The 110,498-nt window shown below is 41.1% G+C and overlaps 5 protein-coding genes across 11 annotated transcripts; 2 read left to right on the top strand and 3 right to left on the bottom strand.

Moving 5' to 3' along the window:
- Nucleotides 1-9,347: 9,347 nt before the first annotated feature.
- On the bottom strand, nt 9,348-28,234 carry EMC3 (ER membrane protein complex subunit 3). The gene is made up of 8 exons (XM_045861852.3): nt 27,890-28,234; nt 20,117-20,174; nt 19,686-19,779; nt 18,069-18,173; nt 16,671-16,752; nt 16,325-16,404; nt 15,070-15,152; nt 9,348-10,562 (listed from the first exon to the last, which is right to left on the bottom strand). The coding sequence occupies exons 1-8, from the start codon at nt 28,042-28,044 to the stop codon at nt 10,434-10,436; spliced, it is 786 nt and encodes a 261-aa protein (XP_045717808.1). The 5' UTR covers nt 28,045-28,234; the 3' UTR covers nt 9,348-10,433.
- Nucleotides 28,235-28,271: 37 nt separating this feature from the next.
- On the top strand, nt 28,272-86,040 carry FANCD2 (FA complementation group D2). Of its 5 annotated transcripts, none has more exons than XM_064592476.1 (44): nt 28,272-28,490; nt 30,026-30,126; nt 31,707-31,847; nt 32,450-32,517; nt 32,680-32,783; nt 34,004-34,064; nt 34,955-35,007; nt 37,375-37,453; nt 38,686-38,810; nt 40,427-40,457; nt 41,185-41,289; nt 41,914-42,011; nt 42,403-42,511; nt 42,957-42,992; nt 46,245-46,388; nt 48,248-48,382; nt 49,708-49,839; nt 50,970-51,080; nt 55,454-55,563; nt 56,404-56,464; nt 57,285-57,404; nt 58,063-58,136; nt 58,418-58,564; nt 59,288-59,388; nt 59,818-59,933; nt 60,944-61,052; nt 61,816-61,926; nt 62,607-62,719; nt 63,912-64,055; nt 66,221-66,337; nt 67,113-67,241; nt 67,602-67,720; nt 72,238-72,348; nt 73,477-73,607; nt 74,925-75,018; nt 76,080-76,202; nt 77,404-77,497; nt 78,162-78,233; nt 78,929-78,967; nt 80,392-80,466; nt 81,439-81,513; nt 82,484-82,630; nt 83,872-83,952; nt 85,614-86,040. In XM_064592476.1, exons 2-44 carry the CDS (start codon nt 30,063-30,065, stop codon nt 85,686-85,688), a joined length of 4,284 nt encoding a protein of 1,427 aa, XP_064448546.1. In that variant the 5' UTR covers nt 28,272-28,490; nt 30,026-30,062; the 3' UTR covers nt 85,689-86,040. The 5 variants fall into 5 exon arrangements, with proteins under 5 accessions (XP_064448546.1, XP_045717806.2, XP_064448548.1 ...); XM_045861850.3 differs by having other exon boundaries at nt 40,370-40,457; XM_064592474.1 differs by having other exon boundaries at nt 28,284-28,341; nt 40,370-40,457.
- LOC123833568 (NADH dehydrogenase [ubiquinone] 1 alpha subcomplex subunit 1-like) lies at nt 76,360-76,621 on the bottom strand. The gene has a single exon (XM_045861851.3). It carries the CDS (start codon nt 76,619-76,621, stop codon nt 76,409-76,411), a length of 213 nt encoding a protein of 70 aa, XP_045717807.1. The 3' UTR covers nt 76,360-76,408.
- A 297-nt stretch (nt 86,041-86,337) lies between the features above and the next one.
- Nucleotides 86,338-90,180, bottom strand: FANCD2OS (FANCD2 opposite strand). Of its 3 annotated transcripts, XM_064592494.1 has the most exons (3): nt 89,556-90,180; nt 88,680-88,830; nt 86,338-87,605 (listed from the first exon to the last, which is right to left on the bottom strand). In XM_064592494.1, the coding sequence occupies exons 2-3, from the start codon at nt 88,696-88,698 to the stop codon at nt 87,061-87,063; spliced, it is 564 nt and encodes a 187-aa protein (XP_064448564.1). In that variant the 5' UTR covers nt 88,699-88,830; nt 89,556-90,180; the 3' UTR covers nt 86,338-87,060. The 3 variants fall into 3 exon arrangements, with proteins under 3 accessions (XP_064448564.1, XP_064448560.1, XP_045719733.1); XM_064592490.1 differs by having other exon boundaries at nt 88,680-90,180; XM_045863777.3 differs by lacking the exon at nt 88,680-88,830.
- Nucleotides 90,181-93,775: 3,595 nt separating this feature from the next.
- BRK1 (BRICK1 subunit of SCAR/WAVE actin nucleating complex) lies at nt 93,776-102,264 on the top strand. Its single transcript, XM_045861849.1, has 3 exons — nt 93,776-93,972; nt 101,299-101,381; nt 101,614-102,264. The coding sequence occupies exons 1-3, from the start codon at nt 93,855-93,857 to the stop codon at nt 101,638-101,640; spliced, it is 228 nt and encodes a 75-aa protein (XP_045717805.1). The 5' UTR covers nt 93,776-93,854; the 3' UTR covers nt 101,641-102,264.
- The last annotated feature ends 8,234 nt before the right edge of the window (nt 102,265-110,498 follow it).

Raw genomic sequence — 110,498 nt, 5'->3', positions numbered from 1 at the left:
TTGTTTCTAGTCTTTTGCTAGCAGGAATAATAAAGCAGGGACCATTCTTGCATAGACCTCTTCGTGCACAAGCACTAGGTGTATCTATCAGATAATTTCCTACCTATGGTATGGTTAGACCTATGGGTCTGCACATTTTCAGGTCTGATAGACACTCAAATGTCCTTGGTTCCTCTTTGGACAGCTCCTGATGTACTAAATGTCCACGATTGGGTTCAATAACATTAAGAGAAATCTACACAAGGAATAGATGCGGTCATTAAATATGATGTAAAATCCTTAACGCCATGGAGAAATGTCCAGGATAGATTGTTGTTTATTTATTTAAATTTCAGTCATTTGATATAAAAATGATATATGCTGATTGTCCCGAGTTAAGTGACACAGAAATGTTCAAGGAACCCACATTCACTGTCTTACTCTTGGCCTCTTCAAGTCGGCCTCCCCAGATGTGCCTGCTGTTAGCATCATGTTGCTTCTTTTAATTAAAAACATACATGTGCATGTCTTTCTTTTCACAAAAATGGGACCATACTATGCATATTATCCTATAACTTGAGTATTTTTTTTGCCTTAGGCAATATATGTTGGAAAGATTCTGAAAGCAATACATACATATTACCTGCACCCTTTTCCTCCAAGTAGCCACGCGGTGCTGCACGGTGTGGGTGCGTTGTCATTTACTCACACTCCCAAATTCCCCTACTGCAGGGGATATAGCTGGCTGACAGCTATTTTTTTTCTACTAGAAACAATACTGCAATAAACATCCTTACATACCAACACATACATCTTTACATGGTGATTCTCTAAATCCTCTCAGATAATTATTTGTGTGATCCCATTTTTGTTAATATCTATCTATCTATCCTCTATCTACCTACCTACCTATCTATCCTATTCCTAATTATTAGGAGGTAAATAGTGGTTGATGTGATTTTATCTAATTTCGCTTTTCTCTTTACCAGTATTTTACACAACTGTGTATTTCTTTTGTGATCAGAGACAGGAATGATAAATATCATTTTAAAAAGAAAGACATTCTTCCTAAGGTTGAGCTGAGCTTACCCCCCAGTACTTGCCTGGGTCTCTGGGTCTCACAGAAGAGCAACACCCAGCCCTCAGCTGTGTCTGACATGCTGCAGGTCGAAGCATGCTCAGAGGCTGAATCAGGCTTTTCGGACTCTAGGAGAAGGATTGGGCTTTTCCCAGTTCACTTTATCATCTGACCAGCTCTACTGTTTTCTTTGTGGGAACCCCTTCAGAATTATAAAGACACCTCTCATTTCTCTAGAATTTTCTCCCTCCAGGCCAAACCCTCCGGGGTTTTTTGACCTTTCCTCAAAGGACAGGATTCTGGGCTCTCACCATTGTGACATCTCTCCTCTGTTGGCTTCTTCCCTGGTTAACAATGTCCAACTTAAAGTATAACTCTTGAAGGGGGACCTGGGTGGCTCATTCAGTTAGGTGTCCAACTCATGGTTTCATCTCGGGTCGTGATTTTAGGTCGGGCCCCGTGCTCAGCATGGAGGTTGCTTGAGATTCTCTCCCTCTCCCTCTCCCTCTCCCTCTCCCTCTTCCTCTGTCCCTCCTGCTCTTGCTCTCTCTCTCTAAAATAAACAAATAAATATTTTTAAAATAAAGTATAACTCTTGGAACTGAACCCAGTTAGGAACAAAGCTGGACTTTCACCTCCCTTCCTAGATTCTCCTCCATTAATATGGGGGCCTCACACTGAATTAATGATTCTGGCAGCCACATCCCTTTGTTGCCCAATATTGACCTACTAGGTCTTCCCCGCCTCCTTGTATTGATCTACTAGGTCTTCTCTACTTCTTTGTGTGCAGTTGGTTTCTTGATCCTCAGTGTAGGACTCAGCATTTGTTTCTTGTTTTTTTTCTCTTGTTAGATCTAGTCAGTTGTTCTGATCTTGTGGGAAGTCATCTGGATCCTGGTTCTATATATAATAGATAACTGGCCTTTTTTTTTTTTTTTTTTTAGCATTGCCCAAGATCCAATTCTCTTCCTGGTAACATCGTAATTTCCTTCTCCCTCGCGGGCAATCTTGTAGGGAGGGTAGCTCTAGGGGTCCACTACAGAAGCTGAGGAGTCCAAATCCCTCCTCTCATTGCCTCCTGTGAGCTCTCTGGTGAGACTTCTTTGGAGATGTTGAGATACTGAAGCTCAGAGAGCTTAAGTAATTTCTTCAAGGTCACACAGCAAGTTGAGATTCCCCTAGCAGGCTCAGAGCTGGCCTGGTTCCCTTCCTCGGTTTCCCCCAAGGAGGACTACCCATTCATTCCTGCAAAGTCTTACTGGCCTGACAGTGCCCAACCCCCAGTCCACAGAGGACCATCCAGCTGCTCCCGGCTTGCTCTCTTTAGAGACAGGAGCCCCAATCCCATTGTGTTTCCAAACCATGGATTGGTAGGGGTTTTAAGATTCCAAACAAAGGCAAGAGAGATTATTATCCCTTTGGCCAGAGGCCAAGATGAAAGCTGATCCTCTGGAAAGATGAGACTGGCTGGGGGTAGAGGTGAATATAAGTGGGGAACATGGACTGCCAGGTATAGGTGGGGAGTATCCTGGCTCCAAAAGCAGCTGCCGGCATCATCCTGGAGACTCTGGGAGGGCAGTGATGGGTGGGGGATGATTTAAGTATACAGGAGATGGTCAGTAGCTCCGTCTCCGAAGCACTTAGTGGGTCAGGGCTATGCTACACACCTTATTACATGCATTATTCTTTTTAAGTCCTCATGACAACCTATGTATTATTATGCTCTCCATTTTACAGTTGCCAAACTGAAGCTCAGAGAGCTTAAGTAATTTCTTCAAGGTCACACAGCAAGTAGGAGGCCAAGCTCTAAATCTGACTTTAGAACCAGCACTCTTAATACTGATGGCACCATCCTGCCCCTGAGGCACCTCCGAGAGGGGAGGTGGTGAGATGAACGTCCCAGGCTTTCCAGGTGGCCCTGCTGTGTGTCTATGAAAATAGGCCTCCAACTTGGACTCTCCTTTGAAGGGACTTCAACAGGGTTTGGGAGTTGCTGAGAGCTCCCACCCAAAAGTACCTTGGGAGGTCTCAAGGAAGGGGAGAGCGAAGGAAAAGGCAAAGGTGTTGTGGCTGGCAATGCTGAAGCCCCCTCCCTAGACATGCCCAGGACAGTTGGCTGGCATTTCCATCTGGCTGGCCCCTGGCAGGCATGAGCAAAGAAACAAAAGGCAGAACAGGTGGGAGAGGGTGCAGCCTGGCGAACCTTCTCTGTTCTGTGCCCGCTGTCCTGTACCGGGGTGGGGCAGGTGGACAGGTCCACTCTTTTCACTAAACCTGCCAAATTCAGCCTCAAGGGTTCCTGGAGTTTTAACTCATTCTTTCTCAGATGTTAACCTCCATGGATATCAGCTAAATGAACCTTTTAAAAAGATACTTTTTGTGTTAATAAATCTGATAATCTGGTATATACTTTAAAACCAGCTGTCCCCTATCCCATTCCCTCTCACTTCCAATTCCTTTCAACTCTTTCTGGTATTTCTGATTATTTCTTCTGGTTTTTATATCTATTCTCTAAGTGCCAGATGTGTACTGCTCATATTAATTTTTTTTTCAGTTTTAGATTTTTACCTATTGATTACCACCAAGGAATATGAAGATTTACCTTTTCACATTTCCACATTTTTCTGTACTGCTTTGATTTATATCATTATTCTACATTTACAACCCTAGAACTGTGAAACAGTGAGTCAGGCTGACTCAAGAGGTGTACTGTGATTACAGTTCTTTGCTAGATGTTCTGTTTTCTCCTGGGGTAGTCCTTGGTTTTTTATTTGTTTAATTTTCTGGGCATCTGTTACTAATTCAGTCTCCTAAATCTTTTCTTGAAATGAAAAACAATCTAAAGATTTGATTTCCCATCAAGATAAGAATACTTTCAAAAAGACTCACAGAATTCTACAGAGAATAAATGGCTTGAAAAATGGGTGGTGGTGGGGGGACCAGTTTAAAAGAGATTTAAGAGACTTAGCAATCAAATGTCATGTGGGAGCCTTTTGGGATCCTCATTCAAACAATCCAACCAGACAGAGACATTTGAAGATAACAGGAAATTTGAACATGATTGGGTCTTAGAACATACTGAAGAATGTCTAATTAGGTAAGATGATGGCATTGTGGGTTATGTTTTAAAAATTCCTTATTTGTCAGACATACTAGAATATTTTTTTAATACTGTTTTATTTTATAGAGAGGTGTAGGTTCGAGTGGGGGAGGGTCAGAGGGAGAGACGCAGACTCCCTGCTAAGCACAAAGCTGGATGTGGGGCTCGATCTCACAACCCTGAGATCATGACCTGAGTCAAAATCAAGAGTCGGACGCTTAACCACCTGAGCCACCCAGGTGCCCCAACTTACTAAGATATTTATGTGTGGAATAATAGTGTATCTAGGATTTACTTTTAAAACATTAAAAAAAAAAGTGGGTTTGGGAGATACATGGAAGAATTGGCAAAATATTGAGAATTATTAAAGCAGAGTGGTGGATACATCATTATATTATTCTTTCCACTCTTGGATATGTTTGGAATTTTCCATAATAAAAAATAAGAAATGAAAAAGAAATTCACAAAGAAATGGGAGAAAGGAAAAGGTAGCACAGGGCTGGCTGTGCATTTTGTGAGCTGATTGCAAAAAGGAAATATTTTACTTATTGGGTACTAGCCCATCTCAGAGGAGCATGGATACAGAACCCAGGCTTCTGAACCCTGCTGATCTTCCCAGGCCATTTCCAGGGAGGCAGAGCTACGAGACCTGGAAGGAAAAGTGGGCGGGTGGGACCAGGGTGAGAGCAGGGGCAGCAGGAGGGGTAGCCGGGCTGGGGGTGAAAGCCCATGAGAGGCTCGGGAACACGCTGATTGACCTCTGCCTCTGCAGTCAGACTCCGTCTGCAGTCATGAGAGCCTATAGGAGCCTCTCATAGCCATGCTCATGAGAGATCTTGATGTCTGCTGCCAAGAGCTTATGATCCCTGCCCACCGTAACAGCTTTAGTGGGATATAATTCACATACAAAATTCACATACAATTCACAAAATTGATCTATTTAAAGGGTACTATGTTGGTGGTTTTTAGTATATTTACAAAGTTGTACAACTATTACCATTTCCAATTTTAGAACGTTTTCATCTGGCAAAAAGAAACCTGTATCAATTAGCAGTCACTCCCCATTCCCTCCCCCCAGGCCCTGGCAACCACTTATCTATGTTCTGTCTCTGTGGGTTTGTGTATTCTGGACATTTCATAAAACACAGGATCATAAGTGTGGTTTTTTTTTTGTGATTGGCTTCCTTCGTTTCGTGTGTTTCCAGGGTCATCCCTGTTGTAGGCTGGACCTCATTCTTTCTTATTGCTGTATAACATTCTGCTGTGTGTTCGTACCATGTTATATTTCTTGATCAAGTGATCTATTTATTTTGGATGTTTGGGTCATATCCACTTGTGGCTATTACGAATAACGCTGCTATTAACATTCATGTGTGAGTTTTCATGTGGACGTGCGTTCTCATTTCTCTTGGGTATAGATCTGTTTAGGAGTGGAATTCCTGAGTCGTATGGGAACCTTATGTTTAAACTTTTGAGGAGCTGCCAGACTGTTATCCCAAGGTGCTACACCGCTATGATTCCTTTTGACAGATGAGGAGACTGAGGCCCAGAGAAAGCAAGTGTCCTATGCAGAGCTACCACAACCCTGAGTTAGTGCCAAAAAGCAGGAGCCAAGCATGTAAATGGCCGCAGTCCCACCCCACTCTCACCCTGCCACGCCTCCCCCCACTTTTACCCTCTCCATTTCCTGCCCACCAGCAGCCAATCCCTTCACACCAGTCCCCCCCAAAGGCTCCCTGCTGCCACGTCAGGATCAAGTTCATCTCTGAGGGATGACTTACAAGCTGCCATCTGGCCCTGATGCTGCCTCATCTCATGTTTTTGTTTAAGCAACTGTATTGAAATCTAGTTCACATACCAGACTGTTCACCCATTTAAAATGTCTAACCCAGGGCGCCTGGGTGGCTCAGTCGGTTAAGCGACTGCGTTCGGCTCAGTCATGATCCTGGAGTCCCGGGATTGAGTCCCGCATCGGGCTCCCTGCTCGGCGGGGGGTCTGCTTCTCCCTCTCCCGCTCCCCCCTCTTGTGCTCTCTCACTCTCTCTCTCTCAAATAAATAAATAAATAAAATCTTTAAAAAAAAATAAAATAAAATGTCTAACCCAACACTCATCACATCTTTTTGTTCTCCACCCTTCAGGGCCATGCGGGCCTTGTTCTGGTTTTGTGAAAATGCCATCACCCTTGCTTTTGGGCCCTTGCACACAGGCTCCTCTGCCTGGGATAGTCTTTCCTTAGATATTTCCTTGGTTCTGTATATACTTCCTTGTGATCCTTCATATCCTGAGATGATACTTCCACTGGGAAGCCCTCCCTGACCACCCAGGCTGGTCATATGACCTGCAGGACATTCCCACAGCCTCCCCCAGGTCACCCTGTCATGGCACGTGACACAGCAGTCTGAACTCTTAAGGCCTGGGAGTGCAGTATCTGGCACATGGTCAGTAAATGAGTGAATAGAAAGATCTGAAAATCTCTAACACGACACCGAGCATATTGTAGAAATCCAGTAAATGTTTGCAGACTTTATTGCCTACTAGGACAGGGGCAATACCACCTTTTGGTAACATTCCAGACAGTTTGGGTGATTAAAGGGTAAAAATAATTGTTTTTTCTTGCCTGGTACCCTGCCACTTTCTTCTGGCAACAAAACCCCAGTTTTCCTCTAAGGAATCGCCTCCATCCCACCTTTGGTCCTTACAGTTTAGGTGGGGCTAAACACTTCATAGAATTTGCACGTGACCCGAATCAGGTCTATTACCTGACTTACTGGAAAGTTTCAGAAAGGAGTGTTTTCTTTTCACTGAGCCAGTGTCTCCAGGGGAAGACAGACTGCCTGAGAATAGAAGGAGAGTTGAGGGGTGCCTGGGTGGCTCAGTCGGTCAGGCAGCCGACTCTTGATTTCGACTCAGGTCATGATTTTGGGGTCCTAGGATTGAGCCCTGCATCGGGCTCTGCACTGAGCGGGGAGTCTATTGTCTCCCTCTGCCTTTGTTCCACCCCCTGCTCGCTCATGCGTGCTCTTTAAAATGGACAAATACATCTTTAAAAAAAAAAGAGTTGAGGAAGCAACTGAGTCCTGATGACATCATTTGAGAACCTGGATCCAGCTAAACTTGAAGCCAACTGACCCATTTTGGTTATTCAGCCATTTACATTCCTTTTAAAAATTGCTTAAGCCGAGTTGAGTCCCATTTCTGTCATTTGCAACTGCAATATTTCTTACAGTTCGTAATCCTCCATGTTGTTCACTTATACATCTGCCCATCACATTTGGTCCTTTCAACCAAATAAAAGAACCACATAGACTTTGCCCCAAAGTGCAAGTTTACCTACTATTCTCAAATCTAAGTCATCATTATTTTTCGGAGATGTGTTGTACATCTGTCAATATTTAGACTTCCATGCCTGGTACCTTCCACACCATGGTCAGTAAATGGACATGTCAGATTGTCCTAAATGATTTTGAGTGTTAAGTCCAGGTTGATGGGAAAGGTGAGATGCTCATTCAGTAGCATGGCCCAAGTTGGACTCCAGGAAACACCCACAATAAGCACTGTATGCTGAACTTGTGCACTGATTCTGGGAAGAGCCTGATAAAACAAACTTGGATTTTCCCTTTGACTGGCTGCTGCCAAGGACATGTGCTTTTTTTTTTTTTTTTTTTTTAATTTATTTGATAGAGAGGGGCACAGTGAGAGAGGGAACTCAAGCAGGGGGAGTGGGAGAGGGAGAAGCAGGCTTCCCGCCGAGCAGGGAGCCTGAGGTGGGGCTTGATCCCAGGACCCTGAGATCATGACCTGAGCCGAAGGCAGATGCTTAACGACTGAGCCACCCAGGTGCCCCAGGACATGTGCTTTTACCATCAACATGATGGCTGAGAAAGGCCTCACGTTTTATCCACCCAACTTCGCTACAGGGAAAAAGACAAACTTTGTGTGGGTGAAGAGGCAAAATGAAATGCTCTGAGATGCCTCATGGGAAGGAGGGTTACATCACTCAATCATCAATTACTGCTTGCATTCTAGTCCAACCTATACTTTTTGGTATATACCATACCACTCCCCACTTAGTCTGGGTCCAGCAAATTATGGACATTTTTTTTTTAACATATAACGTATTATTTGTTTCAGAGGTACAGGTCTGTGATTCAAGAGTCTTACACAATTCACAGCACTCACCATAGCACATACCCTCCCCAGTGTCTATCACCCAGCCATCCCATCCCTCCCACCCCCCACCACTCCAGCAACCCTCAGTTTGTTTCCTGAGATTAAGAATTCCTCATATTAGTGAGATCATATGATACATGTCTTTCTCTGATTGACTTACTTCGCTTAGCATAATTATGGACATTTTATTTTTTTTAAAAGATTTTATTTATTTGACAGATACAGCGAGAGCACAAGCAGGGGGAGCAGGAGAAGGAAAGGGAGAAGCAGGCTCCCTGCTAAGCAGGGAGCCTGATGTGGGGCTCCATCCCGGGACTCTGGGATCATGACCTGAGCCGACCTGAGCCTAAGGCAGACACTTAACCATCTGAGCCACCCAGGCACCCCAAATTGTGTACATTTTAATCTGCAAGTCTTTGCTGGTTCTATCTGCTTGGAATGCCCTTCTACACTGCAGAACTCTCTCGAGACCCAGGTCAAAGGTTAACTCCCCTGTGAACCCTTGCTCCTTTAATATTTTAAGCAGCTATTTTAAATATCTTAAAGTCAGGCTTTCTTAGCAGGGGACTGTAGGTCACTATGACTAGGCTTTGGAGATCTATCAACACCCCTGTGTTACCTGGGAATTCTCTATGTCTTATGCTCATGTGCATTACTCTGGAGGGGAGGGTCAGAGCTTCAGAATATGTGTCTCTCTAATGAGTTCCTTGAGGGCAGGGGTCACATCTTTTTTTTTTTTTTAAAGATTTTATTTATGAGAGAGAGAGAGAGCACTCACGAGCTGGGGGAGGGGTGGGGGGGGGCGGGGAGAGGGAGAAGCAGACTTCCCGCTGAGCAGGGAGCCTGATGAGGGGTTTCATCCCAGGACCCTGGGACCATGACCTGAGCCGAAGGAGGACGCTTAACAGACTGAGCCACCCAAGCACCCCACATCTTTTTCATCTTTAACTCTTCAGCACTGATCCACAAGACACTTATAACTGTGGCAGAAGGCTGTTAGTGACCCACAGAGGCAACGTTTTATAGGCAGAGAAAACAGAAAGTTTTAATTGCTGGTCAAGAGTTGTTTGTTCTTGATTGCAGCGTTCAACATGCAAATTACATTCACCTCTTGGTACAGAAATGGCGCCCTGCCACTTCCCAGGGACCGTTAATCCAGACGGAATGATTTCCTGGGCCAACCTTCACTACGTGTCTGCCAGCAATTGCCCTTTCTCCCTTCTTACAGCGATATGTAAACTCTCTTATCCAGAGTAACTGGGAAATGAGGTCTTTCGTTCAACTGAGTAGCCATATTCGGTATAGCACTGTTGATCTGTCAACGGATTTGATATCTTCTGAACTCCAGCTCAAGACCTCAGATTATGTATCCTATCTTTGATGATCCCAAAGGCACTTGAGAATCCGGCAGTGTCTCAGTGTTGCCGATTTTCACTGGACAGTGTTAAGAGACAGAAGGCTGGCTAAGTCTGTCCTAGCCCTGGGTATTCACTCTGAAAAGAGCTTATCTGAATCAGGTTTTGACCCATTTGCTCTTTATGTCACTCTGTAGGCTCAAAAGGAACAACACAGGGAGCTTTCACTTTGCTCATCCATAGCTCCTAAATTTTCAGTAATGAAAATGTATCATTTGTGTGAAGAAAGTTGCAGAAATACTAACAAAAAATTAAAGGTAAAACACAAGGGGTGTTTGGATCCCAAGAAAACAGGTGTTTGTTGTGGTTAGAAGTCAGGCTGACTGTGCTTAATAATTAGGGTATAACTGACAATGCTTTTTCCAAAGACTGAATTTTTGCTAAGTTTTATATATTATTACTAGCTTGAGTATTCCCCCTTTCTTTGACTTTCATTATCAGAGTCACCAGAAGGAAAATGTAAAACATTTTAAAAATAGCCATTTCCGGGTAAGTCATCTAGCACAGACTCCTCAAATGTCTCTAGTTTCAGACATACAGGGGAACCTGGCTCAGATAAGAACACTTCCTGCTGAACACCCTGCCGGCTCATGCATCCTCCTTTTTATTCTGAGAGGCTTCCAGCTCAAACCAAAGTTACAAAGTTAACCGCTACTCTGAGTTCCTGACAGTAAATCCCTGCGTGGTCTTCAAAAAATAGAGGTCTGTAATTCCTTCTTGAACATGCCTTCGAAGTGGAGGTCTTTGGCCATGAGCTCCTCTTCGACATCATCCAGTGCCCACTGGTGATCCGTCAGCTCCAAAGCTTCCCACTCTGTCTGCAAAGGAAGAAGACACCAGGGAAGGGAGAGAAGGGCTGTTACTAAGAGCAGTGCTGATGTGGCTGGCCAACAGCTGGATTAAGCTATTTACACGTATAGACTCATTTACTCTATGAGGTAGGGGCTGCCACCTGCCCTGTGCACCCCCGTGCTCAATTTGTAGGCAAAGAGAATAAGGCTAAAAAAGGTAAAATAATTTGTCTGAGGTCACTAGAGCTAGTAACTAATTACATTTCTCAAATAGTCTATTAACGCTGATTACTTTTGCCTTTAATTAGTAGGTTTAAAAAAATGCTTTAGAAAAGATAATATGCAATACACATGTTAGCTCATGGCTTTTTAAAAAAATTTTTATTTAAATTCTAGTTAGTTAACACACAATGCAATACTGGATTCAGGAACAGAATTCAGTGATTCATCACTTACATGCAACACCCAGCGCTCATCACAACACGTGCCCTCCTTAATACCCATTACCCATCTAGTCCATTCTCCCACTCACCTCCCTCCATCAACCCTGTTTGTTCTCTATCGTTAAGAGTCTCTCATGATTTGTTTCCCTCTCTCCCCGCTCCCCATATGTTCGTCTCTTTTGTTTCTTAAATTCCACGAGTGCAATCATATGGTATTTGTCTTTCTCTGACTGACTTCACTTAGTATAATACATTCTAGCTCCATCCACATCATTGCAAATGACAAGATTTCATTTTTTGATTGCTGAGTAATATTCCATTGTGTGTGTGTGTGTGTGTGTGTATACACACATCTTTATCCATTTGTTTTGTTTTTTTTAAGATTTTATTTATTTATTTGAGACAGAGAGAGAACAAGAGCAGGGGGAGAGGGGCAGAGGAAGAGGAAGGGCGAGAATCAGACTCCCCACTGAGCAAGGAGTCCGATGTGGGGCTCGATCTCAGGACCCTGGGATCATGACCCAAGCCAGAGGCAGGCACTTAACCAACTGAGCCACCCAGGCGCCCCTCCATTCTTTGTTTAAAAATACAATTCACATACCATAAGCTTCACCCTTGGAATATGTACAATTTAGTGGTTTTTAGTATGTTCACAAAGACCATCACAACTACCTAATTCCAGAACACTTTCATCACCACAAAAAGAAACTGTTTCAAATAGCAGATGCTCCCCATTAAATCCCTCCCCCAACCTCTGGCAACTACCACTTCACTTTCTTTGGATTCATCTATTCTGGATACAATGTATGGCTTTTTCTTACTGGTTTCTTTCACTTATGATATTTTCAAGGTTCCTCCCTGCTGTAGCATGTATCAGTACATCATTCCTTTTTGTTAAATATTCCACTGAACACTTTCATTGACCATACACTGTTATGTATATTCCAAAATGTTTCATTTTGTTCATCTGTTCATAAAATAATGGACATTTGGATTGTTTCTATTCTTGGACTACTAGGAATAGTGCTCTGAACGTTCTTTTTTTTTTTTTTTTTAAGATTTTATTTATTCATTTGACAGAGAGAGAGACAGCGAGAGAGGGAACATAAGCAGGGGGAGTGGGAGAGAGAGAAGCAGGCTTCCCGCTGAGCAGGGAGCACAACGCGGGGCTTGATCCCAGGACCCTGGGATCATGACCTGAGCCGAAGGCAGATGCTTAACGACTGAGCCACCCAGGTGCCCCCCCACCTTTTATTTAAAGATTTATTTGACACACAGAGAGAGAGAGAGCACAAGCAGGGGCAGTGGCAGGCAGAGGGAGAGGGAGAAGCAGGCTCCCAGCAGATCAGGGAGCCTGATGCAGGGCTCGATCCCAGGACCCTGGGATCATGACCTGAGCTGAAGGCAGACGCTTAACGGAGTGAGTCACCCAGGGGCCCCTCTGAACATTCTTGTACAAGTTTTTGTGTGGGCTTAAGTTTTCAATTCCCTTGGCTATTTACCTCAGTGCGGCATTGCTGGTCATATGGAAATTATGTTTAGGGGAGGGGGGTGGGAGGATGGGTTAGCCTGGTGATGGGTATTGAGGAGGGTACGTTCTGCATGGAGCACTGGGTGTTATGCACAAACAATGAATCATGGAACACTACATCTAAAACTAATGATGGAATGTATGGGGATTAACATAACAATAAAAATTAAAATAAATAAATGAAAGAAAGAAAGAAAGAAAGAAAGAAAGAAAGAAAGGAAGAAAAATTATGTTTAACTTTTTGAGGATAGGCTAAAAACTGCTTTCCAAAGTGGCTGCACCATTACCAGCAAGTAGGATGATTCCAATTTCTCCACATCCTTGTCAACACCTGTTCGTGTCCATCTTTTTTATTATAGTCACCGAGTGAGTCACTGTGGTTTTGATTTGCATTTCTCCAATGGCTAACAATGTTGAGCATGCTTTCATGAGCTTATTGGGTATTTGTATATCTTCTGTGGAGAAATGTTTGTTCAAAACTTTTGCCCATTTTTAACTGGGATATCTTACTACAGCTGAGTTCTGAGAGTTCTTTATTCTGAATACTAGACCCTTATTAGAGATATGATTTGCAAACATGTTCTCTAATACTATCTTTTCATTTTCTTGATGGTGCCCTTCGAAGTACAAAAGTTTTCATTTTTACAAAGTTCCATTTATTTTTCCTTTGTCGCTTATACTTTTAGTGTCATGTCTAAGAAGTCACTGCCTAATCCAGCGTCAAACATTTTACACCTATGTTTTCTTCTAAGGGTTTTATAGTTTTAGCTCTTACACCACTTAAAGTTTTTTTCTTTTTTTTACTGTGGTAATATATATATAACATAAAATTTGCCACTTTTAACCTTTGTAAGTATACAATTCAATGGCATTAATTATATTCACAATGTTGTGCAACCATCAAGACTATGTATTTCCAAAAATTTTCATCCCCTGAAACAGAAACTCTGTACCCAGTCAGCAGTAAGACTGTTCTTTCCCCCACCGAACTGTCTTGGCACCTCTGACAAAAGTCAATTGATCTTAAACGTATGGGTTTATTTCTGACCTCTCAATTCCACTCCACTGATCTATAGATCCTTATGCCAGTACCACACAGTCTTGATTACTGTAGCTCTGAAGTAGGTTTTAAAATCGGGAAGTGTGAGTCTTCCAACTTTATTCATATTAAAGTTTTTTGGGCTATTCTGGGTCTCTTGCATTTCCATATGACCTTTAGGATCAGCCTGTCAATTTCTGCAAAAAAGGTACGTGGAATTTTGAGAGGGACTGTATTGACTCTGTAGATCAATTTTGGGAGTACTGCCATCTTGACAATATTAAGTCTTCTAATCCATGAACATGGATGTCTTTCCATTCATTCAGGTCTTACCTAATTTCTTTCAGCAAAGCCTTGTAATTTCAGTGTACAAGTCTTGTCTTTCTTTTGTTGAATTTATTTCTAAGTATTTTATTCATTTTGATACTATTGTAAATGGAATTTTTTTTTTAAAGATTTTATTTATTTATTTGCCAGAGAGAGAGTGAGAGAGAGAGAGAGAGAGAGTGCGCAATAGTACAAGCAGGAGGGATGGCAGGCAGAGGGAGAAGCGGCTCCTTGCTGAGCAGGGAGCCCGATGCGGACGCTATCCCAGAGCCCTGGGATCATGACCTGAGCCGATGGTAGACGCTTAACTGACTGAGCCACCCAGGCATCCCTGGAATTTTTTTCTTAATTTCATTTTCAGATTTTTTATTACCAGTGTGTAGAAATACAACTGATTTTTGCATCTTTACCCTGCATCTTCTAAAACCTTGCTGGACTTGTTTGTTAGCTCTACACAGTTTTTCTTGTGGGTTGTTTACAATATTCTATATACAAGACCATGTCATCTTGTAAACAGATCATTTCCTTCTTCCTTTCTAATGTGGATGCCTTTTATTTCTTCTTGCCTAACGGCCCTGGCTAATCATCCAGCACAACGTTCAACAGAAGTGGCATGAGTGGATATTCTTATCTTGTTCCTAATCTTAGGGGAAAAGCTGTTAGTGTTTCACCACTGAGTATGATGTTAGCTGTGGGTTTTTCATAGATGCCTTTCATCAAGATGAGCAAATTCCCTTCTATTTCTAGTTTTTATCATGAAAAATTAGTGAGATTTTGCTGTACAAAAATTATACTGGACTTTACATATTACAGAATCATTTCATGAAAAGGCTTTAAGTATTGATCTTTTTTTTTTAAATGAAATTTATATCTGATGCCCACAGGTTCCAAAATAGCTCAAAATATCCTAAATGTTTACCTGGCGTCTCTGAATGGACTCTTACAGCTTCATTTACAGTGTGGATTAAATTTGAGTAAGCGTTTAAAAACTAGGTAAAAGTACCAAGAATCTCCAATTTATTTAACAGCTGACTCTGTCTAAGGAATAAGAAATATGTAAGCAAAAATTCATTTTTGCTAAATTTAAATGATGGAACCATACATATCACACTCTCTTCAGGGAACCGGTCTTTAAAGTAACTGTCCGCTAATGCCTTTCGGAGTTTAGTGAAGCTACATGAGGTGTGAGTGTACCTTGAAAGCTTTGTTGGTGTCTGCGGGCATGGCCATGGCTGCTCCCGTCATCTGCTCCTGCATCATCCGTGACTGGTCCGCGGCTGCAGTATAAGACACACCTATGTGACCGCCGGGGCTCGGCAAGCACCCAGCACCCTCTCGGAAAAACGGTCCTCACGCAACACGGACAGATGCTCAGGAATGGATGCGAGCACTGCATGACAGATTCCCTGACTGGCCCTCCCACACACTGGCTATGTGACCTAGGGAAAGTCACTTTACCTCTCCTGAAAAGTGGGCATGATAATAACAGAAGGTAACTGAAGGAAGTGCTACACTTTATTTCAAATATAAACAATAACTACAGCCACCGAGGCTGTAGTATTTCAAATGTAAACAATAACTACAGCTCAAGCCAAGGTATTGAGCAACTACCTTATGCCAGGTACTTTACTAAGTGCTTTCCATATTCTACCTCATTTACTCCTCACAACAAACTCTGAAGCTAATTATTTAGGTCTCTGTTTTACGAATGAGCACAGGATTCAAGTGGTTAAGTCACTTGCCCAAGGTCCCAGCCATGAAATAAGAGAGCCAGGATTGGTCCTGGGAAGAACTCTAGTCAATGAACTAACTGCTCAAACCAGGCCTTGTTTCAGCTTCAGTTTACAGGCTTACATTACTGGTACTGGATTCCTCACAGGAGGCTTTCAGACTTTAGGGAACTAAATATTACCCCCATGATTTCCAGGGAGAATTCAGATCTTCAGTTGACCCTGGAATTTTTTTTTTTTTTAAGATTTTTTTATTTATTTGACAGAGGGAGACACAGCAAGAGAGGGAACACAAGCAGGGGGAGTGGGAGAGGGAGAAGCAGTCTTCCTGCAGAGCAGGGAGTCTGATGTGGGGCTCGATCCCAGGACTCTGGGATCATGACCTGAGCCGAAGGCAGACGCCCAACGACTGAGCCACCCAGGCGCCCCTGGAATTTTTTTTTTTAAAGATTTTAAATAGTCTCTGCACCCAGGGTGGGGCTTGAACTTACAACCCTGAGATCAAGAGTTGCATGCTCCACCGACTGAGCCAGTCAGGCTCCCCGACCCTGGAATTTTTAAGACTCTTGCAGAATACCTCAGAAACTTTAGAAGTTTAGGGAGTAAAGCATGGTATTTGACTATGCTAACAAACATAACAGCCTATAGGAGTTTTCTGGCCCTGGCATGGGTGATTGTCTATCAAAGTATTTGCTTATTAAACCCAACATGCTTCTTACCATTATCTTGGCCCAGAATCAGAGAGTAAATGCTCCGAAGCCCAAAGACATTGAGGAAGTACCAGGATGCAGAACTCACCCTAGGAAAGCAAAAGTGAAACAACATAGGTAGTTATTTTAGAATTAACAGAGTTCACACTTTTCTATCACCCAAAGAGTATATAAAGAAATCACTTGGGGTAGGCTAAAAGTTGTCATAATCCACCCATGGCATTTTCAGTGGCGTTTCAATGAGAAAAACCAAAAATCTATTCCAGTGAAGTATGCAAACTGGAAATCCTGTTCTTTAAGGGACATCGGTTTTAGATTTTGTTTTGTGTTTTTATAAAGGAAAGAAAATTCTTACCAGGATGCATCTAATGTGAGTAGTTCAATTCCCTGTTGCAGCATAGGCTTAAAACGGAGAGTCAGTGGAAATGGGACCTTGGCTGCAGAAAAGAGAGAGAAAGTTTACAATCTTTCCTTGCTGTTTTTAGAACAGTTCAAGCATGAATGCATGTAATCCTTCCCTGAGGAGGTGGAAACTCTGTACCATACAGTTTGAAAATGATTTCTACCAGGAAATTTGTGTCAATTTCTGAAAAAAAAATAACAGTCAAATGTCACTCTGTTATAGTTCCTTGAACTCCAGCTTCTCTATTGCTTAACAACAGGGACTCTGGCTGAGTTATGACTTAAAATTAGAAAAGAAACTTGCACTAAACTGTTAAACCCAAAGTGGAATATATACATATATTGAACTACATTCCTGAAAAATGAAATTGATTCAAAACAAATTATAAACAAATAGACAAACAACTCACTGCAATACTTAGAAAATGAAGTCAAAATAGAAACATGCTGGGGTGCCTTTGTGGCTCAGTCGTTAAGCATCTGCCTTTAGCTCAGGTCATGATCCCAGGGTCCTGCTTGGCAGGAAGCCTGCTTCTCCCTCTCCCACTTCTCCTGCTTGTGTTCCCTCTCTCGCTGTGTCTAGCTCTGTCAAATAAATAAAATCTTAAAAAAAAAAAAAAAAAAAGAAACATGCTTCCCTTCATCCTACTTAACTAGAATTAATTTTGGATACAAATGAGCAAGCCATTCACTTAAGTTCCTATTTGTAAAAAAGCATCCACATTGGGCGCCTGGGTGGCTCAGTTGGTTAAGCGACTGCCTTCGGCTCAGGTCATGATCCCAGGGTCCTGGGATCGAGTCCCACATCGGGCTCCCGGCTCAGCGGGGAGCCTGCTTCTCCCTCTGACCCTCGCCCCTCTCATGCTGTTTCTCGCTCGCTCTCAAATAAATAAATAAATAAAATCTTAAAAAAAAAAGAAAAAAAGCATCCACATCATGAACTAATGATGAGTTTGGGATAAGAGCCATAACATCATGGCATGTTAATTTTTTTCAAAGAATGTGATTAGTTTCCAGGGCACCTGGGTAGCTCAGTTGGTGAAGTGTCTGCCTTTGGCTCAGGTCAAGATCTCAGGGTCCTGGGACATGTTGGGCTTCCTGCTCAGCAGGGAGCCTGCTTCTCTCTCTCCCTCGCCCTGTGCCCTTCCCCCTGCTCATGCTTGCTCTCTCATGCTCTCCCTCTCTCAACTAAATACCATCTTAAAAAAAAAAAAAGACTGTGATTAGTTTCCAATAGAGGATATGGGACCCGTTATTTTAGTGTCTCAGCAGCACTTGGATTTCTCTGAACAGGGATATGGGAAAGGATCACAGATAAGTGAACCTGAAGTCTTCCAGGTCTGTAACTTACTTGTGACAAAGCCTGAGAAAGTCATGTTGATCCATCCACCAATGAGAATCATAGGGAGCACATTTGTTACATTGCCTTTCATCATGTCTGTGAGCATAGTGGGATCTATGACAAAAACAAGAGACCACAACATTTTACCACTGTTGGCAGGGACTTCTCCCTGATTTTCTATAAACTTTTAATTTACATGATCATTAAATACAAGTTCACTGTAAAAAATTCAAATGACTTGGAAACATAGGATGTAGACAGTTTCTCTGAGCCCACTCTGAATACTTTTAACTGTTTGTTGCATATCCTTCCATCTTTATACATATGTGTATAAATATACATGTATATGTATACACACAACAGTTTCCATATATACACAATGAAGGGATATTATGCTTACTAATCCGCTTCTTAATTTTAAAAAAGTAAATATATTGTAAATGGTATTTTTCACATTGGTATATCTCTCTCACTATTTTCATGTGTGCATAGGAATCTACTATGTGGTCACACTTATTACTTTTGGATGGACCTATAGATTGTTCCTGTCAGATTGTCCTTCAACAATAGCGAGAGGGCCTAACTTCCCATGACTTTGACAGTAGCAGCTTTGTGAAGCTTTCAATCTTTGCCAGTTTAATGGTCTAAAAAGGACATCTTGGGGGCGCCTGGGTGGCTCAGTTGCTTAAGCATCAACTCTAGATTTTGGCTCAGGTCATGATCTCAGGGTCATGTGTTTGAGCCCTACACTGGGCTCTGTGCTCTGTGGGGAGTCAGTTTGAGATTCTCTCTTTAGCTCCTTCTGCTTCTATCCCCCAACCCCTATCTTGTGTGTGCACATCTCTCTCTCTCTCTCTCTCTCAAATAATTAAATCTTAAAAAAAAACTTAAAAGGATATCTTGTTCTAATTTGCATTCCGTGGATTTTAGTGAAGTCAAATATCTTCATACACAAATTGGTCTTTTGTTTCTTGTGAGTTTTCTAAAAGACTTATTAAAACCAATTGCTGTACCTTCTGTCTGGGTTTCTTACCAAAGAAATGAGTATTAAAATGAGAGGACAGCCAACACAGAATAAATTATTTTGTTTTACTTTAAAAGTGCTGTATTTTTTCACATGACTAGGGTCAGTGGAAGTAAGAAATCTGTTAGAGCAAAAACTGTAGGGTGGACCAAGCAACCATGTCTGACAAAGAAATGGCTGGCCTAGGGAAGTGGTTAAGAGCTCCTCCTCTTTCAGACAGAAGCTGGGTGGCCATCTGTCAGCAACGGGATCCAGGCACTGGGTAGGAGCTGGGACTGGGATGCTTTTCCAACTGTGCTCTGCAGAGCCCTGGGTCCTGAGGAACAGCAAAGGGAAGAGACAAAGGGACGATGGCTCTAGCTTTCTCACCCCCCAGCCAAGGGCTCTTTTTTTTAAATCCACTTTATACATTGGGGTTCCCAGATGATTTATTTGAAAAAGAGAGCTCCACTTGTGTAGATCCCTATACTAGACAATCTCTAAGGCCCCTGAGATTATTCTCTCATACAATTTAACATTTAAATAAATTCACATCCTCCCTGCCCTCCCCCCAACTCCTGTTAAGAATCTTCCTTAAAGATGACAGAAGGGAGTAAACATACCAGTCATAGGAGAAGGAGGCACTACCTTCCTTTTAGTTTTTTTGAAAAATCCATCCTCTGGGTTGTTGAAGTAATATTTTCGTGTCAAGAAAGACTAGTAGAAAAGAGAGCTTTTTAAGTCTTAAAACTGTGACATAGCAAGTTGTCAAATTATTCCCCAGAGGTTTAGTCAGAAGGCCCTTGGAATAGGTTGTTACACTCAGAGCTGGCCGCCTACTTGGCAGCCAACCTGACACTTTAGCTGAGTCACATTTAAAAACAATTTCCTAAGAAGGGCAAGGTCACAATGACAGCAGATATCACTAGGCCACAGCTTAATTACAGATTTGCCAAACTTCAGCTTTCCCCAAAGAGTCCCCTCATTAAACATTCAGATATCTACTGCCCTCAACAGTGAGTCATGGAGCTTTCAATAAAAGATAAATGAGTACCTGTTTGGGAATGTATTTTCCATTTTCCCTGAGGACTCTGCTCCGAATTAGGACTTGACTGAAAAATACAACCAAGACAATGAGATTTTTAAAAGCGAAACACTAGAAGAAAATGAGAGAATAAGAGTGGAAGACCTATTTAAATACAAGAGAGAACCTATTTGGCAACAGTCCTGTGGGGACACTTTTCAAAATACAAGTGTCCTTAAAACCAATATAACATATTTAACCCAAAAATCAGGTCTTCAAAAAAGAAGTCACTATGTTTATGAACAAAAGATTTCTGAGGAAGGCACATTTGGAACATCACACTCAGCTTTTTCTTACTTTTTAAGAAGCTAAGAAGGAACTTTCTCTGTGTGAAAAAAGTAACAGTTGGATGCTCCTCAGAAGATCTGGGGGCAGGAGGAGGGAGGAAGGGTGAGGATAAAAGAAAGAACTTCTAAAACCCCACAGAGAAATGAGTACAGGATTTGACAGGGTTGTTCCCTGACAGACAACAAATAGAAATTCCAGCAGGATTCAGACCGTTAGTAAACTCTCAATAAACATTTACTGAGGGCGCCTGGGTGGCTCAGATGGTTAAGCGTCTGCCTTCGGCTCAGGTCATGATCCCAGGGTCCTGGGATCGAGTCCCGCATCGGGCTCTCTGCTCCTTGGGAGCCTGCTTCTCCCTCTGCCTCTCTCTCTCTGTCTCTCATGAATAAATAAATAAAAATCTTTAAAAAAATAAATAAATAAATAAACATTTACTGAATTAATAAATTATTTGGTGATATCTGACTATAATTGATCATTAAAGATAACAGAGTGCGATGAAAGTAGGTGGTGCTAAGATACAGATGCCAAACAGAACAGAGATCAAAATACCAATGTTTGCTAGGTTTTCAAAAGTTGTTTTAATGGGGGCGGCGGGCACCTCCTTAAGTTCATGGAAATACTTCTTGAAAAGTGAAAAAAAATGCAGACAGAAAGGAACATAAAAGCCGTGCTTGGTTTTCTCTCTACTCCTTAGTATAAACCACCTGCTCTAATCAGGGTCCCCTTGTCACCTTATGCATATTCTAGCCTTTCCACGTGCTGGGAATGCTTTAGTGCTCCTCTCCTTCACGAGTTCTGCCCCATCATACTGTAACACCTTCTTTAAGCCCTGCCTTCTCCATGAAACTCTGCCTGGGGCCTTCATGAAATTCTCTCTGGTCTTCCTCCTCTTGACCTCGTTGTACTGTACAGTTGACTGCTCATACACAGGCCTACAGAGGTGACATGCAATATGTTCTGTCCCTGGGAGCTAGTCTAAAGGTACTCCAAGTGTGGCCTATGTACCAGTGCTGGTCTGTGACGAGGTTAAGCGCAGATATTGAGAGTAAGGGTTTAGAAACGTTTATAATAATTTGGTATTTCCACAACATCCAAATAAATATATACTACAGTATTTTACAAAAGCATCAGTCTATGATAGATTGGAAATAAAAAACAAAAAACAAAAAACTGGTCCTTCATCACTGATGGTTTAGGCAGCATTGGGTCTAGAGTAATGGGTAAAAATTTAAGCTCTGGAGTTGAACAGATGGGTTCAAATCCTGGCTCTGCCACTCATTAGGTATGTGATCTTGGCTGAGTCATTTAAATTCCCCATGCCTCCTTTCATATTCTGCACAATAACAGATTTGTTCTCATTGGACAAATACCTCTTGAGCTTCTAAATGCCATGTACTATTAGGTGACATGAACAACAGTGATCAAAAAGCAAATATCTCGGGGTGCCTGGGTGGCTCAGTCATTAAGCGTCTACCTTCAGCTCAGCTCATGATCCCAGGGTCCTTGAATGGAGCCCTGCATCGGGCTCCCTGCTCAGCGGGAAGCCTGCTTCTCCCTCTCCCACTCCCCCTGCTTGTGTTCCCTCTCTCACTGTGTCTCTGTCAAATAAATAAATAGAATCTTAAAAAAAAAAAAAGCAAGTATCTCAGGGCACTTGGGTGGTTTAGTCAGTTAAGTGGCCGACTCTTGATTTTGGCTTAGGTCATGATCTCAGGGTCCTGGGATCAGGTCCTTCATCGGGCTCTGCACTTGGGTGGGGGGAGCGTGCTTGAGGATTCTCTCCTTCTCCCTCTGCTCTCTCTCTCTCTCTCTCTCAAGTAAATAAATCTTAAAAAAACAAACCAAATATCTTATGAAAATTAACGTCTAGTGGGAGAGAAAGACACTGATTAAATAACCACAGTAATAAATGTGAAATTCATCTATTATGTCCTAGGAAAGAGAGATGGATGGTATGGTGGGAGTACACAATATGGGGATTTGACCATGTCTAGGAAGTCAAGATCTGGGAAAAAGCTTTGATGATGATGCATGACTATATTGGAATCTTAAGGACAACTAGAGATTACCTTGGCAAAGTGCTGGAGGGAACAGCATGGGCAAAAGCCCTACAGCAGGCATAAAGACTATGTCTCTGAGGACCTGAGAAAAGGCCACATGGCTAGAAGAAAGAGAACTACAGAAAACATGGTGAAAATGAGACTTGAGAGACGTGCAAGAGACATACTATATAAGGCCACATGCACCCCAGTGTATTTTTTTTAATCGTGGTAAAAAATACATAACATAAAATTTATCACTATAATCCTATTTAAACACACAGTTCAGTAGTACATATACAAACACAAACACAATGGAATATTAGCCACGAGAAAGGAGATCCTGCCCTCTGCAACAACATGGTTGAAACTTGAGGGCATTATGCTAAGTGAAATTAGCCAGAGAAAGACAAACACTGTATGATCTCACTTTTATTTGGAATCTTTAAAAAAAAAAGTCAAATTAATAGAAACAGAAAGTAAACTGGTGGTTACTGGGGGATAAGGGAGATGGGGAGATGCTGACCAAAAGATACAGTTATAAGATGACTGGGGGTTTAACATATAGTATAGTGACTATAGTCAATAGAACTGTGTAATATACTTGAAATTTATTGAGAGTAGACCTTAAGCATTCTTGTGAGGTGATACATATGTTAATTAACTGGATTGTGGCAATCAATTCAGAAAGTATATATATGTCAAACTGTCACACTGCTACAAAATGTATTGAAATGTGACACATGCTATAACATTGGGTGAGCCTTGAAAACATTATGCTAAGTAAAATAAGAAGGCACAGAGGGACAAATATTGTATGATTCCACTTACATAAGGTACCACTCAAATTCATAGAAACAGAAAGTAGAATGCTGGTTGCAGGAACTGGGTGGAGAAGAGATGGGGAGTTATTACTTAATATGTTCAAAGTTTGGGATGACGAAAATACTTTGGAAGTGAATGATGGGGATGGGTGCACAACAATATACTGACTGAGAATATACTTATTGCCACTGAACTGTACACTTAAAAATAGTTAAAAAAAAAAAAAAGAGTGGGGCACCTGGCTGGCTTCATTGGTGGAACGTGTGACTCTTGACCTCAGGGTTGTGAGTTCGGACCCCATGTTGGGTATGGAGAGTACTTAAAAAAAAAAAAAAGGAGCAAAAGGGAAATACTGAAGATTTTAAGCTGAGTTCTTTGTATATATCATTTCATTTAAAGTGATTACCACGGCATGTGGCATATCCTAAGCACTAGATTAAAGGTATCTATTATTTTTCTTTTGCATGTTTTGTCACTTGGACTGAAAATCCCTGAGAGTAGGGTCTTGGCCTTGTCATATCTCGTATCCTATAGCATATGGTACAGTGCAGAGCGCATGGTAGATCATCAGTAAAAACTTGTTCACTGTGGATAATAATTCAGGTCTTCTTCAGGCACTGTAATCAACAGAAATTCAGTTACATCTCCTATATTTTCACTGCTGAGCAATTTTGTAGAACTGGGATTGAGAACCATGACCTTGAGGTATTTCAACCCTAAATCAAGGCAAGCTTAAATTATCCTGTATATTCTAAACACTCAGTTTCTCTGAGGTCTGCAGATGCTACAAGAAATTTTTAATTTTGCATTTCCATTTCTATTACTCTTGAAAAATAAGTTCTTATACTGGTTATAAAGATAAAGCTCTTTTGCATTGATAATTTGCAAGTGAAAGACATTTTCTTAAAAGAAAGCTTTAGTTTTTTTTTTTTTTTTATTAAGTAGGCTCCACACCCACCCACTCTAAGATCAAGACCTAAGCTGAGATCAAGAGTCAGATGCTTAACCAACCTGGCCACCCAGACACCCCGAAAGCTTTAGTTTTTAAAGTTGGTATTTCTCAAATTCGAGTTTAATCATATATTAAAGACCTGAGTTTGTTTTTTTCCTTTCCTAAGAGTCAGTATATTCTTTGAGCTTGAGCACCATTTTTTCCATTCTATCCCCAACTATGGTCTAATATATTTTCTTCATTTATCTTTCAGTTTTGGTTTAATATATTTTAGAAAAATTTAATAAGTTTTGAGGCACCAAAAGCTTAATAATTTATGAAACCAAACATTCCATTTTGCGATCATTCAGGCTAATGGAAACTTATATTTAGAGGAATGTTTTACAATCAGAAAACGTTTTGACTTGGTTTTTTGGCAGGTTCAGAACCATGTGCTCAGCATTCTATCCAAGTTCACAGGATGACTTGGTGGGGTACCGTAACACCATGTTGGAACTGGCATGATCCAGACATCTCACATAAAGGAACAATTATGACTAGAGAGGTTCTCCATGGAGGTGGTACTGCCCTCTAGGGGACTTCTGGAAATCTGTGGAACTTTTTTGATTGTCAAAATGATGGGGTAGAGAAGAAAGAGAATGTAACTCATTTGTTAGGGGTAAGGGATGCTAAGTATTCCTCAATGCTGGAGACAGTTGTGCAATTCAAAGAACCATCTCATGTCTCACACTACTTTTGAATATCTCACTGAATTGCTTTTAATTATCTGAGCCTCAAACCTAATTCCATCTTTTTTTCCACAGGGAAGGAAGAAGTGATTTTTATATATATTCAATTTCCAGGTATGCAACCAAGTATATATAGGGAAAATTGCACTTTGTTTTGTTCAGAACTTTATCAAGTGTAGTTCCTCATTTAGTAAAATCACATCCAAAACCGCACTGCCTTCTGTAATATCTAAGTAGCGAATACTGTATCAGCCTAGAGTCGAACCTGTCCCAATTAAGGTGATTTTATAGTGAGGTGCATGCTTTGACTTTTGCATTGCACTTTTTTTTTTTTTTTAAGATTTTATTTATTTAACAGAGAGAGAGAGAGCGAGGGCAGGAACACAAGCAGGGGCAGTAGGAGAGGGAGAAGCAGGCTTCCCGCGGAGCAGGGAGCCCGATGTGGGACTCGATCCCAGGACCCTGGGATCATGACCTGAGCCGAAGGCAGACGCTTAACGACTGAGCCACCCAGGCGCCCTTGCATTGCACTTTTGAGGACCACTGTGAACAAGTATTTATGAAATAGAAATTAAATTATTTTTCTTTTATTTCTCCTTATTGTCACAACTAGGGCATTATGTTGTTTTTATTGAAGTACTGTTGACACACAATGTCACATTAGTTTCAGGTGTACAAAATAGTGATTTGACAACTCTATACATTATGGTGTGCTCATACGTGTAGCTACCATATGACACCATACAACGCTATTACACTATCATTGACTATACTCTATCTATCCCTCTATCTCCCTCCTCTCTGGCAACCATCAGTTTGTTCTCTGTATTTATGGGTCTGTTTCCGCTTTTGTTTGTTTTGTTTTTTTGATTTCACATATAAGTGAAATCATATGGTAATTGTCTTTCTCTGTCTGACTTATTTCATTTAGCATACAGTAGCCTCTAGGCCCATCCATGTTGTTGCAAACATTATGTTGTGTTTTTTTTAAGTATTTTTATTTATAGAGTGCATGAACTGTGAATTTCATCTTGGTTTAGAAAAAGGAGCTGTGGGGACGCCTGGGTGGCTCAGTCAGCTAAGCGTCTGCCTTCGGCTCAGGTCATAATGCGAGGGCCCTGGGATAGGGTCCCACATCAGGCTCCTTGCTCAGCAGGGAGCCTGTTTCTCCCTCTGCTTGCCACTCCCCCTGCTTGTGCTTGCTCTCGCTCTCTGACAAATAAATAAAATCTAAAAAAAAAGGGGGGGGAACTATGGGTGTGATATCATTCAGAAACATCACTCTGAAATCACATAGTGAACCAAGAGCAGAAAACTGTGGCAGAGAATCTATGACAGCAGCAATTGTGGTCAAGAGAATTTAACTTGGGGAGTGAGACTGATCTAAGTACAGGCACAATATTTTACAATTTTGGTTATTTTGGGTTAATTTCTCTGGCTTTCTTTTCTTCAACTGTAAAAATGAGTTCAGGATTATCTAACTTGGTGTGATTGTGAGGATAAAATGAGAACAATTTATTGGTGTCAGTAAATAAATGCTAAATATCTGAGCTCTCTTCACATTACATCTTTTTATAGCCTTCCTTTCTGTGGTGAACTGACTTCAGGTCTCTCCAGGAGGTTGGTTCTCATCAGTTCTGGAACTGATGCCACAGAAAAATTATTGAAGTGGCCCCTGTGGTGTTGTGGAAAGAACTCCAGACTTGGGAACCAGAAAATTTGCCCTCAAGTCCTGAATGTCATCATGTGTGACCATGGAACCTCTTAAGCCTCAGTTTCTATAAAATGGGACAGCAGCATCTATCTCATAAGAGTTGCTCTGAATTTTAAATAAGTTAATGAATGTAAGTGCTTAGCTTAGTGCCTGGCATAGAATAAGTGCTTAATAAATGTTTATTATTTTTATATTATTCTCAGCCTAATTGGGAAGCACAACTGAAAATGATAAAGCAGTGCTTCCCAAACTTCAGTCATTCTCATTCCATGGTTATGATTTTTGTTTTATTCACTAACACCTGTACTATTAAAAACTTAGTGTTTTTTACATATCAACTTTTTCTACTTATGTAAGTTTTAAAATAAATCTTTAAGTTGCCAGCCAATGGAAAACCAGTATTAGTTGCCACAAATAGAAACTTAACATAAACACAATAAAAACAAAACATAATTAAAATTTTAGTAAGATACTGTTGCCTGTGGAAAGTTCTGAGCCCGAAGCTTGCTCTTTCTTAAAATGGAAGATTAATGAGTGATAGCGAAGTGTTAAAGACACAGCACCATTTCCCTGAGATGATCTCTGAAAATAATCACAATGATTGACTGGAAAATGTTTTTTATTTTTATTTTTTATTTTAATATGGAGGGGGCACAAGTCTAGATACCTAAAATGATCTCAAATTACCTCTCTCCACAGATAAATACTGTAATGAAACACATGAGGAACAAGTTGCCTCTACTCCTGAAGGAGAAATGGTAATTACAATCCCTCACATTTTACGGCAATTTTACATTTGCATAGCACTTGGATACTTAGTATCTCAGCTGACCACCACAGTAGTTTGGTAAAACGAGTAGCGTAAACACACCTACCTCATATACAGTTCATAGATAAGAGGGTTGGCGACTGGCCTAACAACAGCAACAATTTTTTTGAGCACTTAATACATCCCAAGCCCTGTGCTAAAGGCTTTGTAGGCTTCATTTAAAATTTAATCCCCACACCTGCTCTATGAGGCATCTCCTGTTACCCTCATTTTACAGATGGCTAAAGTGAAACACAGAGGTAACACTGGCAAGGTCACCCAGCCAGTGGGGGCGCGATGTCAACCCGGACAAACTGACAATACCCCTGTACTTTCTTGCCCAAGGTCACGGGGGAGTGAGGCCGACGGAGAGGGAAGGCGCTGACCTGTCGGAGACTTGTTCCTGGGTGAGCTTCTTGTCGCTCTGCAGCAGGATGGACACGTAGTGGCGGATCATGCCCACAAAGAAGGTGATGATAACGATGGGTAGGACCACCCAAAGGCGGATGTTAGAGTCGAGCAGCAGCTCCGGCCCCGCCATCTTCACAGAGAGCCGGCTCCCATCCGCTGTAGTCGGGTTTCTCTTCCCCCGGGGCGCGAAAGCCCCTCTATGATTTCGCCTATGGGCCTTGTCACGCCTCTCAGTCTAGCTGGCCCGGGGCCCTACTCCAGCTTTGGCTCTCGCGCACTGCCCCCAGCCGCGCCACCTGGCCGCCCACTTCCGGCGCGGAAGTTTAGCGTCACGGCGAGGCGCGCCTCGGTGGCGTCGACGTGGCGTCGGCGTGGCGTCTCCGGGCGGGAAAGTCGAAAACGAGGGGCGGTGTCGGCTTCTCGGTGGGTGAGTGAAGCAGCGGTCGTCGTCTCTTGAGGCCCCGCGCCACTGTGGCCTGGTCGCTGGGCCCCGGCCGAGCTCGGCCTTTCCTTCTGGGAGTCCGCGCCCCGCACCTCGGCCTCCTCATCTGCCCTGTTGTGGGATAATCCCCCCAGGTACCTCCGTGCGTCGTTAACATGACAAAATGAGAAGGGCTGTTACCCTCAACTCCTTTCCAAAAGACCTGGTCCAGACAGTCGGCCCCACCCACCAGGCTTTCAGGCTTCTTTGGGAAGGGGCCGTGTTATGGGCTTGTGCCCTGGAGTCAGACGGCCCTGACTTACCTTAATTTTTGTCTGTAAAATAGCTGATGATGGTTATAAGTATTTAACGAGGCAATGGATAAAGAAAACCCTTAGCATGGTGGGTGGGACATAGTAAATGTTAACTATTGTTGGAAGCCATCATTATAATCAAGAGTAAGTATAGTTGGTATGTAGTGCAGATTCTGGAGTCAGACTGCCTGACTTAGAAACCCAACCCGGCCACTGAATGAGAATACTAGGGGTACCTACCTCAAAAAAGACTTGAGTAATAAATGAAGTATTAATTATAAAGCACTTAAGATCGTTCTTGTTAGTTATTAGTATTTACCTGCCTGCCAGCCATTCTTATTTAGGAATATGCTCAGAAATTTTAGGCCAGGTACCCTGCTGGGCACTAGGGATATTGAGATAAGTGAGACTGGGTTCCTGTTCTCAAGGAGCCCCACAGTCTAGTGTGATGTGGTAGGGGATCCTAGATACACTTTACGGAACAGGGAGGCTGGAGTAGCAAACTCCTTTGGGGATAGGAAGAACATTTTTCAAGGAAGATGACATTTGACTGTGTCTTTGAGGATGAGTAGTAGTTTCCAGGCAGATAAGAGCTTTTCGGGTGAAAACACCTTATGCAAAAGCATTGACACCAGGAATGTTTCCGTTTAGAAAATACACTCGGAGGCCCTTAGTATGGTTCCGACCATCCCCTACCTCTTCAGTTTCATTTATAACTCTACAGGCTCCTTACTGGTTCAGTGCTGAGTTTTTCTCTGCCTGGACTACTCATACATCTTCTTGGGGCTAACTCCTGTTGAAGCCTTCAGGTCCATGCTTTAAAATCATTTTCTCACAGAGATTATCCCTGAGAAATTGTCCTTGCTTTTCTTCATCTCACCTACCCCCAACTAGATTAAATTTCCTTGTAAGCCCTCATAGCACCCTGTGCTTCTCTCTTATAGCACTTACATAACTGTGTTTAAATAACTACTTCAAGACTACTCATTACTGTAAACTCCCTGCGGGCAGGGATCATGTCTGGTTCATAGTTGTAACCTCAGCACCTAGCACAGTCTCTAACATACAATTTGGATTAATGAGTTAAAGGAGAGGTAGGTTGGGGCTAGATGATGAAGGATCTGGAATGTCAGAAAGAGAACTGGATTTCATCCTTCAGCAAGAGGAAAGTGGTCTGGCTAAAGAGGCAACTAGGTAAACAAGTTTAGACCAGATATAGGAGTTGAAATTCTTTCAGCGCCTGGAGTTAGGTAACATTAGTGTAAAAACTAGAATCACTTTGGTTTTGGATAGGATAGTTTCCTTTGAGCTATAGCTTTAACATCTCAAAATTTATCTAGCTTCTAGAAGGTAACTTCTATTCTCTGATTTTGCAGTAGGAAGTAATTTAATTGCAGAAGACTTCTGGTCAAAATGGCTTCCAAGAGAAGGCTGTCAAAATCAGAGGTTAAAGAGAGCCTGATAGAAGATGCCTCCAGTAAGTATCTAGTCATTTGTTGTTTTATTTCCAGTAGCAAATCTATGAGGCACTTAAAGAGAGATAAAGTTCCTCCTTTCAAGTCCTGGGAATTATCAAGGCTTAATGGTTAGAGCACACAAAATCTAGTATCAGGAGATTTAGGACTGAGTTTCTGTTTCTAATTCCATGTATGACTTTGGGCATGCCCACAGTCTTAGAGCTTCAGTCTCCACATCCATAAGAGGAATTAATATAATAGAGCTTATCTACTTACATCATCTGGGTGCTGAGACAGAAGGTACAACATAGTATCTGTCCTTTTAAAAAGACTTATGATCCTCTTTCCTCCCTTAAAAAGAATTATAGTATGGGGGCGCCTGGCTGGCTCAGTCAGTGGAGCGTGTGACTCTTAATCTCAGGGTTGTGAGTTCAAGCCCCACGTTGTCTGTAAAGGTTGCTTAAAAATAAAAATCTTAAAAAAGTATATAGTACAGATAAAACTATGATAGTGATGTATAAAGGAAAGGCATTATATCAAAGTAAGCATGCCAAGGGCGAAGAAACAGTGTAGACTGTCTATATGAGAATGTGGTTGACGAGGCCCTTACTTAGTTCTGATGAAAAGAGGTTGATAGTTTTTTCCATTTATTATACTCATCTACTCTGTTACGGGAGTTCTAACTCGTTACATCATTAAAGGGAGAAGAGAAAATAATCCTACTTAATTTCAAGTACCTTTTTGTTTTTGTTTATTATGTTTTATTCTCTTGCATTGAAAGCCTTGGGATAAAACCAATCTGGGCTTTGTACTCAAAGGCTTGATGCAAGAGAACCTGTCTGATTCTTTTTACCCCTGCATCAAGATCATTGGTTCTCACATTTTGGTGTGCGTCAAGATTATTACCTGGAAAACTTTTTAAAAATTCAGACTCCCAGGCCCCATCCCTAAGATTCTAATTGAGTAACTATGGGATGTGATCTAAGAATGTGCTTTTATTTTATTTTTATTTTTTTTGAAGATTTTATTTATTTATTTAGAGAAAGAACACAAGCGTGGGGTGGGGAAGAGCAGAGGGAGAGAGAAGCAGACTCCCCATTGAGCAGGGAGCCAGAGGCAGAAGCAGGCTGTGCACTGAGCAAGGAGCCTGATGCAGCGTTCGATCCCAAGACCCTGAGATCATGACCTGAGCCAAAGGCAGATGCTTAACTGACTGAGCCACCCAGGAGCCCCTAAGAATGTGCTTTTAATAAGCTCCTCAGTGATTTGAGTGCACTGGTTTGCAGACAACAGCTTGAGGCACCCTGACTGCTTTAGAATTTGGGTGGGAAACATTTTCATGGTTATTTTTGTTAGAAGTGGCACGTTTTGAATTCTTCAAATGAAAATGGAACAGGCAAAAATAATTCTATCTGTTGATTGCTTTATCTGTTTGTAAGCCACTATTGCTGACCATTGTTAAGAGATAAAATTTTACTACAGCATCAATTCCAATACAATTCTTCAAGAACCCATCAATTTTCCTCTTAGGGTTATTCTAGGGTTTACATTTTTAATCTTTACTATTTGTCACATTCTTGAAAATTTTGTCTTTTTTCAGAAGCCAGGAAGCAACCACTTTCTAAGAAGACAAAGAAATCTCATGTTCACAACGAAGTTGAAGAAAATGACAGTGTTTTTGTAAAGCTTCTTAAAACATCAGGAGTTATTCTTAAAACAGGAGAGAGTCAGAATCAACTAAGTAATATTTTAATTTAAATCTTTTATCTGGGTTTAGTGCAGGGCTCAGAACTGAATCATGGATTTCCGAAATAGAGAGGCAGTGAAGATTAAAAATGGGAGCATCAGCCATCTTGAGACAAGGATGACAATGATACTGCTTTTTAGAGAACATTTTTATAGTCCTTGGTTCTGATTAATGCATGTTAAGTAAAGTAATTCTAATTTTTTATTTTTTTAAGTAATTAGTTTGTTTTGTTTTTTTTAGAAAAAAATGTCATATACCAGTAGTACTTTGTGTTTTCTTGTGGAAAAATAAATTAATACTCAAGAGAATAATTAGATCTGTATTAGAGTGATTTCAGAAGAAAATTTATAAAGCCATTTAAAACCCTGCTTTTAGGGCATAGATTACTCCATTATTCCATATCTTTTTTAGAATACTTGGTAGTATCCTCTGTCAAAGCTATATCTGTTTTACCATGGGTTTAGAAAATTTGGCTCTGAAATTAGGTTAAAAATATCCTTTTTGGTTTCATAAGACAGGAAACTTACATCTTTAGGAAAGTAAAACTATGGTTGGGAGATATTAAAGACTGGTGACCAACTATTTTTTCATCTTAGCTGTGGATCAAGTTGTTTTCCAAAAGAAGCTCTTTCAGACTCTGAGGAAACATCCTTCTTATCCCAAAGTATGTGTTTCTTCCTGGTACTTTTGCTTTTGCCAGCACTGCTCTGGAATTGGGAATATAAAGATGCTGGCATAAAGTTGAATGGACTAGAATGATTCTTAGCTAACCTATAGCAAACGTTAAACTAAAAATCTTACTCTTTGTTTTTTCACTGTCATTAAGATAATAGAAGAATTTGTTAGTGGCCTGGAGTCTTACATTGAGGACCAAGACAGTTTCAGGAACTGCCTTTTGTCATGTGAACGTCTGCAGGATGAGGAAGCCAGGTGTGGAGTGGAGGCTTGGAGTCTTGCTGACATTTAATCTGTTACAGTAACTGGATTGGGAGGTGGAGATGGGCGGGAGGAAACAATTTTTTTGAATTTCACTTTGTATTTATAACTGATTTTTCCTCAATTTTAGCCTAACCTTTAAATTATTAACTTATGGTTATGAGACTAAGAACCAGAATGTTTTCTAGAGTGTGTCACATCTGTGTTGATAGAATTTTACCTCTCTACTTCTCCCTGTTTAAGAATCATCTTCTCGGGGCACCTGGGTGACTCAGTCGCTTGAGCATCTGACTCCTGTTTTTTGACTCAGGTCGTGATCTCAGAGTTGTGAGATCGAGCTCTGTGTCAGGTTCTGTGCTCGGCTCAGGGTCTGCTTCAGATTCTCTCTCCCTCCCCCTCTTCTTTTCCCCCTGCTCATGCTCGCTCTCTCTGTCCCCCCGAAATAAATAAATTAATTAATAAAAAAAAAAAGCCAAGGTGCCTGGGTGGCACAGTCAGTTAAGTGTCTGCCTTTGGCTCAGGTCGTGATCCCAGGGTTCTGGGATCGAGCCCCACATTAGGCTCCCTGATCAGTGGGGAGCCTGCTTCTCCCTCTTACACTCCCCCTGCTTCTGTATGCGCTCACGCTGTCTCTATCAAATAAATAAAATCTTAAAAAAGAGCCATCTTTTCATGTTCTGTATTTCTAATATAACAGGATAGTTTCTCTTTAAATATTTTATATTTGGGACGCCTGGGTGGCTGTCAGTTAAGAGTCTGCCTTCTGCTCAGGTCATGTTCCTAGGGTCCTGAGATCGAGTCCTGCATCAAGCTCCTTGCTTAGTGCAGAGTCTGCTTCTCCTTCTATCTGCCGCTCCCCCTGCTTGTGGGCTCACGCGTTTGCTCTCTCTCTGACAAAAAAATAAAAATTTTAAAAAAATCTTTAAAAAAATTGTATATTTAACCAATTTTTTTTTTTTAAGATTTTATTTATTTATTTGAGAGAGAGAGAATGAGAGAGAGCACATGAGAGGGGGGAGGGTCAGAGGGAGAAGCAGACTCCCTGCCGAGCAGGGAGCCCGACGCAGGACTCGATCCAGGGACTCCAGGATCATGACCTGAGCCACCCAGGCGCCCCTGTATATTTAACCAATTTTATGAAGAAAAAATGATAAAAACATTAAAACAAGGAAAACAAAATAGAAAAAAAATCTTTTTCTTTTTTTTTTTTTCAGCATAGGCACATCTTACTCTAAGAGCCTCATTAAATTGCTTCTGGGAGTTGACATATTACAGGTGAGACTGCCACTTTTTCTGCGAACATTTGATGGACATGATTTGTGGTGTGTGCCCAACTGTAAATGCCTGAGCACAGGGTCAAGTAGAGTTAACAGGGAATTTGGGTTTGCAATAGTTTACTTAGCCCCATTGCTGACATACATCTGGTAGGGCAACATCTGTGGCTTTGGACTGAGCTGATTAGCCCAGTACATTTCTTTGAAATCTCATTTATTCCCTCAGCCTCTGATTCCTGATTTGTAAAGCTTCCTCCCATGTGCTCTGAGTACCTTATATATCTCTGCCATATTCACAGCTGTATCATCTCCCGTTTCAATTTTTACTTGCTGATTAACTTGATTTTGCCCTTTTCCTCCTCTCTCTTTTAATATATTGAACAGACAGTGCTTTAACATGTTTTAAATGTTTCAAATTATAAAAAAAAAAATGGAAAGTCTTTTCTTCTCTCCCACTGTTAATCTTCCCACATTCCTATCCCTTCCTTTTCTTTGGAAATCTTCAGTATAATTTAGTTAGCTTACATTTAAGAGCCCTCTTACTCCTCTGGAGAGAAGTCTTTTCTTGCAAACTATTTGATAATCTTAAGGCTGCATTTCATGGGTTAACAGTTGTCATGTTTAATAATATTTTTGATGACTTGATTATTTTAGTGCTGCCTTCATAATCATTTGGTAATTTTTTAGGAGACACATCATTGACAAGTTTCTGTCCCAAAAGCTTATGTTCAAAATATAGGCAGCATTCAAGTGGCCATTCCTAAAATAAGAGGATTTCAATTATAGCAGGGTTTTCCTCCAAGAGCTCTTGTTGGAGCAAATTGTGGTTAATTTTATATTTCTGTTGTGTATTTAAAGGCCATCTCCTAACTCCTATGTCTTCTTTTTTAGCCTGCCATTATCAAAACCTTATTTGAAAAGTTGCCAGAATTTCTTTTTGAAAAGTAAGTGGAATTATTCTGGAATGCTTAAATTACCTTTGTGTGCTTAAGTTTCTCTCTGAAAAGATCACTCTAAAACATCATTGGTTTCTCTGGAAATCATATTGATTATGACACCAGATTCTTAAGTGACTGCTAAAATTTTACTGGGGTCTTTTTTTGAAATATCATCTATTTATATGACTGCATGTTCCTAGAAGGATACACAATAAACTGTTAATAGTGGTTGTCTCCAAGGAGGGAAGCCAGCTGCTTGGAATCAGATGTTCTATGAATACTGTTCTTTGCCTTTTCAATTTTATAGTGTATGTGTACTAATTTTTTTTTAATTTGCTTTAAAAAATAACTAAGTTGGGAAAAAATGAACAACCTAATAGAAAAGTAGAAAAAGGTCATGAACAGACAATTCACAAAGAAATAACAAGAGCATCAAACATTTTTTCTAAATGCTCAGTTTCATTAATAATCAAAGATAAATTTAAAACAATACATACATTTTTTTTCCACTCTCAAAGGATCTCCCTTATTGAGTGTAATCAACAGGCATGTTTATACATTGCTGATAAACATAATCAATTGGTTCAAGTCATTCTGAAGGGCAGTAGGTTGTGTGTATCAAAACCTTAGATTTTGTATACTCTTTAATGCTCAATCACGTCTTCTGATTTATCTTAAGGTAATAACCGAATGAAAATAGTAATGAATAAGATTACTTTTTAACAAAAAATTGTAAACAACTGAAATGTTCAGCTTTAGGGGATTGGTTAAGTAAATGAGGTACATCCCTGTAATAGAATATTATGTGGACATTAAAAATTATACAGAAGACTGTTTAATGCTTTGCATTAATTTGAAAAAAAAAAGGTCAGGTTACAAATCAGTATTTACAGTTTAGCCCAGTATTTTATTAAAAAAAAAAAAAATACAGGGTCCCTTGGGTGGCTCAGTCAGTTAAGCATCGGACTCTTGGTTTTGACTTGGGTCATGATCTCAGAGTCGAGATCAAGCCCTGCATTGGGCTTCATGCTCAGCTTGGAGTCGGCTTGGAATTTTCTCTCTCACTCTTCCTCTGGTCCTCCCTCCCATTCCTCCCTCCCCGCTGTGCATGCATCCTCTCTCTTAAATAAATAAAATCTTTTAAAAAATACATATACCATACTATAGATACGTATACGTATTAATAACAGACCTCTCTGGATGACAGGATTATAGGTTAATTTTACTTTCTCATTTTTAACGTGTTTTTTTTCTAGGTTTTGTATATAGTAATAATACACTTAAAGATAGATCTTTACAGGGCGCCTGGGTGGCTCAGTTGGTTAAGCGGCTGCCTTCAGCTCAGGTCATGATCCCAGGGTCCTGGGATCGAGTCCCACATCGGGCTCCCTGCTCGGTGGAGAGCCTGCTTCTCCCTCTCCCTCTGCCTGCCTCTCTGCCTACTTGTGCTCTCTCTCTCTATCTCTGTCAAATAAATAAATAAAATCTTTAAAAAAAAAAAAAAGGTCTTTACAAATTTCTGCTTTCCCTGAATGGCTCACATAGATGCTTTATGTCTTTTTCAGTGGTTAATTTGACTGCACTAAACAAAAACTGAGAATGCTATCAAGAAAAAAACTGGAAGTAGTTCAAAACTTTCCACATAGAAGGTTGGGAGGAAGGCAGATGCTGTCATTTGGGGGGAAATAATAATAAGCAAGCCAACATTTTTTTAAAAAAGATTTATTTATTTATTAGAGAGAGCACACTTGCTCACATGCGAGGCTGCACATGAGTGGGGGGAGGGGCAGAGAGAGAGAGACTCTTCAAGCAGACTCCCCCTGAGCTTGGAGCCCCTTGTGGGGCTTGATCTCACAACTCATGAGATCATGACAGGAGCCAAAGCCAATAATCGGATGCTCAAACAACTGAGCCACCCAGATGCCCCTAGCATTTCTTCATCTATAAATGGTTTTCAGTACTTTCACAAACATAGTCTAATTTGACCTTCTATGTTTCCAAAGTAGTACATGCTTGCTTTTTTCAATACTTACCACTTTTCTACCTTTTACAATTTTTCTTGTTCAGTTTGTTATGTTTATTGCCTTTATTTTTTTGTTTACATTGTTATTAAGAAATACTCTCCAGATCTTCCTTAACCTTTCTAAACCCTCCCCAGATGCAGCCACTGTTAAGAGTTTAGTGTGTCTTCTTCCATCTTAACATATATGTGTCATGCTTTTCTTGTATCATCTGTGTGTCTAACACAGCTTGCAATATGTAAATGTTCAGTAAGTGTTAATTGAATGTCTGAAATGGTTTGTGCACTCTTAATGTTTGCTGTTGTGTAAATCAGAAAAGCTAAGTTTCTGTCTTCTTATCCTAACATTTCAGTGTGAACAGTGATGGACTTAACATGCCTAGACTCATCATTAGTCAGCTGAAATGGCTTGACAGAATTGTGGATGGCAAGGTAGGCTTTAGGACTTGTTCTATCTCTTGGATTTAGAGTCTGTTTTCTACACTTAACCAAACTTTTGGAATTTGCAGTGGTTTTTTTTTTCCCTTTTCTAAACTGAAAATTCACATTTTTCTATTTATCAGCTTTTTTCATCTTTCATAATTTGAGAATCATGGATATTTCACCCTTTAAATTTCTCCAGAAAAAAAAGAGAAATTTTTCTAATTATGATTACTAGATATCTGTTAAATAAATATTTGGAAAGAAATTAGGTAGCTTTCAAAGTACACAGATGACTGTATTTTATTTCTCAAAAGCAGTGAGATCCCAGACCAACCTACCTTGCTGCAAATGTTTAATCTGATTACAAATGAGGAAAGTTTTAGGAAGTTTTTGCAATTATGTTATTTGTTATTAAGCACCTTGGTAAAATTGAATCTGTTTTGAGCCTAGTGTGTAAGGCCTATTTCTTTTCAGAGTTCTTTAAATCATTCTATTAATTTTTGTCACACATTCCAAGGCTAAATCTTTATTTGGAAGAACACGAGTTTTGGAATTTCATGTGGACTAGCATTTTATATTATTGTGTATTTACTGTATTATATTGTACTTATTGTGTATCTTTGGGCAATGCATATCCTTACATTTTAAAAATGGGAATTGTCGGGGCGCCTAGCTGACTCAGCTAGTGGAGCATGTGACTCTTGATCTCTGGGTTATGACTTTAAGCCCCACGTTGGGTGTAGAGTCTACTTTTAAAAAAAAAAAAAGTAATTGTCACACAGACTCCATAGAGCTGTGAAGATTAAATGAAAATAAAGTAGGGACGCCTGGGTGGCTCAGTCGGTTAAGCGTCTGTCTTCTGCTCAGGTCATGATCCCAGTGTCCTAGGATACAGCCCCATATCAGGCTCCCTGCTCAGTGGGGAGTCTGCTTCTCAATCCACCTGCTCCAGCCCCCCCCCTCTCTCCCTCCCTCTCAAATAAATAAATAAAATCTTAAATGAAGTAAAGTATATAACAGACCCAGTAGATAATAGACCATCCACGGTACTTGTTTTCTGTGTACCATCCCATGTGTGAAAATTTCTGGGTCACTTACCTCTGAATTTAGGCTTTGAGTTTGAATGTATGTATAGGTGCCATATTGTACATAAAATAATTCCAGCTCTACATTTCATGAGGAGGAAGTTTTTCTCTGTTCTGGGTAGTGTGCAACAATTCTAACAGTCTCCTTCATTGCAGGATCTCACCACCAAGCTCATGCAGCTGATCAGTATTGCTCCACTATACCTGCAGCATGACTTTGTCACCAGCCTACCTGAGATCCTAGGGGATTCCCAGCATGCTGATGTGGGGAAAGAACTCAGGTGGGTAAGCTCCCACTGTGGGAGCCTTAACACTGCAGAATGAAAACAGTAGTAGGTCTACGGTCATACCACCCTGAACGTGCCCGATCTTGTCTGAAAACAGTAGTAGTAACGTATTCCTATTTATATAAAAGAGGATGGTATCTACCTTCCATGAGTAGGTGTGAGATTTGACTTGTTTTTGTAATAATGAGTATATATTTGGGTAGACCCATCTACTTTTTTTTTAAACCGTATAGTGGTTGTGAATATGAAGACTGGGTTAGGATTAGGCATATAAATTTGGTCTGTGGAGACCTAAATATGATCCATCTGTTTCATTAGCATTTCTTCCATCCAGGGAGTCCTCAGTTGTGACTGCATATCCAAATCATTTGTGGAGCTTATCAAACATCTGCATTTTTTGGTCCCTAAATGACTCATTGTGATGTACATCACATCAGACCCACTGCTAAGAGCATTGCTTACTATCATTTATGTGAAAAATAGTAATTGATAGGGCAGTAATTAAAGAAGGGAGAATAATACCCCTCTGTAGCAGGATTTGTTTTAATGCAATTTCCTGCTTACCCTCAAAATAGTTTTTAAAAATTCAGTTTGCAATACTTCCTTTTCTTTAGTTGTCTGCAAAGCTACCTCCAAAAATGTCCAATGATTTCTTGCCTTTGTACTTTTGGGTAGGATGCTTCCTCTGTGTATAGCGCTCTACCATCCCCTTTGCCTGCTTAATTCCCGCTTGTCCTTTTGTATAGCCTTTTCTTAGAATCTGTCACTGTTCTCTATTCTGTGTTCCTAGAATGCCTTGCATGTACATCTGTCATACTTCTCATATGTCACTATAATTGTTGTAGGTTTTCTTTTTCCTTTTCTCAGGACGGATAGGTGCCCAACTCAAGAGTGGTTACCTCTGGGTAGTGGAGATGGTGAGGAAAGGGCTTCTCGTTTTTACTCTGTTGTTTGAATTTTCTATAATGAACATGTATTTTTTTTAAGATTTTATTTATTTGAGAGAGAGAGACAGCAAGCACGAGTCGGGGGGAGGGGCAGAGGGAGAGGGAGAAGCAGACTCCTTGCTGAGCAGGGAGCCTGATGTAGGGTTCGATCTCAGGACCCTGAGATCATGACCTGAGCCAAAGTCAGACGCTTAACCAACTGAGCCACCCAGGCGCCCCAAGCATGAATTTTTTTTAAATCAAAGCAATTTTTAGGGGCTCCTGGGTGGCTCAGTCAGTTAAGCGTCCTGCCTTTGGTTCAGGTCATGATCCCAGAGTCCCGAGATTGAGCCCCTCGTTGGGCTCCCTGCTCAGTGGGGAGTCTGCTTCTCCCTGTCCCTCTCCCTCCACCCCTCCCCCTGCTTGTGCTCTCTCTCTGTCTCAAGTAAATAGATAAAATCTTAAAAAAAAAACAATAAACCAATTTTTAACAAAATATACTATTAACAAGTTCAGTGGAAACTGAGTATGTCCTCTCTTCCCATATCTTGAGTGATTTTTCCGAGTAATTATCTGCCCAGCTCTGTTAAAAGTTACACAGCTTTTCTCTTTTTCCACCATGCACAGTGACCTTTTAATGGAGAATACTCCACTCACTGTCCCTATCCTGGATGTTCTTTCCAGCCTCCGACTTGACCCGAAGCTCCTGTCTCAGGTAGGAAGGACTCTGCTCTCCAGAAACAGAGCCAGCTTTTTTACTTCCCAGAACCAGTGTCAGTCATTACTTTGAAGCAGTTGCATATGAAAGGTTAATTTTGAAATGATACAGGGGCGCCTGGGTGGCTCAGTTGGTTAAGGGTCTGCCTTTGGCTTGGGTCATGATCCCAAAGTCCTGGTATAAAGCTGCATGTTGGACTACCTGCTCAGCTTCTCCCTCTCCCTCTGCCCCTCCCCTCCACTCGTGCTCTCTTTCTCTCTCTCAAATAAATAAGTAAAATCTTTAAAAATTTTTTTGAAACAATATTGAATGACATTTCATCTCTTTTTCTCTTTGATGAACTTCATATGCCATAGTATGATGGATTTGCTGCTCTGTTTCAAAGCAGTAAGTTTTAGTGGAAATTTCTATCTTGCATAATATTTACACACTGCTCCTCATAGGAATGGCTAATGGAGCCAGTGGAAAATTCAGGCTCTAAATTATAAGATAATAACACTTTTACAGTTATTATCTGTCTGTTTTTGAAGAAACTGTGGCATTAACAATTGAAAGCTTGTAATTTGGAATAAAATTGAAAATAAAAGGAGGTGTTTTTCTTCCTAAATTACAAGTGAGAAAACTGAGTGAGAGAAGGTTGTTTTCTAATTTAACCTAACAGGTCAGTACTAGGTTGAGGTATTAACATAAAAATATTCAAGGTTTTTGTGCTTTTTATGTTTAGGTCCGCCAGTTGGTGATGGGTAAGCTGTTATCTGTGAAATTGGATGATTTACCTGTGATAATCAAGTTCATTCTTCATTCCGTAACAGCTGCAGATGCACTTGAGGTACCTTATTATTTCCCAACAAACACCAATGGCATGCTAGATCCTTGGGAGTACAGAGTATAACGGTGGTGCCTTTCTGAAAGTCAGTAATGGAAAAGAGATGTACCTAGATGAAGATACATCAATATACATTATTTAAACTAATAGCTTCTAATTCTTATTTGTTCCCAAACCAATTGATAATGCTGATTAATCCAGATAGTATTCAGGGGATAGAATGGAACTAGCTAGATTTATTGTTGCATATAAGCCCTACACAGTTATATTTGCTATTTTAGTGTAATACCTCAAGGAATTCTGAAATTTTGAAGGGCATAACGTACTATCCTTGCATTAACTATTTTCATCAACTCTCCTTTTCAAAATGCCTTGTCTAGGGGCACCCCGTAGCTCAGTCAGTAGAGCATGCAACTCTTGATCTTGGAGTTTTGAGTTTGAGCCCCATGTTGGGTATAGAGATTACTTAAAAATAAAATCTTAAAAAAAAAAAAAAGCCTTGTCTAACATTTAGTGATTCTTCTTACTCAGTCTTTCAGGGGATTGTTATGGTTCTGCTAAAAGAGCGAACTGTGCCAATCCACTGTGAATGAGCAGAACACATAACTTAATATTTATTTTCCACAGGTAATTTCTGAGCTGCGGGAGAAGTTGGATCTGCAGCATTGTATCTTACCATCGCGGTTGCAGGCTTCCCAAAGCAAGTTGAAAAATAAAGGACAAAGGTATAATGTCATTGACAGTTACCACCCTTTTTCTCACATGGGGAAGGCAAGTTTTCTGACATTTATTCTGAAGCCAGGACAGTAGATCTTAATACTTGCAACTACAAATAATGGTAATAATATTGTTTGCATGTACCATTATACAGTGCTTCAAATCATATGTATGTGGTACATGGAACATGTGTGTACATGTATACGTTGGCATGTGGGCTGTATCCTCCCGGCTATTCAGATCAATTCTAGGTAGACTACAGTACACGTTTATTAGCCATTTTACACATGAAGTTGTGCCTTGGAACAGGCACTTGACTAGTAAACAGGAATCCAGATTTTATAAGTTCCTCTCTGGTAAATGGAAGAATGATTTTTTTCCCCCCTCTGCTACTTGTAGTTCTTCAGGAAATCAAGAAAACAGCGGTCAGGACTGTGTTATTCTCTTCTTTGATGTAATAAAGTCAGCTGTTAGATACGAGAAAATCATTTCAGAAGCCTGGATTAAGGTGAGTGAGATCTTTTTTTTTTTTTTAAGATTTTATTTATTTAACAGAGAGAGACATAGCGAGATCAGGAACACAAGCAGGGGGAGTGGGAGAGGGAGAAACAGGCTTCCCGCAGAGCGGGAAGCCCGATGTGGGACTCCATCCCAGGACCCTGGGATCATGACCTGAGTCGAAGGCAGACGCTTAACGACTGAGCCACCCAGGCGCCCAAGGTGAGTGAGATCTTTATGACTTTGAACATTAAGGAGAAAGTAGGTGGCAATCAGTGATGGATAAGTAAGTAAAGGTAGGTGGGAAGAAAAGTGTTAAAAGTCAGTCAAGTAGAAATGATAGATGATGGTTCCCAGATGGGCAGATTGCTTCTCAGGAGAATAGGGCATGCTGAATAAGGTGAAATGTGTTCTACTTATGTGTTGTAATATTTTTGTGACCCTTTTTTTTCTAGGCAATTGAAAGCACTGCCTCAGTGTCTGAACACAAGGTAACATTCTCATACTATGAATTTTAAGTACCACAGACTTAAAATTAATTATATGGCTAGTTTTCCTTCTTTTCTCTCACTCTCTCCAGTCATCCCTTCTGTGCCTTCTGTAGTTGCTCTAATAAACATTAGCTGTCTGGGGAAGATAATCTGAGGGGATGACTTGCTAGATGGTCTTTCCTACTCATTTTGGCAATAAAATAAACCTAAGCTATCCATAAGGGGAAATATTAACATTCCAAACAAGCACAGTGAGTTGCAGTCCCAAGAAGCCAAGTCCCCATAGATGAAGTGAAGACAGGAGTCACTTGGGGCTTGAGTCGGGTCCCTGTATCCATCTGATGACCCTTCCTTCCGCGAAATGGAATTGTCGAGATAATGGCATTCCATGTTTTACTTACCTTTACCCATGTCAGCCTGACCAGAGTGAATCAAATAGTCCATCCATTCACTGTCAAGGCCGTAGTACTGAATCTGTCTTAATTATGGAAAGTTTTTCTTCTATTGAGAAGCCAGATGATTGCGTTTCTTATGTATTAGTTGGTTCCCATTAAGGACTTTTCTTTAGTTGGAATCTGTTTTGTTTTGTGGGATTCTATTAGAGTATCCAGTTGTTGGGTGGCTCAGTTTTTTGTGGGGGAGGGATCAAATTATCCTAACACAACTTCTTCTTTTTTCATTTTTGCATAATCCTTGGCCACCTGTATACTTATTTTACCTGTTTTTACAGATTTCTAATTATTATATCATTTTGCTTTCTGATTTTTTTCTCTTGAGATTATATCATAAACATTTTATATGCTTCTGCAATGTCTTTATGTCTTTTTTTTTTTTTTTAATAGTCTCCACACCCAGCGTGGAGCCCAATGAGGGACTTGAACTCACATTCCCGAGATCATGACCTGAGCCAAAATCAGGAGTCAGACACTTAACTGACTGAGCTATCCAGGTGTCCCATTATTTATTTTTTAATGGGCAGTTTGTACCTTTTGATCCCCCTCACCCATTTTTTTTTCTTAAAGTTTTTATTTTTAAATAATCTCTACACCCAATGTGGGTCTCAAAGTTACAATCAAGATCAAGAGTTGCATGCTCTACCGACTAAGCCCCCCGCCTCTGGCAACTACCAGTCTGTTCTCTCAATGAATTCAGTTTTTTGTGTGTTTTGTTTTGTTGTTTATTTTTTAGATTCCATATAGAAGTGAGATCATAAGGTATTTGTCTTTCTGTCTGACTTATTTCATTTAGTATAATGCCCTCAAGATCTGTCCATATTGTTACAAATAGCAAGATTTCATTCTTTTTATGGCTGAATAATATTCCAGTGTGTGTGTGTGTGTGTGTGTGTGTGTGTTTGTGTCTGTGTACTTACCACATTTTCTTTTCACTTAGGTTGCTTCCATGTCTTCACTATTGTAAATAATGTGTAGGGATCATAGGAATGCAGATATTTTGTCAAACTAATTTTTAGTTTTTTTGAATAAAATACCCAGAAGAATTTCTGGATCATATGATATTTCTACTTCTAATTTTTTGAGGAACCTCCATACTGTTTTCCATAGTGGCTGCACCAATTCACATTCCACCAACAATGCACAAGGGTTCCCTTTCCCTACATCCTCAGCAACACTTGTTGTTTCTTGTCTTTTTTAACAATAGCCATTCTGACAGGTATGAGGTGATATCTCATTGTAATTTACATTTCTGATGATTAGTGATGTTGAACATCTTTTCATGTGTCTGTTGGCCATTAGTATGTCTTCGAGAAAATGTCTATTCAGATCCTTGGCCCAGGGGTACCTGGGTAGCTCAGTTGGTTAAGTGTCCGACTCTTGATTTCATCCTAGGTCATGATCTCAGGGTCTTGAAATCGAGCCCCATGTCAGGCTCTCTCCCCCTCTGCCTTCCCCCCTTCCCCCCCATTCGCGCTTGTTCTCTCTAAAATAAAAAAATGTAAAAAAGATCCTTGGTGGGGCACCTGGGTGGCTCAGTCGGTAAAGCGTCTACCTTCAGTTCAGGTCATGATCCCAGGGTGCTGGGATCGAGTCCCGTGTCAGGCTCCCTGCTCTGCGGGAAGCCTGCTTCTCCCTCTGCCTGCCGCTCCCCCTGCTTATGTGCTAGTGCTCGCTCGCGCGCTCTCTCTCTGTCAGATAAATAAATAAAAATCTAAAAAAAAAATTATTGATCCATCTTTTAAATTGGATTGTTTAGTGTTTTGCTCTTGAGTTGTATGAGTTCTGAGTGGTTTTTTTTTTTTTTTTTGTCCTGCTTGACTTTTTTTAACTTTTTTTTTTTTAACATAGTTAATACAAGCTAATTGTGGAGGAAAAAACCCACAAGGAATCTGAAAATGTTAAAAATAAATTTCTTTTCGGGCGCCTGGGTGGCTCAGTTGGTTAAGCAACTGCCTTCGGCTCAGGTCATGATCCTGGAGTCCCGGGATTGAGTCCCACATCGGGCTCCCTGCTCAGCAGGGAGTCTGCTTCTCCCTCTGACCCTCCTCCCTCTCGTGCTCTCTCTCATTCTCTCTCTCGCAAATTAAAAAAAAATAAATAAATAAAAATAAATAAATAAATAATAAATTTCTTTTCACTCTCTGTTCCATTCTGCATGGATAATTCTTCTTCCAGATTTTTTCTTATTCATATACAAGCTGTATGTCTATGTGAGTGCAGGCATTCTTACACTTACACATAGTTATGTTTGTATATTGTTTTTACAAAAATAAAATCTTACTGTGTTATTGTCTTGCAGGTTGCTTTTTTTTAATTTCACGGTGTCATGAATGTCAAAAAATGTAGTCTAGCTTACTCTTTTTAATGGCTGTATAATCTGAAAATGACTATCAGATTTTAATTTTTTTCATATTGACAGACATTTGCAGTCTCTCCAACTTTTCAGAAAGTAGTTTTCCTAATAATGAAATATATACTAAGGTTGGCAAGTGATTTTTCTTTAATAGATGTGAAGATATTCAAAGTTATTTCTGTAATAATATCACTTCAGCTTATATTCCAGAGTTTCCATAAAAGATAACAGTCGTTAATAGTTGTAGCACTTTATTTCTCTGAAAAACATTTGTGGGTTTTGTGGGGGGAAAAAAAATGTAGATACTCCCATGGGAGTATGTTGAGCAAATAAGTATCACCCCTTCTGTGTTTTCATGGGAAAAAGTTGTGAGTTGCTATTTCATGGAAATAAATGTACTGATTTATTAAACTATTTCTTTGTTGTCATATTTATTGACAATAGACTTTTGACGTGGCAATGCTTCTCATCATCTATAGCACCAACACTCAGACAAAGAAGTACATTGAGAGGGTGCTAAGAAATAAGATTCGATCAGGCTGCTTTCAAGAACAGCTGCTGCAGAGTGCATTCTATATTCATTACTTGGTAAGTGTCAGAATCAGAAACATTGGTCTGAAAGTTATAGAGAAGTCATTTTTAACCTTTCCTACTCAGTATGGAAATCTTGACAATACAACCTTTGCTGGATGTTGATTTTTGACAGCTCACTATATTTCAAAATATAGTAGGATTATTACTTACCGTGATTGAGACATTATGATGTTAATAAAACCAACCTAAGATTGGTGTCTTATCTTTTTAGAAAAAGGTGACAAAATTGGTTTATGTTGAACTGATTAAACTCATGCCCCAAATTATTTTTTACAGAAAATGTTTTAGTTCAGGTCTTCTAATTACATACTTACATAACTTGATTTTTACCTTAAAATGGAAAGCTTTGCAGCTCCCATATATAAATTTCTTCATGTGAGTTTCAGCCCATTGTTCAAGTGCATTGAGACTTTCAAATCTTAACTTTGCATTACTCATTTTAATTATCTAGCTCTTTGTGATATGCAGCTTTGACAAACTTGCCTTCTGTGTCCTGTTCTAAGCAGTTTTTAAAAACCCTGAGCATAACAGGACCAGAGGAATTCTAATAGACATAATTATGCATCTTTTGAACCATCCATATTTGGCCGTTAAGTGCTGTGACTCTTGGGTGATTATTTCTGTTGAAAAATAAACCATTTGATTAGAATTTTTTAAGTTAGGAATGGTATTTCCTGGTGAATTTTCAGGATATTAACAGCATATACCTTCTTAGAAAACTGGATAACCAGTAGTTTGGGGCTTGACTTAGGTACTAATGAGAATATATAGTTTGGTCTTAAGATTTTATATTTAGAAATGGATTTAATGTTTCTATTATTTTATCTTACAGTCCTTTCTGTGCTTATTTCTGGGAATGATGTGTGTTTTGGGCTATAATTTTCCAGAAGGCAGAAACCATATATAATTTTTTTTAAGATTTATTTATTTTGGGGGGCAGAGGAAGAGGGAGAGAGAAACCCAAGCAGACTCTGTGCTAAGTGTGGAGCCCAATGCAAGGCTCAATCTCACGACCCCGAGATCACCACCAGAGCCAAAACCAAGAGTCGGACACCTAACCGACTGTGCCACCTGGGCACCCCATATATAATTTTTTACTGCATTTTCCTCAGCAAAGCATTATACCCATTTCAGGGCTTAATTTAAGATTTTTTTAAATTGTGATGGTATCAGTAAAGAAGCTGGACTTAAACTGGTTATTTACTTTGGGTCCATTAATGTCCATCTTCTGCCTTGTTGCTAAGACATGATCAGTTCTCTTTTTGATCTTAGGAGAAATCGATTTAATTAGTATTGAACCTTATAGATTGATTTCAAATCATAACCAAGGCAGAGCAGACCCAGATTGAGTGAGGAAATTGGGATTTAGAAGATCTGGATTCTAGGGGCGCCTGGGTGTCTCAGTTGGTTAAGTGTCTGCCTTCGGCTCGGGTCGTAATCCCGAAGTTCCAGGATCGAGCCCTGCATCGGGCTCCCTGCTCAGTGGGGAGTCTGCTTCTCCCTCTTCCTCTACTCCTCCCCCACTTTGCTCGCTCTCTCAAAAAAAAAAAAAAAAAAAAAATCTGGATTCTAGTCCCAAGTTGGGCAAATAGGAATAATGCTATTAGGCTTATAATTTAACTTCTTTTAGCTTCCAGGTCACTTCTTATCCTTACATCTAATCCCATTGATCCTGAGCGAAAACTCAGAATGACGAAAGATAATTTTGAGTAAAAAAGATTAAGTTACCTTAGGTTAAAATGAGAGTTGGTGAGGAGAACCCTGACATCCTATAAGGGTTAGCAAGTCCTGGTTCTGTAATAACTAAATTCCTCCCACAGCTTCTTTTTTTTCTCTTCTCTTCCCCCTTCAAGGTCCTTAAGGATATTTGTCCATCCATTCTGTCGTTGGCACAGAGTTTGTTGCACTCCCTAGACCAGAGTATCATTTTGTTTGGCAGTCTCCTATACAAATATGCATTTAAGTTTTTTGACACTTACTGTCAGCAGGTATGTTGAAATATTTATTTTGGAGAGAAGGAAACAGGAAGAAATGCAATTCCAAGTGACTTGCATGTGATATGCTGTTTATTTCTTGTTGGTTGGAAGGCATTGAAGGAAAAAGAACTCTGAACTGGGAGTTGGGAAAACTTAGTTCTATTCCTAGTCTTAATAAAATGAGGGAGACTGGACTGGAGGATCTAACTCTGCATTTTGAGCTCTAAAATTCTCTGATTTTAAAATGAAGGTCCACATCCAGTCTATTTTAAATAAACCATGGCTGAAAGGGCTGGGGTTATCGGGCCATTTTTGTAGTATACAGAAAGAGCAGTTTTAAAATTCAGCTGCAAATGGTCAACTGGCAGTTAGTTGATTCTGGAGTTGTTCTCTAGAAAAAATTGTGGAGAAAAACAAATGAAGGAGAAGTGCCTGAGGGCATAACCCTATTCCCATGAACATGAGACACAAAATTTAATAGCACATATCCAGAGAGGGAAGGCTGTACTTGTGGAAAGTGATTCTGAAGTCAAAGAACAGAGGGTCTTATTTTGTATTTTTTTGTACATGCTATACTTACTAGTAACAGTGTCAAAACATTTGAATGGAACTTGTAAAAATAAAGACAAAATTTTAAAGCAGAGCAGTAGATTCAGCTGGCATGAGCTAGCTGCTGCAGTTGAGAAAACCATATGATTCAGTATGGAGCAGCAGTATAAAGGAAAGGGAGAATGGTATACAAGGTATTTTTTGGAACCATCTTAATGTTTTAGAGATATTATCATGGCTCATGTTTGCTTGAAACATACTAGTCTAACCTGTAAAAACCTTTAAAACCTTTAGCTTCTTGAGTTCCATCTTTTTTTTTTTTTTAAGATTTTATTTTTAAGTAGTCTCTACACCCAACATGGGGCTCGAACTCACAGTTGAGAGATCAAGAGTCACATGCTCCAGCTGAGCTAGCCAGGTGCCCTGAGTTCTATCTTTTTAGTACATTTTAACAGATTAAGTACAACCATAGCTTAAAGGGTAGTATTTAACCCAACTGAAAAAAGAAGGAGACTATGCCAGGGAACAAAATCAGGAGGGCTTAGATAGTGCTCACTGATAAATTTTAGGAATTAGTCAAGAGTGGATGGTTGTGTAGTTAGGTTGGCATAATCCTCAACCTCCTGAAACCAACATCAATGTAAAGTAGATAATATAATTAGACAATGGGATAGGGTAGGTTGGGATTTTAACCAAGTTGAGATTGGAATGGTCTCAAGAATTAATCCTTTTAAGATGGCCATGTCATATTTTTATTCACACTGTCCTACTGATTCTTTACCGTATAGGAAGTAGTTGGTGCCCTAGTGACCCATATCTGCAGTGGGAATGAAGCTGAAGTTGATACTGCGTTGGATGTCCTCCTAGAGTTGGTAGTTCTAAACCTATCTGCTATGAAGCTGAATGTCGTCTTTGTGAAGGTATCTCTCCCTCCAGTGACATATATTGAGTCATTTTTCTTTCTTGCATGTATCTGAGAGATATCTGGCATCCGTTAATTAGCAGCAATTTAATTTGTATTCTAGATATTGAGCACTATAATTGGTAGGAGGGGGTGGGAAGGAGGTGAGGTAATGGGCAAATAATAGAAAAAAATAACTCACTTATGTATGTATTAATGCATTCAGCAAATACTTCTTTGTACCTATGTGCACACTCTATTCTGGGTGCTTTGTATATAAAACTTCGTTCTTGCCTTTGGGATAGTAAAACACATAAACAAGTCACTGTAAATACAACATGAGAAATCTCTAGAAAGATAAAGTGCTATAGATGCACCAGAGCAAGAATAATTAATTTGGTCTAGGAAACTGGGTACTTCTTCAAAGAGTAGATTTGAGTGATTCTTGAAGTTTGGGCATGATTCGATAAGAGAAAATAAAGGAAGTGCATCTAGGCAGAGGACAGTTTAAACAGAAGCAAATTGGCATCCAGGTCCATGGTACGACAAGTAGACTAGCATGGTTGGCAAATGGGACATATGGTGAGAAGTGGTGGGAGGTGAGGCTCGGAAGACATAGGACAGTGTTAGATTATGAAGGCTCTCAAATACCATGCTGAGAAGTTTCAACTTTATTTTGTAGACCGTAGAGAGCTATTACAGGCTTTTCATAGAGAGTTGACATAATCATGTCTGGGCTTTGAAAGGTAACTGTAGGTAATGTTATCCCCATATTAGGGATGAGAAAGCTGAGGTTTTGCCCAATGTTAAAAAGTAACTATTTCCCTTGTGACTGCTTCCACATCTGTAAAGAATGAATAAGTAATTCATGGAGGGGAAGTCGAGAAGGGATGTTATGATAAGGAATATGGTCAGAGATATAACTTTTGGCAGAGTACTGTTTTCACTAAGAGGGAAAGGGTGGAGAAGAAGAATAGGGAGAAGTAGGAGGTATGTTAGGATGACTAACCCTTTGGGCTCTGAGCACAGCTTGAGAGAACTTGAGCTTTTATGGCTATCTGGATGCCTCTTACAAGGATTTTAGTTTTTTTATTTGGTGGAAAAAAGTATTAGTGGCTAAACTTATTGTTGGCATTTTTTTTTCCATAGGGCATTTTAGATTATCTGGATAATATGTCCCCTCAGCAGATACGAAAACTCTTCTATATTCTCAGCACACTGGCATTTAGCAAACAGCATGAAGCCAGCAGTCACATCCAGGTAATAGGCAGTATGTTGAGAAACCTTTAAAACTTTAAACTTCTTTAACTGAAATTCACTGAACAAAATCACTTTAGCCCGTGTACAAATAGAAATCGAGTACACAGCCATGGTCTGAGTACTCATTCGTTTCTTACCACAAACATTAAGTGTCTGTTGTGTACCAAGCATTGAGATGGTAAGTATATTAGACCTTATACCCTCGAGTAGCTTGTCTGTTAATGGGTCTGTAATCAGCTGACTGTGGAACTGAGTAAGAAAAGCTGTTCAGGTTCCATACTGAGTGCTGTGGGTACACAGAGTATTACCTTGTTTCCTAGGGAACATCTACATCTAATGTGCACTTCATCTGGGCTTGCTTTCATTGGTGGACACCATTCACTGAGAAAGTCAGGCAGAGACTAAAACGAGATTACATGGTAATCAGAACTGGTAGCTCTTTTGTATCTTTAGTGCCACCCCGTGGCAGTAATCCATACTGGACTGTGATTTTGAACAACCAACACGTTTTGTTAGTTAAAAAAGGAAAAGAAAAAAAAAAAAAAGGCTAGGTAATATACATACATAGCACAAAATTCAAAAGGCATAAGAAGTGGTGAAAAATAAGTCTCCCCCTTCTCAGTCCTCCGGGCATCTGGTTATCTAAAGGCAATCACTTTCTGAGTTTGTCCTGAGACATTTATAGCTTTCTGAGATGTTCTGAGCATTTACAAATTTGTATTTACCTATATTCCACTCCTTACCCTTTTTTTTTTTTTTAAAGATTTTATTTATTTGACAGAGAGAGACACAGTGAGAAAGGGAACACAAGCAGGGGGAGTGGGAGAGGGAGAAGCAGGCTTCCTGCCAAGCAGGGAGCCCGATTCGGGGCTTGATCCCAGGACCCTGGGATCATGACCTGAGCCGAAGGCAGACACTTTTTTTTTTTTTTTTTTTTATTCTTATGTTAATCCCCATACATTACATCATTAGTTTTAGATGAAGTGTTCCATGATTCATTGTTTGTGCACAACACCCAGTGCTCCATGTAGAATGTGCCCTCCTCAATACCCACCACCAGGCTAACCCATCCTCCCACCCCCCTCCCCTCTAGAACCCTCAGTTTGTTTTTCAGAGTCTATCGTCTCTCATGGTTACTCTACCCCTCCGATTTCCCCCGCGAAGGCAGACACTTAACGACTGAGCCACCTAGGGCCCCTCAATCCTGACCCTTTTGTTCTACATTTTACTTCTTTCATTTAGCAGTATATTTTGGAGATGGCTTCACATCAATAATATAGAGCTACATCATTATTTTATTTTTTAATGATTGTAAAATATGCATAACAAATTTTACTACTTTAACCATTTTTAAGTGGCATTAAGTTCATTAAGAATGTTGTGCAACTCTCACCACTGTCTATATCCAGAACTTTTCGTCATCCCAAACAGAAACTCTACCTATTCAGCAGTAACTCCCCATTTTCCTTCCTCCAGCCCTGGTTACCTCTAATCTATTTCCTGTCTCTGAATTTGCCTGTTCTGGGTACCTCATTTAAATAGTCATATGGCTCAGTTAAGTGTCCAGCTCTTGATTTCAGCTCGGGTCATGATCTCAGGGTTGTGAGATTGAGCCCCGTTTTGGGCTCCATGCTGGGCATGGAACCTGCTTAAGATTCTCTCTCTCGGGGCGCCTGGGTGGCTCAGTCGTTAAGCGTCTGCCTTCGGCTCAGGTCATGATCCCAGGGTCCTGGGATCGAGCCCTGCGTTGGGCTCCCTGCTTAGTGGGAAGCCTGCTTCTCCCTCTCCGACTCCCCCTGCTTGTGTTCCCTCTCTCGCTGTGTCTCTCTCTGTCAAATAAATAATTAAAATCTTTAAAAAAATAAAAAGAGGGCGCCTGGGTGGCTCAGTTGGTTAAGCGACTGCCTTCGGCTCAGGTCATGATCCTGGAGTCCCGGGATCGAGTCCTGCATTGGGCTCCCTGCTCGGCGGGGAGTCTGCTTCTCCCTCTGACCCTAACCCCTCTCATGTGCTCTCTCTCTCAGTCTCTCCCTCTCAAATAAATAAATAAAATCTTTAAAAAAAATAAAAAGATTCTCTCTTCCCCTCTAAAAAATAAAATAATAAAATTTAAATTATAAAAATAGACATGCGATATTTATCCTTTTGTGTTTGGTTTATGTCACTTAGCATTATCTGTTCAGGGTTCATCCATGGTGTAAGATATATCAAACTTCATTCCTTTTTATGGATAACTAGTATTCCATTGTATGTATACACCACATTTAGTTTGTACATTCATTTATTGATGAACACTGGCCTTTTTTCACTTTTTGGCTATTGTGAATCATGCTGCTATGAACACTGGTGTGCAAGTATCTGTTTGAGTCCCTATTTTCAATTCTTTGGGGTCTGTATCTAGGAGTGGAATTGCTGAATCATATGTTTTTGATTCTGTGTTTAACATTTTGAGGAACCACCAAACCATTTTCTGCAGTGGCCTCACCATTTTATGTGCCCATGAACACATTGAGGGCTTCATGGTTTTACATCCTCACCAACACTTATTTTCCATTTCTTAACTGTAACCATTCTACTGGGTGTGAAGTGCTATCTCACTGTGGTTTGCATTTGCATTTCCCTGAAGATTAATAATGCTGAACATCTTAACTATTTGCCAGTTTGTTATTTGAATATCTTATTTGGGAAATTGTCTATTCAAGTCTTTTGTTCATTTTTTATATCAGTTGTTTTTTGTTGTTGATATATAGGGATCCTTTATACTTCCTGGGTATTGTCCCTTATCAGAGACATGATTGGGAAATATTTTCTCCCATTCTATGCATTGTCTTTTCACTCTTTTTTTTTTTTAAAGATTTTATTTATTTATTTATTTATGAGAGACAGAGAGAGAGAGAGAGAGAGAGAGGCAGAGGGAGAAGCAGGCTTCCCGCGGAGCAGGGAGCCCGATGCGGGACTTAATCCCAGGACCCTGGGATCATGACCTGAGCCGAAGTCAGACGCTTAACCGTTGAGCCACCCAGGCGCCCGTCTTTTCACTCTTGATAGTGTCCTTTGATGGAGTTTTGATGACGCCCCAATTTATCTTTTTTTTTTCTTTTGTTGCCTGTGCTTTTGGTGTTATACTTAGGAAAACCATTCCCCAATTCAAAGTCATGAAGATTTTTTCCTTTGTTTTCTTCTAAGAGTCTCACTGTTTTAGCTCTTAAATTTGTGTTGTTGATTCACTTTGAGTTAATTTTTGTATATGGTTAAAGGGCCCAATTTCATTTCGTGTATGTATGGGTATCCAATTTTTTCAGCACCTTTTGTGCGTGGTTTTTTTCAGCACCTTTTATTGAAAAGACTGTACTTTCCCCTTTGAATGGTCTTAGCACCTTTGCAGAAAGTCAGTTGACCATGTGTGTGAGGGTTTATTTCTGGACTCTATCTATTGGTGTATATGTGCTTCCTATGCAGGTGGCACACTTTTTGATTACTGTAGCTTTTGTAGTAATTTTGAAATTGAAAGATTGTAATAATTTCAAAATTGAAATTTGAAAGAACTTTTTTTTTTTTTTCAAGATTGTTTTGGCTATTTGGGGTCCCTTGAAATTCCATATGAATTTTAGCATGAGTTTTTCTCTATCTGTAAAATATTCTGTTGTGATTTTAGTAAGGCTTACAAAGAATGTGCCTGTCACTTTGAGTATTATCATTATGTTAACAATATTAAGTCTTTCAATTCATGAACATGGGATATCTTTCCATTTATTTAGGTCTTCTTTAATATCTTTCAGCATTGTTTTATAGTTTTAATGTACAACACGTCTTTTGCCTCCTTGGTTAATTTACCTAAGTATTTCTTTCTATTTCATTATTTTAGTCGAGCAGCCAACATTACAATAATTCACATATCCTTATCAAGCAAGTATCACAACAATAACAATAATAGCTATTATTTTTGAACATCTGTCTTATGGTTGACACTGTTTTTTTTTTTTTTTTAAAGATTTTATTTGAGAGAGAGAATGAGATAGAGAGAGAGAGCATGAGAGGGGGGAGGGTCAGAGAGAGAAGCAGACTCCCTGCTCAGCAGGGAGCCTAATGCGGGACTCGATCCAGGGACTCCAGGATCATGACCTGAGCCGAAGGCAGTTGCTTAACCAACTGAGCCACCCAGGCGCCCCTGGTTGACACTGTTCTAGGACATTTTTTAATTTGTCTCTCATCCTTACAAAACCTTCCCCATTTTACAGATGAAAAAATTGAGACTCAGAGATGAAATGACTTGCCAAAAGCCACAGTTAGTAAATGATAGCTTCAATATCTGCAGGCTTTTTTGCTGTACTATTCCAGCATCTTCAACCTTCGTTATCATGTCTTTCTTGCAGGATGACATGCACCTGGTGATACGAAAGCAGCTCTCTAGCACCATATTCAAATACAAACTCATTGGTATTATTGGTGCTGTCACCATGGCTGGCATCATGGCGGCAGACAGGTATGCATGGAAATTCTGACTTCCGTGGCTCAAGGTCAGTTAATCAAGTTGCCACCTTACAAATAAAGTGTTATGTTGTGTAGACTTCATTATAATAGTACACATTAAGCCCATAATAAGTAAGCAAATGTTTGTTGCTACTTTTCCATTTTCCCTTCTTATCTTGACTTTATATACCACGTATAATTTTTACAGAATGTGATCTTAATCATCACAGTCTGATGGTTAAAAACTAAGGATTGCTAATAAATAAAGTAATGGAAATGTTTCCACAAAAGGGGAACCATGAACATCCTGGGATGCATTTTTCTGCATTTGTGCCTCTCCCAGGCACTAGACATTACAGATTTCTCCATTGCTGTGGTATTGTCTGGGACATCATGTTTGATGAAAATAAGGCACCTGGTGATAGGAGCATAGAGTTGGGTCTTGATAAGATGTTGCCATTGCAAAATGACATTGGAGTTGAGTTTATGCTCCTTAGAGATAATTTGTTAGGAATTCCTGGGACCTCTGGAGACATTCTTAGAGTCGGCATTAATAATTCATGGAGGCTACATAATGTACTGGTTAAAAGTTCATTCTTTGGAGCTATACCACTTGAGAGCATTAAATGCTTAGAACAATGCCCGGTGCTTGCTCTTACGATTATTACTAATTTAGTGTGCCCTTTAAAAAAATTAGAGCCATTGTTTGCTCTAATCCACATTTTGTAAATAGTCCTCTGTGCCTTTGTGCACTTTTATCTCCACCCACATCCCAGGGGTGGCAGGATTCATACACTTATTGCTAGTTCTTAGAAAATTTTATAAAAGTGAAACTAAAATTCCTTATTTTTAGAAGTAGATCTTCAAATCTGACCCAAGGGAGAACAGACTTGAGCACTGAACAGTACACACAGGTGAGTTCTTGTAATGTCGTTGGGTATGTTTATGAATAACTGAGGAATTGCTTCTGGTTACTATCAGTTTACCAGAAAGAGTGCTTTTTTTTTTTTTTCAAAATAATGTTTTCCTGGCTGGCATGAGTTACATTTATTTCTGTATTTGTCTAACCTCCTTAATTAAACTGTGAGTTCCTAGAGAGCAAGAAAAGAGAGCTATGTTTGTAGAATAGGAGATTGACTGGAGCATAGGGAAGAGTAAGCCTATAATTGGAGAGTTAGAGATAAAGCTAGTCCAGAGGTAGAAAAGGGAGGGCCTTGAATGTGAATCAAGACATTTCAATTTAATTTTTTACTTAGCGATAGTCTTTAAGGGTTTCTTAGCATAGACATGACTTAATCAAAGCTTTGCTTTAGAAAAATTAATCCAGGGGAGCCTGGGTGGCTCAGTTGATTAAGCGTCTGATTCTTGATTTTGGCTCAAGTCATTATCTCAGGGTCATGAGATCGAGCCCCACATTGGGCTCTGTGTGAGTATGGAGCCTATTTGAGATTCTTTCTCTCTCTCTCTTTCAAAATAAAATAAAATAAAATAAAAGTATTTGTGAAAGTATTTGTAAAAAACAAATTAATCCAGTTGTGTGTGTCTGATGGATTGGAGAAGAGATATTAGAAAGAGATGGGCTTGTCAGGAAGCTCAAGTAAACCTCAGGTGAGTGGTAGTAAGAGCTTTGGCAGTGAAATTGGAAGGAAAAATTTACTACTGAATGGATTGAACGGTGTTTAGGAAACGTTGGCAGCCCAGAGAAAGCCCACTCTTTCTCTTTGGCTGCTCCAGGTGACCTCCTTGCTGCAGTTGGTTCATTCCTGCAGTGAGCAGTCTCCCCAGGCTTCTGCACTTTATTATGATGAATTTGCTAATCTTATCCAAGGGGGAAAGCTGGCTCCAAAAGCCCTGGTAAGTCCCAATATCTTTTCTTAAAGCAGCAAAGCATGAGAACTGCTTTTTACTCCTATTCTTCCAGCCCTTCTGTCTGTTGCAGTGCAAAAATAGATCATCCTGTGAGCTCTCCCATATTCTAGCTGGGAAGGCTGTTCTGACTTGCCCTACTCCAGGCCTCACCTCTGAGGCCTCCTTCATATAATAATAACAATAATAATAGTAATGATGAGGATGATGATAGTACTGTTGATGTTGATAGCCACTATGTATTCTCTGCCAGGCACTGTGTTAAGCATTTTTCATGTATTATGTGTTTTCTACTTCATAATAATGGGGTACGTAATATTGTTATTCTCTTCTTAGAAATGAGGAAACTGGGGGACGCCTGGGCGGCTCAGTCGGTTAAGCGGCTGCCTTCAGCTCAGGTCATGATCCTGCTCAGTGGGGAGTCTGCTTCCCCCCTCCCCCCCTCTGCCCCTCCCCTGCTCGTGCTCGCTCTCTCACTCTGTTGCTCTCTCCAAGTAAATAAATAAAATCTTAAAAAAAAAAAAAAAGAAATGAGGAAAGTAAGGCTTAGAAAGGGTAATAGTTTGTCTAGGGCTCTATAGCAAGTACACCCTTACCTATACAGCCTTTTTGTTTGTTTGTTTGTTTGCTTGCTTGCTTCCCGAAGGAATGGGTTGGGCAGACCATCTTCAATGATTTCCAGGATGCCTTTGTGGTGGATTTCTGTGTTTTTGCAGAAGGGTAAGTACTGTATACCCACTAACTTGATTGTACTGGTGAAGAAATTATGTCAATAGTTGGTACAGACATCAGAATGCTCTTGACCTCAGCTAAGTCTGGCCCAATCCCACAGCTTCTTTCCTCCCAACACCCAAAACCCCAGTTCCAGAATTCCTGTAAGCTTCCACTTATTCTTTCTCTTTCTCATTTCTTCTCATAAGAGGGAAGATTGGTTTGTTCTAGTGGTTTCCCGCATAGATGTGTATACCCTTGGGGCATCAAATTCTGGGTTCTCTCCACAGTGACTATCCATTTCCTGTGAAAGCTCTCTACGGACTAGAAGAATATAGTAGTCGCGATGGGATTGTCATCAACCTCCTGCCACTGTTGTTCTCTCAGGACTTTGCAAAAGATGGGGGTAGAATGACTTCAAAGGAATCAGACCAAAAGTCAGTGTACTTTTCTCTTTTTTAAAACTTCTTTTGCTGTTTTGAGTGTTCATGGGGTATTCCACACTTCTTGCAGTTTGTTGAGAATTTGATGGAAAAGGTTTCTGGGGCACCTGGGTGCCTTAGTCAGTTAAGCATCTACCTTTGACTCAGGTCATGATCCCAGGGTCCTGGGATCGAGCCCCCCATCTGGCTCCCTGCTTGATGGGGAGCCTGCATCTCCCTCTCCCTCTGTCTCTCCCCCAGCTCATTCTCTCTCAAGTAAATAAATAAGATCTTTTCAAGGGGGGAGTGGTTTTCTCCTAAGACAGGTGGTATTTGGAGGGGTTAGCTAGAATGGGTCAGATTCCTTGTTTTTTCTTGGACCCTGTGGTTGGGGTTTGCATTGCCTAAGGACATCCAACAAGTATTCTGTGAGGCTATTTTCATTTCTGTTCCTTTCTCCCTCCCATGAACATACTTGTCTGCCTCTGCCACTCTCCTTCCCTCCTTCCATCTTATTTCTGCTTCTCTTAACTCATGGATATTCACTCTACACAGCCTCTGCCTTCCTCCAGGTTAGTTCATTTTATTTGCTGAGCATCCATTAAGTTCCTTGTCATGTATTCTTAAAAGTAGACATTTATTTTGGGTAAAACTCTTTAATTGTAGGGTTGGGTTCCCTATAAACATGGACTAATGTGCCTATAAAGTATTGTTTAGAAATGGATTTTTCCTTCCCAGATTGGTGTCTCCGTTGTGCCTGGCTCCCTATTTCCGGTTACTGAGACTTTGTGTGGAGAAACAACATAATGGAAACTTGGAGGAGATTGATGGTTTATTAGGTATAGGATGAAGTTATCAGATCCTTTCTTCTTTGTAACCGTTCTTTGATAATGTTAGGGAAGGAAAAAAACAGTATATTGTGTGTGTGGGAAGGAATTTTCTAACTTCACAGAGTAGAATAGCAGTAGTAATGGAATTCCAAAGACAAAATAATAACATACAGATTTCTATCATGTTGACAAGTCAGTCATCATCATAGTTCCTTGTTGCTTTCTGGTCCTCACATCTAGTTTTGCAAAGACTTCTTAATTATATGTAATGATTACTACGTGATATGGTGGTAATTTTGAGACAATCAAAGCTTGACCTTCAAATACAAGTTAAAGGGAAAAGTAAGTAGAAGGAGAGGTAGATAGCTCTAGGGGTAGCATCCAGGTTCTGTTGACTTGAAATAAAGGGAGTTAGAAATGTTTGTTCTTCTCTTTCAGATTGTCCTATATTCCTCACTGATTTGGATCCTGGAGAGAGGCTGGAGTCCATGTCTGTTAAAGAGCATTCATTCATGTGTTCACTCATATTTCTTACTCTTAACTGGTTCCGAGAGGTAAGCAGAGTTACTAGGACATTTCACCTGTTGTCTGTAGTTCTTGTTGAAAGGAAACTATTTCCTCGTACTCCTGGGACTCTCTAAAAAGTCTCCACTAAGCACTAACCGCTGTGAGCTTCTCCAGCTGTTATGTCCCAATTCTTCCCAATTATATGACCTTTTGATATAGCCAAATCAAAATACTTAGACTTCACTTAAATGTTGTTCATGCTTTACTACTTCAAGCCTTTTTGTTGTATTCTTCCTTTTGCCTGGAATAAACTCACCTTCTCCACTGTGAAGATACAGTTCAGCCTTGCATAGGTATTCACTTAATGTTTCAATTCAGTGAGATCAAGTGAGTGATGGTTTTCCCCTTCCTTTGGAATATATTGTGCTTAATGAAATGCACAATAATGATATGTGATGAAAATGACATTTTCTTACATTTATATCTCACTTCCTTTCTCATGCATATTATTTCTGAGAATGTTCGCTTAAATCATCTCTTCTTATCTTCACAATTATATTCTGATGTAGGCAGGACAGGTATTATCCTTGTTTTATACCATTCAGTGGGAGAAACAGCACAAAATCAGTAAATATAATCAAGCACATACATTGTGCAAAATGCTGGGCTTCTTTCTTTATTTACAGTATTTAATCCATATAACAACTGCATTCTCATTTTATAGTTGTCTCATTTTATGGTTGAAGAAGTAGAAACTCAGAAAGGCTAATAATGACTTGGCCAGGGTCACACAGCTAGTAAGTAGCAGAATAGGACTTGTTTCATCAAAGTGTGTGCTCTCTAGTCACTGTGCTATTCTACTTGTTACTTAACTAGAAATCAGTAGAACTAGGATTAAAAGTCAGATCGCCTATATTGGCCCAGGGCTTTTTTTCTTCCTCTATAGTACCTTGCTGAGAACACCTTTACATTACAGATTAACTCACAGATCCTGCGACTGAATGGCATTGAAATTGGAACCATTTGAAGTCTGAGAATATAATTTGTACTTTTCCAGGTTGTAAATGCCTTCTGCCAGCAAACATCCCCTGAGATGAAGGGGAAGGTGCTCACCCGGTTAAAGCATGTTGTGGAGCTTCAGAGGATCCTGGAAAAATACTTGGCAGGTTAGGAGTGTCTTATTATGGTACCTTTGCCAGGATGGCAGGGAGGAGATAAAGAACTTTACTTTTAAGCCAAGCTCACTGATAGCCATCCCCTACTCATCTGGGATAAGAAAATGTTTGCTCAACAAAACAAAACAAAACAAAACAACATCCATTTTCCTCCCATTGTTACCTTCAAGAAATCTTGCTGCTTAAGAAAATAAAAAATGGAAAGCATTGGTTGGGCTTTTGTAAAGTAACTTTTCTTCTTTAGAAGTCAAACTTTCAGTGTCCTTTGCTTTCCTGAATATAGTTATGAACCAGGAGTAAAGCTGACAGGTCTCTTAATACCTTCTGACTATTAAATAAACTTGTTTTAAAGTGCTAGGTAGATTCTCTGGGGAAAACATAGAGCCTCCCTCAGGCCCTCATCTAAGTAATTGTGTATAAAACAAAGTACTGTGTGACCAAATACTAATATCTTTAGATTTGAAATAAGGGTTAGTTTATTTTTAGTCCTTACCTGCTTGGATATTTTTTTATATCATTATTTAGAATGATTTTATCTTAATTGGTCATAATCATTTAATATGATATTCCTGTAAGTCATCTCTGATCATTTTGCTATGCCAAAACAGTTCATGTCAGGTAACTTGAATGTATCTTACAGACATTCAGCCATACTTGGTAGTTCTGAAAATTAATTTTTAGCCAATCAGGTGATGCATTCTAACAGTGATATGTGGTTGGTATATATTGAGCTTCTGTCTCCTCTCTTTTCCAGTCACCCCAGACTATGTTCCTCCCCTTGCAAACTTTGACTTGGAAACTTTAGATGTAACACCTCCTACTACTGCTGCTATTTCAGCAAAAATCAGAAAACAAGGAAAGATAGGTATGTTCTCTTCTTCTGTGTCTCCATAGGAGCAACACTGAAATAATATAAGAGGTCATATGCAGGGCGCCTGGGTGGCTCAGTTGGTTAAGCGACTGCCTTCGGCTCAGGTCATGATCCTGAGTCCCAGAATCGAGTCCCGCATCAGGCTCCCTGCTCGGCAGGGAGTCTGCTTCTCCCTCTGACCCTCCCCCTCTCATGTGCTCTCTCTCTCATTCTCTCTCTGTCAAATAAATAAATTAAAAAATCCTTAAAAAAAAAAAAGACTGGGGTGCCTGGGTGGCTCAGCCGTTTAGCGTCTGCCTTTGGCTCAGGTCATTATCCCAGGGTCCTGGGATCAAGCTCCGCATCGGGCTCCTTGCTCAGCAGGGAAGCCTGCTTCTCCCTCTCCCACTCCCCCTGCTTGTGTTCCCTCTCTCGCTGTCTCTCTCTCTCTGTCAAAAAATAAATAAAAATTAAAAAAAAAAAAAGAGGTCATGCACCAAGGCATCAGTAACTGGAGAGATGATGTCATTGAACTCTTTCTTTGGCAAGGTTATAAAATGAATTATAATGTAGGGTTATAAAATTACCTCCTCTACCCCTCGGTAGTCTTCAGCAGGTTGTTTTCTGAAGGCAGTGATATTTAACAAACATGATTATTGATTACTTGAGTCACTTTTCTGTTTTTGAAACAAAAGGAGGAAGGAAACAGAAAGCAGATGGCAGCAAAACATCCTCGCCTGACACACTTTCAAAGGAGGATAGTTCAGAATGTGACCCTACACCATCTAATAGAAGCAAGCTGGAAAAGGTACTGGAATGATGGGTTTCCATGAAGGTTGTGTGACAGCCCAGTAAGATTAACAGGGGATCAGCATCATACTCTGCATTTTACAGAGAGAAAAATTAGAGAAGAGAGAGGCAAACGAACTCTCCTCCGCTTTGGGGCGATTTTCACAGTAGCAGAGTTAGGGTTAGACTCCAAGTCCTTATCACTAGCACACACTGTTTTTTCTAGTCATTTTCTTGAATGTGTCACTCCCTTTTTTATATCCCAGCAGTACTTTGAATTCTCTCTTGTAGCATTAACAAATTTTGTTTTGGGACCTAGTTTTAAATGTACTGCTTTTAGCCTCTTTCCCCCTCTGATCCCAGATTATCAACTTCTCAATGAAGTGAGATAGCATGAAATGCTTTGGACAGTTTCTGATAATCAGTAAACAGTAGTTCCTTTTTCCTGTAAGTCTACCAATCACAGAATAGGTTATATGTTTGTGAAATTGCCTAATTCACATGAATCCCAATTATTTCTGTTTTTTTGGCTACTACTTATTGTGTATTATGTATAGCTCCTGTAATCGCCTAAAAACCCAAGATTGGTAGTAATACTTACATTTAATAGGTAAGGAAACTAAGACCCAGAAAGGGTAAGTGACTTGCCCAAGGTCACACAGTTAATAAGGCTTGAGCAAGGGTTTGAAGCCAGACCTGTTTTGTGCCACAGCTCATTGTTTTCTCTACCATGCCATAACACCTTGGTTTGTCTAGTAGTTCATACTTAAGTGGAAACCAACCAAGGGTCTTGATATGTGACCCATATCTCAATTTTAAATTAGGTGCTTTTGTCTCAGGAATATTTAGGGACTTAGGTGAAAGGAAGGCGGTGATTTGCTAAAAAAAAGTAACTTCTGGGCGCCTGGGTGGCTCAGTTGGTTAAGCGACTGCCTTCGGCTCAGGTCATGATCCTGGAGTCCCGGGATCGAGTCCCGCATCGGGCTCCCTGCTCGGCAAGGAGTCTGCTTCTCCCTCTGACCTTCCTCCTTCTCATGCTCTCTGTCTCTCATTCTCTCTCTCTCAAATAAATAAATAAAATCTTAAAAAAAAAAAAAAAAAAAAGTAACTTCTGCATAAAATGAATGCATAATTGTACTTTGAGGTCTTTCTGAAAAATCAGGTTAATATTGTCCTTATTATTCTGTTGGTTGCTGCTGCTTTCTCCCCAGGAGTTCAAAGGGAAAGAAGAAAAGACATCAGTGTCACTACAGAATTACCACGCTTTTTTCCGAGAACTGGACATTGAGGTCTTCTCTGTTATGCGTTGTGGGCTTGTGACCAAGTTCATCCTAGATACTGAAATGCACACTGAAGTAAGTCACAGAGCTGAGATCCTAGAATTGAATCTTGTTTCAGAAAATTTCTCAGCCCAGGGTGCCTGGGTGGCGCAGTTGGTTAAGCATCTGACTCTTGGTTTCAGCTTGGGTTGCAATCTCAGAGTCATGAAGTCAGCCCCAAGTCTGGCTCAGCACAGAGTCTGCTTGGGATTCGCTCTCCCTCTCTCCGCCCCTCCTACTCGTGCTTGCACGCTCTGTCTCTCTCTCTCTCTCTCGCTCTTGTTCTCAAATAAATAAGTCTTTGAAAAAAAAATTTCTCAGCTCTATTCTTATTGTAAAAAGAACACCATGGCATTAAGAGAAGGTGGACTCTGGCTTCCAGAGCTTTTATATATAGTGAAAGTAATGATAAATAATCATCCTCATCATCTTTTTTTTTTTAAGGTAAGCAACCTATTTATTTATTCATTTATTTATTATTAAAGTAAGCTCTAGGCCCAACATGGGGCTTGAACTCATGACCTTAAGATCAAGAGTCACATGCTTGGGATGCCTGGGTTGCTCAGTCGGTTAAGCATGTGACTTCAGCTCAGGTCATGATCCCGGGGTCCTGGGATTGAGCCCCATGTCGGGGCTCCCCGCTCAGCGGAGCGTCTACTTTTCCCTCTCCCAGTCATGCTCTGTCTCTCTCTTTCGAATAAATAAATAAAATCTTAAAAAAAAAAAAAAGTCACACGGTCTACTGACTGAGCCACCCAGGTGCCCCCATCATCATCTCGATGTTTAAATAAATATAATTTTTTTACAATGTATTAGACATTATGAAAGATCATGCCAATGATATGATCCTTATTTTAGTTTACTACTAATAACTATTTAGATTACTCTTGTAGAGCAGCGCTGTTCTGGTTTATAGAGGTTAATGCTGTTTTCGCTGTTTCATGATGTTTGTTTAGCATCCATCAGATGTTTATCCAGGCCTTTTTTATGTGTTACACTAATCTAGACATTGGCAGTGCACTAGTGCATACAGCATGATGCTAGCCTTCAAATAGCTCATAATCTAATAAAGGAAGCAGACATAACTAGCAGTATGTGCTATATCGAAGGTCTGAACCAAGTACCAGTGAAACTCTGAGGAGAGAATGGTATTTATAATGAAATTGGAAGTGGAGCACATTTTCACAGAAGAGGTAACTTTTGATAGGGATTTCACCAGAGTAGTTTCTTCAGGTTAAAAAAAGAGAGAGAGGGGCGCTGGATGGCTCAGTCATTAGAGCATGCAACTCTGGATCTCCTGGTCCTGAGTTCAAGCCCCACTTTGGGCCTAGAGCTTATTTTAAAATAAATAAATAAAATAAAAAAGTAAAAATTAAAAAGAAATATCATGGAATTTACTATAAATTTTTTTATAAGAATGTAAGCTCCTTCACAGTAAAGATAGTATCTACCCTCCCACCCTACCCCAATCTTTCTACATCCGCTTGGAGATTCTCCATAAATGTTTATTGTGTAAACAGTTTGAAATGAGATTGCATTTGGCTCATTCTGCTTCTGGTAGTGTTATACCTTTTTAGGGACCCAGCATGGAGTTAATAGTAGCAAAACATTAAGGGAAAGAATATATGAAAGGATTATTTAATGAACAGAGAAAAGCAAAATTCCCTTGAATTAGTCCTTTTTTATCCTAGGGTACTTAGGAAGTGCACCTCAAGTCCACAGCTGGAAGGATACACAGAGACATTTACTTCTAGAGAAAAAGTATGTCTTGGGATGCCTGGCTGGCTCAGTCGCTTAAGCGTTAAGCATCTGCCTTCGGCGCTCGGGTCATGATCCCAGGGTCCTTGCTCAGCGGGAAGCCTGCTTCTCCCTCTGCCCCTCCCCCTGCTTGTGCTCTTTCTCTCTCTCTCTGACAAATAAATAAAATCTTTAAAAAAAAAGAAAGAAAAGTATGTTTTCTAAAACTATACTCACTTGGATTCCTATTTTAATAATTTGAAATTGGTTTTACTTTGGGAGTGCTTGACTTTTTGATTCGTTGACAGAGCACAACAGCCATTTATATGAGGTGGGGAAATTTCCCCCTTTTTTGGGAATGGTCAGATTCTTCACCCACTGGGAAGAGTAAACCTGAAATGTGCTCCTTCAAAAAGATAGCGAGGATATGCTTGGAATTATCCTTTCTTTCCTCCTTGTGACAGGCTACGGAAATTGTGCAACTTCAGCCTCCTGAGCTGCTTTTCTTGCTGGAAGATCTCTCCCAGAAACTGGAGAATATGCTGACACCCTCTTTTGCCAGGAGAATCCCCTTCCTCAAGGTTAGTATAGGCAGAAGCACAAGCCCTGGCCTTAATGAATTTGGAAACCAGGAGGTCTTAATGAATAAGTTATCACTTTCTCTGGCATTATGCTTGGGTCACTGGGTAGCATGGTGGCAGCCTCATTTCTAGAGCCCATTCACCTTGCTTTAGAAAGGAACTCTGAAACAGAGAAATAAAAAAAGCCACCCCAAACAGGCTGTGTATTTCTAAATGCCCTGAGCATTCCTGAATCCTGTTCTTAATTTGGATTTTGCTTTTAAAAGCCTTCCAAACTGAACCCGTGCCCAAGCCTCAGTGTAGTAGTAGTTGGCTATCTAGAGAAGGCCAGAACCGCATATGTGTATATAATGTACAAATGTGCATGTAGCATCTGGTGAAGCAGTGGAATGATGCTAACAACAGAACGTGAAAGTTTTAGGTGTAAACATTTAAACATTAATATATCCAGTTGTTTGATTTTTTTTTTGTACTCACTATTTGCTCGATGTTTTTATCAGCCTAAATGATTTCTATTTTTGTGTGCGCTTTATCTCATTAGTAATTATGGGTCTGTACTTCTCAGTCAAACATTTTGTACTCTATAAAAGCCAGTCTCTTGGTAATTTGAAGATGGGGCAAGATCCCTCTGTCAGAATAGAGTTTTAGGCAAGCAACCAATTTCTTCTCTCAACTCCTGCCTTGTGACCCAGGTCTGACTAAACTCCTTAACAAATTCTGTTTCAGAGAAGCTATACAGCGGTTTCTTCCCCCAGTAACTCTGAATTTATTATAGAGTAAAGGAAACCGGAATATTGGATTCTCACATCTCCATCAGCGATCTGCCCAAGAAATTGCTCATAGTATTGTTCAGCTGCTAGCTCCAATGTGTAACCATCTGGAGAACATTCACAACTATTTTCAGGTCAGCAGCCTATCTTATATAGAAATTTAGAAATTACTGGGATGCCTAGGTGGCTTAGTTCGTTGAGTGTCTGACTCTTGGTTTCGGCTCAGGTCATGATCTCATGGGTCCTGGGATTGGCTTGCATAGGGTTCTGCGCTCGGTAGGGAATCTGCTTGAAGAATCTGTCCCTCTGCCCTCCCCCAACTCTCATGCGTACGTGTGCTCTCTCTTTCTCAAATGGGTAAATAAATCTTTAAAAAAAAAAAAAATTAGAAATTACTAAGTGAATAAGAGATTTCATTTTTGGCTGAGAAATATTGAAGGAAAAGTGAGGGCAATTGCTGAAACAACTGTCCTAAAAGCATTTTTCCTTTTTAGTGCTTAGCTGCTGAGAACCATGGTGTAGTTGATGGCCCAAGAATGAAAGTTCAGGAGTACCACATAATGTCTTCATGCTATCAGAGGCTACTGCAGATTTTTCATGGGCTTTTTGCTTGGTGAGTAAGTGGCAGATGTGGTAGGTAGAAATAATCAAGTATGCACTTGCTTTTATTTGGCAGTCACCAAGGCACTGAGGTAAAGAAGAAGGAAAAGACTCCGAAAGTCTTATGTAAATATGGTACTTGTTCTTTTTGAAGTGTTCTTGTCTGCATCATTTTGTTTGATGTTGTACCCTCTGTGTCTTACATGGCAATGATTTTAACTTGTTTGAAAATTAGGTGACTTGATATTGGCTAACCTGTAACAGATTGGGCCATCTGATTCTTAACCGTGTTTCCGTGGCAGCCTGTCCATAATAACACTGGAGAGACTTTTACTTAAGAAATTGTTACTGGGGCACCTGACTGGCTCTTGATCTCAGGGTTGTGAGTTGGAGTCCCACACTAAGTGTAGAGATTACTTAAAAATAAAATCTTTTAAAAATGTTGTTAACTGAACAACTTGTAGATAAATTTCAGATTATATGTTAAAGAGCTGAATACATTTTGAGCTGGGGTATCTTGAGATACTTTGTGGAAACAATGGGATTTCATAGGGCCCTGAAGGATAGATGGCATTTGGGAGGTAGCGGAAGGGTCGGGAAGGCGTGGCATGGGTGAAAGTAGAAATGAGGGAGATGTGTCCTTTAAATGCTTTTGTTCTTCAAGGCTGGGCTCTGGCTCCTCTCTTATGCAGGTTTTCTGGGCAGTCTCACCCAAGCTTAAATTTGTGCTGAAATTTATGTTCTGAGTTACAGGCATTTATATCCAACTGCCTACTCAACACTTCCTTAGATGTGTCATTGACACCTCAGACACATCCCATCCAAAATGGAATGTATCACCCTCACCACAGCTCCTTCAGCTTTGCCGGGCTACGTAAATGGTACCACCAGTGTCTGAGCCAGAAACCAGCAGTTGTTCTTTGTCCCTTTCTCTACCCACTACCTTTTCTCTCTCCCACATCAGATCCCCAGATCCTGTTAATTTTATCTTTTAAATAACATCTAAGTAGCCATCTGTTGCTCTCCTGCTGCACTGCTTTGAGACTCCCATCATCTCACCTGGATGAGATTAGTTTCACAGTTGGTCTCTGCCTCCAGTTACCTCCCTCAGTCCCTTCTTCACATAGTGGTCAGTGGTCTTCCCATTGCAAACCCAATCTTATCCTGTCCCAACTTTGGTTCTGGTTGTCCTTAGATTTTTCTTGAGTTCAGTCTTTTCCCTAGCTTCTAAGGCCTTTTATTATCTGGCTCCTGCTCTTCCACTCATCTTACATTATGCCCTCCAGCTATATGCTGAATTGCTTTCAGTACCCTTTACTGCTTTCACCTGGAAGACTTCACACATAGTCATTCTTCTACCTGGATCCCCACCCTCCTTGATCACCAGTCTTTTCTTTTTTAATTTTTTATTGTTATGTTAATCACCATACATCATTAGTTTTTGATGTTCCATGATTCATTGTTTGTGCATAACACCCAGTGCTCCATGCAGAATGTGCCCTCCTCAATACCCACCACCAGGCTAACCCATCCTCCCACCCCCCTCCCCTCTAGAACCCTCAGTTTGTTTTTCAGAGTCTATCGTCTCTCATGGTTCGTCTCCCCCTCCGATTTCCCCCCCCCATTCTTCCCCTCCTGCTATCTTCTTCTTTTTTTTTTCTTAACATATATTGCATTATTTGTTTCAGAGGTACAGATCTCTGATTCAACAGTCTTGCACAATTCACAGCGCTCACCATAGCGCTCACCTCCCCAGTGTCTATCACCCAGCCACCCCACCCCCCACTCCAGCAACCCTCAGTTTGTTTCCTGAGATTAAGAATTCTTCATATCAGTGAGGTCATATGATACATGTCTTTCTCTGATTGACTTATTTCGCTCAGCATAACACCCTCCAGTTCCAACCACATCATTGCAAATGGCAAGATCTCATTCCTTTTGATGGCTGCATAATATTCCATTGTATATATATACCACATCTTCTTTATCCATTCATCTGTCGATAGACATCTTGGCTCTTTCCACAGTTTGGCTATTGTGGACATTGCTGCTATAAACATCGGGGTGCACGTACCCCTTCGGATCACTACATTTGTATCTTTGGGGTAAATGCCCAGTAGTGCAATTGCTGGATCGTATGGTAGCTCTATTTTGAACTTTTTGAGGAACCACCATACTGTTTTCCAGAGTGGTTGCACCAGCTTGCATTCCCACCAACAGTGTAGGAGGGTTCCCCTTTCTCCGCATCCCCGCCAACATCTGTCGTTTCCTGACTTGTTAATTTTAGCCATTCTGACTTCACCAGTCTTTTCTAACTCATCTCTGACATCTGGATTTAAACTTTAGTTCCTCAGGGGCATCTTCTCTGACCCCTAGGGCAGGTAAGCTTCCTCCTTTCTGCCTAACTCCCAGTTTTCTCCTAATACTCTAGTATCCTCTTATGATAAGACTTACCACATTTTATTGCAGTTACTTGTTCATCTATCTTCCTTTCTAGACCATGAGCTTCATGGGAGCTGAAACCAATCATTGTATCCCCAGTCCTTAAAAACAGTGCCTGACAAAAGATTTGATCAGATGCCTCATCAAGGAGATATACAGATGGCAAATAAATACATGCAAAGATGTTCAATAATATTAGTTATTAAGGAATTCCAAGTTAAAATTACAGCATGGCTAAATGATGAAGACTTACCTTACCATATTGGTGAGAACATGGAACACCTGGAACTCTCACATGCTGCTGATGGAAATGTAAAATTGTGCATCCACTTTTGAAACAGTTTAGCAGTTCCTTAAAAAGTTAGACATACACCTGGCATACAACACAGCCATTCTACTCCTAGGTATTTACTCAAGAGAAATGAAAGCATATGTCTATACAAAATCTTGTGCACGAATGTTGATAGCAGCTTTGTTTGTAATAGCCCCAAACTAGAAACAAATGTCCATCAACTGGTAAATGGATAAACAAATTTTCATATGGTGGAATACTACACACAACAACATGGATGAAGAAAAAAATTATACTGGATAGAAACCAAGACCATAAGAGTACGTAGCATTTGATTCCATTTATATAGAACCCTAGGAAAAAGCGTATAATCTCTTAGTGATGAAAACAGATCAGTGGTTGCCTATCATTGGGTAGGAGGATGGAGTGAAAGATGGATTTCAAAGGAATATAAGGAAGCTCCTGGGGGTAATGGATATGTTCATTATTTTCATAGCAGTGATGGTTTCATGGGTTTATATATGTCACCTGATCAAACTGATCAATGTTTCAAATACATGCAGTTCATTGTATGTCACTTTGTATCTCAAAGCTGTTCCCCCCACAAAACCTGACCTATTATAGGCCCTCAGAATTCATTTATTGAAAGGCAGAAGGACTACCACTGGTGATGTAGAGATGCTTCTATAAGAGTAGAAAATCTAGGGTGCCTGGGTGGCTCAGTTGGTTAAGCGACTGCCTTCGGCTCAGGTCATGATCCCGGAGTCCTGGGATCGAGTCCCGCATCGGGCTCCCTGCTCGGCAGGGAGTCTGCTTCTCCCTCTGACCCTCCTCCCTCTCATGCTCTCTGTATCTCATTCTCTCTGTCTCAAATAAATAAATAAAATCTTTAAAAAAAAAAAAAAAAGAAAATCTAGGGGCTCAGATCGTGCTGGGCCTTGAAGGTCAGAAGAGTTTGAATGTTGTACAGAAAAGCAATTCTGGCATTTGATGATCAGAGGCAAGGTTTAATGAAATCAATTAGGAAAATCCTTTTGGCAGCAGTGTGCAGGACAGATTGGAAAGGGGTACAGAAAGACCAGTCAAAAGGTGTCTCAGTAATCTGCATATGTGATGATGATAAGGACCTGGCTTGGAGTGACGGCCTGAGCTTGGGAAGGAGGGAACAATAGGAAAGATAATCTGAAGAGAGAATTGTCGGGGCGCCTGGGTGGCTCAGTTGGTTAAGCGACTGCCTTCGGCTCAGGTCATGATCCTGGAGTCTCAGGATCGAGTCCCGCATCAGGCTCCTTGCTCAGCGAGGAGTCTGCTTCTCCCTCTGACCCTCCCCCTCTCATGCTCTCTCTCTCTCTCATTCTCTCTCTCAAATAAATAAAAAATTAAAAAAAAAAAAAGAGAGAGAATTGTCAAGACTTACAGAAGGAGTAAGTTTTTTATTGAGGACCTTTTATGGAATCGATACTGATTTAACAATTGACGAAGTTATTTCTGGTTTTTCTGGGGAGGAAGGCTGAGACTTCTCTAAAATGTAGCAAATGAAGAAGAGCTTTTTTCCCTGAAAATAAACCTAAGAGGACTGTTAGGTCCTTAAGGTAAGACTGTTTTAGGTGCCCTTCACCTTGTAGTGTGAGACTCAGAGCTGACTGAATTGGGTACCTGGGTACTTCCAGTGCTCTAGTTCTGCTTTTCCTCCATTGACTTACTGATGTTATAGCCTGGAGGCCAGGATCCTCAAATGCTGTTTAAGCAATCTTCCTAAAACTGAGCTCAACCATCTTACCTTGAATTTCCCTTAGGAGTGGATTTTTACAGCCTGAAAATCATAATTTACTGTATTCAGCCCTTGAGGTCCTTACCAACCGACTGAAACAAGGAGAGCCCGACCAGTCCTTGGAGGAATTGCTCAGGTAGGTCAGACTACATATCCCAGAGTGTTGTCCCAAAAACTAAAACAGAATTAGCAAGGTTTCTTGGAAATCACTTGGGTGTCCTCTCAGTAGTTGTGAGGGAAACTGATGTTTTCAGCTACTTTTCCTCAGTCATATGAGCTTTTTCATCTATGTATTCAGATAAATCCTGGAACATTAGAAACTGTTGAAAAAAATCCTACTAAATCTTTGGTATCCTGCATCCTGTAAAGTTGGCCTTTTTGGGTAATGATGTCGAAAACACTAGTGACCTGTAGTCAACTCTTGATTTTCCAGAAATCTACTCAGTCTCTCCGTAGGGTCAGGTAATTAGGTAGCAGTAGTTACCACTGATTTCCTCCCAGTCTTGAAAGAAGAGGAGCCTAGGCTGAGGGCAAGGCAGTGGAAGAGGGAGGTGAAAAGGAGATCTAAGAGGCATGGTTCCCAGCTTCCTATCCCAGCTTCAACCAGAGTAATTTTGTCTTTTACCTCCTCTACATTGTCTCTGGATCTGCAATTAATGCTTATCATCCCTGCCTATAGGGCAAGACCTTACTTCATTTTAAATATAGTGCTTTTAAATTTGTTTGACCTCCTTCCCACAATCAATCAGGAGAGTACACTCTAGTTTTATTTCAACTACAGTTTTGGATTAATTTTGACTCCCCATCTCCCATTATTTCAGTGCATTGAAAGCTGACCATATATATATATGGTACACTTATTAAAAGCTCTGCTTTCTCTGTCTTATAGTTTCCTTTCACTTTCCCTGTAAACCTAGAATTGAAACTTTATTCTCATTGTGTTGCCTTAGGCTTTAAGAGCAAATAATTTGTTCAGGGTTGCTCATGTAAGCATGGCGTAAACTCCTCTTTGGGTATCTTGGTGTACATGACCCCTTCCAAGCCAGCATTCCAGGCCCTGGGCTCTGTTCCGCCCTGGCTTTCTTCATGAAGGCTAAAGGTTCTCTATCAGGGTCTTGATAGAAGGTGGCCACAAAAGCACCTGAAAATGAGAAGGATTCTGATTAGACCAATAAATACGCAAGTCAACTTGGACAATTCATGAATTTAGACATATCTGTAACACTTGTCATATCTTTTTTATTCTTTCTTGTCTCCCTTACAGCCAGAGCTTCAATTACTTGCAGAATTTCTCTCACAGCGTTCCCAGTTTCCAGTGTGCTCTTTATCTCATCAGACTTTTGATGGTCATTTTGGAGAAATCTACAGCTCCTACTCAGAACAAAGAAAAAATTGGTGATGGGCCCAGATCCTCTTTTTTTTCTTCATGAATAGGATTAATAACTAACTCAAACTTACAAACTTAGGGCATCCTAGGACCTTGTATATTTTACATGTGAAACCCCCCATAAGAGTGGATGTGCCCTCTTGCCATATCAAGAAGGACATTTTCCCAGAAGGAGATATGACTGATTTCTGCTGATACTGTTTAGTCTGAGTTTGGTTAGTTCAGTTGGCTAGCTGATTTTCTGTTCGGCTTCTGTTTATTCGTGCCCTTTTTTTTTTTTTTTCTTGTAAATTATCTGAAACATTTGACAAAAAGAGATACAAACTGCTAGGTTAATAAAATGGGAGAAAGGAGAAATCAAGATTTGATTAAGTGTAAAGAAAGGCTGGGCCCCATTCCTGATCCTTTTTTTTTTTTTTTTTAAGATTTTATTTATTTATTTGAGAGAGACACAGAAATAGGGAGAGAAAGCATGAACTGGGAGGAGAGGGAGAAGCAGGCTTCTTGCTGAGCAGTGAGCCCAATGCAGGGCTTGATCCCAGGACCCCAGGATCATGACCTGAGCCGAAGGCAGACGCTTAACCGACTGAGCCACCCAGGCGCCCCTCCTGATCTTTTTCTTTAACTATTTTTTGTCATAGCTCTTTGAATGCAACTAATTATATATTCTAATTGGCAGCACACACAGGAAGCAAGAAGAAAATGCAAAACAAGCCTTTTATTATTTATTGTTGATTAAAAGGGGAGGGTTTTGTGGGAATCTTTAAGGTGGGCATGGCTTATTGATCTGCTCAGGAGGAACAAGATTGGTTGTCCTATTGCCCAGCAGTGTGTGTCTTTTGAGTTCATGTTTGTGTATGTGTCAGGGCAGGGTGAGATGGTGGGATGCATTGGGTCCTAGACAAACGGGTTTATTTCTGGTCAAAGGACCAGTAGAGCAGGAACCCATGGTAGCTTTTTCCAAATTGTCAGACTAGGAACTTCAGAGTAAATATTAAAAAAAAAAACACAACAATCCTTTTGATCATTAATCATCCCCCAAAAACCTGAAAAACAAGAGTATAGTCAATTTTCCATGCTTGAGGGGTGCCTGGGTGGCTCAGTCGGTTAAGCGGCTGCCTTTGGCTCAGGTCATGATCACAGGGTCCTGGGATAGAGCCCCACATCAGGCTCCCTGCTCAGCGGGAAGTCTGCTTCTCCCTCTCCCACTCCCCCTGCTTGTGTTCCTGCTCTCGCTATCTCTCTCTCTGTTAAATAAATAAAATCTTTAAAAAAAAATTTTTTTTTTTCCATGCATGAGGGTGTTTGTCTTGCTTCTCCATCAGCTTCGTTGGCCAAACAGTTCCTCTGTCGGGTGTGGCCAAGTGGGGAGAAAGAGAAGAGTAGCATCCCTACTGAACAGCTCCAAACTTTGCTCAGGTGAGAGGCTTGGTTTCTTTCCATGAGCCAAATAGTCCATATTGCCATTGTTGGGATCTCTTGCCAGGTGCCTAGGAACCCAGGTGCCCCACTGGTTCTTTTTTATACTGTCAGCTAGTTCCTGACTAGCTGGAGGAAATGGAGGCGTCTGCTGTTGTATTTTGCCTTGTTAACCAGAGTTAGGTAATAATTTGTTGCCTACTATATCCAAGACTCATCCATCACTTCCAAAGTGTCTAACTGTATTTCCAATTGAAACATCATTTCCTTTATCTCCTGATAATTACCTGCAATCTTCATTTGATTAAAAATAAATGCTCGTAGGGGTGCCTGGGTGACTCAGTAGGCTAAGCGTCTGCCTTAGGCTCAGGTCATGATCCCGGGGTCCTGGGATCGAGCCCTTCGTAGGGCTCCCTGCTCAGCTGGAAGTCTCCTCCTCTCCCTCTGCTCCTTCCCCTGCTCGTGCTCTCTCAAATAAATAAAATCTTTTAAAAAAAATTAATAGGGGCGCCTGGGTGGCTCAATCGTTAAGTGCCTACCTTCAGCTCAGGTCATGATCCCAGGGTCGTGGGATCGAGCCCCGCATTGGGCTCCCTGCTCAGCGGGAAGCCTGCTTCTCCCTCTCCCACTCCCCCTGCTTGTGTTCCCTCTCTCGCTGTGTCTCTCTCTGTCAAATAAATATATAAAATCTTTTTAAAAAAATTTATAAACACTAGTAGTTGTTTTAAAGCTAAGTACCTGGTGGGATGACTGGGTGCTCAGTTGGTTAAGCAACCAACTCTTACTTTCTGCTCAGGTCATGATCTCAGGTTCATGAGATTGAGCCCTGTATCAGGCTCTACGCTCAGTGCAGTGTCTGCTTGGAATTCTCTTCTCCCTCTCCTTCTGCCCCTCCCCCTGCTTGCATGGGTGCACCCACACACGTTCTCTCTAAATAAATAAAATATTTAAATTTAATAAATAAATAAATAAAGCTAAGTACCTGGTAATATGTCAGGAAAGAAATCTTGATTTAGGAATTCTGGTAACGTGTGTTTATATTCCTGTGGCTCTCAATGCAGCATTTACCTGGAGCATACAAACAGTGTTCTGAAGGCCATAGAGGAGATTGCTGGGGTTGGTGTCCCAGAACTGATCAATTCTCCTAAAGATGCATCTTCTTCCACGTTCCCTACCCTGACCAGGTAAGGGAGTTCTCTCCTCCAGTTTTTTTCCCTAATTAGAATCACACTGTCCAATGTATGTGGTTTCCAAATAACTACCTTACCCTTCATTTAATTTTTTTTTTGTTTTGTTTTTATTATGCACTACATTAATACACTGCCTTACCGTCTGGAAGGGGTAGATGAGTATGACGGAGTTATTTTTCATCAGTCAGGAAAATGCTTCCTTAATCGATATTCTCCAAACCCTTTGACACATAGTAACGATTAACTCCAGAGACCCGCCTATCTCTTTGCATCAAACTCCACTGATACGGATAATAGGCATCCCTTTTTTCCTTGCCTCCATTACTGAACCTGTGGATGTGCGCCGTGGCTACGCAATGGATGACCAAGCACACGGCCATGATGCCGATCCCGGGCAGGATCTCGAACCACATCGCAGTGCGGTTGCCAGGGCCAAACCCTGCCTTCCTGGCCTGGTAAAGATGACCCGGCCTCAGCCCCCTTCCCAGTAGGCTCACCCTTCATTTAATTCTGATACACATGGTAGGTACAGTCATTCATTCAACACATAGAATGTCTACTGTGCCTTTTTTTCAAGGGGCTCTCAGCCAACCCATGTGAAAGGACCTTAGTGAGGAATGAATTTTCAGTAGTCTTCAAAGACCATATTTAGTCATCAAACATCTCATGTTAGTACTTTCATCCTTTAAAAGTGAGACTAATATTTTAACCACCTTTAGGATAAAGTGTTGTGTCTAATCATGTACATCTCAATGGGTTTTTTATCTCATACAAAGTTTATAAAGCACTTTCACATTCTTTATGTCATTCGATCCTTTCAATGATTCTGTGAGGTAGGTATTATTATCCCTGTTGTACTGATGAGGAAAATGAGCATTAGAGAGGGAACTTACTCAGACTTACACAGGCAGTATGGAATTAGGAACTTGAACTTGGATCTTTTTACCACTACCTCACAGCTCCTTCCATGCCACTACACAGTCTCCCTTCATAAAGTTAATTCCTTTATTTGACAGGCCATCTTCTTGGGCTCCTTTGTGAATCCTTTCCACTCCCCTATCCTTTAACAGTGGACCCTAGTGAAAGGAAGTTCTGAGAGGTGGGGGAAGGAAATGACTTTTGATTCCTTGACTTCTTCCTTGGAAGTTCTTTCTAACCCGTCGTTGTGTGAGCATGCATGTTTTCCCCTCTTTAGGCACACCTTTGTCATTTTCTTCCGTGTGATGATGGCTGAACTAGAGAAGACAGTAAAGGGTCTTCAGGCTGGCACAGCAGCAGACTCACAACAGGTGGGTCAGATATTCCCACCACAAGAGGTAGACCTGGTTACTAGGAAGCTGCTGCATCTTCTATTTCTTGGGTCCAGGGTTTCTTCTAAACTACTTCCTTTGAGTTAGAGAGATCCAGGATTCTTTGTCAAAGAGTTCCTGGTTTAATTTCCTTTCCTTCCAGTTTGAGGGAGGATTGGGCTCTATACTCCCTGGCTACTGCCCAGAGGCAGGCTCAGACTGCTCCATAAGCAAGCCCTAGCTCTGGAAAAAATGTCTTTGGTCGCAGCCTCCCATGCCCGGCAGTTTGCTGCTCGTGCGCTGGCATGAGGTGAGCAGGCCTGTTTAAGATGCTGTGCTGCTGCCTGTTAACCAGAACTGAGCTAGACCGCTGAGAGCGTAGGAATCAGAGAAGCTGCAGGGATCTGGTCACCAGCAGGTATGTTGCAGAGGCTTTTTCCTACTTGGAAGTTCCTGAAGAGGAGTCCTCTTTAGAAACTCTCTATAAGGCACCCTATGCAGGCCTCAGAATCATCTGGTGGGTGCACTGGTAACATCTGAGAGAATAATTGGCTTAAATTAATCTTTGAATAGCTATGTAACCCAAGACCCATATATTAGTGGAAATACAGTAAGAGAAGTACTTGGCTGGTTCAGAAGTACCTATATATTTGGTTGCCCCCAGATTCATGAAGAGAAGCTCCTCTACTGGAATATGGCTGTTCGAGACTTCAGTATCCTCATCAGCCTGATAAAGGTGAGTGTGCAGGCTCCTTGACCCACCTCACCAGCTAACTACAGAAACCGAGAAGGGTCCTGGCTTCCAAAATGGACTCTCCCTGCTCGTTTCCCCTCCCTTTCTTGGGGACCTGTTCTCACCTTTCTTTTTCCCTTGTCCCTCTACCCATCCTGGATAATCCTTTCTTCTCTCCCGAGGCAGTGTCTTTTTCCTTCTCTCTCTTTCTCCTTCCCTATCTGTGCCACAATACTATTTAATGGCTCTCACCTTGTCTTAGGTCCTCTGTGACCCGAGCACATTCCCACTGTCACATTCTTCCAACCCTGAATGCTTTCTTTGTCCCATACACTCTGTACTCTTACCCACTCCATGATTTTGCTAGGCTATTCTCCCAGCTCAGAATGTCATTCTCTCTCCTTCCACCTCTCATCTATTTTTTTTTAAGGCTTCGCATCAAGGTTTGGATTTCTATAATGCCATCTTCTTAATATCCTGAGTTAGAATTCTTACTCTTTGCTTCCGTGTTCCTTTTTTGAACTTCAGTGATGGTGATTACTTTATTCTGTTTCATAATTAATTTAATTGTTGACATGCCTTCTTCATTTTAGAATTCTCTATGACACCCAGAGCTGTGCTTTGCACAATGGGGAAGAGGCTGGCGGTGCTCAAACAAGCAGACCTCAGCTTTGGTTTCTTGTCTTTTGTATCTCCAGGTGTTTGATAGTCGTCCTGTTCTGCATGTATGTTTGAAGGTGAGAGATTGACCTGGCCCTCTTTTTTTTTTTTTTTTTTTTTAAGATTTTATTTATTTGTCAGAGAGAGACACAGCGAGAGAGGGAATATAAGCAGGGGGAGTGGCAGAGGGAGAAGCAGGCTTCCTGCTGAGCAGGGAAGCCCAATTCGGGGCTCGATCCCAGGACCCTGGGATCATGACCTGAGCCGAAGGCAGATGCTTAACTGAGCCACCAGGCGCTCCTTGACCTGGCACTCTTTAGTATTTATTCTTCCTGTGGATCTTTCTAGAAATGGCCTCAGCTGAAAGGAGTTGCTTAATACTTTGCCCACAAGCCAGATTTTTTGGAATCTGTGCTAACAGGTGGTAGTTTAGAAAAGACAGTGGATATGTTTTCCCACAGTAGTGGGATGACTGGAGAAGCTGATTTTTCTATGAGTTTGAAAACTTTTGACCTGAGTCTGAGAACTATGGGGAGTGGCTTCAGGACAGCTGACTTCAGGAGCACTAGTCACTCCTTGCCATTCCTTCCCAGGCAATAGGGAGGAAGGAGTGGTGGGTGATTCCTCTTTTTATTTTATTTTAATTAATTAATTTTTTAAAGATTTATTTATTTATTTGAGAGAGAGAAAGAGTACACATGCACACAGGGCAGAAGGGCAGAGGGAAAGGGAGAGTTTTAAGCGGACTCCACTCTGAGCACAGAGCCTGATGCAGGGCTCCATTTCATGACCTTGAGATCATAACCTGACCTGAAATCAAGAGTTGGACGCTTAACCAACTATGCCACCCACACATCCCCGATTCCTCTTTTTAAAGCCCATGGCTGGCCTCATGAATGTGGAAGCTGGTATCCTGATAACCCAAACTTGTCTCCCTGGGGGAGAGCCCAGATTAGCCCTAGATTTGATGATGGGTTAGGAGCTAGGAAACGTTATGAGGAGAATGTGTCTTTCCTACTCCTTATGGTTCCTTCCAATTGGATGGCGCCCCATTCTTGTTATCCCCTGGTTCCTCTCTTCCTCTTTACTCCACCCTGGTGCCAGTGCAGAAAATGGGTAAGAAGGGGGAGTGATTTATCTGATTGGTAGATTTGGCAGTTAGTTATGTACTTCCTCAGCTCTACACGGTTTTTTTCCTTTTGTGAGTAAGTGGTTCTCAGACAGCTGGTCCACCTGTTTTCTATGGCCTCTGCCCATTGGCTGTGTCTAGGATAGTTAAGTCTGCCTAACTCTGAGGCTTAGTTAGAGGCCCATTTAATTTTTGCATTAAGCTTACATTTTCCAAATTAACTTTTGGACTCTTCCCAGTTTATCTTTTTATATACGAAAATAAGAAAATAAAACCCCTGGGCTGGGTGATGCTATGCTACCTCAGGCAGGGGCTCTTTGTGTGCAAGACCTCAGTAGGGGTCATCACCAGTGTGTCTCTTCTCTTCTTCAGTATGGACGTCTCTTTGTGGAAGCATTTCTGAAGCAGTGTATGCCGCTCCTAGACTTCAGTTTTAGAAAACACCGGGTAAGAACTGAGAGCACAGAAGAAAGATGGGTTCTGTACAATTGCTCAGAAGATCTATCCATGGTGGCTCCTAGGCTGGGAGTGGGGGCGGTCCCCTTGCCCAGGTTCTGGGCCACAGTTCTACTCTGGCTCCTTTGATCCACTTCAGCTATCACCAGAGATGCCCATATTGGACTGAATATTCCAAAGTAGGCTGAACTTTAGACCCACTCTGATTAAACCCACCTTTCTACTTCTACGCCAGATCTGAGGGTGGTTGCTCCTTTTAGCTTGGTTTTATTGTGTTGCTACACTCCTAGGACCTCGATATCAGTGTGTCATTTGCTTATTCCTTTGTGCTTGTCTAAGTCTACCCTCAGGAATAATAATAATAATTCATGTGTGTCATAAACTCTTTGCTGTTGTAATGGGTAGTCTTTTTTTTTTTTTTAACATGCAGACTTTTTTTTTTAACTTTTATTTTTTAAAGATTTTACTTATTCATTAGAGAGAGAGAGCACGAGCAGGAGGAGGGGCAGGGAGAGATGGAGAGGGAGAAGCAGACTCCCCGCTGAGCAGGGACCGTGATGTGGGGCTTGATCCCAGGGCCCCAAGATCATGACCTGAGCCAAAGTCAGACACTTAACCGACTGAGCCACCCAGGCGCCCCTGTAATAGGTAGTCTGGAGAGGTTTTTTTTGGCCAAGTGAGATCCAGGGTTATAGTAATGAAATAAGGATAGTAACAAAGGTGATGATTTCTTACACATATTTAGCAAGTTTGCAAGACACTCCCACAGTATTTGGTTGGTTCCTCATAACCTAGAAAGAGAAAGGGGGGGATAGCTAGTAAGCCCTAGCTTCAAGGGCCAAATTGAGATGATTGCTAATACACAGCTGGAACCTGTGGAGCTTATCCTCTTTGGAGCCCTTGGTTGCATCTAAAATGAAATGAGAGCATTTAATATGGCATTTATGATTTTGTTGGTTGTAGGAGGATGTTCTGAGCTTACTGGAAACCTTCCAGCTGGATACGAGGCTGCTTCATCACCTGTGTGGGCATTCCAAGGTAAGAAGGAAAGCAGGTCATGGCACCAGCCTGCCTGTTGGCTTAATCAGCAGTGTGATTAGGAGATCCACAGGCTCCAGTTCCTTCTTCCTTTTTTACTCTTCTTGAGTCTTTATTTTTGAGACTGTCTGTCCAAAGGCAGTTTAATTCAGAGTGCTCAGATCCTTAGTTGCTAGTTGAAATTGGGCAGTCATGTAGAGGGCAGTTTCTGCATCTGAAGTTTGACTCAAACTCCATAGCTCTATTTCCTGTAGAAGCTTCTCTTTGGTGAGAGATATAGAATGTTGGTGGACGTGTTGCTTCTATAACGTACTCGGGTGGGAGGAATATTATGTAAGTGACGATTCTTTGCTAGAGACAAGAGGTGGTTCTAAAAGCAGACATCTTCAGAGCTTTTCAGCTGTACTATTTACTTGTCAAGGAACACATCTGTCTCTTGTGAGAACATTTTACCATTAGAGGATTTTTCCACTTAAAGCCTACAATTGAACCATTGTCACTTTTTGTCTGAAGAAACACAGAACCATAGAACTCTGTAGTCATGGGCAAACCAAATTCTTTTTCAGTCTATTGCTCACTTCTTCCCCTGGTTCTAACTTTAGAATTTGTTGAACAATGGAGTTTTAGGGACACCTAGCTAAATAGGGATACTCTGTTGTTTAATATCAGTATAATACATGTTCAAGAACATTTTAGGTAAATTCATTGATAATTGGTCAATAAGAGGTCATGAAGAAGAACCTAAGGTGTTGGTGGTATGTCTTCTAGGCTCTTTTACCTTGAAGGGGAGCTGCCATTCTCTTCAGAGTACTCTGCCAAACTGCTGTTTAATGGAATATGTCTCTGACCTATACTGGAAGGACTTATGCTCTTATTCAGTGTTCAAGATATCAGGAATTCAAAAGTTTCTGTATAGGAATGTGAAAGCATGATAAATCCAGATGAGTTGGGTGCTTTTGTTTCCATTTAGATTCACCAGGACACGAAACTCACCAAACATGTGCCTTTGCTCAAAAAGACCCTGGAGCTTTTAGTTTGCAGAGTGAAAGCCATGCTTATCTTCAACAATTGCAGGGAGGCTTTCTGGCTGGGCAACCTCAAAAACCGGGACTTGCAGGTAAGCCTAGGGCCCAGCCCAAGATAATCTACTCCCACTCTTTGTGAGAGCATTAGAAGGTATGTCAAGGAGGTCAACTAAGCCTTGTTCTCTCTATAAGACTTGCCTTTCTCTTAAGGCTGTGGCCATTTACCTTTTAAAGTTAGGAGACACTGCTTCTGGTCTTAGTCATGGGTTCCACCCCTCATCCTAGCCAGCAAAGGCACCAAAACATACCACTGATAACAACAAGGCTGCAGCGATAGAAGAGCCAGATCAATAAAACCTCTCTCCTTAGCCAGAGTGGGCTCCTGTAAGTACTACCGGGGGTAGATTCATAATAACAATTGTTTATGTGGACAAACTTTTTAAATTATTTTGGGTCTTTTTCTAAACCACTCTGTCTTATTCCTGAAATTATTCTCTGCCTAATTTTTTTTTTTATAGCCTTGTAAGTTGATTTTATTTTAATTTTTTATTGTTCTCTGCCTAATTTTAACAAATAAACATTTCTAAGGTGTTTGAACTGTCTGGCTGAAATCTTATATGGCTATAGTACTCCTTTGGAGTTTTAGCAATTTTCATATAGGATCCAAGTCCTTCTCATTCATGTTTACAATAGGTGAGGGGTTTATAATCTTACATATGAAAAGAATAGCACCCCAGAGACTTTGTTTCCTTTCTTCACATTTGCTCTATGAGGTACTATTATTTCCATGATACTATTAAACAAAATACTATAATAAAACAATACTATTGTTTCCATGAGAAAAGTGAAGCTTGGAGAGGTTAAGTAACTTACCTAAAGTCATTCAGCAATAAGTGAGAGGTGCCAGGGTTTGAGTCCAAAGAGAAAGGATGAAAAGCTGATGTTCTTAAACCACTTTGTATACTGTCTTTCAGCCTCAACATGGCCATTTGTAGTTGGTGTGTCGTTGGTCATATACTTTAAGGTCTTTGGGAAATTTCAGAACAATATTTACCAATACATCCTGGCCTTGTAGAATCTAGTATGATATTAGAATACAGCAATGGACTTTTTGTAAAACTACATATTCTATTAGAGCCACACATATCTCAGAAACCTTGGGTTGATTATCACTACTCTAGATACTAAATCACAGGTTGATGTCCGTGTTTGACCATGTTTGAATGCCTAGAATATTATCTTTTCTATTGCCTTTAAACTAAGCCTTTCTCCCCTTGAAACCCCAAATATGATAATTATAACCCACCATTTGTCTTGGCCCATTCACATTTAGGGTGAAGAGATTAAGTCCCAGAACTCCGAGGAGAGTGAGGATGATACAGCATCCCAGGTTTCCAAGAGCAAAGCAACGGAGGTATCTCTGCATAAGGCCCAAGTGTGCAGTTGATTGATGTATTTTGTTAATTATTCTGAGTCAGTAGAAAGTATAGAAATTTTACTGTTTATGGGTTTTTTTTTTAAGTTTATTTATTTATTTTAGTTACCTCTGTAGCCAACCTGGGGCTTGAACTCACGACCCCAAGATCAAGAGTTGCGTGCTCTTCCAACTGAGCCAGCTAGGCACACCCTCCCTGCTTATGTTTGTTTTTTTTTTTTAAAGATTTTATTTATTTATTTGACAGCGAGAGAGGGAACACAAGCAGGGGGAGTGGGAGAGGGAGAAGCAGGCTTCCCGCTGAGCAGGGAGCCCGACGCAGGGCTCGATCCCAGGACCCTGGGATCATGACCTGAGCCGAAGGCAGACGCTTCATGACTGAGCCACCCAGGCGCCCCTCCCTGCTTATGTTTATAATCAAAGATTTCTGTGCCCATCTCCATTCTCTCCAGAAAAGTTTCTGTTTTTATATGAGTTCTGTGGGGGCCGGAAGAGTATCTCAAGTTGTGGCATATGTTATAGAGTTAAAAATTCCTTTTCATTATTCATATTAAATTTGTATCAAACTATTTTAGAGGGGAGAAAAGGTCAAGTGTTCTCTGAGTGCTGAGAAGAAAGAGTTAAAACATTTAAATATGTTGTTTGAATATATAAAATAGAAATATGAGCACATTAGGTGAAAGCTAAAGCACAGAATCAAAAGCTGCAATCACTGAGGACTATAGTAAGAGTAGGGGTCCTTATTCTTTTCTGGGCCACTTTTAGGACTTTAAAGAAAGCTGAAGAAAAATGTATACGTTTATAAAATTTTGTTAAAATTCAGGTGGGTTTTAGATACCAAGAAGCTCAGATTTAAGAACCCCTGCTGTGGGGCGCCTGGGTGGCTCAGTTGGTTAAGCGACTGCCTTCGGCTCAGGTCATGATCCTGGAGTCCCGGGATCGAGTTCCATATCGGGCTCCTTGCTCAACAGGGGGTCTGCTTCTCCCTCTGACCCTCCCCCGTCTCATGTGCTCTCTCTCTCTCATTCTCTCTCTCAAATAAATAAATAAAATCTTTAAAAAAAAAAAAAAAAAGGAAGAACCCCTGCTGTGAAGCCTCTCTATAATGCAATTTGAGGCTAATGCAGAAAGATCATTTAGCATGAAAAATACTTTTATTATTTGTATAGTATACCTCTACCTTGTTCTCATAAAAAAATTTTGAAGCAGACAATACTTTGGTACTTTCTCCTAATAAGCAAACCTCCCAGATTAGAGTTACAGGCCAAAGAATTTTATGCTGAATTCGTATTAGATACACCAGAATTCTTAATTTAGCAAACATTCCATTCTGTATTGAGTGCCTGCTTTATTCTATGTCACACACATGCAGTAGAGGTGGAAAACCATGGCTTATTTAGAAATCATGTGAATTTGGTTCAGTTGCAGAATGTCATAGGTCAGTATCACAGTGGCCTACCTCCATGGTCATGATAGAAGAAAAATGGGGGAGCTTCGATTCCTTTTTCAAATGAATGGCTTAACACCTATCATTGATTTTAACAATGATACAGTACAGTTATAAATCCTATGGGAGCAGTACTGTAATTCATGGGGTCACCTAGATGACCTAAAATATCTAATTATCCTTTGCCTCTTAGGATGGTGAAGAAGATGAAGTAAGTGATGGAGAAAAGAAGCAAGATAGTGATGAGAGTGATGATGACTCCAACTAGACCACAGAGAGACGGATGCCCCTTCTCCATCTCTGCTAGCCTCTTCCCATTTTGTGTTCAGGGTTTGGAATCTGCGGTCTTACCTTCCTTACCGGAAGCATCCTGTTTTGTCATTAGGAGGGTGGGCTTTACTGAATCACCTTAATTGTGAATTTCACAGGTCATCTAACATCATCAAAGACCCTGGCTCAGGATTCCACTGTAGCGTTACTTACCAGTCTGGGCAAACATGGCAGTGCTTTGCTGTGGAATAGTCAACAATTCTGGGCTTTGAAAGCTAGTTTTGAAACTTAGAAATTTAGGATTGTACCAGTTTTACAAATAAATTCTGTTTTAAGTTCTGCCTCAACTACCTCATTCCTCTTTCTGAATGTCCTTCCTAAATCAAGGATTACATGGAATTCAGTTGGGGTTTATGCAGAGAAATAATGGCAACTGGTGCCAACACATCAGTTCTACCAATTAAAACCATGTTTCCTATTCTTTATTTGAGATGAGAAGATCTTTGTGATGTTTTTGGAGGAGTAACAAATTTCTGGTCAATGCCCAAAGAAAGTCCAAAAGGAAAATTCTGGGTGCTTTTTAAAAATTTTTTGGTCATGTAGATAGAAGATAAAAAGGGAAAAGTCACCATCAAATTCATGTTGACTTTGTATATATGTTTATTTCCACATTATTCTGAGTTATACCTATAGACTTATTATAACAATTCTGCAGAATTACTAATAGTACACCAGCTAAAATGGTGAGCTCTCATGTGTTCTGCCAGAAAGCCCAGTTTCATTGCTGCTTCCAAGTTCTTTCTTGCCAGGCTATAAATATTCTTTAATATTTGCTAATATTACTATCCACTTTTGTACTCTCCAGTGGTATTAGGATGTGGTTGGTTAAGGTTTTTTTGTTGTTGATTTGGTGGGGTAGATTATTTGTTTTGTTTTTATAATTTTTTTTAATCCTTGACCCATCTATAGATTTTTGACCCCTTCATCCTCATGTACTTGGAAAGTCATAATCTCCTTCCTTGATACCCCTTTGTTTCCCCATCTCATTGTGGTCTTAGATGTTTAAGTGAGTTCACACTAGGCTCATTGGTTTATATGGTTTAATGGTTCTTTCTCACATGTACATGTCAACACTAGTTTGACTCTTTTAAATGTTGTTCAACTTTACAATGGAAATGTTCTCCTTTGCTCTGTCACTGGCCTTTGGGGGGAGGGGGGAAGGAGGAAAGGGGTTCCTGAATTATCACTGCTTGACAGAAAAGCAAGATGGCTCAGATGATGTCAGTTTCTTTTACATGGACAGGTTTCTGTAAGCTTCAGGCACATAGCACAGGACATGGTATGAGGAACAGGAATCAGATGGGAACCCTTTACTTGGAGTGTTGCAAGGCAAAGGTGCACTTCTTATATGTTGCATACAGTAAGAGGATAGAGCGCAGCATCTGTTTGCACATGGTCACTGTCATCTGAATCTGAGGTTCCTTAAGTCCAGTGGGCCACTGGTTCTCCCGGCTGGTGATTTTGCAAAAGGCTGATTTGTCTGAAACTCTGAAGGTCCCAGTCCATTTTGGTGGCTGAGCTGTGATGACCCTGCCAAACACGGAATCCACTCCACTGAGGCGGATAGGCTGGGGCTTCCTGACCAGCCCTTTCTTGTTGTTCATGGTTCGGAGCTCTGATGTGTGGCAGGGTAACTTGGGACTCACCCCAGGCTCCAGAAATGGGCTGTCTAGGACTAGAGTGACCTCTTGAAAGCACAGCTGCACTTCAAGGTCAGAAGGGGTATGTGGGAAGCAGGGGGAAGCCCTAAAGGGATGCTTTGAAGAAGGTGTAGGTGTTGTGTGCCGCAGCCATTGGAAGCTCTCGTCCAGTGGGGTCCATGGTGACCAAAGCTGGTATCCTGCCATTGACAGTCCTAAAGAAGAGGAATCAGAACATGGAATTTCCCTAGCGTGGTTTGGGGGAGGGCACGGCCGTTTAATTTCACATTTATTTGTTTCATTATTGACTTTAACTTACTCTGTAGTTCTCCTTAACAGATTCCAATAGATGTTAAGGATACTAGTAATTCTATAAAGGGCAGTAGTGGATGGTAACAAGTATTGAATCTGGCAACTGCTATGTATACTAAAACTTTATTAAATCTTATCACAAGCCTCTGAAGGTAGGTTTTAACCTATTTTACAGGTGAGGAAATGGAATTGTCCAAAGTGGAATAATCCCAGTTCACTATTAGGACATATACTGTGTTGTTAACTGCTGAAGACAGAATCTACACCTCTGAGGGGACAGAGGCTGCTGGCACTTCATGATGAGACATTATTTGTGGTTAGAAGCTCAGAAAAGCCAGGTCTTACTAAATATTTGTGACTCTAATTCCTGGTACTTCATACCAGTGGTTCTCAAAGTGTGATTCTGGCACTAGCAGCTTCAGCATCATCTGGAAATGTAGAAATGCACATTCTTGGGCCCTACTGGGAAACTGGGGGTAGGGCTTGCAATCTGCATTTAAACAAACCCTCCAGGGGATTCTGATGTACTCACAGTCTCAGAATTTCTTATGCCATCCCTTTTAAGGAACTTAAGGTTTTCGGTATTAGTTATGGAGACAGTCTCCTCTTGGCCCTAAAAACCTGTTTTCTGACGGGAACAGCTCTCTCAGAGCCCTGAGCTACTTATGTACCACCTCAGAAGAATTACACCAGGCTAAAAGGAAGAAAAGTTTCCAAAGGACAGTCTTAAAAATGGTTAAAGCTAATTCTTCTATGTGTGTTTTGTTTTGTTTTTGGTTTGTTATGGGCAACCTAGTGATTAAGATCTTGATTCTCCCCCCCCCCCGCCCCCACCTTTGAAGAAAAAGCAAAGGGCTGGGAAGATGTTGCTAACTATTTAAGTAGAATTTGGATTTTCCATCATTCTACTTTAAAACTGCCAATATATAAAAGGTTTTACTGAATTCAGAAGAAGCCAACATTTCTTGAGCACCTACCTATTATGGTAAGGGGCATAGCAGTTCCCTTTTCTTTCCAGCCAAGTATATTTCTCTGCCCCTTCTCTCTTCTCCCACAAAAGGTAACAGCAGCAGATCTGATCCCATCCCATCCAGTAATTGCCCAGGAAATGCTGTGAAAAGTTGACTCCTCCACCATAGTTTGTAAGACAGTAAAGTTCATTTTAAAAAAAGAGTTGATGACATTTCAAACCAGAAGACCTGTCCCTGACTGTGGGTAGCATAAAGGAGATTTGTTGTTTTCCTTCGACTGTTCTGTCTCTCCTTATCTTTGTACACTCCTTCACATACTGTGTTCAAATATCTGGACTGCTTTAGGATGAAAAATTGACACTGAGGGGATGGTTATCTATTACAAACAGCCTATGAAAGTCTTCTGATGCTTGCTATCATCACCCTGAGAGAATACATCCAAGATCAGGGCTGCTCTGGTACAGCACCATGGCAAGGTGGGGTGTGGAGGGTGTTAACTCCCTCAGTATATGACCAAAAAGATTATTTAATCCCAGGATCCTTTTCCTGACTCCCCTCCTAAGAGCAAATAGGGCCAGACGTAAAAGGCTTTTTATCAAATGTCCCGCCTTAAGTACTGGACAGAACGAACGTGGGGATGAGAGGGCTTCTGATCCCAGATCTTTAAGCCACTTCCACCAAGTTTTAAATCAAGACGATTCACCCCTCTGCTCCCACCACCCAGAAATCACTGTCATCCACTCCAAGAGGGTTTGAACCTTGGAAGTCTGTTCAAGCTGCTTTAATAGCTCCCAGATAGGGAACACCTTGTACTCCTGGCCAAAAAGTCTTCCCTTTCATACTCCTCCCGTTCCAAGGAACCGAGTCCCTCGATTTCCCCACCTGAGAAAGGGGAAGTAAGCGTCCAAATGCAGCTGAGGTCCTCGTGAATTGTGATTCCGATCCTGATCCAGAGAGGCTGGAGCTACCAGGAGTGGGGAGGCTCCCCGTCCCAGCGGGAAGAAGGGGCTTGTCCCCCGGGGATCCTTAACCGGGGGTGGAGGTCAGACGGCTCTGGCCGAAGCGGACGTGGCGGTGGGAGCCCGGGCCCGGTCCCACCATCCGGGCCGGGGGCTCACCTGCTGAACTCCGCGGGCCGCACGCTCCAGAGTGGCGGCCGCTGTTTCCTGGCCGCATCTTTTCTCCACTGGGCGCCTGGCAACCGCCTTTGTGACCCTGGGCCGCGGGAGTAGCCCGAGCCGCCGTGGGGGTGGGGGCTCGAGGCGCCCGGCTGGCGGGCTTCAGGGCCGGATGCCCTACCCCCACCTCCTTGGAACGCCCAGTCCAGGACTCCGCCTTCAGGAATGTGGGTTCGAATCCCGTCCTCTCCGTTCCGCCGCCTCCTCCCTACCCGCCACACCTGTGTGCTTTTGAGCTAGTCAGGGCGGGCGGACACGCCCACTTCAAAGGGTGTGGTCAGACCTACAGGAAAGTCCCCGAGCTTGTAGTTAGTGTTTAGTCTTGACTCCAAACTGTCCTGAGTGGGTATTCAGGCTCAAAGCTTTTATTGCTGCATTGGAATGATCCCAGCGCAAGGAGACAACTTATAAATAAATGCTCGCTTCTCAAGAGCAAGAAGAAAGGCACATGTCTTCCCTTGACTGACCAAAAATTTTTTTCTGCCTCCTATTAAACCTCAAAAAAAACAATGCTGTCCTCTTCTCACAAAGCTGCAAAACTGACCGTTTCACCATAGTAAAAGTGATTTGAGAACTTCGTAAGCGTCACTGCAATTTCCTTGGCAGGCTGAGGGAAGAGAGGTCTACCCAATTGACTCACTATATCCCCTGTGCCTGGCTATCCTGCCGCCTGGCTATCCTGCAGCCCGGCAGTGTGAAGTATTTGTGGCAAGAATTAACTAATGGCCCCACCTGCCCTTACCTTGTACACCCAGAAATTGCCCTTGCACTTTGCCAACTGTAGAGCACAGCACACATAAGAGCTATCACCTTTCGTCTGGCTCGTTGGGTGAAGCTGAACGGGAGAGATGGGGGCGGTGGGGGCGGACTCAGGCTAAAGACCCTGATTTGGAAGACCAGATGGTTTTGAGGGACTTGTCGAGAATTGTCAGATGGGGTGTGTGTGTGTGTGTGTGTGTGTTGCACCCTGTGGAAGGAGAAGTGGAGAGTTTGGAAGCGAAGTCAGAAAATGAAGAGGGGGCAGAGAGTGATGAGTCTTGGAAGACACTGAAATGATTTGAATTGCAAAACTTTGTTTTCCAGTAAGTTTATTTTTATTTTCATCTCAAAAGAGACTGTTATTTAAAAAGCAAACAAAACAGTTTTTATTGCACAGTTGGGGTTTTTTAATGAAAGTCCCAAAAGCAAAATTGTATAATTACAAGTTTTTGGATAGAGAGGGCTTCGTGCTGTTATGACAATCTGTACCACAGTCCTCTGTGCAGTCTGCCAGCTCTCAGGGATCTATTTTTGGAGGTACCATTTGCTTTACCTCTGGCTCTGATACTCCAGTTCCATGGCTACCACACAGATATGGAAAACTGGAATCTCCCATACTACCTGTTACTGATGACCTACAACATCAACTTTGTCTGTATCATGCAGCTCTCAACATTCTGTGTGCACTGTCCTCAGGGATTGTCATGACACTAACCACATTTGCTCTGCCAAAAGATGATTCAGTTCTTTTCAAAGAAGCTAGCAACATTGCCATGGTGCACATGCTATATCCTTAGCCACGTAAATGATGGTCCAAGTGCACATGATTGCAAAAAAGATTCACATGACCATGCTTAATGCAATTGACACATTTCTTCAAGAATTTGTTCCACACTGATTATTACATGTGGAGTCATTGACAAGATTCCTCAAGTTCTGTGAAGCACATGACAGACCCAAAGTCAGGGAACTTGTTCTTTTATGCTGAGGCAATCTACCACCCAGAAACACTCCTTGTTGCACCAGCAGCATTCCCAAAGGGCTTGCCTCTGTACCCATTGTAAACAGTTTCTGCAGTGAAGAACTACCACGCTGACAAACCCATACTGAAGGACTGCCTGACAGCAAGCTCCCTGAGGCATGTAGGAAAAAGCGCCAGAAGTCCAGAGGAATATTCTTCACTCTAGGACAGCACCATATCCTTGAGTTGTTTGGAATTACAGGGGAGATCCTAGAACAGGTGTATAGGAAGTCCAGCAAAAGGAGAAGAGCTGAGCCTGACTTATCTCATGGAAGGCCATTAATCATAAAAAACAAAATGTTGGATAGATATGTGTACTTAATTTTCTGCTTTCTGCATAAAAAGAAAATGTAAACTGATCATGGGTGCCTGCTTTGTGAAGAGTGAGGCACTGTGCTTAGTGTTCTATTTATTCTTTCTCACAGAATTCCAACAATCCTAATCCATCCATGTTGTTGTTCCTGTATTACACATGAAGAAAAAAAGTTCATAGGGGTGAAGTGACTCCTCACTGATAGATTTGTGATTTGAAACTGAGATGCCCTGCCTTTAAAGGAAAAGCAGATCTATCTGATTTCTCTGTGATGTGTGAGCAAGATACTACAACAGCATCACTTGGGAAGCAGGATCTTGAATGGCAGTTAGTCCTCTGGATACCTGGGGTTTGATATTTAGGGTTGATATTTATTATTTTAGTAACCATTTCTATGAATACGTAGGAGAGTTCAGAGGCCTTAGCTTGTTTTCAGATTGGTACAGTAAAAAGATACGGGAGTCTGGAATCAACTGGTGAAGATCCACCACTTAATTGACTGTGTGACCTTGAACTTCAGTTTTCTCATCTGTAAAATGAGAAGCCTCTTCCTGATTTCCTTTCACAGGGTTTGTGAGGGTTCAGTGAGGTAATAGCTATAAAAGCAGCTTTATAGCTTGTAAAATCTCATACCAGAGTAAAGGGCTGTTAGTAAAGATTTCTTCCCAGCTACTGCTAGAAGCAATCCGTTGAACATTTTTTTTAATAAAAGGCATGTATTGCACAAAGCAGATTGTAAAAATTCTCTTAAACAAAAATAAAATTGGGGCGCCTGGGTGGCTCAGTCTTTAAGTGTCTGCCTTCGGCTCAGGTCATGATCCTAGGGTCCTGGGATCGAGCCCTGCATCGGGCTCCCTTGCTCCGCGGGAGGCCTGCTTCTCCCTCTCCCATCCCCTCTGCTTATGTTCCCTCTCTCGCTATGTCTGTGTCAAATAAATAAAGATCTTAAAAAAATAAAATAAAATTGTCCATAATTCCACTACCTTAACAAACCAGACATTGGCATCTTTCATATACCCTTCTTGTCCTCAAGCAGACATAATTTTCATATAGTTGCAATTAAAGAGAATTTTGTATTTTTTTCCCCTTCAGCTTATCATGTATGTTGTCATAGTGTTCATAATTACTATTTAAATGACTGCATGATATTGCCGTAGGAGGCTGTACCATTGTTTAGCCATCCCCAACTATGGAGATATAGTTGTTTTGTTTTTTTAAATAGATAATGTTACAAAGAGCACCTTTGTGCTTAAAGTGTCTTTTTTTTTTTTTCTTTTTCAACGATTTTCTCAATGAAATGATTAGGTCAAAAAAGTTTGAATTTTTTGACAGTTCTTGCTATCAACTTACAAATTTCCTAAAGGAGTTGTGCCAGTTTACAGTGCGACCAGTTATTTAGGGGCCTATCAATTTTCCCTCAGCCTCTCCATCACTGGGTATTATTGTTAAAAAAAATAATAATAATACTAACGTTTTGTTTATTTGATGACTGCAAGGTGGGGAATCATGTTGTGTTGTTGAAAGCCATTTTCAAAATGAGTTGTATTTAATGTGGCTTAATTGGCTACGCCCAACTGATTGCTGACACAGACCACAACCTTAGTTTGGAGCAGAGGACGCAGCGAGCGTCTCGTGGTCAAGCGCCCCCTAACGACCAAAACCGCCCGCGATGGGGTATGTCGTGGGTAGGGGTGCCTCGGCGCGTGCGCACTCCATTTTCACCGTCGGGGTTTTTGCGACTTTTTTCAGGGGCGTGGGAGCAGAGCGAAAGGACTTGACATCGCGCAGGCGCATCACAATGCCCATGGATTCGTGGGTGCCAAGTAATGGGTGTGGGCTGGCGGCGCAGGCGCACTGGCCGGCTGGAGGGTCGGGGCGCCTGCGCAGTGGCTCCTCGTCAGGCGGCAGCCATGGCGGGTCAAGAGGATCCGGTACAGCGGGAGATTCACCAGGACTGGGCGAACCGGGAATACATAGAAGTCATCACCAGCAGCATCAAGAAAATCGCGGACTTTCTCAACTCGTTTGGTCAGCGGGCGAGCAGGGGGAGGTGGGGGTGGGTAGGAGGCCACTCAGGCAGTTTGGCGAGGGCGCTGAGAAGCTTTGAAGGGGCTTTCTCTGGGAGCCCTCGGCCCTAGCTGGTTTTCGCGTCCTCCGGACCCCACCCTCCGCCTCTCGCCCTGACCCTCAGCCTCCACTGGGCAGTCCCTGTGGGGTTCTCCTGCGCCAGGCTGAGCTCATCGGCTTCATTGCCCTCACCCCAGATCCATTAACAGGTCCTTCCTTTTCCCAGACTCTTCAGGCAGCTCCATCCACAGTCTTGTCTTCTCTTCGGTAGCCTCCCTGCTTCCTTTGTAACCCGCTACCATTCCCGTTCTCACTTTGCACTCAGAGTGCGCCTTTCCGAATGCAACCACAGCCGTGTCGCTGCCTTGTGTAAGTTTCTTGACGGTTCCTCATCATTTTCAGGATCTCTTAAGCGCCATACCTTTTAGTCGCCCATTCCCGTCTCCCGTTTTTGCTGCCCTGAGAGTGGTAGGAGATGAGGTCAGAGGTAAGGTCCAGATTATGTAAGGACATGGAGAGCCCTGTATTGCTGGTATCTAGCCGACAGTACGTGTTACTTCTGCTTCTAGCAAAATCTTTCCTAGGCATGGCCTGTTTGTAACAGTCTTCAATTCTTTCTGCTTTGTTCCGTATCCTTCTGGACAGCAAGCCTTAACAAAGACTCCCATCCCATGTTCTCCAAGTGTTTCTTTAACAGAACTGGGCACTGGGTAGACTTACTTAAGCAATCACAAGGTGTAAGGATGACATCTAGTGATCTTTTTCCAACTAGTGTGCTTCTGTTCCACTAATTCAGCAACAAGCAATTAAGATTAAGTAGGGGAAACTGATGTATTAAAAAAAGATTTAAAATGAATTATTTTCCAGCCGGAGGACTGATGCATCCTGAGGAGTAAGGTAACAGAACATGAATTTTCTTGGAAAGCATCAGCAAGGAGACCAGATCTCAGTACAAGGCTCTCAGGCACTCTGGAAGATACAGAATAGGAATCATTTCCTGCTTTCAAGGAATTTCTATCTTGAAGATGAAATAATGACAGTTTCAGAACATTGGTTTTGTATTAATCTATTTACTTACAAAGTGTATAAGACTATAATCTTAGTATGATGGATTTTCTCACCAGGGAATGAAGGTGAGGGTAGTATTAATGAGAGAATAGTATAAATATGTATGTCATTGATACATATTCACACACATAACTTGGTATAGAGGTTGTAATAGGGAACGGTGGTCAACAAACATAGATCTCATAGTATCTTGAAATAGTCTGAGTGAAGGAGTATGGTTTAGTGAAAAAGAGATGGATTTGGAGACAGGAGCCTCAAGTTCAGAGGCTAGATTAATTGATTTCAGTGAACTGAAGACATTAAGAAATACTGAACCTATTTACCCTGCTATTCAGATAGTCTGGTTTCCTCAGAGAGTTTTTCTTTTCCTAAGTTCTGTGCAAACTTTTTTGATGTTCTCATAATTGGTTTCTCCTGCTTTTCTGGAGAGCTGAACTATTATTGGAGGTTGTTCACAGCATTCTTTACTCATAACGTTCCTTCAGAGGAAGGGCCAGAGAAGAGAAACCAAAATACTGCATACTAGGGGAAGGATGGAATGATGAGAAGATCACAGCTTTGAGATTTGGCTTAGTCAGGAGAGGCAGTGGAAAGTAGTTGGAAAAATCACCAACATGGAGAGTTTTAACCTTAAAAAGCAGAATTAAAAGACTTCACCTTTCTGGTAGGATCTGATATATATACACACAGACTATCCAAGTAAAGTATTAAGAACATCAGTTAAATCAGTAAAGCATCTAAAATAACAAGTCAAGGGGCTCCTCGGGGGTCATTCGGTTAAGCTTCTGACTCTTGGTTTTGGCTCCGGCTCTGGTAGTGATCTCAGTGTTGTGAGATGGAGCCCTGATTTGGGCTCCTGCTCAGTGCCGAGTCTGCTTGAGATTCTCTCTCCCTCTGCCCCTTCCACTCCTGTGTGCTCTCTGTCTCTCAAATAAGTGAATAAATCTTAAAAAAATAAGTTAAGCTGGGGCTGTTTTTCAAAATTTAAAAGTGATCTAGTATCTCAATCCCCCACATTTGGATCTGGGTAATGTAATAACTTCATTTCTGAGCACTGAATTGTATTAATAACCTTTTTTTTTTTTTTTTAAGATTTATTTATTTGAGAGCGTGAGCAAGACTGAGCGGGTGTGGAGCAGAGGGAGAGGGAGAGATAGTCTGAAGCAGACTCTGCTGAGTGCAGAGCCCGATGCCGGGCTCTGTCTCACGCCCCTGAGATCATGACCTAAGCCAAAATCAGGATTTGCACCACCCAGGTGCCCCTGTATTAAGAAACTTTTAATTCACATACATTTATCTTTGACATAAATCTTGGCATATTACAGTCACTAGATTTATGGCAGGTGAGTCTTGGAACTGACCAAAAATTAGAGTTTGAGCTTAGGATTTGCAGAGGAGAAATGTCTCTTCTCTTGCTTTATAAGCAAGGAAATACCAGCACTGAAATTTTACCAAATGTGTGAGTCACATTTTATGATCAAACAGAGAATAAAGACTTTTCTTTTTGAGATTTCCAACATGTCCTAGACTGAGGAAATAGTCACACAGAATTCCAGTCTTACAGAGCCAGAAGGATGGCCCCAAGGATTGCTGCCATTTTCAAAGAGCTCCCAAGGGTGCCTGGGTGGCTCAGTCAGTTAAGCGGCTGCCTTCGGCTCAGGTCATGATCCCGGGGTTCTAGGATCGAGCCTGCATTGGGCTCCCTATTGGGCTCCCTGCTCTGCAGGAAGCCTGCTTCTCCCTCTCCCACTCCCCCTGCTTGTGTTCCCTCTCTGGCTGTCTCTCTGTCAAATAAATAAATAAAAATCTTTAAAAAAGAAAAGAAAAGAAAATGGCAGCATTCCTACAGTCCTTACCCTGAGCACAGAGTCTGTGTAGGCCATGTGCTTTGGAGAGGTAACTGTTTTTCCAAGATAACTAGTGACTTTCTGAACAGCTTTTACCCTCAGATTTCTTCCAACTGGTGAGAGTGATTATATTCATGGGCCACCTGAACCTGAGGCCCCACAAATCATAAGGCAGTGATAACCTCCTAACACTAGACCTGTTCTGTACCTTGAATTGGTGGAGTTTCTAAAAACAGATTGTCACAGATGATAGCTTTTAATTTTTATACCATTTTATCTGATTCTAAAACTAATATGTGCAGAGAAGTGTAACAAAAATAATAAATGTGGTTATTTTTAAATGTCAGTTTTTATACTTAGCCAACAAGTATAGCATGTCTGTCATGATCCCAGCTATGTGTCACATCCTCTGAGAAAGGAATAAATAAGAATAAATGGACATGGTAGCCACTCCTGAGAAATTTAGAATTCTGTTAGAGAAGTAAGCCTTAATGGCAACAATTCAAGAGAATGACAGTGTTGATTTTTGTAGGCTAAGGTTATGTGCATTAAGGGTTCAGAGGAGCTGATAACTGGCATTTGTCAGCAGTGGTAATGGATACACACCATCAAGCATCCTGACAAGGACAGTTAGTATCTTCATTTAAGTCTGGTGATAGGGGCGCCTGGGTGGCTCAGTCGGTTAAGCGTCTGCTTTCAGCTCTGGTCATGATCCCCGGGATTCTGGGATGGAGCCCCGCATTGGGCTCCCTGCTCAGCGGGGAGCCTGCTTCTCCTTCTCTCTGGCCCCTGCTCATGCTCGCGCTCTCTCTCTCAAATAAATAAGTAAAATCTTTAAAAAATATATATAAGTCTGGTGATAATATACTCTTAAATGCACTCTGGTTTCAGATTTTTTCAGCTGCTGAATGCTTTCCCAGTGTTTTGCTTGAGTCAGTATGTATTCTTGGGATCTGAAATATGATCAAAGTTTCTGTAGTTCAACATTTTATATTTCTCAACAGTACTTATCCATTTAGGCCAGTAATATACTGTTGTTCTTAGATTCTGATTCATTACCAGATTGACAGAGCTAGAACAGAACAGCCATCCAGGAAGGAACCCTCCCTCTCACCACTCCACTCCTGCAGATAATTTTGGCACGTCTCTTTTTATGGGAAATGACAGGTTGTTAGTGATAACATTCATGCTCTTACTGAATAGCATACGTAATATGCCTTTGAGCTTCTAAAAACCAGATTGAAAGAGACATGGTCCTGTTGGGCAGTCCTGGCAGTGGTGGAAGTGTATCTAGGAAAAAGAGGGTACTGAGTTCCTTCTACTCAAGCTAGATCTAGGAATTAGAAGAAGCAGCCTAGGAGATAAACAACACGATTTAAAAGAAAAATGAAGAATGTCCAGAATAGGTGAATCCACATAGATAGATTAATGGTTGCCAGGGGTTGGGATGAGGCTGAATGGGAATGACTGCTAATTGGTACAAGGTTTCATGTAGGGATTATGAGGATGTTCTAAAATTAGATTATGATGATGGGTGCACAACTCTATTCTAAAAACCATTGAATTGTATACTTCAAGTAAGTGAACTTCATGATATATACATTAATATATCAGTAAAGCTATTTTTTTTTTTTAAAGATTTTATTTATTTATTTGACAGAGAAAGACACAGCGAGAGAGGGAACACAAACGGGGAGTGGGAGAGGGAGAAGCAGACTCCCTGCCGAGCAGGGAGCCCGATGCGGGACTCGATCCCGGGACTCCAGGATCATGACCTGAGCCGAAGGCAGTCACTTAACCAACTGAGCCACCCAGGCGCCCAGTAAAGCTATTTTTAAAAAATAATGAAGAGTAGCAGTGAAGATGGGTGGGTGGGAGAGGATCTAGTATGGCAAAAAGAAAAAAAGGAACCAGAAAGTGGAAGAGTTGAGCTATAAGCAGATTTTAAGAGATGTGGGGAATAGACTACAACTCCAGAGGTTCATAAAGGTGGTAGCGGGGTGTGTGGTGGGAGAGTAGCATCCTGGGCAGAAGGGAACTGGGCTCCGAACTCAGCTGTGCTATTGTTTTGTCCCATCAGTTATCCAAGATGGGCCTTGGCTTCCCCTTGTAGAATTAGTGGAGTCACACTAGAGCCAATTTTTTGTTTCACTAACATACCAGAATCCATAATTTTTTTCTGAAAAACATCTCTATGCCAGACAAGATACTTGTTATAAAAATTAATAAGAGGCAGTATTTGAGTAATTGATTTTAGCCCAGTGAAGTGGGCTTTGATTAACTCATTCTAGTGGCGTAACAAACATGTAAAAAAAAAGATAAATTACAAGTACGTAAGTACATTTGTCTAGGTAGCAGGAATATTTCCTATGTTAAATATTCAAACTTGTAATTTTGTTTTTTTAATGAGTTAAAAAGATGCCTTATTTTTTGTTTTTTGTTTTTTTCTTTTTAAAGATTTTATTTATTTGTTTGACAGAGAGACACAGCGAGAGAGGGAACACAAGCAGGGGGAGTGGGAGAGGGAGAAGCAGGCTTCCCACAGAGCAGGGAGCCCGATATGGGGCTCGATGTGGGGCTCGATCCCAGGACCCTGGGATCATGACCCGAGCCGAAGGAAGATGCTTAGTGACTGAGCCACCCAGGCGCCCTGCAAACTTGTAATTTTTAATGGCCATTTTAATAGTCTTTCATAAATATACCGTACTTTATGAAACCATTCCTAAGTAATAGTGGTGAACATTCTTGTTTGTTAAATCTGTATCCAAAGGGAGAAATGATAACCTAAGACGAAGCACATAAGTAATTTATAAACTAGAAATTCAACCATAAATGTACAGCAGAATTATATGCCTCTGGCAGAGACCTCTCAGAGGTCCAATTTGAACTGAGCCTTGAAGGAGAATGTTTAGAAAGGCAAGATGAATAAGATGCAGACATGAAGAAGTGAAAGTTGAGGCAAGAGGATTTGTCAAATGGATGTGGACATGCTTTTGCATAACAGGGAAGAGATGAAAAGTTGTGAGCTAAGTGTTAAATCATTGTGAGTGGGAGAGTGTCTCGGAGAAAGGATATTTTAGACTTAAAAAGTGAAGGTTGTTGAGGATGACCAAACAACGGTATTGAAGGAAGTAATAGGAAATCTTGAGCATGCCCAGAAACATTTTTCTCCTGTTCAGAATGGTTAGGGAAAGAGTAGTCAAGTGGTTTCTCTTAGAGAAGTTTGCAGAGGAAAAGGTATTAATTTAGGGGAGATCTGGGTTTCATTTTGGATGAGTGGTGAAAGAAGGTTGGAAAAGGAAAAGGAAGAAAAGAAATTTTGCTGTTTTCCACAGATGGAATGTGGGCTCCACAGGGTATTTGATGTTCTCCCAAGTTTTCTCTCATGCTGACGTGCCTGCGCAGATATTGATGACACATTAAGTACCTTCCTAGAGCAAAAGCAATGATGAGGCTTCTGTGAGCTCAGAAACATGGACGCCTTCCCTCCTCTCCTGCTTTCGTGGCCTCTGTTTTTCTTCCCTGTTGAGATTATTTTCTTCCTCTTGTCACTTCCCCTCTCTTGAAACTCTTGGTTTGTCTATTAGCAAATAGCCGTCTGTAGAGTTTTGGTGTGTTTTCTATTGCTGCCATAACAAATTACCATAAATGTAGCCGCTTTTGTCATACAAGTTTATTATTTTATAGTTGTGTGGTTTGGAAGTCCAACATCACTGGGCTAAAATCAAGGTGTCAGCAGGGCTGCCTTCCTTTCTGGAGACTTTAGGAGAGGATCTGTTTCCTTGCTCATTGGGTTGGTGGCAGAATTTGGTTTCTTGTGGCTGTAGGACTGAAATATGTTTCCTTGCTGGCTGTCAGCTGAGAGCTGTTTCCAGCTTCTCAGTGTCTCTGGCATCTTTTGGCTCATGGCCTCCTTCCTCCATCTTCAAAGCCAGCCATAGCAGGTTGAGTTCCCCTCACACACTTTGAATCTCTTCTTCTTCTTCCTCTACCTTTCCTCGGTCTATCTCTCCCTACATTTATGGATTTGTGATTAGATAATCCAGGATCTCAAGGTCCTTAACCTGAATCACATCTGAAAAGTCCCTTTTGTCATGTAGGATACATACTTACAACTTCAGGGATTAGGGCATGGACATCTTTGGAGGTCGTTATTCTCTGCCTACCACCGTTGGTAGGAAGTTCAGCAGATCCATTCTAAGCATATGTGCTCCTAATATAATTCTCACTTCTTCTCCATTCCCTTGCTTTGCTCACCTGCTCCTGCTTGTGCTCTGCATGATGTATCATTCCTCTTCATCAGTTAGGGGCTGTGTGTGTGTGTTTGTATTTGGAATGACATTAATCCTGAACATCAGTCTCCTTTTACCAGATATGTCTTGTCGTTCAAGACTTGCAACACTAAACGAGAAATTGACAGCCCTCGAACGGAGAATAGAGTACATTGAAGCACGGGTGAGTATGTCAGGGAAGGTACTGAGGCTAGGCAAGGGCTTTGCAGAGAGAATGAGCATTTCCACTTGTTGCTGAAACAAACCTGGAAGCAGTAACAGGCTTAGAAGTTAATGAACCAGGTTTCTGGGGCTCCAGAGCTATTGTCTTTTCTACCACTCCCTACTACCTAGGATCTATAAAAAGATTTTTTTAATACTTTTGAATTTATCTAATTGTCAGTTTCCTTTGACAGGTGACAAAAGGCGAGACCCTCACCTAGAACTACACCATGCTGCTGCTGGGAAGCTGCTTTACGGAATACAGGCCAACGTGGGAAAGGCCCCAGCAGCCTCAGCTCCTTCCTCTCTCCTTAAAGAGCAACAGGGCTTATTCTTGTTTTTCTTTTTTCAAAAGCGTGGCCTTTGGGCTCTGCCGTGTACATCAGTGTGTGATGTGGCATGTGGGAAGACGTCCCGGGGAGCTCTTGGAACCAACATTCGGCATTTTATCTTTTTAAGTAACATTTTGTAGAACTGTTCGTCAGTGTATTTGAGGCGCTCCGAGCCAAACGCCTGGGACTCTTCGTCAAGGTCCTCCCCACCTCTCTTTCTCTCTCTCTCTCTGACTTTCCTTACAGCTCTCATTGCCTCTGCATCGATTCTATAAATAGTCTTTGTCTCCTTTCCACCTTTGGTGGGGGATGCGAGGCAGTCCTGGCTGAGACACATACGCCCTGGCAAGGTGGCCACCAGAGAATGTTGTTCCTAACCCACCAGTTTCTTGTCCTTTTGGGGAGGTCAAGGCCAGGCCCCCACTTGGCTTGAAGGGACATTTTCAGAATTTTCTTTTTGTCACTTGGGGTGTCTTTGCCTCTCATATTGCCCTAATAAACTCCTCAACTTTATTTGACTGCTGTGCTTGTGGTGGGGAGAGGCACTAGAGATGGGGCTCACCCATTCCACAGAAAGCGGACATGTGGGATTATTATTCTAATGTAAAACTTTCAGATATATCTCTTTGATGAAAGCCTAGGTGGCTTACCAGCCGGAGGGGGCCTCCCCCCATGTTTGGACTTTGAGCTGACTAATTCATCCTGGGAGTCATTTGGTCATTCAGCAGACATTTATCAAGTACTTACTATGTAGGCACATTATGCTCCAGTAAAAGATAAGCATTGAATCAGGCATGATGCTTACAGTCTATTGGAATAGCAGCGTCCACACAGTTTAACCGCAACCCAGGGCAGACTGTGAGTTTTATTCAGTAGAAGCTGTCTATTTCTTTTGAAAAGCAAATAGTTTAAGCAGAAGAGGCTAAAACTTTCCATTCTAGCCTTCAAAGCTTGCTATAAACTTATGCCACCCTACTTTTATTTTTTTATTTTTTTTTTAAAGATTTTATTTATTTATTTGAGACAGAGAGAATGACAGAGACAGCACATGAGAGGGGGGAGGGTCAGAGGGAGAAGCAGGCTCCCTGCTGAGCAGGGAGCCCGATGCGGGACTCGGTCCCGGGACTCCAGGATCATGACCTGAGCTGAAGGCAGTCGCTTAACCAACTGAGCCACCCAGGCGCCCTGCCACCCTACTTTTAAAGGCTTACTTCTTTTTTTTTTTTTTAAAGATTTTTTTTATTTATTTATTTGAGACAGAGAGAATGAGAGAGAGAGAGCACATGAGAGTGGGGAGGGTCAGAGGCAGAAGCAGGCTCCCTGCCGAGCAGGGAGCCCGATGCGGGACTCGATCCAGGGACTCCAGGATCATGACCTGAGCCGAAGGCAGTCGCTTAACCAACTGAGCCACCCAGGCGCCCAAAGGCTTACTTCCGTTTTAGTCATGTAGAAGTTGTCACACTACGTGCACACAGATTTCCCCCTATTCAAATCATATTTGCTATTTCAAGGCTAGCTCAAGTCAAACCTCTTCCAGAAAGATCTGGACTCGACTTTTTCATTCAGTACTGCCCTTTTCCTTTTCTCAGTCCCTCCCATCTCATCACGCCATGCTGACACTACACTTCAGCTCTGGATTGGATCTTGTTGTGAGCTGTTCTCTGATGTAGTGCCTAGTACTACATGGTATAATTAGTATACATGAGCACCTTTTCCTCTACTGCCCAGCTGGGTGCCTTGCAGAAGGCAGGTGGTCAGTAAACACCAATTCAACTGACTTTAGAGCCCAAGCTGCTCCACATTGTCAGATATTTTTATTTCTTAAAGATTTTATTTATTTGACAGAGACACAGTGAGAGAGGGAACACAAGCAGGGGTAGTGAGAGGGAGAAGCAGGCTTCCCGCGGAGCAGGGAGCCCGATGCGGGACTCGGTCCCGGGACTCCAGGATCATGACCTGAGCCGAAGGCAGACGCTTAACAGCTGAGCCACCCAGGCACCCCTGTCCGATCTTTTTAGAACCTCTGCTTAGTCCTTTGGAAGACCACTTTAAATAGTACCTTCATTTAAAAATGGGATTTTACGGTGGAGACAAACCTGACATCCTTTCCTTTGGGAAGTGTTTTTGACATTACCAGCTTGTCGGTAGAGTGCTTCTAACAGTCACTTGAATTGATTATTCATAGTAGCTCAGTCCTTTCCAGGATGAAGTAAGTACTTCTAAAGTTCAAGTTTTAGGTCGTCTGGTGCTCCACAGTCAATTTAGCAGACATTTATTGAGTTCCTGCTACATGCAAGGACTATACCATGAGATTGTGATAGGGGCAAAAGGGATGGTAACTAATATAAGCAGGAAAAAGCCTTCCTTTAATGAAATCACATTAATGAAAATGTTCAATAAATTCTTTGTGGTTGCATAGATGTCAATCTGTTAATTTAGTGATATCAAAGTAGCATCTCTAAAAAAGTCTAAGTAATACCATGTTGCGGATGGTAACCTGCTGGTTGTAAAGGAAACAACTGGTAACATTGGATGTGGGCAGCAAGTGAACCCAGCCTCCCTTCATCACACCTGGCACTTAAAGGTGTCAGAGTGCTTTTTTCTGTTATAACTCCCTTTATAGAATGAGGCCCTGGTTTGCACAAGGGTATGTAGTTGGTGTTGTCTATACTTTGAGTGTTACCATGTACTAGATGTGCTCATTGCTTTATGTATTTTATTTCATTTAATCCTCAGACTCTAAGGAAGTAGGCGTTCTTATCTCCCTGTAATAGGTGAGGAACTAGTTTAGAGAGGATAAAACTTGTCCAAAGTCCTAGGAAGTAAGGGAAGGGATTTGAATTTAGACCTACGTGACTCAGGCGGTTCTAACCATTCTATTCTGAATGTGGCAGTGAGATCTAAAATTTATTGTCTCATTCCTAGTTCAGTGCCCCTTCATTGTCCTCACCTGAGACCCTCTAAGCAATTACACAGCTCTGTTAGTCTTACACGTTTCCACCCTTTTGTGAAGAAGGCTTCATAGGTTGTCCTTGCTGTGTCTGGCAAACACAGTTTGCATTCATGTCTATGTTGTCTAGTTTCGCTTCCAACGGCTTCCTTTCTCTGAAGGTTTAAATTTTTTTTAAGATTATTTATGTATTTATTTGAGAGAGAGAGTGAGAAACAGCATGAGAGGGGAGAGGGTCAGAGGGAGAAGCAGGCTCCCCACTAAGCCGGGAGCCCGATGCAGGACTTGATCCCAGGACTCTGGGATCATGACCTGAGCCGAAGGCAGACGCTTAATCAACTGAGCCACCCAGGTGTCCTCTGAAGGTTTAATTTTATGCTGTATTTTCTGGAAGCTTTGCCTAAGGAATTTAATCCACTCTAGCACTTCCTCTAGCTATCTTTGGGTCAAGCCAAAGGAAGCAGCTACATCCCCCTTCTGAAAGGCCTTATTTGGTCGGGCTCCAGAAACTGGAATTTTACTCTTAAGTCATACACATCTTTGCTCACAGGTCATTGCAGTCCATAATGTTAGGCTAAACAACCATTTATTTTGTCCCCAAGGTGTCACTTCTTCAACTTAGAGAGTAATAGTTCTGAAATACTAACATTTTGTCCTTATTGAGGATGATAGTTATATTTTACATTTTATTTATTTTTTTAAATACAATTTTTTTTTAAAGATTTATTTGAGAGAGCAGAAGAGCATGAGCAGGGGGAGCAGCAGAGGGAGAGACAGACTCCCCACTGAGCAGGAAGCCCAATGCGGGGCTTGATCTCAGGGTCCTGGGATCATGACCTGAGCCAAAGGCAGACACTTAACCGACTGAGCCACCCAGGTGCTCTTATTTACTTATTTTTAAGTAATCTCTACATCCAACGTGGGGCTTGAACTCATGACCCTGAGATCAAGAGTTGCATGCTCTCCCAACTGAGGCAGTCAGATGTCCTTGATGTAAGTCAATTCTTAAAAGCCAAGGATGCCTGCTGAAAAGGGAAAAATCATCAGACCTACTATGTGAAGAGCACTAAGGTGAAAATACGGGAAATGAGAGGTTTATTTCTGGGAGATTAAAACTATAAAGTGTAAGCATTCATTCATTCCACAAATATTTATTGAGGGCTTACTATGTGCCGGGTACTGTGCTAAGCATTGAGAATATTGCAGAGAAGTCATGGTCTTGCCTTCACAGCACTTCAATGAGGGTCACACAATAATCTTGCACACACAAAAAATTACACATGGTGCTATGAAAGGCTGGAGATCGGATGATCAAGGAAGATGGTCCACAATTCTAATTAAAACATTCAGTCATGTGGAATAGATTCTAAGGGCAGAAGCAGGTGGAAATAGCAGGGTTCAGAGGGTTTCTTTTTAGTCAAAGATGAACTTCAGGAAGAAAGAAAAATAATCTATCAAATCTATTAAGTACCAGGCACTATACTAAGGATTCCACATGCTTTAAAGCTGTGTCATTATCTCCATTTTGAAATTAAAGAAACTGAAGCACATGTAAGGGTGTGAAAAGGGTGGTCAGAGGAGAGTGCTGGGTTAGAGAGGTTCATCATTTCCCGCCTTGGCGAAAATGATGACATGAGTTAATCTGAGGAGTCAGACAAACCTACAAAGGAACACCAGAGCCTGGGTGATTTTGCCATGGGCTCTCCTTGAAAGTACATTATACAAAGAGATGGTGTATCCTGATGGCCTCCAGCAGGGATGCGGACCTCCAGCTGTACTGAACATCAACAACGTGGAAACATTTGTGGAGGAAAACCCCAAGGAAAGACAGGACTTCCTGTTAAATTGCAATGACTCAGAGACATACTCGCATATGTGCTTCCAGTTTAGTGAAGTGAAACATACCAGTTTAGTATTACAGAAATGCCTACATCCATAAAGTGAGAACAGCTGTTTTTTTAAAAGAATTTTAGGTTCTTTTATTTTATTTTAAGATTATTTATTTATTTGAGAGAGAGAGAATGAGAGACAGAGAGCATGAGAGGGAGGAGGGTCAGAGGGAGAAGCAGACTCCCTGCTGAGCAGGGAGCCCGATGCGGGACTCGATCCCAGGACTCCAGGATCATGACGTGAGCCAAAGGCAGTCGCCCAACCAACTGAGCCACCCAGGCGCCCGGGAGCAGCTGTTTAAATGCAGGCCTTAAGATAGGTATTACATCATTGCAAATAATATTTACAAAGATCATTTAAGAGGAAGGAAAACATGTTTAGGATATACCAAGTAAAAGTAAAACTACAGACTATATTGTTCTTACGCTACACTTTCCACTACGCAAAAACAAACATGGAGAGAAGAATAGAAGAAAATGCACCCAAATGTTTTAATACAACTGGTGATTTCTTTCCCCTTATACTTCCATGTCTTCTCTAAATTTTCCTTTAGGAGGATATATTTTGCCTTGTTTATATTTTGACCAGTTAAAAAATACGAAGAAGTATAATAAAGCAAACATTGATAATTTCACCATGTAAATTTAATAGTGTGCTGTCATATTTATATATATGTATTTTTTAAGAAAATACATGGTGAGTCTAAAATCCCCTTTAACTTCCACTCTGATCGCATTTCCCTCCTTCATCCCCAGGAGCAACAACTATCACAGGTTGGATGTGTATCTATCCAGCCTATATTTTCCCCTAAATTTATTTTATTTTATTTTATTTTTTAAAGATTTTATTTATTTGACAGAGAGAGACACACAGTGAGAGAAGGAACACAAGCAGGGGGAGTGGGAGAGGGAGAAGCAGGCTTCCCACTGAGCAGGGAGCCCAATGCAGGGTTCGATCCCAGGACCCTGGGATCATGACCTGAGCTGAAGGCAGACACTTAACGACTGAGCCACCCAGGTGCCCCCTAAATTTATTTTAAATTTACATATAGAATCCACATTTTGGTGTATAGATCTGAGTTTTGACAAAAGAGAGTCATGTAACCATCAGCACAATTAAGTTACAGAATATCCCATCATCCCCAAAAGACACTGTTACCAAACCCTACCTCCAGGCTTAAGCCTTGGCAACCACTGATCTGTCCTCTGTCCCTAGTTTTGCCTTTTCCAGAATGTCATGTAATGGAATCATACAATACGTAGCCTTTTGAGTCTGGCTTTTCACTTAGCATAATCAATTTGAGATTCATCCATGTTGTCCTATGTGTCAACAGCTTATTCCTTTTCATTGCCAAATGGTATTCCACCATCCACTCACCAACTGAAGGACATTGGAGTTATTTCCAGTTCTTAGCAATCGTCAATAAAGCTGCTATAAACATTTGCATACAGGTTGTGTGTGTGTGTGTGTGTGTGTGAACATAAGTTTTCATTTCTCCTAAGTGAGAATCATCTAGGAGTGAGATAGTTGGGTCAAATGGTAAGTGTATGTTTGGTTTCATGAGATGTTGCTAAACTGTTTTCCCAGAGTGGCTATTATCATTTTGCATTCTCACCAGCAATGCAGGAGTGTTCCAGTTGCTCCATGTCCCTGCCTGCACTTAGTACTATTAGGTTTTTTGTTCTTTTAAAAAGTTTTAGCTATTCTAATAGATCGGCTAGTGGTAACTCACTAAGGTTTTGATTTGTATTTCCTCAGTGACTAGCAATGTAGAATACCTTTTCATGGGCTTGTTTGCCATCCTCTTTGAGGGCCTTTGTCCATTTATTAGGTTTTCTTATTGTTGAATTTTGATAGTTCTTTTATCCAGGCCAATTTTTAGTGCTTCTCATATACTTGTATGTACCTATAATCTATATATGGTATCGTATTACTTGTACAATGGTAAAAAAAATTTTTTTTAAATAACCAAAAAACAAAAATACTTGATTCCCACAAACAAAATTTTGGCCTCTGAGGGGCACCTGGGTGGCTCAGTCGGTTAAGTGTCTACCTTCGGCTCAGGTCATGATCATAGGGTTCCTGGATCAAGCCACAGGTCAGGCTCCCTGCTTGGCAGGGAGTCTGCTTCTCCCTCTCCCTCTGCCTCTCTCCCTGGCTCATGTTCTCTCTCTCAAATAAATAAATAAATAAAATCTTAAATTAAAATAAAATTTTGGCCTATGATGTACTTCCTATCTAATAAAGTTGATATTGCATTGTTCCTTTATGTTCTGTTTTTCCTGAGGATTTTATGCAAATGTCATTTTGGTGTCCTTTGGATTACATGGGAAAATACAGTGAATAACGACTATGTTATACGCTCCAAGAGTAGAAATTATATGTCTGTTTCTGAACATTTTATCTCCACTGCCTCATGCACAGTAGACATACAATGTATTTAATGCTAATAAACAACTTCTGAGGCAAAATGTCAAAGTCAAAATGAATTATTTATTGAATTGGACATTATACTTTAAAAAAAGACATATTAATGTTTCCCCTTATAATGCATTTATTGTCCATGTGTACTCCTTTTTTTTTTAAGGTTTTATTTTTAAGTAATCTCTACACCCAACATGGGGCTCAAACTCATAACCCTGAGATCAAGAGTCCCATGCTCCCCCGACCGAGCCAGCCAGGCATCCCTGTCCATGTGTACCCTTAAAGTCACAATGGGATTATCACATTAAATGAGTTCAGATTTGGGGATAAAATGATCTCAATTCAAAATTGTGTTATATGAATATATATACATTCTTTGTACTATCCTTAAATTTTTCCACAAACCTGAAACTTGTTTCACAATGAAATTATTTTTCAAATATGTTATGGGTGGGGGATGCAGATTAAGGCACAATACGAACCTCATACTTGGTAGTCTCAACAAACCCAAAGGCGCCAAAAGAACCAAAGGAAACCCTGCCTCAGAGTTTTTCAGTGCAAACATTGATGCCAATGGGTAACACTTAGTGAAACGTGGCAGTTGCCCTTTTGCTCTGTCAGGTTGTACATGAGATCCAAGGAGAGGCTGATAAAGGGCCAGCATTGCACAGAAAACAGAAAACTGATGTGGGAGTCCTTGAATAGCTCTGCACTGATTGGGACTAAGGAGACCTGGGTTTTAGTTTTGGCTTGGCCACCAGCTAGGTGGGTGGGCATGTCACACAAACTGTCCAGGCTCGTTTATTCATTTCTAAAACAGCAACAGTAGACTAGATTGCTGCCTAAAATTCTTTTTCACCTTAAAGCTGTTTTATTTCTAGCTAATCTTAATCTTTGGACAATTTAGTATACAGGTTAGCTTTTCTTCAAAAAATAAACCTGAGAGCCCTAAATCAGTCTGATTTTCTTGTATAATCTACCTAACGGCTACAACTGCCTTTAGAAAGCGCTGTATTTTCGTAGTTACTAATGGCACCAGCTGTCTGCAAGCTGCCAGCGTAAGTCCCAACTCACATTCTCCAAAGCCAAGTTTGGGCAAATGTTTTCTCGTATGCAACAGTATGAAACTGAGTGCAAATGCTGGGAAGGAGCCTGGAGAAGAACAAGGGGCTTTCTGTCCCACTCAGCATGGCCTACAGTAGCAAATACTGTTTACAAACATGGCTTCAGCTTCATGAAATAAAGGTAGAAAATTCAAAGTACTGGGTAACAAGAGCAACATAACAGAACTTGGTACATCTCTAATGCCAAAAACATCAGTTCCCCATTTCTTCCTGCTTCTGAAATTGAGGTCAAGTTTAGTTTTTCAAGAGATCGAAAACTGCTTTATTATCAAGAGATTTGTAATCCATTTATGCCTAATAGCTCACTGGCTCAAACCCCTTACTTTTTAGTTTTTTAATAAATATGCAAATTAAACCAA

The sequence above is a fragment of the Mirounga angustirostris genome, unplaced genomic scaffold (genome assembly GCF_029215605.1).
Source record: "Mirounga angustirostris isolate CCGP_5_RB_7025 unplaced genomic scaffold, mMirAng1.0.hap1 SCAF_1, whole genome shotgun sequence".
Taxonomy (NCBI): domain Eukaryota; kingdom Metazoa; phylum Chordata; class Mammalia; order Carnivora; family Phocidae; genus Mirounga; species Mirounga angustirostris.
Note: the sequence above shows the minus strand (reverse complement) of the source record. Positions and strands in the feature narration are given on the sequence as shown.

Bases quoted from the DNA above. Each gene is read 5' to 3' on its own strand.
- EMC3 (XM_045861852.3), bottom strand. From the start codon at position 28,044: ATGGCGGGGCCGGAGCTGCTGCTCGACTCTAACATCCGCCTTTGGGTG. The intron at 15,153-16,324 runs GTAAGAAGCATG...CTTATACTGCAG, and splicing joins GATTCTGGGCCAAGATAATG to CCGCGGACCAGTCACGGATG. The intron at 10,563-15,069 runs GTACACTCACAC...CTTCCTTTGCAG, and splicing joins ACACCAACAAAGCTTTCAAG to ACAGAGTGGGAAGCTTTGGA.
- FANCD2 (XM_045861850.3), top strand. From the start codon at position 30,063: ATGGCTTCCAAGAGAAGGCTGTCAAAATCAGAGGTTAAAGAGAGCCTG. The intron at 56,465-57,284 runs GTGAGTTCTTGT...TGGCTGCTCCAG, and splicing joins GCACTGAACAGTACACACAG to GTGACCTCCTTGCTGCAGTT. The intron at 57,405-58,062 runs GTAAGTCCCAAT...TGCTTCCCGAAG, and splicing joins AGCTGGCTCCAAAAGCCCTG to GAATGGGTTGGGCAGACCAT.
- FANCD2OS (XM_064592490.1), bottom strand. From the start codon at position 88,863: ATGAACTTTACTGTCTTACAAACTATGGTGGAGGAGTCAACTTTTCAC. The intron at 87,606-88,679 runs GTAGGTGCTCAA...CCTCTTCTTTAG, and splicing joins TATGCCCCTTACCATAATAG to GACTGTCAATGGCAGGATAC.
- LOC123833568 (XM_045861851.3), bottom strand. From the start codon at position 76,621: ATGTGGTTCGAGATCCTGCCCGGGATCGGCATCATGGCCGTGTGCTTG.
- BRK1 (XM_045861849.1), top strand. From the start codon at position 93,855: ATGGCGGGTCAAGAGGATCCGGTACAGCGGGAGATTCACCAGGACTGG. The intron at 93,973-101,298 runs GTCAGCGGGCGA...TCCTTTTACCAG, and splicing joins GGACTTTCTCAACTCGTTTG to ATATGTCTTGTCGTTCAAGA. The intron at 101,382-101,613 runs GTGAGTATGTCA...TTCCTTTGACAG, and splicing joins TAGAGTACATTGAAGCACGG to GTGACAAAAGGCGAGACCCT.